Source organism: Zootoca vivipara, chromosome 1 (assembly GCF_965207765.1).
Source record: "Zootoca vivipara chromosome 1, rZooViv2.hap1.1, whole genome shotgun sequence".
Classification (NCBI taxonomy): domain Eukaryota; kingdom Metazoa; phylum Chordata; class Lepidosauria; order Squamata; family Lacertidae; genus Zootoca; species Zootoca vivipara.
This window is the reverse complement of record NC_142582.1, coordinates 104998461-105140700: the sequence shown is the minus strand read 5'-3', so window position 1 is coordinate 105140700 and position 142240 is coordinate 104998461. Positions and strand designations below refer to the sequence as shown.

Below are 142240 nucleotides of genomic sequence, written 5' to 3'. Positions count from 1 at the left end.
TAACCTGTCCTGGGCATTTTGGAGATACATTCAGCTTCCAATGTTTTAATTGGTCATTTAGAAATAGGTCTAACCCAGCTGCAATTATTGTTCCATGTCAAGTTCCTAAATTGTTTGAAATACTGCAAAAGCCATTCTTTCAAGCAAAATACACATTTAAGCACGTTAGAGGAATGGAAAGGTTGCTGTCAGAAAAGCAAAACCACATGATAGTTCCATAATACATATGTCAAAGAATGTAGAAACTCTTGTTTTTAAAATATTTTTATATAATTTATAAGGATATTCTTCATGGGATTTTCATAAGGTCATGTTTCATTTTAATGCATTTATATGAATGAGAACTCTATTATGCCCTTATTTCTCATTGTTAATTATATATGATTACACTATTTTCTTACATTGTGGGCCACTAAAAGATAATGAAAAATATTATAATCTAGAAAATTGGCTTTTCAAGGTCCAAGATAAAATTCCATGACAGGAAAATTGCTTCCAGCTCTATTCAGCTTTCTGTGTGATTTAGATAAATGATCATTTTATTAACCAGTGTTTGGACTGTGTAGTTATTTTCTTAGAAGTAGAATAAACATGAATGCTACTGTAGTACCTGGCTTGCTATATTTCCCTAAAACATAGGAGTAGAGTCACAAGGATTGCAAGCAGGAAAATCAAACATATCTAGCTTTGATCCAATAACCATATTCTTTGTCCCATGCAAAATACATAGCTACTTTTACAGGTTTACATGATAAGTATTTCTATTCTCAATATAAAAATACCAAGATATGCAGTTATCCTTGATAGTTTGGATAGAATATTTCCCAGTGTTGCACATGTGTTATGGAGAAGTTGTAAAGAAATAAGCAGGTTCAAATGCTTAGAGTACAAGGCGCATGTGATTTTTTAATTATTATTCTATATAATTATTGTAAAATACATTCTATTCTAACTCAGCCCACAACCTCTGTCACAATGATCATAGTTTATTAGATGCATCTGCTCTGAGGAGAGCATTTTTCCAACTTTCCCTCCCCAGGCCAGGAATAGACTTGTTCTCAGTTCCACACAAATGTGGAACATTTATTGTCATTTCTTCTGTAGGCATCTATAATTTCTCACTCCCTGCCAGTTTGGAAGCAAAATTAACAATGGTTTTGTCATGTTACTTAGATGTACAGTAATCATTGGTACTTTTCACTGGTATTCATTGGTATTTTGCTAGTGCTACAAATATTTCAGTCAATAAATATTTCTATAATACTATTTTTTTAGCACTTTGCTCTTAAAGTGCTACTTAAAGTGCTCTTAAAGTGGTACTCAGCTCTTTGTACAAACTAAGCATGTAGCGAGACCTTTAAAAGAGTTTTGCAGCACCACCAATTTCCACAGGCAAAGAGGTGAGTTTCTGAGTGTTCTTAGAAAGAGGTTTTCTTTTTTGCTGATGGAGAAGCCATCACCTACCAGAACGGAGACAGCAGTTTTATCTGCACTCAAATATTACTTCTATAGGCAGGGGTTACTATGAGGAACCTTAAGCTTGGGGGCCAGAGGCACCCCTCTGGGCCACTGGGCCCAGCCTTCAGGACTATGCCCTGCCCATCCCTCTCACCAGACTACACCTGCCATTGGCTTTCCTCTGCACCCTCCTCAAGTGCTTTTGCCTGACTGGAGTGTATTTTATGAATTGTGATAATGCATCACGCTTGCGTGGATGGAGAGATGTGGGTGCAGATGTCTCTGACTTTTGCATAGCTGGAGTGCAGCCTGCTGTACAAGAATAAGAGTCCACCCACTGTTGCTCCATTCTCTTTTGCCACTGCCTCCACCCGCCATTGGCATGCAGCTCCCAGAGCAGGCTGCCCAGGAAGGAGTGCAGCCCTCAGGCTGAAAAAGGTTCCCCACCCTAATTGTTTTAATTTATCTATTTTATCTTTAGATAGCATTTAGTACCACAGCTTCTAAGCGGTGTAAAAAAGGGATACAGCATAAAATCAATGAAGATTTTTTAATAAGCTTGCTTGAAATGCCTTCTGACTTTTATTTTTACTTTTTAAATATTTTATTAGATTTGTTTTATTTATTTATTTATTTTATTAGATTTTCCAATTTAAATATCTAACCCATTTTCAAATTACACAAATTACACAAGTATCAATTAAACAATTAATCCAAATCTTCTGCCAAATTATACAAATTTAAATTTGACTTCCCATGCTTCAGACTCAGAAAGCCTAGTCCTCTTATAGTCACTGCATTTCTAATCAATATAGTCCAGATCTTGTCCAATAATCTATTAAAATCTTCTTTCAAGCCCCTGAGTTATTTGAGCAAGCAAGTTTGACCAAACCATATATGTTTCTGTGTGAATTTATGCCTATGCTTCCTCTGTGAATTAGCACTGTCTCTTCACACGCTGATATCTTGCCAAGTCCGTCCAGAGATCCAAAGATCCTTCTCACAGCCAGCAGCCGCCATCTTCGAACAGTTCCCATAAATCAAATATTAAAGCCTCTGTGATGATTTCTCCAGATCGCTCCTCAATATAGCCTTTTCAGGGGAGATTTTGCCAGGTCAGAACTATAAACACACATCTAATGTCTTATTTATGGCTCTTTCCCCCTTTGACTAATATCATAGCTGGCTTTATCTCCAATATGGCGGAATATAAATTATAACTGCGTCATAACTCAGAAGTTTCTTGACAAGTTTCCAGCCACTAATAAGATTGCTTCTCTTTGGTGTCCATATTTTAAGGAATCTTTAACCACATTCCAAGCGAATCCAAAAATACATACTTTGATTATTTATATTTTCAACTCACACAGTTTATTTATTTAAGAAACCATATTAATTCAATAAATTTCCCACTTTCCAATCTCACTTGCTTTATAAATGTTGTTTACGGTTCTTCAGGAGAGAGTTTTGTTAAGTAAATTGTAAGACACAGTAAAGCAGAATTATAAAGTTCTCGCTCCCCCCTTCAGCTCCGTCACATACCATTTCTTGCTCTTGGATACATTCCTGTGTTTCTGATTTTTATTTTTTTAATCTTCACTAAGCGCTGGAAGTTCCTCAGAAAAGTGAACCTGCCTATTATCAGCTGGGAGGTAGTTCCACAGAACAGGAGCCACAATCCTGAAGGCGTAGTTCCTGGTGGTTATGTCAAGTGTCTGAGCCAAGGGAAATAACTGACTCCCTCCAAAACCTTAGCGATTGGGATATAAGGCATCAAGCAGTCCTTAAGATACCCTGGACACAAGGGCCTTGTAAATTTGTAGAACACTTAACCTGGCCCAGTATACAGGTGCAAGCTTCCAGAATCTTTGATGTGTACACAAAATTATTTTCCCTATTCATTTTCAGGGACAGCTCTAAGCATATATCCCTCTGGAAATACTGTAATAAGAAAGCATCAGAGTTCCTGTACTACATAGGAAGCTCTCTTATGCCAGAGACTATTTGTCAAGAGGCTAGATGTTCATCCATCCCAGTTGTTACTGAGTTCATTCCCTGGCATCCCCGTCTCAAGTGATGTGACGGAGTGTCTAAGACTCTGGAGACCTGCTGTTTGATCCAACTTCCCTGACTAGCAGCAGCACTCCATAGTATTAGGGAGAGACTTTGTCACATCACTTGCAACCAAATATTTCAAGCTGCAGATGCCATGGAATTGATTGTAGAGTACATGTATCACATTGATTTTCTTCACATAGCATGTGCTCTATCCACTGAGCTATATGGTTTTCCCCCATAATGGTAATATCAGAGCAAATTATAAGTATGTGACTTTCATTTAACATTTTTGTGGTTAGGGTACCAGATTTCATTTTGCATATGATTTGTCAACTATTAGCATGCTGTTAGTTCTAGCTCCACATACATGTTACTGGGTCTGTCATGTTCCCTTAATCTTTTTTCAAGTATCTGTTCTAGAGAATATGCACTGTATCACTAAAAACACCTTTTCTAGAGCCTTAATGTGTACCATCAGCTGTCAACTTTGAACTCTTTTAGATGTGGGATGAAACTTGCTCATCTCCACATCATGTGAGACCCAATTTTTCTTACTTGTGATACAACACACAGCAAACTCGATGCACACCTGTTATGTAATGCAGTACATATGTATGTGAGTAGTAATTGTTACGACTGTGTGTCCAGCAGTTTCTCTCCATGCCAAAAGCAGAGTTGTAGACACGATATCAGGCTAGGAAGTACCAGCTGGCACAGTGGGTTAGCATTACAGTTGCAGGTGTGGATTGTGCTGTCTGCCATATCAGCCTCTTTAAAATGAGCCGTCCTTTGTTGGGCTTGGGGTAAATTCAGTGAGCATGCCTCACATCCACAGGGATCATGTGTCTGAAAGCAATGTTTGCCACAAAAGAGCTTTTGCCACAAATATGCAAGGAAGACCTACTCAGTATAGCATTCCTGTTCAGAACAAGAAACAGCCAGCGATCCCCCTTCCCCAGGATATTCCATTCCATGCTGCCCTCTCACGCCCCATTTTCTTTTCCAGTCATCTTCTATAGACATTCTACTGGGTTGCTTGGAAGGGCACCTTACAAAGGTTCTTTAGAACAAAGTGTATTTCTGCAAAGCATGTGGCTTTTCCCCAAGCATGCTGCTACCTCTTAACAGAAGCCCTGCTCTATCAGGCCAGTGGCCTAACATCCTGTTCTCACAGCAGCCAACTAGATGCACTGGGGTCCTGTTTGCAGACTTCCCATAGGCTAGAGCACTCCTGCTGTTTCAAGCAACTGACTCCCCTCTTGTTTCTCAGTAGTGAAGTTTTAGGTGGCATGTTAACTTTATCTAAACTGATTATTGGGCTGATGCAACTGTTCTGTCAGCACTCAGCTATCCATTTTGTGGTAGGCACCTGAACAAAACTCAATAAAACATCATTTCACCTTTCCACAACAAGCAACAGAAGAAAGCTCTTTTCTCACGTGTTTGTGTGTGATGAAGGACATGAGGCAGAGGAAAATGAAACATTGCAGAGATGTAGGAAACAATGAAGATAAAAGAACAAAGTCAGATATACTCAAGGAGAAGGAAACAGGAAGTCTGATGTGACGAAAAAGCAATTATCAGAATAGAAATAATCACAAGCCTAAAGGAAGTGTAATTTCTCCACCGTATGATTGAGATATTTCACTGCCTCCAATTCCTGATAATTGAACCCACGTTCCTTTTCAAGAGTGCACCTGAAATGTATAGAAACTTTGTATGAGGTGGCAAACCTATGCACATTTACCTAGGAGCAAGTCCAATTCAACAAAGTGAGGATTTACTTCCTAGTAAATTTGGGTGTTAAAAATTTGGTGTATGCCTATACTAGTGGGCTGAACAACAATTATTTAAACAAACTGATGAATAAAGGTGCAACAAACCCATATACTAAGAAGTTGGGTATACCAGTAAGTGTGTGTTTAAACAAAGGATTATGCTAGTCCCATTTACCAGCATCTAACCCCTTCCAGCAAACCACAGCAGATTTGGACATGGATTGTGCTTAATTGAAGCCTGCTACTTGAGAGGTTTTACAGTAAAGAGACTCCAGAGTCTTTATAGCATTCAACTTAAATGCTTTTATTGACAGTGTCTTGAACAGTAAGCAAACAATGCTTAAATGTCATCCAAATTCACTTTCCACATGTCAATTACCTCAAGGTAGAAAAAAATAAAATAAAAAATTAAATATATCCATAAATAAATTAAAAACACAATAAAAACGTTTTCATGGAAAACTTATGTCAAACCATTCAGACCACTTCAACAATGTATGATCAGTTAAAGTTACAATGAACATTGATGTACAAGGAGAACTTTAGTACATGGACAACATAGCTATTTATTAATCTACTAGAAAATAAAACGGTATCTTTTCGCAGTTAAGTTGGGTCATTGCTAAGTCATCAAAACACGATATTGCCAGGAACACAGTAGTTATTGTTAGTCAGCTGCACTAGATACGAGTTGAAGATACCCAGCACCATATTAAGAATTCCAATCATTAAACCAACAGATTAGTTAATGCTAGTGAATAGTAAAGAGGAGGGAAGGGAGTCACCAACCCAGCCATGTTGAACATGCTACGAAACTACTAGTTCTCATTGATGGGGGACAAGACAGATTCCATGCGGTTTTGCTACATCTCTGGAAGAGGTATCAGGCTTGGCGTCAGGCTGCGAGGCAGCCCCTCCAGCAAAGTCATTTCCCTCCAAGTGGGCTGCCCGTACCAAACCTCCGGAATGGAGGGCTTCGTCTTTCCCTAGGCCTCGGGTGGGATCTCGGAGCTCCACAGGAAGGAGAGAGCGGCTCCTTTGCGGCCTAAAGCCCCATGCAGCAGCAGCAAGGGCGGGTTGGCTCGGTCTCCGCCGTGGTGATGCCCCTAGGCCCGCAGCGACGGCTCGGGGATCTCGCGTCCCTTCTTCACAAGGCCAGCAGGGTGGGCGAGCTGAGCGAGTCGGACGACGGCTCGTTGCTGCTGCTGCCCTTCCGGTGCGCGGCGGCGCAGCTCGGGAAGGCCTCGGTCTCGGGGTACGTGAAGACGAAGGACGAGGTGTAGGTGCTGGGGCACGGCGTGCAGGTCACCACCGGGGTGCAAAGCGGCTCCAGGTCCACGTGGCCCGCGGCCCCCAGGGGCTCCCAGTCCGCCGCGTAGAAGGAAGAGGAGCCGGACAGGTCCATGTCCGGCACGGAGCGGGGAGTCTCGCGGGTGGAGCGCGCGAAGAAGTCATCGAAAGGCTCGGCCTTCAGCTCCAGGCCGCTGCTCTCCTTGACCGGCGCGGCTCGGCTCGGCTCGTGCAGCATGGGGAGGGCGAAGGCGTCCTCCTCGGACTCGGGCGAGCTGGCCACGGGGGCTTCGGCGAGCAGATCCAGCGTGGAGACGGCCAGCTCCTCGGAGAACTGCAGCTCTTCCGGGATCTTGCAAGCGGGGCGGTGGGCGGCCAGGATGAACTCCAGCTTCTCTTTCTCTTTGAGCAGGTTGGCGATCTCGGTCTGCAGCTCGGATTTCTCCTCCTCCAACTGGTCGGTCTCCTGGGGACACACACAAGGGGAGGGGCGAGTCAGCCAAAGTCTCCTCCGGGCGGGAGAGAAAGCAAAAGGACAGGGCAGGGCAGGGCAGGATCGCCGGCCAGGGAGGTCCCGCCGGCTAGCCCAGGTCGGAGATACTCACCGCTTGAAGCGTGTCCGTCAGCTCCCTCCTCCGGTTGCGGCATTTAGCAGCTGCCATCTTGTTCCTTTCCCGACGGATCCTCCTTTTTTCCTCCTCTTCTGGTGTCAGCTACGGAGAGAGAACAAGGGCGGCCGTCAGTATACAGTGCCTGAGACAAGAAAGTGCGCTCCCTAACTTCGGATCACAGGAGCAACTCTTGCGCTTGCATGGAGCAAACGACCCAGATACTGCTACGGATCTGAAAGGGGGGGAAGGATCTCCACCCGCTTGCAAAACTGCCTTTATGCCCCTTTTCCTTTAAAGGGAACAGCTATCTGATGTCCCAAATGTCCACCCCGTTTATCCAGAAATAGGCTTTGAACTATAATAATATATTGTTGGTAACAGGTAGGTAGCCGTGTTGGTCTGAGTCGAAGCAAAATAAAAAAAATTCCTTCAGTAGCACCTTAAAGACCAACTAAGTTTATATTTTGGTATGAGCTTTCGTATCTGAAGAAGTGTGCATGCACACGAAAGCTCATACCAAAATATAAACTTAGTTGGTCTTTAAGGCGATATTGTTGGTAAATTAAACTATAGCCCTCTCTCGCGTTCTCCCTCTTCTCCTGGTTTCTAGGGGCTTCATTGCAGCCAAAAGCTGAACACACACCTGCTCAACTTTGCCCCTCCTGCCGATGCTTTGCCCTCTGCTTCCTGTCGTCTTGACGATCCCAGCCCTGGAGTAGGCACCGGTCTGATGAGCAGGGAGCCCGTAGGGGTGGCTTCGGTTCTGGGAAGGGGCCACTGAGGAGATCAGAGTCGGTTGCACCATCCACTGCAAGTCTGGACTTGTGGAAATAGCAGTCACGGTGGGGACGAAGTTGGCACTGGAGGCGGCTAGGTCCGTGCAGAAGTCCTGGAAAACCACAAAAAGAGACCCTGTTAGTTACCAAGTTGGGAGGGAGGGGGTCAGAGAAATGCGATGCACGCTATGACAGCTCTAAGCCCCAGAGGCCGGTGCGCTATTTTGAGCTGGGCCTGCAGTCCCTGGGGCCAGATTGGCTCGGACGCTGCTGCTGCCATCATCAGACTACACATGAACAGGGGCTTGTTATAAATATCTCTGACGTCTGCGCTGACGCAAGCGCCGCTCCGGAGTCTCCTGAATGAAGCCGCGATTTATCAATGAAACCGCTTTACGCACCCGCTGCAGAACACCTCCCGGGCGAAGATCCATTCCACCCCCCCAACCCCATCATCATTTATATCACCAAACAGGAGCTAGATTCGTCCACCACCACCCCATTTCTCTTTTTCTATACTGTATGGCCAATACTGCCTTCCCTGCGCAGAGGTGTTGGAAACACACCATACAATGTAGCATATATCGAAAAGTAAAGAGAAAAGCATGCATCTTATACGGGCCAGGGGAGCTCTCCCAAGCCTCGGCTATCAACATTAGGAACTGCTCGGGTCCTGTCATTGAACCCTATAGCGACAGAGAAGCAGACATAGGCAGCTATTCTCCCAACCCGACACCCCGTGAGCCCGAAGCAGCTCCCCGATTCCTCACCTGTGAGTTGACAGGCGAGCCCATGCTGGAGAAAGAGTCCGCTGGTGAGGGATAGTATGTGAGGCTGTCCCCAGCCGGAGAAGCGCTGCTGCAGCGGGAGGAAGACGCGTCGTAGTCAGCTGTGAAACCCTGATACATCATGTCGGCTAATCTGGGGGTGTAAAAGCCCTTCAGGGTGGTATATCTTTCCCAGATGAGTATCCGAATTGAGCGAGTCCTCGGCTAGGCGAATGGGTTATTTAGAAACCCCAGCCGCTTCTATGCTTCTGCCTGCTTCAGCCACACTGCTGCTGGAGTAAAGCGCGGCACCTCCGCCTTTTATTCGCTACGGCCAGGACTTGTGAATGAGACGACGTCACGGGCGAAACCAACCCTCATGGGAGGGGAGCAGCGGCGGTCACGAACGACCTCTGAGACGGCCCGAAGTGCCTGGGCACTAGCAGAATCTCTCTGAAAACAAGCTGAAGGTCGTCTCCAAAGCGTCGCGGAGATTATGAGGAAGTTTGGCGGCGGGTCTCAGCCTTTAAAAGTCAGGGAAAGGGGCTGTCGGTTCCCTCTCCCAAAATGGTTTGCTCTAAGCTCGGGAACCCCTGACGTAAATATCCTTATATGGCATACATCCTGTGCAAAGGGGGCGTAACTGACGGGAACGCTTCAGGGCTGAGGCCAAGGGATGGTGCGTGCCTGTGGTAGCAACGGCAGGGGGAGTGGAGAGTAAAAGCAGCAAGAGCCGCAGCAAAGGCTTCTGCATGCAGATTCTGCCCATTAACTGCTGACCAGACACTGAAGTGACAGCTTAAAGAGACAGAGATGCAATTTTGCCCACCATCTCCACAAGGAGAATCTGGAATTTCTAAATTTTAGATGATATGGCATTCAAAAGTATGTCCTCTGCCTGCCCACTCTGAAACAGGGGTGATGATATGCAGCATAAAGCCAAGGTGATTAAATCCGATACAGAACAGATTTTTACTCACAGGTTAGTTTTTAATTGCATTGGACTACAGGTACATAATTACCTTTCTGCTGTCCAAAGAGTGCAGTGATCATATGAGAATAATATTTATTTATTCTGGACAAGGTTTGTTCTTCTGGATACAGACAATGCAGTCCTCATCATATTCACACATGCAGCATGTCATTATTCTCACATTACTGTCTCAGAAATGAGATGAGCAGTCTTGCCCATAATGCCCTTTGCCTTCCTGTTGCCTTAAGTTACCCACATCTCTGGGCCTGGTGAGTTCTTCTTATAAGGATTTAAAAATGTTAATATTGGCACTACCATCAAATCTCTATTTTATGTTTATTCACGTTTAAGAAAGTTACATTTACAACCAAACAAAACTTTTCTAATATCAATATTACTCATCACACTACAGGAATAAAATTTAGTGAGAATGAAATCCTATACCCACTTATCTGGGAGTAAACCCCACAGAACTTAATAGGATTAACTTCTAAGTGCACATAACTGTTCATTATTGCCCTTTCACTTATTAGGATCAAGAGAATTCAATATTGCTTTAAGGTAAAGAGACCCCTGACCGTTAGCTCCAGTCGTGGACGACTCTGGGGTTGTGGTGCTCATCTCGCTTTACTGGCCGAGGGAGCCGGCGTACATGTCATGTGGCCAGCATGACTAAGCCGCTTCTGGTGAACCAGAGCAGAACACGAAAACGCCGTTTACCTTCCCGCCGGAGCGGTACCTTTTTATCTACTTGCACTTGGATGTGCTTTCAAACTTTATTCATCTTTAGAAGCGTTGTTATAGAAAATTATATTCCCCTGAATTTGGTATCTGAAGAAGTGTGCATGCACACAAAAGCTCATAGCAATAACAAACTTAGTTGGTCTCTAAGGTGCTACTGGAAGGAATTTTTTTATTTTGTTTTGACTACGGCAGACCAACACGGCTACCTACCTGTACCCTGAATTCAGTACCGGTATTTCAAGCTGCAATTCTATGTATACTTACCCACAAGTGTCTCACTGAATTTATTGGAACTTACTTCCAAGTAAACATGCATATGCTCAGACTGGTACACACATTAAGGACATTTTAAGGTAACTTTTCATTGTGAAATTTTAGAAAATATTATCATGTGGACTGCAAACCCATGTATTATATAAATCTGTCTTAGCCTTCCATAATTGTTATCGCTTGTTCATTATCTTTGGAATTTGTAACATGATAGGCAGCCCTAATTAAAGGCTTTCCCATTCCAGTTCACAAAGGTTGTTCTAGTTCATGCAAGGGACGATCCTTGCCTCCACTACAGACAGTTACAAAACTTACATTCATTTCAGTTGTGTCAGCATTTTACCTTCTAGTAATTACATGCAAAAAAATGCATGTGAAGAAACCAACACTTCAGTTCATGTACCATTTACTCAACACAGTACTGCTCAGGGGTTTCTAGAATGGTTTTAGGTCATTATTGAGGTCATCAACTGTAGGTTAGGTGCTACCGTAGGGGCTTATGAGAGAAAGGTTCATTCCAGGTGGACTCCTCCTGTGACTTGCTTGGAACCACCAGAATGTATTCTAATGGGCCTTATGAAGCAAATGTCTTGCCGCTGAATTCCAGGAATAAGAATTTCATACTTTTCCTTGTGCTCAGAGCTCTTCACATAGATGATCACAAGGATTCTTGCATATCATTATAAACACAGTTGAGAATTATTATCCACATAATAATATTACAATTTAAAGCCCTAAATGGCTTGGGGACAGATTGTATGAAAGATCACCTTCACTGATATAATCCTGTCAGTATGCTAAGATCTACCACAGTCAAGATTAGTTAGGTTGCTGTATGCAATAGTGGGCCTTCTCAGTGGTGATCCCCAAACCATTCAACTTCTGTTCCCAAAGACCTTCCTCTTTACAATTGCCTTCAACTTATGATAAACAGCTTGGGTCTCCAGAGCAGCTTCTCATTTGTTTGACTACATGGGCATAATCAGGATTTTTGTGGCAGGGGCAGGCTTTTGTTGGGGAGGTGAACCTCAGTTAAGTATTTGTATTGATTTTTATCCGCCCCACCCCCTTGGCTACACCCATGTTTGACTATATTTTTATACTGTATTGTAATTTGTCTCTCACTCCTTTGCTCATTACTTTGTGAGAAAGTAGTTCTAGAAAGTGGCTTAAAATACTTTAATTAATGAATTAAAATAATAATATAGATAGTGCAGAGGATCAAACATAGCCAGTGATCTAAGGCAGCCCATCAAATTCATAGCAGTGCTACGATTTGAACTAATAATCTATATGCAGCTCATAACTCATCTCATCCTCTCAACTACTATATACTTTAACCGATAAAACAGACTAAAGCAAGAGATAATAGACTCAGGCTCCCCTTGCAGGCACTGGATTTATCACAGTAGGATACCCAGACTTCCAGTTTAACCTGGAAATACCACCAGATTAACCACTAAGAGGTTCAGAAGCCCCCCTTTTTTTACTGAAACAGCTGTGTTGATAAGATAGCAAGGTTTTAAGTTACCCAGACAGAACACTCTTTCGGACTGGAGGCTACATCTCACAAAGCAATCCCCGCATGAGGCTTTTCTTCCCATAGTGGGGCCTCACTTTCACTCAACATTTCTTTTAGCCGCTTCTATGCAGCAAAAACTAAGCAAATAAAGTGATGTTTATGGTATGCAACCTAAACCGCGCAGTTATTACCATGGGAACCTATATTTACTGCTCCTGCAAATAAAATTCCTGTCTCCGAGATTCCGAATGGTTTCTGCGTGCAGTTTTGGATTGGGAAGGAATACCGCACGTGCGCCTATGTATGGAAAATATAACCTAACGTCCTTCCTGAAGAAAGAGAGAGAGTCAGAGAGAGAGAGCACGGAGCTATGGAATATTCTGCACGTTCTCTATTGCCGCGATCACGAGACACTGACTTAATTCCCCGGGGGCTCTCACTAGAAGAAGTGACTGGCTGATGCAAAAGTCTCTCTCCAGGATAATGGTGAAAATTGCGCGGGGGGTTCCGGCTATTCACCATTACTGGAATGTCCCAGAAACAGAGTGCTTTGCCAGGAGGGAGGAGGGACCCGGCCGGGACTGCTGGGATGCGCCCAGCCCGTCCCTGGCGGCTGGTAGGGGCTCTTGGGAGGCTGCCAGGGAGCTGCGGTAACAGGTAGAGGAGGCTCTCTCCTTTCCCGGAGCTGGGATTTGTTATGATCCGCGCTTGTCCTCTGCAGGGAAGCCCAGAGAGCCGGCGAGGAGGGAGGGAGGGAGCGAGGCGGCAAGGCAGCCAGCCAGACCGCACTCGCCCGCCGCCGGAGCCAACGGGGAGGAGCTGGCGTGGCCGCCGCCGCCGCAGCAAGGCGAGCCGGGTGGCGCGTTGGTCACAACAAACAGAAGCGCTCTCTCTCCCCGGCGCAGTTTCTAGGCAAGGGAGGAGCTTCGCCCAGCCCGATCCTGCCGATTGAGCTCATAGGCCAGAAAGGCAGCCATGCGGGGAGGGATCTGGGCCCTGGAGGCGAGGCGGGGAAATCAGGCCAGCTGCTATTTCGAGGTGTCCCCGTCAGCTCCAGGGACAGCAGCTTAGGCGCCTCGCCCCGGGGAGTGGAGCGGTTCTTCTCCTGGGTGGGGCGAGACAGGTCCGTGGGGGCGATTTCTGTCTCCCCGGATTACATAAATCGGCTCAGGCCCCCGAGAGATAGAAGCCCAAACTCAGGACGAAACGCAGCCCTCCTCTTGCACCAGCTAGAAATTGCTTAAGGCCTGCTGGTGTTTGTTGCCAGCTCACCCATCAAGACCACATCATGAGCAAAACAGGAGGACAAGCTCCTTTCCCAGGTTAAATCTAGTCTAAGGACAAAGGATCCTTTTGTAAAGCAAATACAGTACGGTATATGATTTTGTTGTTCAAATAGCTCATCGGTTAATCTTTGACCTCACGTTGTTAGTTGTTTCCTTTGAAATCATAAATGGTTTGTCACATGGCCTTTGCTCCAGACTAGGAAGGTCTGGCCTTATTATTGCCATTACACAAATGGGCAACTGAGGCCAAGAGAAAGTAACTTGTCCAACATGACGAACAAGTCATCACACAGACTTCAGTTCTATAACTTTTTCTTAAGTCCCAAGCGCTAGGTAGAGCAATTCTCAGAAATGTATACACCACACCAATCAGCATACTCCACATTTAAAATCACAATTCCTGTTACGTCAAAGGATCTCTGGCATCAAGCTGTACAGGGATGTACAGAGATGAACAAATCTGGAAGAATCCAGTCAGCCAGTCAGTTGAACTCTGGTCAGCAATTAAAGAGGCACTCATATAACCTCCAGTCTAAAGCTGCATTGTGATGTATCTTAAGACTGCAAAAAAGCCATGTTGAAAGCAGCCTTTAAAGTAGGTATGTAATGCTATCAACATATCAAAAATAGATACAGTACATGGCTGAAATATTATCTCAAGCTTTGCTGAGGTAAAAGAGATGCTCACTGGATTATAATAATATAATATAATAATATTATATATATATATATATATATATATATATATATATATATATATATATAAATGTAAACTGGCGTGTGTGTTCCTCTCCATTGTTCAACAAAACCGCTGGACCGATTGCGTTCAAATTCTAACACAAAGTCAAGTGTGACTGGAATAGCAAGCTCAGACCGTTTTCAAAGACAAATGTCACACCTGGGCCACGTAAAAACCCCAAACCCCATGTTCAAAACCTCCCCACTCAGACGAAAGTGCATGCTGGGAAATAGAACGGAGAAGCAGCGTCTCCATTGGCTGCAGACAATCGGTCACATCTCAAAATTCTACGGCAACCAACTGAAAACAGGCCTTTTGCAGCAACAAGGCCCAGCATTGTCCAGCCAGGAGAACTGACTAGGCCAAGTAGAGGTTTGCAAACCAGGCCGAATAGAGGTGGGGGCTCCCCTGGGTGGGGTGTGGGGGAGGAGGGAGCGGAAAAGGTAATGGATTGGGACAGGGTGGGGCCAATCACAGGGATGAGCCATGGGGGATGGGGGAGGAGTCTGAAGGGGGACTCTGAGGGCCCATTTAATATACTAATCCACAGTGGAGCCAACAGAGGAGTCTGAAGGGGGACCCTGAGGACCCATTTAACAGACTAAGCCACAGCAACGCGTGGCCGGGCCAGCTAGTATAATATAAATGTTTTGGTTTATAAAAGCTAGTTCTCAAAGTTCCATCATACTACAGTGCCACAGTTTCCTGTGACCAAGAAACAGACCTGAGAATGGGGCTGAGCAGATGAGCAATAACATGACAATTTTATATTGCCAATTACATTTTTTGTAAAATAAAGTGTCTTCTAAAATAAGAGACATATGGTAATCCCAATCATGTAAGCACCAACAGACAACTCTGCAGTAACCCCTGCACTACAAAACTATTTCAAAGAGGTGTGTGAACATAAATAGCTTCAGTAGACTAAAACAGAATCAGCTAGGGCAGCAATGGACAGTGAGCATGATAAGGTTAGATCCAAGCCTTGAGTGTTTAAGCAGTTGCTCACCCAGTTGGACTGTGAAGGAGAATAATTCACATAGTAAAATGACCACATTCCAAATCTCACAGCTGTCTTGATTTTTCAGACCTTTGCCAAATGTGCTCATTGCTGGGAATAACTAACAGTAGCAGCCTTCAGTTTGGACACGGATGGGAATGGTCTGAGGACAAAACTAATTTGTAAATAAATATTTGTACAAGCCATTAAAATACTTCTTATTCAGTTCATCAGCTCCATGTGTTTCATTGCTGTCTGCAAACTAGATCAACTCAAAGTGCATAGTAGTCAAAATAAAGCCCTAATCTACTTAATTTTATTAAGACAGCATGCGTACTTCTTCCCTTGCCCATCTTGTCATCACAACAATCCTGTGAGCAAGGCTAGGATAAGAGATAAGTGACTGACCGCTAGTCACCCAGTGAGCTTCAGAGCTGAGTGGAAGTTTTGTTTTGTTTTGCTTGCTTGGTGGTAACATAGCTGCCAAGTTTTCCCTTTTCTTGCGAGGAAGCCTATTCAGCATAAGGGAAAATCCCTTTAAAAAAGGGATAACTTGGCAGCTATGGGTGGTAATTTGGTAAAATAGTGCAGGAGGAAAGAAACAGTTCCACTAGAACAGGTTACTAAATTGTGCTTGTATAGTTTTGTTGGACCAGATGACCCTTGGAGACCTTCTACCATTGAATGATTCTATAAATAAGAAACGTTAAAAGGATTACACCTATCCAGTATATATTTCTAATATCAGGAATACTTGATGTACATATTATGAGTTTGTGGTTTCGTCACAGCATTGCATACATTGCGAGCATCAGCTGCAGTTGCGTGACCTCAGATGACAGAGAAAGCACAGGTGATGGAGCAGGAAGCAGAAAAATCCCCTCCGTGATATACGTTGACAATGAAAACAAGGATAGAAATATGTTTACTACTGCCTAACAAGACATATTCCCACCCACCCCACCATGCCCTCCCTGTGTCTCCCATAGCACCTTCACCATTCTTGACTCTCCAGCTGCACTGTGTCCTGCTCAGACTTCAGGAAAGATGGGGAAGCTGCACACCTTTTTGTTTCCAATCTCCTCTGCCCAGATGCAGGAGAAGCTAAAAAAACAAAACAGTCCCCTTTGTAGTCTCTCCCACCCTTCTGCAAAGCTTTTAGGGGAAACAGGAGAGTGTTTGAATATGGCTGTATGCATACTGTGCAAATCTGACTGGTGTTTGTATATATGAGCCTAAAGCAAGACCCCTGAGCTGCATAAAACGTCAGAGGCAGAACAATAAATCCATCATCAGTCTCTCCAAAGATGTCCCACTCTATAAAAATTTTCTACTATATCACAATAAATTATCTGTGCAGGTGGTATTACGATCACTATCATCATGACATTCACTCAAATGCTGCTCTGTGGTCTAGTTAACCTGATAAAAGCTTACTGTTAAACTTGTGAGAAATTGGGAAAGGAGTACGATAAGGTTGTATATTGTCTCCCTGCTTATTTAACTTATATGCAGAATTCATCATGCGAAAGGCTGGACTGGATGAATCCCAAGCCAGAATTAAGATTGCCGGAAGAAATATCAACAACCTCAGATATGCAGATGGCACAACCTTGATGGCAGAAAGTGAGGAGGAATTAAAGAACCTTTTAATGAGGGTGAAAGAGGAGAGCGCAAAATATGGTCTGAAGCTCAACATCAAAAAAAGCAAGATCATGGCCACTGGTCCCATCACCTCCTGGCAAATAGAAGGAGAAGAAATGGAGACAGTGAGATATTTTACTTTCTTGGGCTCCTTGATCACTGCAGATGGTGACAGCAGTCACGAAATTAAAAGACGCCTGCTTCTTGGGAGAAAAGCAATGACAAACCTAGACAGCATCTTAAACAGCAGAGACATCACCTTGCCTACAAAGGTCCGTATAGTTAAAGCTATGGTTTTCTCAGTAGTGATGTATGGAAGTGAGAGCTGGACCATAAAGAAGGCTGAACGCCGAAGAATTGATGCTTTTGAATTATGGTGCTGGAGGAGACTCTTGAGAGTCCCATGGACTGCAAGAAGATCAAACCTATCCATTCTGAAGGAAATCAGCCCTGAGTGCTCACTGGAAGGACAGATCGTGTAGCTGAGGCTCCAATACTTTGGCCACCTCATGAGAAGAGAAGAATCCTTGGAAAAGACCTTGATGTTGGGAAAGATGGAGGGCACTAGGAGAAGGGGACGACAGAGGATGAGATGGTTGGACAGTGTTCTCGAAGCTACGAACATGAGTTTGACCAAACTGCAGGAGGCAGTGGAAGACAGGAGTGCCTGGCGTGCTATGGTCCATGGGGTCACGAAGAGTCGGACACGACTAAACGACTAAACAACAAACTTGTGAGACATACAAATTGATCAAAAAGCCCCTTAAGTAGCCAAAGCCCCCCCCCCTGGCCCTCTAGTATTCTTCTTCCCCTTAAAAAGTTCTCAAAGGGCTACAGGTTACATCATTTGTAGCCTTGGCTGGAAGCTTGCCCGAGTCTGACATTTTGTTTAAGCAGAGAGCAAAGGAGACCTGTTATGATGTGGCATAAATAACAATTAAAAGCAAAAGTGAAGGTGGAGTGAGTGACTGATGCTCTCTAGGGAGGTAAACCTTTGCACACAGAGATACTTTATAAATGCCTGCTGATGTGTACAAATGTCACTCACCAGGCAATTAAAACATTTAAAGTTGTCTGGCTATACCTGCCTACACTTTGCCAGCTAGCTTAATTCTGAAGCTCGAGCATTCATTAAGGAGGTAGGCTTCTTATCATAGCAAAACTATACTTGGCAGAGGTAGCTGTGGAGGGTGGCGAAGTTAGAGATTTGGTAAGACCAGCACAACCTCAGTGCCATTTTCTCACTATGAAATGAGCAGAGCATTCTGCGATAATTTTACCCACTCTGCCTTTTCTAGGTTAAGGGAAGCCATTGGTAGTGCTTTGCCCAAGACTTCCCCCAGTCCAAAATCTCTGCCACTTGGCACAGGAATAAGACAACATGGATTTCAAGTTACTTGGTCTGTTGCCTTATTATTTTCTCAGTTCTCAGTTCCTTCCTGTAGTGTCCTGAAACTAAATGGTGCTTCAGCTTGGAATAGCCATTATTAAAGCAAATGGATTGTACCATGTTCCAGTGACATCTTTCAGTACTTTCATAGCCTAAGGAATTAAAAGGAGTCACACATTATTTACCATTTATCTTGATACAGTACTCAGACAAGATGTGTTTTGCCCCCTCTTCCTGTGAACTGCCAAAATAAATAAATATTAGAAGCAGTGTCTTTAAAACCTTCTAGCCAAGGACAATAGGTAGTACCGTATTGTGTCATTTACTTGTGCTGCTCATACACAGTAGGAAAGCAGGACGTGGGCAGTCCAATTACATATAAACAGGTTTCCTTTTCATAACAGACAAGAAAGAAATGGAAATATGTTTGTGTGTGCATGTGTGGGTAACTGCTGCTGTTTTGCGCAAAGTCCATATTTGTAACCAGCAAGGCCTATTCTGTACGCTATGATTGTCAGATAAAACCACTTGAAACAGCCTCTCTGTGTGTAATGACTTGTCCTCTTCATTGTCATATTACAGACACCACATTATATTTCCACAGCATGTGAAGACATTTGACAGCTGTCACCATCAGGAATGTGTGCACTGCTGTGGAATATCATGATGCAGAATTACAACATTAGGACCAACTCTTCATGTTAAAGTGGCTGTACCATAAAGCTATCACAAGAGGCTATCACAAGCATCATATTTATGACGCAGAAATCAGTCTTTAAAGATTTCAAAAAATGATAGTGTGCCCAAAGCATAACATGGCTCTGCCCTGCAAAACATATCACATATCACAAAACATATCACATGCCCTCCAGCCACCAGGGGAGATATCAGGAAACTATCCTTCCTGCCTCCAGTAGCTTTTCATACTTTTTTTCTTGGCAACTGACCACCGTGTTTCTCAAGCCAGTGCCCTAGGTATGTTTCCACTATTTCTGACTATGGTCCTCCCAAATGGCAAGTGAAACAAATGACCAGGAAGCAAGAATCGGTGGGATTTTCAAATACCTGTACATTAAAGCTGCAAACCTATGTACCTTTGCTTAGGTGCAAATCCCATGGAACTCAAGGGCACTGAGCATGTTTGGAATATTCCCATGAATAAAATGCTACCCATGCTACAGAAATTGATTGATGCTTGTAAGATGATAGTTTCTTGTTCCAAATACAGGAAACAGCAGGAGTACTGTACTTTCTAGAACCACAATAGGAACTTGAAACACAATCCCATAGGATCAAACTGTAAACCCCAGCCCATTATTACACACAGAGGTATTCAGTGTAATTTACAGCACTAGGGCTGTATGATGAGACTGCATGTTCCTAATGTGCTTACAGTCCATTTATTTTTAATGGACAAAGGTCATTTGAGGGCTCCACTTTTTGCAAATCCATGTGTCATTCCTCACCTTCCAATCAGGAAGATAAATGCAATGGTACTACTATTATATCAAACTTAGAAGACGGTTCTAAGTGGATCCAGTCTAATAATCAAATAAGTTGCATCCAAAACCTATGTCAGCTTAGTCACAGCTATCCAAGAATGAAATTTATCTTACTTTACATAAGACCTCTTATTCCCAGGTTATTTTACTCTTAATCACAGCACTGAATCGAGTTATGAAAATATTTAGCAGTTAAAAAATTAAGATGAAGTACCTTACCAATAATCAATAACCAGTTTAAACTACTGTGCAGCTTTGATACGTTTCCTGAGCTATTGCTTGCTTTGTTATTTCCTGCCATAAATAGCCAACTTAAAAGTTGTGACTGTTAAGATAAGGCTTAGCTGCTGTTAACATTTCCTGTAGATTTGATGCTGAGGGCTGCTGTTATTTATCTAAAGCTAATATTTAACGATAAAAATGCATTATGACATGCTATCAAGCAGTCTCTTAGTTCTTTGGTGTCTGTATTTCCGGCAAAATATAGGTCATAGTCCTCAATTCAGATGTCCCTATTTATTCTGTTTCAGAAAAGCTTCTTTTATTTTGCCACATCCAGAAATAATTATTCTGCTTCATAATTGGAAGAGCTGTTTGCTGACACAGAAGCCAACTTAAAACAACTAGATGCAAACTGTCTTCAGCCCTCTTCAGCAGCGTTTGGGAAAACTGTGGCCCTCGAGACCAGACATTGTTGGACTCCAACTCCCATCAGCCCCAGTAAGCATGGACAATGGTCTGAGGGGGTGGGAGATGTAGTTGAAAAAAACATATGGAGGGCCATGGATTCCCAGTCCCTGCTCTACAGTCTTGGAATGATGCTTCACTATAAGAGAGCTAATGTTTGAGTGCCAGTCATGAGTTCATGCACAACATAACTGTACAGTACTTCCAGGAACATCCGTATGCCCAGAAAGGAAGTCATAGATACATTGTTCCTTTCAGCTGTCCCATGGGACACTGGAAGCTCTGAAGGCTGTTTCCATCTACCACACTGAGAAGAAGCCCCAGGCCCATTCAATACAGTAGCCTTGCATGGGATAGCTAAATTAGTGAGTTAGTCAACCTATTTTCAAAGCACCAGAAGTCTCAAATTTGACAAGTTATCATTATACTCGGGATTATCTGGGATATTATAAGCAACAGAGCCTGGTCAAGACATTTTGTTGTCTGAGACAGAACAGCAAATGGACCCCACCACCACAATCAATTCTAACACCAACATGTTCATAGTCCCCCCCTGCCCCCCCCGGGATTCAGGGTGAGAGGATACATAGAAGGTTCATCTCCATGGTGGGGCCCTGGCTCTGGAATGTCCCCTCCAAGGTGTGTCTGCCCTCCTGCATTGTTGGGTTTCAGATGCCAATTGAAAATACTTTTATTTGCCTGGGCTATCAAGCAAAAAGCAGCATGATGTAATTACCTAGCTGCATCTACTATAGAGGATCTGCCTTCTAAGGGGCAAAATGAAATTTGTTGGTCATCTTGAACTGCCCCCACTCTTGCCTTTGCAAAGGCTCTAGAAACAAAAGTTGTGGGCTATATCGAGACCCACATTCTTGTCTACTCACTAGAACCACCTAATGTATGGACCTTGACATTCTGCAGTTACTTCAGACAGACACATTAGCAACATTACTGCAGTGAGTAAGACAGGGAGTTTTCTATCAGTTCAGAAGCAAAACAACATTTGTTTATTTCTGCTTGTTCTGGCTTAAGCATTCACATTTGAAGTGATGGCTACTCCTGTCTTAAGGAAACTTTAGAGCTATTTAATGTGTAGGTAAAGGTAAAAAAAGGTAAAAGGCCCCTGGATGGTTAAGTCCAGTCAAAGGCAACTATGGGGTTGTGGCGCTCATCTCGCTTCAGGCCGAGGGAGCTGGCGTTTGTCCACAGGTTTACTGACAATGCACCCCTTTTGAGAAGGGAGTAACTACAGTATTTCACGTGCTGGGTGTTCCCAGAGATTAACTTTCAGGGAAAGCTCACACAGATCTTCAAAAACTTCCAGGTGTGTAATGAGGCAAGTTAAACCTGCTGTACCACTTAACTTCCTAAACTGGCATCTAACCCAGTGATGGCAACACCAGTCTACCGTACTACTTGCAATCTTACCTGGTTTGTTTTGTTTTGTTTGTATGGGAATACTGTATCCTTTTCCTATGGCAATAAAAGGTGGTGGGAAGAGGAGCAATTTTTAGCAGAAACGGATATTGAAAAATTTACAGTGTTATCTTTTCTCCCCAGCAAGTTGTCCATTTCTGATTTCCATCATTGCAGCAAGACAAAGAATCACAATTGCCTGTGATGTCACATGCCTGTTTTCTGCCAACAGCTTTTCAAGCTCCTCAAGCAGGTTTTCTTCACTGTGAATACCTTTCCAAACAGGTCCAGTACGGTGACCCTCAAAAGTTGGGAAAGACAGATGTGTGTCAGAAACTTGATAGCCTTCCCCACCAGCATAATAATATTACAAAAGGGTTCTTCTCTCTGTACATAAGGGTGTGTCCTCAGTGTTTCATCACTTTTTATTTTCTAAAGTCATGATATGAGTGTTCAAGCACAGAAATACTGCTGTAAGCCATTCTACTAAAAAACAAAATGATGAAGAGTCTTATGGCCCTTAAAAACTAGCCAGTTTTGTTGTTGCGTGATATTTCATTGACTCCAGTCTGTGAAAACATGTGCCATAAAAAAACTAGTTAGACTTTAAGATGCCCAAAGATGGTTTGTTGGTTTTGCCATAACAGATGGCTAGCCTTATGGAAACAGTGTTATCCCTTATTATGAAATCTCATTTCCCCAAATGCAGCCTGCAGCTGAGTTCAACCTATGGTGTGGATCTGTATACACTTTGCTGTAAGAATGTAGGATGAACCTGCTGGATCAGGCCAATGGCCTGCCCAGTTTGCATCTGATCAGATGCCTGGAGGAAGCCTACAAGCTGGAAATGTGTACAAGAGCATTCTCCCCACTTGCAATTCCCAGCAATTGGTATTCAGATCATAATGTCTCTAACAATACATCTAAATGTCTTCTTATAAAATCATAGCATTATAGAGTTGGAAGGGACTCTGAGGGACAGCTAGTCCAACCCCCTGCAATGCAGGAATCTCAATATGTGGTCTCCCTTCCAAGTTGAAACCATAGCAGACCCTGCTAAGCTTTGAAAATGTGCTATCATAATGATGATGTATAACTTGTGGCTACAGCTTGTGTTATATGCCTATAAATCCTGTGTCTTTAGAATAACAAGTGAACTGTAGGATTATTTCTAAGTAGTACCATGTCTGATGTCCCTCTCTAGAGGTCAGGTTTTGGAAGTATGAGCAATGGGGGAATAAAAAAGAGACAGAATAGTGCCACGTTTGTATCCTCAGAAACATAGTAATATTTATTAAAGTTGGATGTGGTGTTGCACTTAAATGGATACACTATCAAAGACATATTACAAGATACACAAGCCAAAAGTGTAGCTAATTTCTGCATAGCATCTGCACGTGTGCTAAATTCACAAATGGAGTGTAATGAGCCAGCAACGGAAGTGCTACTTGAAGAAAACCTGTCTCAATCTTGCACAACACCTGAGTAATATTTATTTGTCTGGAAAGATCGTCAATCAAATACAGGTAAGTGCCCATCCCTAGGCCAAGCAGGAAACAGATATGCTACCCACAAATGGCGCTCCACCCGCACAGCAGCAAGGAACCGGACATGCAGTAAAACTTACCTACCCTTTGAAAGCTGCATTTGTGCTACTGGGATAAAGTATTGATTACACATAGTACCTGTCATAGTTCAAAATTATTGGTGTTATTGGACAGAGGAAATAGCAATGTACAGCTGCTCCTTAAAAGTGCAGGGAAGCACTGGGCAGCACAGGTGTGTGGAAACGAGTGAGGAGAAACAGCAAGGGTTCAGCATGAAAAAGATACGGTCAAGTTAAGAGCACAAAATGATCTCCTCCTTAGGGTCATGAATATACATGGATGCACGTTTGTTGATTATTTACAAAAGTATTTATATACTGCCCTCTTGCAAAACCTCAAGGTGGTGTACAATAACATAAAACATTCAAAACCAATACAGAACAATAATTTAAACAAATGGCTATTCAAGCAATATTTTAAACTGCATAGGTCCGCTTATGTGTTGAGGAATGAATACAGATACACACAGAATGTCATGCAAGACTTTTAGGCGTGTAACCAGCCATAAACATGTACACCAATAAAAGTGATGCAGATGTTCACATGTGTATACACCCTTTTCAGACACATAAAAAATATGTTAAACGTAATATATAGATGTTACCATATTAAAAGAAGTTCACCATTCCCCCACAGACAATTAGCATGATGTTCACAGTATACACACATACAGTTGGAAACAACAATTGATGTAGCAATAATCTATCATACAAAATCATCAGACATGACAATCTAGTTGCAGGTTTGGTGCTAATTCTTAAGGATCCATTCCTCAACACACAAGTGTTGTACTTATACATGTGTCCCACATTTTATGGCACTGATAAAAATTAATGACCATAACTGTGTGTGTGTGTGTGTGTGTGTGTGTGTGTGTGTGTTGTTTTTTTTTGGGGGGGGAATAAAATTGATATTTTATAGAAAAGTTGGAGGTGCATAAACACGTGTGCATGGTACCACAATGATACACACAACCTCAAGACGCAAATGAGGTCTGTTTCTCCCCGTATGTAAATAGCTTTCCCCCAACAGCCCAGAGATTCCGTGCGAACGTTTCCATCCTCCTTCTCCTGTCCCCGTCTGACTCCAGTTGCAGATTCAGGGCCAGGTAGGCCCACCTGTTCAGGCCTGAGCAAAGCGCCCCACCAATCGCAGAGCTCCTCTCCGGCGCATCGGCCAATCCCGTCCCTGTTGCCGGGCTTTGGCTGGCTAACTGACGTTGCTCTGGCGACGGCAAGAACGTTGGGCGCTCACAAAACACACCGACGTCAGCGCGTAGTAACCACGGAAACGAGCCCCGCAACGTCATCGCTCTTTCTCCCTTCCCCTTCAGAAATCGTTAGCCACGCAGACTGCGGCGTCATCCGCTGAGGGGAGGCTCCCGGTTGTCATAGCAGCTCAGGGAGGTGGGGCTCCGTCGCCAAAGCAGCAGGGAAGGTAGGGCTCGGTTGCCATGGCAGCGGGAAGGTCTGTTTTGTTTTGGGGTGGAGCTGTAATTAGAAAGCGAGGGCTGAGGGCGGCGAGGTGCCGGCGGCCCCGCAGCGAGAGACCGAGCGGGAAGCTGGTTTGTTTTGATTTTTAAGATCCCAGGGGCTTTGGTGTCTCGAAGTGACGCCCCGGGAGCGCCTGGTGGAGGTGGGGGGTTGAAATCGGAATTCCCTCCTTGCGTGTGCGAATGGTGTGTCCGCCTCACAATATTCGGAGATCTGGACCAGAGGTCGAACCCGGCAAACGTTCGTTGTGGGGACGGACAGGGGGTGGATCCTGTCGTGTCTGCCTCAAGCGGCGAAACGTGAGGAAGCGCACTCGCGCTGTCTGCCGCACACGCACCAAAAGGGAAACCCAAGTCTGAAGCACCGATCAACAGCAACCCCCGCGGCACTCGACTCAAGTCTTTTCTGCTATTTCTTGCGTAACGCAAGCCGTGATCCCTGCCATCCCCCCACCCCCCCAAAAAATAATAATTCAGCGTTGTCCTCGTGCCTTTAATAAAAGATAAAGCAAATCGTATCTATAAAAATAAGAGATAAATAAACCCGGCTTTAGCATGTGCCCCAACTGACAAAATAATTAGTAGTCATATTATTTTTTAAAAAATTGTTGTTTAGTTTCAGATGTTGGTGGATATCCAGAAGTTAGGTAATGTTGGGAGCTGGAGTCCAACAATATCTCACTGCAATGGCAGCTTACCTGATATTTCTGTTATATTCCATTTAATATATTTTTTCTTATGTATATGAAGAGGGTGTATACTGTTTTGCTTATTACAATACAAATGTTAACATCTGCATTGCTTTGCTGGAATGCATAGCCATCGGTCAGCTCCTCTCAGCTTAGTTCTGAATTGAACCAGTAGTTTAAAGTGTTATCAAAGAATACTGGGTTTGGGTATGGAGGAGAGACACTGTCCAAGTGTTCTATATTCTATATTCTCACACGGCTGCTTTGGAATTGTATGGCAAATCCATGAGCCAAGGTGGGTTTTTTAAAGAGACTCAAGAATTACTTTAAAATTTACTCACTATATGGCCCTGAAGCATACCGGTACATACCTATTTCACACACACACCGCTGGAAATTCCTGGTTAAATCAATGGTTCAGAGTCAATGCATTATTCTATACATTACAAACTCGGTTTCAGCAATCAGCAATCAGCAATTCAGCAATAGAGAGTAAGAGGTTAAAGCAGCCAATTTCTGAGCATTTGTCAATGGCAGCAGCCAGTATGGTGTGTCTATTGACATATCCAGCACAATTTAAAAGCAGTATTAAATTACTATTTGTAACAAAGCGCTCTTTGTTACTTTGCCATATTTATATAGCTGAGATATATCTACCCGTCAATTCTGCCGCCTGCCTGTTTAAGAAATACCAATCAGTCAAAGCTGGACCTATGAAAAATTATCACGCCACCCACTTGCATAGCTGCCAAGTTTTCCCTTTTCTTGCGAGGAAGCCTATTCAGCATGAGGGAATTTCCCTTAAAAAAAGGGAGAACTTGGCAGCTATGCCCACTTGGTATGTATAATGTTGATATAAGTAAAAAAAAAAACTGCTCCTTTTTCCTTATGGGGTACCCAAGAGCCAATATAAAGTCTGTTTGTAGGTTCTCTATCGGTAGGAGAAAATAACAGAGACCAACCACAGAATATTGAGAAGCAAAGCAGCTGGTAAGCCTGATCTTTACAAACTGTTGCAACAGGGTGCTCCCCCACATGCAGGAGAGAGGAGGAGGACCCAGAGCCATGCGTGCAAGCCCTTATATAGACATTTTAAATTGCCTGCCCTGGAGTCCAATACCACCCCCAGAAACATCATACATACATCACAGAAGGGGTGTAGCCCAAGGCCACCCCCCAGATACAACATACCTACATCACAGAAAAGGTGGTCTATAAGAGAAATCTGAGTGTGTTGTTTATCTCCTGTCTGGCATGTTACCTGATTGCATTATGTGGGTTTTGGCCACTCTTTTGTTGTTGTTGTTGTTGTTTAGTCGTTTAGTCATGTCCTCCTATCTTCCACTGCCTCCCGCAGCTTGGTCAAACTCATGTTCGTAGCTTCGAGAACACTGTCCAACCATCTCGTCCTCTGTCGTCCCCTTCTCCCTTGTGCCTTCAATCTTTCCCAACATCAGGGTCTTTTCCAGGGAGTCTTCTCTTCTCATGAGGTGGCCAAAGTATTGGAGCCTCAGCTTCACAATCTGTCCTTCCCGTGAGCACTCAGGGCTGATTTCCTTCAGAATGGATAGGTTTGATCTTCTTGCAGTCCATGGGACTCTCAAGAGTCTCCTCCAGCACCATAATTCAAAAGCATCAATTCTTTGGCGATCAGCCTTTATGGTCCAGCTCTCACTTCCATACATCACTACTGGGAAAACCATAGCTTTAACTATACGGACCTTTGTCGGCAAGGTGATGACTCTGCTTTTTAAGATGCTGTCTAGGTTTGTCATTGCTTTTCTCCCAGGAAGCATTTTTAATTTCGTGACTGCTGTCACCATCTGCAGTGATCAAGGAGCCCAAGAAAGTAAAATCTCTCACTGCCTCCATTTCTTCCCCTTCTATTTGCCACGAGGTGATGAGACCAGTGGCCATGATCTTGGTTTTTTTGATGTTGAGCTTCAGACCATATTTTGTTATTATAACTACTGTATTTAATTCCTGAATCCAGGTCACAGGCTCACACACTGTTCATATCTTGAATGTGCCCTTAAGACAGGATTTGTGAGGAAAGAGACAATGGAGAGGTTTCCCACTTTGACCTTGCAGAGAAATATTTGAGGTCAATTTGTTCAGGACCTGATCTGTGGGATTTCAGACATGTTGTTTATATATACAGTTATGAACATTTAATTTTTTTATATATGACCTAAAAATTCTTAAAACAGTATTTTGGTTTTATAATGGCCTTTGTCTAATCAACATTGCGGAGCCCAGTAGTTAAAATCCCAGTGAACATTTTTATTTGCTGTGATTATATCTGTAAACACAATAATTGTGTTAGCTTCAGCACTCCAGTCCTTACAGTTATGATAATCTTGAAATCCAAGGTTTGCTTCATATAAGCTTCTAGCCCTCATGAGTGTGGAGAAATGCTTCTGAATTAGACCCTGGAAAAAAGATTATATAGCAGGTGGCAAATAATATGAGTGTATATTCATTATTTTTACAATATCATTCCCTTTTAACTCAGAACTTTGGATTTTGAAGGGCTGACTCATGATGATATTTGAATTGGAGTTAAATTTATTAGTCTGATTACGGAAGACCCACCTACAAGTAATTCCCAAGAATACTAGGATGGCGTTTCCAAATGCTGTTGTAAATATACTTAGGCATTTATGACAACTGATAAACTAGTGACTGAATACTGTCTGTTGGGAAGGGAGATAACGTATCGGTTTTGAAGTACAGGCATCTGGGCACTGGCCCATTTTGGGTAATTCCCTGCACCATATGCCTGCTTGAACTGTCAAATACCACTGTATTCTCTCAGATTTCAGTTGTCATTGTTGCTTTAAGTTTTTCTTTACGTCTATATCATCTGCCTGCTAAAAGACTGCAGGGTCAGTTCAGACTTGTTCTTGCACCACACCTATCTGCTAATAAGTAGTATAGTACCAGTACTTACATATGGGGATTCCCTCACCTTGAACCTGGGGTGGGGTGGGAATTAACAGCAATTTCTCACGGCAGTCTATGAACTCCCTTTCATCATAATGAATATGTTACAAAACTATAGTCTGTAATGCATGTCCTCAGGAGAGTGACGTGGAAGGATAGGCAGCAATTCTGAAATAGTGATAAGTTGCTGTAAAAAAAGAGGAAGTGATTGTTGACATAGGGAAATACAATCTTGAACACTAGCTTGGGGTGTGTGTGAACTCTGTTGAACTCCATTGTACTTACTTCTAAGCAAACATGAATAGGATCAGGCTGCACTTTTAATCAAATGCAGGTGTCTGAACATCTGACATTAGTTCCTCTCTTTCTTATGCAAAGGCTAGAAATTACTGATTGATCACCTTTGTCCTATCTTATTTGGGACAAGTCTGGGCTTGTTACCTTACTCTGCACTTCTCTTTCCTCCACTGGCAATGCAAATGCATCTAAATAAATAAATAAAAATCTCAGCTATCACTTCCATCCTTTTTGAAGTAGGTTGACAGAAATATTATAGTGGCTGTATTCTGGATATAGTTTAAACCCAGAAGTGCAGGTACACAATTGTGCATTCTGAGCTGAATTAGAGAAGTATCCAGCCTTAGAAAAGGGAAGCACCTATTAAATGTTCCAAAATATTAGATATGCACCTAAACACATTATAGCCAGTTTATTTCTTTGGACCGACAGCTTGCCCTATCCTAAAGTTTTTGGGTAGGTAGCAATACTTAAAAACAAAAGCCATTAGCAGAATACAGACAGCTGGGTAAAATCGTGTCTCTTATCCTAATAGTATGATATCATATACTAGCCCACCAACTTCTACTCATTGTTTCTCACTGGGTAAAACCCATTCATCTCTCCCTACTGAGGTGTCACTTTTGTTTTTGTTACTGCTCCCTGCTGTTGTGCTTTTAATCTGCAGATATGAACAGGTGGTAACACTTAGGTCAATGCCGTTAAAAACTTTACCAGGCGATGTCTGTAAATTTCTGCTAAAGTTATGAAAGTAGGCCAGGCTGATTTGTTTCCAGTCAAATGTCTTCTCTTACGTGTTTTTGTTCTGTTCAAGATTACAGATTATTAGCTATTGTGTTTATTAGCTAACCCTAGCTCCATATGAAATTCCAAGCTCCTAGAGTTTCATGTGTTTGTTTTCAGTCTTTAAATCTCTTCTCACAGAGGGTTCCCATAAGGCAAATATGTGATAAGTCACTTATTTATGCAGTATACTGTATATTGTCCAACATCTCAGTCATCTTGTTTGTTAATCTTGTTCATCAGTGGATTTAAGCATGTACTGGAGCAGACAGTGAATTACTCATATGACATCACTATTATTTCCTTGCGTAATTCCTAATCTTTTCCCAGACTTGCTAAATCTCTGGCATTTTGCTGGTTCAGTCACGTAGAAACAACCAATGGTGGTAAAAATAAATATTTCTTATTTGGTGTATGATACAATTGATCTTTCGAATCCCTGTGACGGGGTGAGCTCCCGTTGCTTGGTCCCAGCTTCTGCCAACCTAGCAGTTCGAAAGCACGTCAGAATGCAAGTAGATAAATAGGAACTGCTACAGCGGGAAGGTAAACGGCGTTTCCATGTGCTGCTCTGGTTTGCCAGAAGCGGCTGTGTCATGCTGGCCACATGACCTGGAAGCTATACACCGGCTCCCTCGGCCAATAATGCGAGATGAGCGCGCAACCCCAGAGTTGGTCACGACTGGACCTAATGGTCAGGGGTACCTTTACCTTTACCTTTTTTACAATTGATCTTACAGCAATGAACTCTTGATGTACCTACGTCCTAGGCTTTCAGAGATGGTATGTGAACTTGGAAAAATAAAAGGTAGCCATGTTGGCCCTACCATTATACAAAGTGAGGAGGCTGTCTTAGGCAGAAGGTGTTCAAGGGCAGGGAGCAGCAATGGAAGATAGGCTCTCCATTTCCATTTAGCTTACCGTAACCTGTTGTCCTTTGGTGCTGTGGAGGATGCTGTCCTATTGCTAGTGCTGAAGTATGATTGAGCTGCTGGTCTCCATTGGCTTCTGTATGTGGAGGGGGAAGGGAGGAGGCGCCATCTTTTCCTTTGCTTCAGGCAGCAAAATGTCTTGGGTTGGTTCTGACAATTTTTAAAAATGTATTTTAATTCAGTGATTTTTCTCTTTAAGTCACACCTGCAATTGATTTTTTCCCCCAGTCTGTGATGAGTGTAAGAAATAAGGTTTAACCATAGATTGAAATAACAAGCCACCATTTGTTTTGCATGTTTACTTTAGAGATAACTGCTGTGTTGATATGCTCTGTGGTGTTTCCTTCTTTCCCACCTGTATGTAGATTTTATAGGTTTTATTATTTGTTCATTGTTGTGATTCTTCATTTCTTTTGCTCTCTTGAGATAATTGGTTTTCCGGATGAATATTATCATATGACTCTGATACTCTGTAAAATGCATTCTGTATTACCTTGTGGTTTTAAAAATACGCATCCCCTTTCTTTCTTATTTATAAATACGGTTGTTGCCACTTGCAGACTATCTCTTCCTCAGAAGCACCACATACTTTAGTAAAAGATACCTTAATTAGATGGTTTGAGGGTAGCAGTCAGCATTTAATTATCACATTATTCAGTAGCATTATATGATGGCCCTTGTGAGCAAGCTCCCTTTTGTGAAATAATTACATCCAGTTTAGGTATCAACCACTTTCCATTCATGCACCCCCATTTTTATGCATGTGGAAGTTTAGTAAGTGGCATGTTTTGATGCTCTAGCAAATAGCATTTTAGAATTTTACAGAGGTTAACCAGAAAAAGAACATTTATGAATATGACTTTTGTTCCACATTGAAAATAAAGCCTTGATGAAAGTGATAATCTATACCAGGCATCCCCAAACTACGGCCCTCCTGATGTTTTGGCCTACAACTCCCATGATCCCTAGCTAACAGGACCAGTGGTCGGGGAAGATGGGAATTGTAGTCCAAAACATCTGGAGGGCCAAAGTTTGGGGATGCCTGATCTATATAGCTGTTTCTTCTATAAGGGTTTAAAAGTTGCACTCAGTGCAACTTTTAATTTAATTTGTGTCAGATTGATGGTCAATAAATGTGCACCCCTTCTCCCACTGCACACAACTATCTTGGGGATGTAAGAAATGAATGGTATGTTGTGGCATGACATAAAGTGCCATATTATGCTATGCTGATAATAATAAGAAGAACAAAAGCCTGGCTATACACATTCAGTCCTTTACTTGATTATTAGCAGATTATTAGCAGATTTATATCACAGTGGAGAAACGTAATAAATGTAGATTGACAAGCATGTGGTGTTGTTCAACATATGGTATGTTCATCTTTAAACGAAAGGTTTGCAATACCTAGTGTATACATGTCAGATCTAAATTGGATAAGAACTAGACATTTTCAATATTAGAATAAATGAAAGAAAAATGATTTCATCAAACTGGAGTACTATGGTGCTAAGAAAATTAAATTCAACACTGGCAGTTGGAAAAGTCACACCCATTAAAGAACCACGCAATGCACAAACATAAAATAGAGAGGATACCTGGCCAGGCAGTTTACTGAATATTTAGGACCATGTTAGGACCTTGATAAATAGCCTCTGGCACTGGCAGTCTGGGACATAGTCTTGTCTTTCTTCACATTCTGTTCCCATCAGTGATTATTTTTGCCTAATCTTTAATCCTTGTCCTTGTCCTTCTTTCTTTTATTGTATATCTATTTGGTTTTTTTGTTTGTTTTTTACATAGGCAATACATGTAATGAAAAGTGCTGGGATGAGCTGTATTTGTTTATACGCAGAAGGCATTTTTAAAATTTCTGCACTCCGCCTTGTGCAGTTTTGTGTTCTGTCCAGAAATGATTTTTATTTTTTACAGCACAACTCACTATTTTGCCACTTAAGGTAATGGTCCAGCTTTCTTAACCTGAAAACAGCTTGATTCTCTGGTCATTTCTCACCTAGCTGCTGGCAGATTGGGATACAATTGTTTTATTTTGTGAGCATATAAGCAGATATGAGGGTTTTCTGTTTATTCTAGGAGCTTGACAATAACAAATTGCCCTTATGCCAATTTACCATAGTATGAACAGAGAAAGTGATATTCCGGTAGCTGCCCCTTTAAAAACACCCAAATGGTATTGAACTATCATATGTACTCTTAAATATCTCATGAGGGAATATAGGCTCTGCCAGGGAAATTACTGGAACTGTAATTGGGACAAGACTGATCCTTGCCAGAGATGAAATCCAAGAAGCCCCTAGGCCCAGGGAGTTATGTGACAGGAACAAAGCTCATAAATACACATAACATTTGCAACTCACATGTAAAGCATATGTCTCATTCATTTCTATTTTTATAACAAAAACATACTGTAACTATTGGTTAATGGAGTACTTTTTTTCTTAAGCAAAGGCTATTTTGAAGCCCTGGAAATCATTTTGGTGAATGTGATACATTTGTTTTATGATGGCTTGTAACTGGTGTTCCCCTTCTCCCGTCTTCCAGAAAGACAAGAAAGCTAAAATCTGAATTTCATTGGAAGATTAGTAAGATATTTCAATATGAACTGATGTGAAAAAGCCATGTGTGCATTCTCTATATTTAAAATGTTATCTGGGATTTCATTTGGAAGTGAGAATTGTTTTACTGTGCCTACTGTTAAATTTGTTGTCCTGCCTCCTTGGAAAAGCTTACGATATTTTGCATGGACACATTTGGTCTGATCCTACAATTCATGTGTTCTTTTGATGCTCTCTATAGCAGCTCCATGCCATGGAGAGGGTCCAGATTTCCCAGAGTGAGTCAAAAATACAACGGTCCAAGCAGGAAACTAGTTGTAGTAATTAGATGTGTATTGAATCTCCTGATGGTTACACATTGGCTCAGGTAAACCCATTTCCCAATGTTGTTGTTGTTTAGTCGTTTAGTCATGTCCGACTCTTCGTGGCCCCATGGACCATAGCACGCCAGGCACTCCTGTCTTCCACTGCCTCCCGCAGTTTGGTCAAACTCATGTTCGTAGCTTCGAGAACACTGTCCAACCATCTCGTCCTCTGTCGTCCCCTTCTCCTAGTGCCCTCCATCTTTCCCAACATCAAGGTCTTTTCCAAGGATTCTTCTCTTCTCATGAGGTGGCCAAAGTATTGGAGCCTCAGCTTCACGATCTGTCCTTCCAGTGAGCACTCAGGGCTGATTTCCTTCAGAATGGATAGGTTTGATCTTCTTGCAGTCCATGGGATGAGTCAAGAGTCTCATCCAGCACCATAATTCAAAAGCATCAATTCTTCGGCGATCAGCCTTCTTGATGGTCCAGCTCTCACTTCCATACATCACTACTGGGAAAACCATAGCTTTAACTATACGGACCTTTGTAGGCAAGGTGATGTCTCTGCTTTTTAAGATGCTGTCTAGGTTTGTCATTGCTTTTCTCCCAAGAAGCAGGCGTCTTTTAATTTCGTGACTGCTGTCACCATCTGCAGTGATCAAGGAGCCCAAGAAAGTGAAATCTCTCACTGCCTCCATTTCTTCCCCTTCTATTTGCCAGGATGTGATGGGACCAGTGGCCATGATCTTGGTTTTTTTGATGTTGAGCTTCAGACCATATTTTGCGCTCTCCTCTTTCACCCTCATTAAAAGGTTCTTTAATTCCTCCTCACTTTCTGCCATCAAGGTTGTGTCATCTGCATATCTGAGGTTGTTGATATTTCTTCCGGCAATCTTAATTCTGGCTTGGGATTCATCTTAATTCCGGCTTGGGATTCATTAATTCCGGCTTGGGATTCATTTCCCAATATACCTTTCTTATTTCCATAATCAGATAGCTGAAAGAATTTGATAGTGGCGATGTACCTTTTAGCCTAACCAAGGAGACTGAGACTTTGGAGAGTCTGATCTTGTGACACCTAGCTTTGTCTGGTGTTTTTAAACATTAACTGAAAATTAAATGGCAAAAATACTCTCAGTTTAGATTACTGTTAACTGATATTTTATTGCATGTGTTAGCTTACCTTTTCCAAAGCACAGGATGGGCAGCTGGTAACTCACCACACAAATTGTGCCCAGTAGATAGCTGGGACAAGGATTCCATCTGTGTGTGGGTTTTTTGTTTTAAAAATAAAGCTTCCTTGCTTTCCATAAAAGAGTGGCATCAGCCAAGTCATACGCATATAGCACTCAAGTGCCACACACGCACAGAATACTGTTCAGCATCTGTGAGGAAAATTGTGTGGAAATATATGGTGCTGATTAGCTGCATTAGAGCCAGAGAGGAAACAAGGCAGCTCCAAAGCAATGTGGGTCATGGCTAGATGCTTTATATAACCCAGAACCACAGAGAAAACCAAAATAGCTGCCTCCCTGCTGCTCAGCTAGTCTCCTCCATCAAGCGTGGATAAAATTAGAGCAGGCAGTGACGTTCGCCTACGTCTGCATAGGGACTCCAGGGAGACAGAGAAAGCCAGGCTCAGGGCATTGCCATCAGTAGCACAGGCTGCCAGAGCATTCGAGCACAATCTGTCACTAGGGCAATTGTGCATGAACCCAGGAGATGGGGAGGGTAACTAAATGGTGCATAGCCATTTATGATTAATAAACACCGGAGATAAACTCAAGTTGTATAAAATACAAATGGGGAAAATGACTACTGCAGATTCACGCACACAGAATGTTTCCAAATTAATATGATTTTTCCTGTCTCTACATCAGAATTTTATTAAATACACAGCTTGAAACCTATAAAAACAGGTTTCAAAGCTACTGGAATCTGAGGCAATGACAGTGGTGAAGTGGCTAGTTTTAATCATTGTAGTCCCCTGATTATCTGCAATTGAGATATCACCTATTTGGAATGGAAAAATGCCTTTTGCTGAAGGGGTAATGCTGTAAATTACATCTTGCTGAAAACTCAGAATAACTACACAAGAAAATGAGGTGAAAATGTCCAGGTTACAGATGGCATTAGATATTCAGATCCACATTAAAGCATGTAAATATGCTTGAAGCTGATTTTCAGATATGCTGGACACTATTCTCAATGCCTTCAAAGGAGCAATGATCAGGCTTTGGAAAACCAGGTCAAAGCTGATTTAAGGGCCTATATATGGCTGTGTATCTAACGTCAGGCTTGTACTCTGAACACTTTGACTTTAGCTTCTTTTCAATAGCCTATGGCCCAGATTCTAATTTGAGGTGTTATTTCAGAAAAAGATCAGAATGACTGAGTGCAAAATCATAGAAAGACACGCTGTGCATTATCTAGAAGCCAAATATAGAGAGGAATCAGACACACCCAACAAATACCAGTACAACCAGTCTACATCTGTTCCTACCACATTATTAGTACTCCTTGCCTCTAATATTGGGTGTCAGTTACTTATTTTTGTTAGTTGTTTTCCATCCACTGAAATCAGTGCTTTCTCTCTGAACAGTAAGTATATATGAAGTTTTTGGGTGACTGAGTTTACTGCAACCATACTTGCCTGGACTGGGCCAGCCTCTGTGGTATTTGGAATTTGGAGGTGGGGAGGCTGGGCCCTCTCAGCAGTATGGGTCTACTACTGAGAGTGTCATAAGAACCCAATAATTGTCTCACTGAATTGGACTAAAAGATCTATCTTCATAAGTAGCCAACTAAATGCCCCTTCAGAAACTCACAAGCCGAGTATGATAGAGATAGCCATTCCCAGCTGTATAGTTCCAGCACTTAGCAAAGTCATGCAGCCCCTGAAATCATAAGAGATTTTATTTCTTAGCTGACATACCCAAACCATATTTTACCTGCAGCAGCATGACTACTGATGCCGTGTGAATCCCACATCACTGTCAGTTAAAAATATAGGATAGGGATTTCTAGGGGAGGAACATGGCAGACTGAACATCTTCTGTTGGTAGCTGGCCAATGGAGATTATTACATGATGACTGATGATAGCCAAGGCATAAATCTTGGCTATCAAATTCACTCTAGAGATAAGAATGAGCAGGAGATTAAATTCAGATGCTCTGAAAAAGTTGTTTACTACATCAGGAGACTGAGAAACTGTCAACTCCTTCGAATCTGGACAGGGTGAGTGACTTAGAGCAGAGGAATTAATATCATGCCCAAAAACCACATAAGTGTCCTGAAGAGCATAAGGTCGGCAAAAGCCTCCCTTTCTTTAATAATCTTTGAGATGGGTATAATTTACAACTGAGAGGTTTCTCTGTCTGCTGGTTGAAATTTATATCTGGTGTGTGAGCTACTTTCTGGCTTTAAGAAGAGTTGATCATTAAAAGACTAAAGGCTTCAGAACAAAGAGCATATTCTAATTGTTTTAACCAAGAAAGTTAACAAATATCAAGGGAGTTCTTAATGCTAAGAATTTTCATTTTTATTTTATTTTTAATTCCGTTTTCCCAACAAAAGTGTTGCCTTTAAACTGAAAGTAATTCTTCTACATCACATTTCCTCTGTGGGAAAGGAATGTGGTTTAATAAGAGTGGCTAGGGCAATCCAAACAGATGGGTAGGGTATAAATATTATTATTATTATTATTATTATTATTATTATTATTATTATTATTAGACATTGCTGTTAAATTCTTAAGGGGGAGACTGTGAAGATCTTAAGATAGAGACTGAATTGTTAATAAGATCAAGAATACTCAGTACGGCAAATACATCGTTGGACATTCCATTGACTTTTGGCATTTTTCAGCAGTTGTTTGATGAGCAAATAAAAGAGATTAGAGCTGAGCTTGATGAAATGGTGAATGAAAGCAGACCAGAGAAGGATGAACTGGAAAGTGAAATTAAAGAGAACACACAGACTTTGAAGAACATTATGGATGAAGGATTGTCAGAACAGGAGGGTGAAATGATAGAGGCAACAGTTGGTGAAATTGAGAAGTTTTTCACACAGGTGTTTAAAGGAGTGAAACAGTCAGATGACGGAGTTACTTCCAATATTGTTACTTCCAATATTAACACTGCTGGTTCCCAGAGCAAGGCAGCACATAATTACTATCCTTCATATTTTACTGACAGTTGTGTGACAGCAGGCATGGCACAGAAGTTCCCATACCATTGTTGGCAGCTTGTGTATCAGATAATAGCTACAGTCCCATGAATTTGCCTTTTTGTTTGTTTGTTTATAAAGGTATAGAAATTCTTGTGCTGAGTTAGATGACCTCAGGCTCTAGTTGTGTGTTTTTGTGTGTGCCAGCACATGCACACACACACTCCCTATTAACTCTTCATGCTGCTCTGTCCATTGCTGTTCTCCAGTTAAATAAAAAAATTCCTTCAGTAGCACCTTAAAGACCAACTAAGTTTTTATTTTGGTATGAGCTTTCGTGTGCATGCACACTTCTTCAGATACACTTGAAGCAGAAGTCAGTCCCTTATGTATATACAGAGGGTGGAGGTGGGGTGGGTGGGAATGGGTGATGGGCTGATGGGAGTGGTAAACCTGTAGATGGCTGTTAACGACTGCTGATGACTGCAATTGGTCCTGCGGGGGAAAAAGCAAGGGCTGAGGCGCTAAAGAAAGCTTGATCATGCATAATGAGATAAGAATCCAATGTCTTTGTTCATCCCAGGTGGCTCCATGGTCTTTAAAGTGCTACTAAAGGAATTTTTTTATTTTGCTTCGACTCAGACCAACACGGCTACCTACCTGTAACTGTTCTCCAGTTAGTCATCTTTTTTTCTAAACTGAAAGCCCCAACTTCTTTTTAGTCTTTCCTTGAAGGGAATCGTTTCCCATGGTGAATATGCACATTTCTTTGTGCAACTGTCTCTTATCTCTGGTCAAACAGAGGTGGTTTTTTTTTAGGGGGGTGGGGATTGAAATAATAATACCTGCAAAATCTGTTTACTTCAGGTGAAAGTAAGATAAGTGTCAGTCCCACATGCAATGACTCCCCCCCCCCCAAAACAAACATCAATTTTTGGCAGGGGTGGTATTGACAAAACTATTGTCTGTCTCCCAGCCTGTATCAGTCAGAGTGCTAAAAAAAACAAAAAATTGCAACCAACTGGGTCCTGTGATTTCAAATGTTCAGTTACATTTGCTGGTGGAAAAAAGCAGCAATAGAATTATTCATACAGTACTGCCTAATTTATCCAAGGGTCTTTCCAGGCACTACACTTTTCCCGGAGGAAGGGGAGAAAACAGACCTCACGACCATCACTAATTCACCCATACAATGTCACCTAGCAAGTTCTTCCATTGTGAAGGAATTGCTGCTTCCCAGCACTCAATCTACTAAATGCAGTTGCTGGGAAACTGCTATTTCTGCTTGAGAAAGTGTGAATATCATGTTTGTTTTGCTGTGAGGATGGTGTTCCTGTTTATTTATAAAATCTATACTCCACTGCATGGTTCTATCGACATGCAAGGCAGCTTATAGATAGCATGAGATGCAGTAAAATACAATACCACACACGCTATAAAAAGTAGCCAAGAGTTTAAAATTTTAAGAGCATAAAAACAACATACCAGCAACAACAAAGCCCTGGAATAGAAGCAGAATCTGTAGAGATTCTCATTTATTTTAGTTTATTTTCACTAGACGGTGGCATAAGCTTTGGTCCTTCAATATTATAAAGAGGAACTGGAGAATATGAATGGTTCAGTCCTATTGCCTTCTGCACATAACTTATTAGCCAATTTGATCCCTAAACCCCAAAATAAACTCTCTATGGCATCTGGTACTTTCTGCACAAAGGGGAAGCAGAAGCCCATTATATGAATGAACAGCACCCTGTCTATGTTGGCATCCAAGGGGAATTCAGTGTTGATAATTGCCCTGGAAATCCCCACAGCTTCAGTGGTCTGTCTGGCTGACTCAGATTTGAAGAAAAAAGCAGCCATCAGGATGTCTGTATGCTACACCTGCCATCAGGGCACAAGCTCTTCTTCATAACTTCTGTATCAATGGTAACTTGAGAGGTTTCCAAGTCTCCCCTAGCCAGACCAAAGGCTACCACCTTGCAGTGTTATGGTCACTGAGGGCTTTAACTGCACATGACATTAACTGTGTGGCCTGCTGCATTGTGTGTGGGTTTTTGGAACACTGTGCTTGGGGAAGGTGAGGTTTAACCATTTACTCCCCTGCCACAATTTTGAGAAATACTGTCCCTCTGCCTCAAACCCTTGCCGCCTCTGGAATGCCCTGCCCGCACTTTTCCAGTGTAGAAGGAGAAACTTCACACTGGTGGAGTGAATATTTAAAAAAAAATCAGAAAAACAATATTTGTTGGTTTTTAAACAAATACAATAACCATTAAACACTTATCTACATCTAAAGAGATGTACATCTACTGGTGTTTCTTTTATCCATTGTCTCAGACTCTAGACATACACTTACACATTCAGTGTTCCATCTTAAGGTAACCTCTCCACTGAGAATATTGAGCTGTTGGAATAACAAGGTCTTGATTTTGGTCATTAACATACGGTAGTTAAAGAAGGGGAACCACATTTCTTGGAAGGAAGGATTTGGAGAAGGGGGTTGGCCTGTAACTGAGGATATAACGGAGAATACTCTATTCCCAAAGTTTTGAACATGGGGGCATTCCCACCAAACATGAATAAATGAACCAAGCTTTCCACAGTTCTTCCAACATAAAGGGGGAGGGTGGGATTGATTTTTGGCAGCCTGACTGGCATCCTGTGCCATCACTCCAGTGGCAGCCAATGGGAGGCTGCTTTAGCTGGGCAGAGTAACCCCTCAGCCCAATGTGTCGCCACCACATCCAGCATGGCACAAAGCTCTTTTTTGGATTCCTCTGCCCCTTTATTGATTGATTTATTGCTTCCCAAAGTAATTTAGCAATAAAAACTCATGTAAAAACAATTTCAAATTCAATACCAGTACAGGCTGGGATAATAAAAACATCAGTGCTATAACACTCTTTCATTTAAGTGCTATTGTGTGTGTTTTTAAGGGGAAAAAAGGATTTTTAACACTCAGTGTTTTTTTGCAGCCCTGAGTAAATTAAGTTTTGTTTCCCTCTGCCCATTTGTGGTTTGTATCTCTGTAGTAGTGACCTCTAGGGAATGTTCCATGACCCAAGGAGGAGGAGTACCAGTGCATGGTTGCTGGGTGCTGACTCTTTTAAAATGACACAAGTCCTCTTAACAGATGCTTGCCGTGGAAGTTGCATGCGGTGAAAGGTGTGCTTTTTCCCATTACAGGGCTGCAGTGTTAAGAATTCAGCAGCTGGTGGAATTTTCTTCTCTCTGCAGTTCTTAAAATAGATATTTTTCAGGGACACACTGCCCAATCCTAGCTCCCCCCGTTGTATACTTCGGTCCAGAGCCAACTTAACATGAAGTTATGGGCTTTTAGGCTAAAGTTCCATGGACTGGCTGGTGTTGTCTTCCTCCAGCATGGAAAAGGAGCTGTTGTCCAGAAGCATGCATATATCGTATTTATGTGAATCTAACACTGCATCGAATCTAATGTGCACCCTAATTTTTGCGACGTAATTTGGCCAAAGAAGGTGTGCATTACCTTCGAGTAAATACAGTAGCTTCTTTTGCACATACACCAAAATTGTGGATCTCTACACAAGCTATGAATGATCACAGTTCTGGCTCCTGGATTACTCAAAGAGCAATTTCTGGTTAGCTGGCACTGGCAGCCCTAGGAAGTGTATGGGAAAGACCACACCAGCATGAATCCACACTTCCTCTTGTTCAACTGCTTTCCCTCTTGGAGCAGATGGCAATTTGGGCTTTCTCCATATTGACATTTGCTCTGATTGAGTACTAAAGAGAGGGATTTCCCCAGGAAAGGAGTGGGACAAGGGGAAACTGCTCAGACTCATGCCTAGAAAGTGTCGGTCAAGCGGAAAACTGCTCTGGCCCATGCTTTCTAGGCACAAGACAGGCGGAATGGTGGACGAGCCCTGACTCCTAAATTGATGGCATTCCAACAGTAATTAACACACTTAATGTTACAGCAGGCCTTTGGCTGACCACCCTGTGCTTTTTATTTGACTTTATTTGTTTCTAGCTTTTATTTTGTAGTTATATCTGCTGCTTTGTTCACTTATTTTTTATTTTGCTGTGTTAGTGGGTGATTAGTTCATGAATAAAAATAATGTGTGCACTGCACACGCACACCTAGGCTGCCTGTGGAGTCCAGCCTGCTGCATTTATCACACTTGTCTTCTGGGTTTAGATGAGGGGTCACCAGCCTATGGCCCAGGTGCTGGATAAGGCCCGAGGGACTTGTTTATCCAGCCCATGGCAACCGCCGCCACTGCCCGCTCTTACTGGCACGGCACAAACACTATTTCCAGTGTACATCCAGGTCGGAGGAGGCCCGTACACATGTGCACAAGCTATTTTCAGTGCTCCTCCGACCCGGAAATAGTGTGTGCATGTGCGTACAGGCACACGCTCCCCCGCCTTCCGCGCAATCATCGCTGGAGACACCGGCCCGAGGCAAGGAAAGCTTGGAGACCCCTGGTTTAGATAGTCGATTTGACTCCTGCAAGTGCTTATTACCGGTAACACAGGGACCCTTCACAGGCATTAGTGGAACAACTTACCTATGTAAATTTTCCCATATCAGCAGAAGCTCTTCTTCAGGAAAGCACCACAGATCAAAAGACTGGCTATGCTAAGTCAACCAAGGATGCTGGCCATTTTCCTGTGTCAAACCACCTTATTGCCTAACATGCCTCCTTTGCAAAATGTTTTTGATGGCCTTAATCCATGGTGCCATATTAATAGCAAGTTCCTTTTTTTCCATGTCCTTGAGGGCATTTTGAACCTCAAACCAACCAAGCTGGTGAGTCTAGCCCTTCTTACGGAACTTCAGAATGCAGAAGTACCCACATCTGGTCTAAGTCACACTTACTGTGGTCTGGATGAGGCACCAAATCCTGCAGAAGTCTTACTTTAGAAAAGATATTAATACTGCCTCACTCCATGTGCCAGTCTGCTTTTTTTTTGTGGGGTGGGGGACCAGGACAAGTGCCTTCCTCTTGTGCTGGGAGGAAAGGGGACTTCCTGTGCTCATTCAGTGCTTCCCATTCCTACCTTTTTGCACACTGGTCTTGTGCTGACTCAGTCTTTATCAAGCCAACTTCCCCCTTCCTTCAACCCCTGCCCCACAACAAGGATAATAGCACTAGGGAATCTTTCAGATACAAGGCATTAATATGTCCTGATTTTGAAGTATTGTATTTGCTCCATTGTCTAGGCCAGTGGCTCCCAAACCTTTTCTCCCACTACTTGTAAGTAAGAAGGCAGGCATGTGGCCTTGGAGGAATCAATACTGGTTTGGCAGTGTTCCATTTGCCCCAATGGATCAGCCAAGTTTACTGCTGCCAAGTAAACATCCAAGAGATGGGGTTCCATTTGAGTAAGTAGTACATGTTGGAGATTTGAGTAAGTAGTACATGTTGGAGATGCCAAGAATAATTGGGAACACAAATACACATCTGGTGGCAATGTAAAAAAATCAAAAAATTCTGGGACGACATATACAATGAACTGAAAAAAATCTTAAAATATCCTTTCAAAAAAGAAGCTGAAATGTTTTTGTTAGGTTTATTGAGCAAAGAAATAATGGCAAAGGATAGATGTTTAGTTATGCACGCGGCAGTGGCTGGCAGACTACTTGTCGCAATAAATTGGAAAAGCGAAAGAATACCAAAAAAAGAAGATTGGGTGGAAAAGATGATAATGTATCAAAATCTATCAATAAGAGCAGGTAGAGTAAAAGGTATAAAGGAGGAGAGTCTGGAAAAAAATTGGAGCTTGCTTAAGCAATATCAAAAAAGACAGATAGAAAAAAGCAATCTCTTGGCAGAAATATAAAAGGCACATGAAATCAAAATTAAAAAAATAATAATAATAGGAAGAAGGCGTGTGTAAATAATGATAAAGAACATCTGCAGACCAGAGTACAGGGTGATTGGAAGTCAATTCTTTTTAGAAGGGGGGTGGGGGGGGAATAGAGGGCGTAGGATCCCCTATCTTTTCCTTGTATAATGGTCCCAAACCTTTATAAGTTTAACGATTGGGATCCTCTTCTTCCCTCCCCTTTTTCTGTTCTCTTTTCTTTCTTTCTTTCTTTAATGTTGTAAAATTTTGGTTTATATATGATTTAAACATTATTAAATTTTGTTTATGATATGATTTAATGTAGTTATGATTTGAGTATGATGTTATTTTTATTCAGTTTGTTTATGTGTATTTTTACTTTAATGTCTTGTTTTCTTTTGAACATTTATGTATGTCTTTTTAAATGACATAAAGTTTTTTCTAAAAAAAAAAGAGAGATGGGGTTCCATTTATTGTACAGTGGTACCTTGGTTCTCAAACGCCTTGGTACTTGAACAACTTGGAACCCAAACAGTGGCAAACACTGCAAACTGGAAGTAAGTGTTCCAGTTTGTAAAAAAAAATTCGGAAGCTGAACATGCTTCGTTCTGAGTGTTACGCTTCTGTTTTGAGTGCCACACTTCTGTTTTGAGTGTTACGCTGAGGTCTGTTTTTGCTATTTATTTTGCGTTCAGCTACTGATTGATTGATGGATTGATTGATTGTGTGACTGCAGTACATTGTTTATTGCTTTCATTTTATGGATCGATGGTCTCGTTAGATAGTAAAATTCATGTTAAATTGCTGTTTTAGGGGTTGTTTTTAAAAGTCTGGAAGAGATTAATCTATTTTGCAATACTTTTTATGGGAGAGCGCACCTTGGTTTTGGAACACTTTGGTTTTGGAACGGACTTCCAGAACGGATTCTTTTAGAACCAAGGTACCACTGTAATTGCCAAGCAACATGTCTGACAGCACAATCCCAGACATGTCCATTCCAAAGTAAATCCTACTGAGTTCAGTGGAGCTTATTCTCAATCATAAATCCCCACCCACCAGTTGAGGACCAGTTCTTTACATACCCAGAAGTAATCTAATTATAGGTTAATGCTGGAAAAAGTGAGTTTGGGATCTTCTGTGTTAAGATTCTGGAAACAGGCCTGAAGGAACAACAGACCTGTGTATTGGAGCTGTTAAATTTTGGTCCTGCTTTTCTCTCAACCTGTAAATTTTCTGTATAAAGGTTTTGAGAAGTTTTTGTGGCTTTTTGGGGTGTGTGTGTAATGAAGTCATAAATCACTTGTATTCTGATCCTACCTTCTTAGGGAGGTAATTTTATTATTTCTTCTCAGTTCCTGAGAGTGAAATAATTTAGTCTCCCAAATTGTCTACTACTGCAGCTAGCCCATCTGAACTGTGGTGTTCCTTTTCAGAAGCTGAAGGCTAGAAGTAAGAATTTATTAAAGGCCTTGAATGAGGAGACTGACAGCTGGGAGCATGATAGCTGGAACACGTTATCTCTCTTCATGTGCTGTATTAAGATTGTCCCAAGTCCTGAAAGCACGAATTATTATAAAAATGAAACCATGACCTTTGTTAGCTCAAGAGCAGCAAAAGCATGAATGACTAGCTACTTACCGGTATTCAGTCATTTGCAGCATCTTCAGTGGAGAGACTGAAGATTCGATCCTCAGATGTGTCGAGTTCTACACTTCTCTTTCTGACCTAATATGTATCTTTTAGACCAGATACTACCATGTTCATTTCCCTATCAAAACCAATCTAACCTTGCACCAGGTGCAGGAAATGGATTGATGATAGTTTGCTTCAATACAGAAATTATTTTCATGTTTGCTTTTAGTTGATTTGGCCAACATCCTACAAAGCCATGTGCATATGCAGCTGGTGATGTCTTTGAAGTTAACATGGCTGAATAAGCAAGCTTATTTTAAGCCGAATAGCAACTTGCCAGTTTGGCCATGAACAGAAACTTCAAAGATGATTTCTGGCTGCACATACTGTATACATATCTCCTGTCATATGCACATACACTTTTACGATTGGACAACTATGACTTTTTTAAACTCCTTGTGCCAAGCCTAGAACAAATAACCAGTGCAAAGTGTAGTTCACATGCAGTCCTGGTGTCTGGTTATACACATGGTGGGGTACATAAATTTGGGCTTGCACAATATTCATATGCCATGAAAAAGTGCCTGGGTTTTATGAGCAGGGCCTGGACTTGTAAGGATTTAGGCACATACGGTAGATCCCAGTTCTCGGTTTACATTAAAGGTTCTATGCACGGTCAAAGGCCATTCACAAGCCTGAAATTTGTTCTTCTATTACATATATATAATCCACACACTTAGGTTGTATATTAATCGTCCCAGGGTCAATGCAGAATTTCACACTTTATTGATAAAAGTTATAGACATATGTTTGCCAACACTAACTTAATAATTTTCTTCTTCTGAATGTTGGCTTAACTTAGTTTAAAAAAAACTACATACATGCAAGGAGTGGGTACTGCTTATGCAAAAACAGAGGCTACTAGATGCAAAAGTATATTGATATGCTATGACACATTAAAAACATAAGATGGTGAGTAAGAATCAGTAGTGTGTAGCACCTACTTTATGGAACAAGCTCTTCATAGAAAGATTGCTAAGGAAGATGCGAATCAAGCTTATTGACTTCAGTCTTGGTGTTATGGAGTCCTCTTCTCACACAGCCTTCTGCCTGCTATGGCAGGCAGGACTGCAGCTCCTCTTCAGAGCTAGGTTTGTGTATGTTAGTGGACTGCAACACTAGGCAGGTGTTGTTAAACGGGCTGCTTTTTCTAGATCACAAACTGGCAATCCCTTGACTTCAACAGATGCCATTTCCTTTCCAATGGTGGCACAAACTATAGTGTGTACTACCAATGTCCCTTCTGTGGCAAGCCGTGTGGATCCAGAATTGGCCTCTACACGTGTTTATGGAAGACAATCTTACTTGTGATCACCAAAGAAGAAAGAAGAAGCAGCAGCAGCAGCAACAATAACAACACTCGTCCCACGTTTGATTTGCCAGCAGCTGGTATGCAGAGACAAACTAGGTCTGGTTGGCAATGCTGATCCTAAACCCATCCAGTAAAAAGTAATCCTGTTGCTTTAAGTAAGACTTTATTTCAGGTAAGTGAGTAAGGAGCACCATCTTACAGCACCAACACAGGCAGATTCGGCAACCCGCCCACCTACTGGCTTTGATCTAGCGGCATATACTCCAAATACAGAGGCAACGTTCATAGATAGCATCACAGAGTTGGGAAGGGGTCCCCTGGGTCATCTAGTCCAAGCCTGGAAGGAATCTCAGCTAAATCATGCATGGCAGATGGCCATCCAACCTCGGCTTAATCCTGTAGCAAGAAAAGGCCACATATAAGGTACACTACGTGTACTCAAAGGCAGCTCCCCTCCTCAGGGTAACTCTTCGCGCCCCAGCCCTGAAATGACGGTGAAAACGGGGCTCCTGGGGCTCAATTTAACCCCCACTATCTTGGAGCCAGTAGCGCCCCCTGCTTCTCCAGGCCGGGCCGCTAAGACTTCTCCCAAATGCCTCGCTGGGCGCGAAGCGGCCGCCTCCTTCTCTTCTTCCCTCCCGTCACGTAAGCGGCGGCGGGTCACGTGCCTGGAGCCGGCAGCGGCGCGCGAGGGGGGGGGCGGAGGCAGAAAGCCCGGCCTTGTGTTGCTCGGACGTACTCGCGCCATGCTGCTGCCGTTGCTGCTGCCGCTGTCGCTCCCCGGCGGCCGTTCCCCCCCGAGGCCGGCCTCCCTCCCGCCCCTGCTCGCCCTCCTCCTGCTCGCCCTGCTGCCGGGCCCCGTGCGGCCCATCTCCTTCCAGCTGCCGGGCAAGGCCCGCAAATGCCTGCGCGAGGAGATCCACCGAGACATGCTCGTCACCGGCGAGTACGAGGTCGTCGCTCCGCCGGGCTCGTCGAGCGGCCCGTCCGCCAACCTCAAGGTGCAGCCCGGGAGAGGGAAAGCGGGGGCTTCGCGCGGGTGGGACACCGGACGGCTGACCCAGAGTAGGCGTAGGCTGGCCGGCCGGCCGGCCGCACCCCCACCCCCCGCTCGTGTTATTCACAGCGCGCCGTGAGAGGGCGGGGAGTCGCGGGCGGAGGCGTTGCGTAGGCCTCGGGGCGCTACCGGCGGCTCCGCTGCCTTCCAGGCCCTTCCCTTGTAAGGACACGTCAGCTTTGCGTGGCTCTCCTGATAACGCCGAAAGGCGGAAGGAGGAACTAGGCCTCAGCTCCGGGCCCTCCCGGGGGAGGAAGGTGGCTCGGAGGCTGCTCCTCCGTGCGCGTGCAACAGGCTGTTTCGCAGGCCTCCCCTGCTCTCTTGAGGAAACACTTCTGTGACACGTCGTACCCACGACGGCTCTTTTAACTTCCCATCTCTCTCTCTCCCCCCCCCGCCCTCGCTGAGTTTTGCCCTCCTTAGTACAGTAGTCCTTTGCTTTTGAGCATGCCGTGCTTGCAGCCCATAATCGGAGGGGGCTGTTGCATCCTCAGAATAAGAAGTGGACTGAAGAACTCCAGCCCAAGTTTCAAGAGGAGGAAAGCATTCCCACCCCACACCATGAAACAGAAAACAGAGTTGTTGTTAGGCTGCCAGATGAAGGAAGGATGAATTTCAGTGATGAAAGGGTTTATAGCTTTCACCACAGCGGTGATGCTACCAAGACAGGTATATCCCCATGCTGTGAAAATTGAGGGCTCTCGGACACGGTGTTCAAAATTCCCCGGGCGCCAGGTGCGTTTTGGTATTGGCGGGAGTCCAGTTGCAACCATGTGGTGGAGATTTCTGGGCGCTGCCAGGTTGGCAACTGGCATCTCCATTGAGCCTGCTGACTCGTGCACAGCAAAAGACACGTCTTGTGCTTCTGCACTGCTGCGTGAATCATGGACCCTGTGCTGGGCATCTTAGTCCTCCATCATCACATCAAGGAAAGTAAGTGCAGGGCTGAGTACAGATATAGCTGACTGTCCCGCAGCTTTTCCACAGGCCACACAAATGGAACTCAATGACCACAGTTAAAAAAACCTCTGCCTTAATACATACCGGTAGTTAATACAATTTCCACTGTGTGTGTTTCTCCTCACATACTGGGACAAGTGAATTGTGGTAAGAGTAAGCTATAGTCAAGCAGTGTAGTTGAGATCATAGAATTGTAGCATTCAAATGGACCTTGAGGGTTATCTAGTCCAACCTGCTGGCAAATAGACATTCTGTTGTGGTGGCCACAACTTAGGCTTAAGGTGCCATTTAGCGCCTAGCTTCTATATCTGAGTTTCTAACACGGCTGTGACATTCTGATATATTCAAAAGCAGCTGCAAAAACTAATAAGTGCAGAACAATTTGTTACAAAGCATATGGAGCAGCCCCATTTTGAGCAATCCTGGTACTAATTTAGTTAAACTTGGCCCATGTTAAATTATTGGTACGTTGTGTGTTCCCATAGAGTTAGATAGTAGCCAATAATGTAGGGCCCTTGAAATATGGCTGTTGGTTTTCAGCAGCATCCCCAGGTTCTTTCTTGTGTTGATCTGTCCTAATTGACCAAGAAAAGGATTTTGCTTTGGTCTTGGATACCACGCAGTATGACCAGTCTGGAGAAGAATAATTGCAACTGCTAGAGTGACGTGTCAGTTTTGGGATACACAGTCTGTTACATGCAACAGAGACTGCATTCCTAACCACCCTTCCTCTGGAATAAATCACATTGAAGTTGGGACTTATTTATGTCTGAGTCAGCATGCATAAAACCAAGCAGAAAGTCCTGTGGCCCAGGTTTCTGTATATTAGTGGTGGGTAGATTTCATGCTGGCAGGATCTACTTTGCTTTATTACTAGAATACTAATGGTCACCAACCAAAGCCAGGTGCAAAATAGTGGCTAAAGAGGCAATGTACTTTTGAAACAAACAAAGCGGATGTAACCCTGGAATTTGTTTTTGTTCCACAGCATTTCTGTCACACACAAAAACATTATTGGTTTTTAATATTCCCTTCCTTCATCATACCGGTAGTACTGTAGTCTAATTTAGATGAAATTAGGGTCAGTTTAGCGTAATGGTTAGACCAGGCATCCCCAAACTGCGGCCCTCCAGATGTTTTGGCCTACAACTCCCATGATCCCTAGCTAACAGGACCAGTGGTCGGGGAACATGGGAATTGTAGTCTAAAACATTGGAGGGCCGAAGTTTGGGGATGCCTGGGTTAGACTATGACCTGGGAGACCAGGGTTCGAATCCCCATTCAGACATGAAGCTCTGTGGATAACCTTGAGCCAATCACCATCTTTTAGCCTAACCTACCTCACAGGGTTGTTGTGAGGATGAAATGGGGAGGAGAACCATGTATACCACCTTGAGCTTGGAAGATAAAGGTGGTATATAAATGTAATAAACACGTTTTGGAAGGCACCCTGAAGGTGATCTCACCCAGCCCCTGTTCAGTGCAGGTTCTGTTACATAAGGTGTAACTACAGCATCCCTGACAGATAGCTCTCCACCCTCTGTTTAAATATCCCAGTGAAAGAGAGCCCATCATCTGAGGTAGTCTGTTCCCTTTTTGAACAAATAATAACATAAGATGAGCCTGTTGGATCAGAGCAGTGGCCCAGCTAGTCCAGCATCCTTATCTCACAGTGGCTGACCAGATGCCTGTGAGAAACCTGCAAGCTGGACACGAACACAACAGCACTCTACTCACCCATGATTCCCAGCAACTGATATTCAGAGGTATAATGCCTCTGACAGTAGAGGTAAAACATGGCCAATCATGGCTTATAGTTGTTGCTAGCCTTGTTTTCCATGAATTTGTCTAATACTCTTTTAAAGCTCTTAGTGTTAGGAAGTTAGCTGAAATTTGCTTCCATGGAATTTTCACCTGTTGTTTTTAATCCTGCCCTGTGGAGCAACAGAGAATAAGTATCCATCTTTTCATGACAGCCCTTCAATATATTTGAAGACCACCATCACATTCCTCCTCCCTCCTCCTCCATCTTCTCTAGGCTAAACACACCCTAGGCCTAGCTCTTTCAACCCTTCCTCATAAGACTTGGTTTCCAGGTTCTTCACCATCCTCTTTTGGACAAATGCTTCCTGCTGTGGAAGTTATTAAGCTGTCAGAAAGATTCTGGGAGTTAAAATGTATTTTTAAAAATTAGTTGTATCTCTTGTAAAAAGGCACTTGCTTCATAGGTGGGTGGATTCTGCCCCCGTGCCCCAGTTCTGATGTTAGTTTTATACAAGTACATTTTACACCATGTTGTCTGATGTCCATTTGCTCCTGTGCCTCTCTCCGTGTGTATGCTTTCCTTCATGAGACTTAGAAACAAGAAATTGTAAACATATAAAAATTAAACAGCATGCTTATGAAAGTACATTTTTCAGAAGTGCAGCACTATACATGTACTTGCGGGTGGGTGGGAGGGAGTTGGATGCTACTACACAATGGCTGCTTTTACCCAAAATGCCACAAAGCATCAATTGTCTTGTAAATGAGCAAATCAGCCATGACTTGTTTCTCCAAAGCTTGGTTTGTTTTCCAACTATTCTTGCCTTGTGGCTCTGTAGCTTGGAGTGAGGTTGGCAAACCAATAATGGTTAAACAAAGCTGTTGGGTTTAGACATAATATAGACCAAAATATAGTTAGAATCATAGAAATGTAGAGTTGGAAGGGACCCCAAGGGCCATCTAGTGCAACCCCCTGCAATGCAGAAATTCTGCACACAGCTGTTCCTGGGTAGGCCCGAACCACAATCCTTCTGGTTAACAGCCAGACACACTAACCCATTGTGCCAAAGGAGTTAAAACACATCATGTTTCATAAGCCAGCGACAAACCATGGCTTCACATAGTTTATGGCTAGCAAACAAACCACAATTAATACATTGGACTGGGTTCAGACATCAAAACAAACCACAATTTGTCTAAACAAACCATGACTTAGCATTAATTACCTAAAACTGCTGTTAATGATGCCTGTGTTGCACCCCCACCCAAATACTCATTATCCAGGAGTGGTCTAGCATGCTGGTCAATGAAGTCTTAACTTAGTTTGAGATTGTACATTAAGCATTCCTTCCCCCAGAAGGCCACACTGATTCAATAGGGTGTTATATGCCAGCAGCCTTTGTTGGGGTCCTGACTTTGGCAATTGATGAAATAACTACAGAACAAATATCCTCTGCTCCAGGCATGTACAGATTTTCTCTGAGGCCTGGGGTGGGAGTCTTGTTAGAATAAAGTTATAAATTCAAGCAAAAAAGCAGTTGGTCCCTGGTGGGGACCCACAGTTAGCTTACCCCTCCAAGACCTGGGGCAAGTGTACCTGGCTGCCCCCACATCTGGCCTGCTCTGCTCATCCAGAATAAAAAGTTTTAAAGTCTGGGTGTTTTTTTAACCAGCTGCTCACATTAGCACCTTAACTTGTCAGGGTAGACAAGTTATTAATGGTCACACATTAGTTTATTTTCCAGAGACAAAATTCTGCTTGAAGATCTTAGTCTCAGATCAGCTGTTGACTGGGATTTATCATTTGTAGTTAACAGTGATTCTTTGTCATGCCTTTTTCACGTGTTTCAATAGCTCATCACTGTGGTGATAATTAACAGTTAGGCTTTCCGTTCTGGAAGAATGTACCCAATGTGTTAGTTGGTTACGTGATGGAGGTTCTTTAATGGCTCTCATCCTACTTGCTCTCAGTCTCGTGTGGGTGCTTATTGTTCAGGCTGGCAGTATGGGGAGAAAAGCTGTGTTTGTGAAGGATGATGATGTTACTGTGCATAATGCCAGAGTATTGTGGTGGAACATTCCCCCCTCCCTGAATGGCTGCTCCCCCACAATTGTGTAGGCTGACTTTTAAGCAGTTTGCCCATACTAGGTATACTTAGGGCAACGTGCCTGGCAGTATGTAGGCAACTATCTTGTTGTGCCAGATGAAGAGAAAAGTAGAGCTGACATGATATATTTTTGGACATGGCCCATCTGATGGTGGAAAGGAACTAGTTTGTGTGTGCATGCATCAGTCACTTCTATATGGAAGAACCATGTTTGAGGAGAAGCTATAACTGCGGTAAACAAGGCCTTGCATGACTTTTAACATGCTCTCATGGGGCCTTTAAAGCTTGCTTTATTTTATGTTTTGCTCCTTTGGCAGTGGGGGAGCATACAAATGCGCTGTCTCCTAGAGCTGTTAGTTACACAATTATAAATTATGCAATTATTGTCTGGTCACTGTAAACCCAAAACCTGTCTACTCAGAGCTGCTGATAATGTATGTTTTGTAAAGTGAATGAGTTCACCCCCCTTCCTATTCCCACATAATCTTCTGACTTTCGTTTTTAGTGGATGCTTTTATGGGAATGTCTTCAACTTAACATGCCAGAGGCTAATGATGGAGACAGCATAAATGAATTTGAAATTAAAAATTTAGCAAAAATCTCTTCACCTATGGTGGGGACAAGAAAAGCACAGAAGTCTTAAGTTTTCTAGGAAGATCTTTGTCTTCTCTTCCTCCCCCCATATAATTTAACATAGAACTTGGATGTTAACTACTTTGCCTCTCTTATTTTTCGTGTTTCCTACAGATTACTGACTCAGCTGGTCATATTCTCTATGTCAAGGAGGATGCAACTAAGGGCAAATTTGCTTTCACCACGGAGGATTATGACATGTTTGAAGCCTGCTTTGAGAGCAAGCTCCCTGTGGGTAAGTTTGATAGTCCCTGTTTGGTGCTCCTGGTATGCCCCTTCTCTATCTCTTGTAGGATCCATTTAAAAGGGTAACGTTGAGCACAGGCCAGGGGTATCTGCTTTGCCAAGTGTTTTGAGGTCTTCTGGACAGAGAGAGAACATTTAATCCCAAGGGAGTCAGTTCCTAAAATTACTAATGAATGCCAGTTGTTGCATTCCTTCCCAGAAGTGTTTGCATTTGAGCAGTGCTGAAATCACAATTGCCCACCCAAAGGAAATTTTATAATCCAGAATGAGACACAAGAAAAACAGGATCATAGAAGAGGACTGGTTGGCTATGACAGAAGTCTTATGAGTCTCTTCATGAAAGAAGTGCTTTGCTGTCTTCCACGGCAGATAGAGATGTGCGGTAACTGGAATTTTATTTAGGAGAGGGCCCAAATTCTCCCCACTGTAGCCTATACACACTTGACATTGAGAGGGCACTGGCACAACCAACTGTTTCTAGCCAGTAAACAGAGAGGGGAAAGGAAGAAACACAGACACTGCAGTTGATTCTCTTTTCTGCTTCAGGTAAAAATTAACACCATTGTTCCCTATTCATATGAGACACCCAAGAGGGATTCCACCATCTGTACACTGATTTTTCTGTTCAAGAGGCAAGGGAATATTACATTTCGTCTTTTATCATTCCCTCACTTAGCTAATACTCTTTCTGTGCTGTGTGTGTCCTCAAAGCCATTGTTAAGTCTTATTGCTCCCTGCTCTATTGGTCCATGCACCCCTGCTTGTTCACTTTCCACTCCTTGGAGATGGAATTCAGTTTCTTCGTTAATCAGTTACTAGCATCTCTAAACCAGCCAGAAACCCTTTTCTTGTAGAGACGTGGCACTTAGTTATAATGACTGAGGGCCCATTGCATTGGTATATTCTGTCACGAGAGGAAGAAGGGGAAGTGTGCAGGACGTTGATTATGTACCCAGATCTTGAGGGCAATTGCTTAACAAGTCTTAGAGCTGACATTTCCTTTGGGAGTGACGCATTTGCCCCTCTTCCTCATGAAGATATGGGTTGAACTTTAGGGCAAATAGTCCACAACACCTCCAGGCATATTTAATGCTGCTTCTAAACACAAATGGACAGTGGTCATCTTGTTGAGGTTCAAGGGAGCTTCCTGCTTCCACTGTCACTGTTGGAACTTCTAGGTCATATATATGTCTTCTGTGCTATGAGCCCATGATGTACTTAATGTTCTGAATCGCAGAGATTTATTTATTTGTGTTAACAGTAACACAAGTGCAACAAAATACTAAAAATACGAACAGCAATAAAAGTTTAAAGAAACACATAAAAACAAACAGGTAAATCAGAAGACTTGTTAAAACCAGCTAACAACATACTTACCAGTGAGCATATATCAAAACAAAATAAAAAAATTCCTTCCAGTAGCACCTTAAAGGTAAAGGTAAAGAGACCCCTGACCATTAGGTCCAGTCGTGACCGACTCTGGGGTTGTGGCGCTCATCTCGTGTTATTGGCCGACGGAGCCGGCGTACAGCTTCCAGGTCATGTGGCCAGCATGACAAAGCCACTTCTGGCGAACCAGAGCAGCACACGGAAACGCCGTTTACCTTCCCACTGTAGCGGTACCTATTTATCTACTTTCACATTGACGTGCTTTTGAACTGCTAGGTTGGCAGGAGCTGGGACCGAGCAATGGGAGCTCACCCCGTCACGGGGATTCGAACTGCTGACCTGATTGGTAAGCTCTAGGCTCTGTGGTTTAACCCACACCTTAGAGACCAACTAAGTTTGTCATTGGTATGTCTGTTGGAGTAAAATTCACTGCTGTTTTTAGGGGAAGAGTATTTTCCTTGGCTAAAGGAAAGAGAGAGAACAGAAGAATATAGGTGAATATAGGATTTTATCAGAATGCTTTTTAAATACGTTGTTTAAAAAGAGGTTGTTACAGACTGTTTTTGCCTTTTGAAGGATGTTGAATTGTCTGTGTCCCAAGATAACTAACGGCAGCATCCTGTTCATCTCAAACCTTGGTAGTTCCTATACCAGCACAATGCACTGTAGTAGAGTGCCCATAAAGAAATAATCTCTACAGTTCTTTGTATTATTAGATTATTGGCATCAAGAAGTTTTGACATGTTGTCTGCAGAGTAGCTGAAGATCCTGTGGTGGTCAATGGCTGTAGGGTTTTAGCTGCCTTGAGAAGGCAGAGCTGCAACATTTGGGCAGTTGGGCCAGGTGAGGCCTGAGCAACTGTGATTTCTCAAGCACTTGGCCACAAAAATGAGGAAGAGGAAGCGAAAGGCACAGCTTTTTGCGCAGGGACCCCAGCAGAGGGAAGAGCTGGCTTGCAAGACTTAGGGAGATCCCCATTGTGAGTGCTAAATTGTTATCCCAGAGCTCTTCCCTTGCGTCACACACTCTGCTTTGGGGGCAGCAAAGTTGTCCTTGTGTAATTCTATGCTTGTAATAATAAAATAAATAAAAATATTATTTATATGCCTCATATGCCACTCTGTTTCTTGTATTGTATGTGGAAGCTTGGAATATATAGCATGTGCCAGACACTTGCCTTATTGCTATTTTGTATCCTCCACACCAGAATGACTTTTAATGATCTAAGTTTTTTTTAACAACAAGCACATGTTGAAAGTCTAACCTGGAACATTCATTTCATTCTCTTGTTCACCCTTTATTTACTGGTATCTTATTTATTTTGCTGTTAAAAGTAGAAGACTTTGTTAAAAAGGTCCTTCCCACAGGACCCATAACCAGAAATTGTTTTCTAACCATCAAACCTTAAGTATATTTAAGTGACTTTTTTGAATGAGAGTCAAGACATATTTCATAACATTGTCTAACCAACACAGTCTAATTTTATTATGAGCTTGGATTCAGTCCAATTCTCTAAGCAGATACTGAGACTAGATGCTGTGGATTCTTGGTTCTGATATGAGGAACAACTTTGCAATTAAAATTGCATGATCTGTAGGTTGCCTTGTTGCAGTGTAAATAGTTATCCCATATTGATGTTTATATAGTTCATAAATTCCAGACTGTTGTGGGCAGCATTTGGCTATAATGTGTAAACTACTTTTCATATAAAACCTGCATTGGCAGTGATCCCTGCATTTCAGGAGATTAGATTAGTTTAGATTATCCTTGGGGGTCCCTTCTAACTCTACAGTAATGTGATTCTATGGTTGTAAGGGAGATTGTAGAATCTACAGTTGTGTGATTTTATGTTTTGAAGGGAGATTGTTTTAAGGGAGACTAGAATGTGTAATAGTAGCATGAAAAACACTTTATCTTCTAAAGTGGAAGTGACCATTTGGTTTTTTATTACGCATTCTAGCCAGTCAAGTATATTTTACTTGCTTATTCTCACTTTTATAATGAACATAATTTTTTTTCCTAAGCAAAGTATATATATAATCACTTTTAAGTCAGTGTGGTATTGATTTCTGTACTTTCTCTACCTTTGAAGTCAATTGGGGTGCTTTGTCATTTCTGTTATTTAAAATGTTTGTATGGTGCATATCCAATATGAGTGCTAAGCACTTAAAATTTATTATCCTGACAATTCTTACTTTTATGTTACGAGTTAGGTATATAGTCCATATGCTGTTCTTCCTATCTTCCTGTCATCTCAGTGTAAGGACCCAAAGCTTTACCAGGGTTTCTGCAAGTTATGGACGTTCCTCATAGTCTGGTGCTGAGTTCACTTATGTCACTGAAATTAGTATTTTTCAAATGCACTATGTAAACTAGTTTCCATGGCTATAGCAGAAATTCAAAGCTTGCATAAAAACTGGAAACAATGATTCTTGTGGCATGTGTAGCAGGGGACTGCCTTGCTCATTTACCATTATGAAAACTACATATATATTTATGACATCTTGGAAGCTGTCAGGAGCAGCACCATGGAAAGTACTCTCCTGTTTCTATCCAGTGAAGAGGAGCATTTCTCTTCCCTACCCCCACATTGCATTTCATATACTGTGCTGTGCTGCCACCTGCCTGTGAATTGGGACACTGAAATAAATCTACCTTTCTTGGCAGAATCATAGAAGAAGGGTAAGAATATAAGAGGCGCCTGCTGGATTAGGCCAGTAGTCCATCTAGCCCAGCCTCCTGCTCTCACTCTGGCCAACCAGGTGCCTGTGGGAAACCTGCAAGCAGGGTCTAAGCCCCAAAGTACTCTCTCCTCCTGTGGTAACCAGCAGTTGCCGACTGGCTGCATGAAGTTGGCAGATAGGATCCAGAAACTTCTGGTGACCATTCCTTAAAGATACTGTAGCAATGCCAACACCTGGTACCTTCCAGGTGGGACCACAGCCTAATGTATCTGATCCCAGTAGTAGAACAGTGTTAGAAACTCAGGTGTATAAGCCATCTCCAAATGGCAGCTTAAACCTAGGTTACAGTTGCCACAGCAGAATGTCTAGGCACCATTTCCCCCCAGTGGGATTTAGTCTTATTCTTATTATTTAATTTCTATACCACTTCATATTTTAAAGGGGGGGGGGAATCTCAAAGCAAAGCAGTTTACAATACATCAAATAAAACAATCCTGATTAAAACAAAGTCAAGCTTCAAGGAAAATATTTCAGATCCTTCTCTAAGTGGCATTTTGCTTTCTCCATATTTATTTACCTGCTTAGTTTATATAGTTGTCCCATAGCAGAAATTAGGATTGCCATATTTCAAAAAGTGAAAATCCGGACAGAAAAGTTGTTAAGCAAAATCACAAAGAAATGGGATGTTTTTGAGCTATTTCTGAGGGAAATCAGCAAAAAGGACACTGCCGATTTCCCCAGACATTTCACCGATTTCTGCCCGGACACTGCTTCCAGCTGCAGTGTTCTGAATATGTCCAGGAAATTCAAGACATATGGCAACCCTTCAGAAGTACTCTAGGAGGCCAGTATGGTGGTGTGGTTAGTGTCGGACTAGGACCTGGGAGATCAGGGTTCAAATCCCCACCCAGTCATTAAACTCCCCAGGTGACCTTGAGCTAGTCGCAGCCTCTTAACCCACCTCACAGGGTTGTTGTAGGGATTAACTGAGGAGAGAGATGAAGCATATACTCCTTGGAGAAAGAGGTTGGGATATAAATGCAATAAATAAGCTTTTCTGCTTACCCGCTTAAGAAAGCTGGAAGGGCAAGCCAGATGGAGATGTCAGTTGCCAACCTGGCATCCAGAGATCTCCACATGGTACGATTGGACCTGCACCAGTCACAAAATGGGCCTGTTATCTGGCCAATTTCTAACATGGTAGTAGAAGTGAATGTACTAGCTAGGGGCTCTTTGGTGGATAGAGAGTTTGGTTAGCTAGCTTTTTTTAAAGTCTGGGGAAGGCAGGCTGTTTGCATATGTTGCAAAACAGAGTATATTCCTTAATTTTAAAAAAAATGGGAGAGGAGGAGAACAGCCTCATACTATTTTCTCCACAGTGTGTTCATTGCCTGTCATGCTGAATGCGAACACCAGAATGACAAACTGATTGGCTAGATCATGGGCTCATGGGCATAGCTCTGGTGCATGTTGCTAGGTCCAGAACCTATTATCAGTGCTAAGAACATAATTATCTAGGAACTGAGAGCCTGAGGGGAAAATGCATGCAGTTCTACCCCCCTTTTTTTTCTTAAGAAATAAATAGTTGCAGTTTGGGGCACTGCAGTTTAAGAAGGATATAAGCAAACTGGAATTTATCCAGAGGAGGATGGCAAAGGTGAAGAGGGGCCTGGAGATAAAGTCCTCTGTGGGAAGGTTGAAGGACTAGGGTATGTTTAGCCTTGAGAAGAAATAATTAAGAAGGATTGTGCCATTCAGATACTTGAGGATGGCTATCACATTGTACAGTGTTTCTCAAATTTTCTTCTCTGCGCCATACTTCCTGAATATAAATTTGCTCACATCACACTGAATTTTTTATTGATAAGAAATACATTGGAAAACAAAAAGAAACAACTCCTAGCAGTGCTTGATTTATAACACAGGACACAACTATTTTGTAATTGCCATCCTCTCCTGCACACCAGTGTAGCGCACTACACCCTTTGAGAACCACTGACATAGATGATGGAGCAAAACTATTTGGTGGTGTTTCAGAGATCAGACTCCAAAGCAGGTAGCTAAAATGGCAATATAAAGTATTTTGTCTAAACATTAGGAAGAACTTCCAAACAGTAGAAACTGCTATCTTTATCATAATAATATAGTAGAATTGTAAGTTGTTTTTAATACACAGAGGCTTCCAAACAAAGTGAAACATACTTAAAAACAAACATGAAATTACATTGTAATATTAATGCATTCAGAAATAAGCATATGCATTTCATGAATAATATGGACAACAACCCCCCCCCCCAAATAACGGCTTCCAGAAGCTTTGGCAGCAAACAAACAACAGACACAACATCATCTTCATAATCTATCAAATGTCTGAGAAAATTTTTTATGTTATTACCAGTACTACGGTAAAACTATGTCAGTAGAGGCACCAAGCGGACCTCACTGGGGAGAGCTTTCAGCAGTGGAACAAACTGCTTGAGAGGAAGGTGGGGTTTCCTTAGTCAGAAACTGGATGACTGCCTGTTGAGGTTACTGTAGTACTGGATTTCCTGCATTCGCAGTGGTTGAACTGGATTATCAAGTGGTAAATTGCAGAGGGGAGACCCTCTAGACCAGACCTGGTTGCTTGGGAACTATTATACTCATAACCAGGTTTGTGGCAGTTTTAAAGTTTGGGGTTGGGAAGGAATAATTTGAATAAGGAGAAGGGAGGTAAGAAGGAGGGCAGGGGTCAATCAGGTATTATAGTAGTGCCACAAGGGTTGTTTCTGATTTTCCATTCCACAGTGGTTTTTATATTTGGCTAGGTGATCTTTAACTTTAGAAAAATCTGTTCATTGTGTTATTATTTTTCATCTGTTCAGTCTAATACACCACTTCAGGTTTATACTCGCTTTTCTATGTGGCTAGAATTAGCACTTAGTTCTTACCAGCTTGTCTAAACTGATCCCATGTTTCTTTATTGCTAGAGAGTGGAACGAAGAGCAGGAAATCAGAGTGCCTGGTGTTTTGCACGCTCCACATGCTTCATTGCAGCTTGTTCTCATTACTTCTCAGAGTTCCTACCTTAGCCAATGCTATCTGTAGATTTTTCTGTGATTTTGGGCATAGTTGGACTGCCTCTTTAGCTGTCCCGAGGCTTGTATAGGAGGAGAGCTGCAAATCCCTCCCTGCTGTGTATTGGGGAGCGGGTGGCTGGGAATTTACTGGCAGCCTGAGCACTTCATACAATGAATCCTTTCATTGCAGTTCCAGGAACAGGGCGGATGCCAGACCAGTTCGTGACCTTGAACATGAAGCATGGAGTAGAAGCAAAGAACTACGAGGAGGTACATCTCTGCTTTTGCTGCCTGTGCCTCTTGATTCTCTTCCTGACACTCACGTGACAACTGTATGTGGCCTTGAGGCTTACAGTTCAATGCTGTTTTCCCAGTCTCCCTGATTCCTAGGGCTTCCCTGAGCAAAGTGCTCATCTAGAACAGTTTTTTTGAAGTTGTTAAACACATTTTAGGGAGGAATCTGCTGCTTGGCAAGGAATTTATTAGCTATGAAGCTGAATTTATTCGGAAAACAGGATATCTAGCATTTTTTCTCTCAGAGTGGCCAGCCAGATGTCTTCGGCAGGCCTGCAAGCAGGACCCAAGTTGAACAGAACTCCCTCAGCTTGCAGTTTCAAACAACTAGCATTCGGAAAAATACTGCCCCTAACACTGCTGACATTGCATGAAGCTACCTTGTACTTTGTTGGACTACGGATCCATCTAGCCAAGTATTTATGGCTCTCTTAAAAGCTCAGAAAAGGTCTTTCTAGGGATGCCAGAGATTGAAACTTCAGTCTTGTGCATGCGAAGGGTAATGCATAATTCAGTAGTAGTGCATTTTCTTTGCACGCAGAGGGTCTTGAATTGGTATCTCCAATTAAAAGGATCTCTGGCAGGAAGTGCTAGGAAAGACTCCTGCCTGAGAGCTTGGAGACCTGATACAGGACTATATGGGTCAGTACTATCTGACTGGATAAGACAGTTTCATTTGATGCAATCCAGACAAAAGTAACTCTCATATGTTCAGAGTACTAAGGTATGACCTTTCCCTTTTTATACTGCTTTTTGATGGCCATGAACCCTTTTCTTAAATTTCAGTTCCTTTCCTGCACAGACTGGGATAGGAGCATGATACCAGTCTAAAATAAACATTTCATGGTTGCTGTATTCACAGTTTCCCCCAATGTAGAAAGAGATTATCTCATTGCAGGGAGCAATTTATTGTTTCATATATAGCTTTTTACAGCTGATTGAGCGCATTCATGGATAGGTCTACTAATGGCTAATAACATATGGTCACTAAATAAAGTTTCCCATCTTCAGAGGCAGTATACTGGGATAGACAGCAGCAGGGAAGGGCCATTGCTCTCATGCCTTGTTGGCATGCTTTGTTAAGAGAGTCAAAACAGAAACCTATTTCATTTTTGTTGTTGGAGATGAAAGGTGCTTCTGAATGTTGTTTTCCCTTGAACAGTGGTCCCTCGACTTACGAATTTAATCTGTTCCGAACAGACCTTTGTAAGTTGAAAAAATCGTAAGTAGAAGCCTATTGGGGGGGATCCGTAAATCAAAAAAATCCTATCTAAAAATTTGTAAGCCGAAAAAAATCCTATCTAAACTACATCCAAAATGGCGGGCAGAGCCCCGTTCGTAACTCAAAACATTCGTTAGTCAAGTTATTCGTAAGTCGAGGTACCACTGTATTGGTATACTTAAATGGGAATGAGGGGGCACTTAATAAAATAAATTATGAGTGCAGAGGTCTGGGACTGTGCTGATTTGGGGGTCCATTTGGACTAGCAGAAAACAGCAGGAGAATCGGTGTGTGGATTGCATATGTTAGGAGTGTATATTTTTTTCACAGCCATTTACCGTAATCCTAAAACATATATTTAATGAGAGAAGATGTTGGTTTAACAGACAATTGGAGTCCAGTAGGCAGCTGCGGCAAGGTATACGGGCGATAGGGCAGAGGCTAGTAGCTGACCTCATGAATTGAGGTACTTTTCAGGATATTGAGATTTGTGCAAAAACTGTTCTCAGCTTTTCAGTATTTTTCTCTTGCTAAACAGAGCATTAGGGTTTTCCCCCCCTTTCTGCATCATTGCTTATGAAAAACCAAACCCAAACAAAAAATTGACAGAATTTGTAAAGTTCTCCTGGAATTGTCAGATTCTGCTTGGTAGAGCTATGGCCATGTAGCTTCCTAAACCTTGATTTTATCATTCAGAACTAAAACATAAGTGAAAGGATTACTTAATCCAGTAATTTAGCTAAATTATGAAAAGCTGCTGTTTGCTGTCTCCCAGGGTTTGATTGCCCCCTTGTGGCCTTGCGATGAACAGCCACCATTGTAGTAAATCTAATGTCCTATTGTTTGTTCTGTTACAGGGGTGAGTGACCTTGATGTCATTTCTCTACCTGGCCCACTGCCCTCTCAGGTTCTGCCCCTCTCCTCAGCTTCACCCACTCCTCCTGTGTCCTGCTGTGATGTACTGTCACTGCTCAGCTCCACTGCAGCTACATTAAACCCCTTGCAGTTAAAAAAAATTCCTTCCAGCAGCACCTTAGAGACCAACTAAGTATTGAGCCGCATGAAATGGAAGTCCATCAACTTGGTTGGTCTCTAAGGTGCTGCTGGAAGGAATTTTTAAATTTTGTTTCGACTACGTCAGACCAACACGGCTACCTACCTGTCCCTTTCAGTTTGAACTTGTGGAAATGTTAAATCCATTACTGTATTAGGATATAGCCCCTCCAACTATGCTGCTCTTCCCAAATAGCTTTTCTGGCCACATGAGACTTGTTTTCTGTGCTACAGATGAGTATGCTGATTAATTTAATTTTTTAAAAGATTTTTTAAATTAATTTAAAAGTGCCTAGAGGCCACCAAGCTGAATGCAGTGCACCCACTGCTATTGTTCACAAGTCAGAAAAATCAGCACAAAGTAGAACAAATTATTTTTTAAATAATTGACAAAGGAGGGAAGTACGGATACATTGCCCTTCTCCTTAAATGGTTATTATATGCAATGGAGGGAAATGAAACAGGAAATCTCTGCTTCCCTTGCTTGTGAATCATCCTAGCGCCTTTACTCTCACTGGCCAGACATTAGAGGGTGGGATTGGGTTTACCAAACCTTTGGTAGGATATTTCCTGTACAGGGATGTATGGTGCAACTTGGAGAAATATGTAAGCAAAAAAGTTAAAAGAGATGTGTTTTCCATGCTTATTCAGAAGTAAGTCCAACTGTGTGCAGTGGAGGTTACTTGGGTAAGGTAAGCCTCAGAGACTTTGCTCCATTTAAAAAACAATATAAAATAGAAAAAATACAGAATAGTGGCCTTCAACATTCTCAAGCCAGGCACCATCCTTAATCCTCATCTGTAACACAGAATGCTCTCTCTTTTTTTACCATGTATGTCCATTTTTCTTCTTTCCCAGTATTGTAGTGGCAAAGGAGGCCAGGTCAATGTGTTTCCTACTTCTGTTGCAGCAACAAAACTGTGGATTTTTAAATTAGGGGTTATACCCAGGCCCATGTGGGAGGCACAGGGGCAGGCAGGTACGCTTGCCCTGGGCCTTGGAGGCCTAAGAGGGCCAGGGAGCCCTGACAGGAGCCTCTGTCATGCCAAGACTGACCCGGGCCTAAGACAAGCTCTGCATGGGCCTGGTGATACCAGATTAAATTAATCTTTGGCTGCAGTCCTGTACCCATTTAGCTGGGAGTAAAGCATGGCAGTGGCTCCCTATATGCTCCTGGGCTCAATTCAAGGTGCTGGTGCTGGTTTACAAAGCTTGGGGCCCAGATACCTGCAGGAGCTCCTCTTTCAATGCAAGCCAATTCAGTCCTTAAGATTGGTAGGGTAGGGCTTGCTCACTACCCCCACCAGGGTTTAGAGTAAAAGGATGTATAAATGGGCCTTCTCTGTAGTAGGTCCCCTAATCTGGAATAATGGCCCTTAGCGATGCAACTGTCCCACATTGTGAGGTTTCAAATGCTGATTTATTTGCCTAGGCATTTGTAGTTTGATAAGTAAAAGGTGTACTCCTCATCAGCAATGCATGCATTTTTGTTCTTAATTAATCTACAAAATTTATTAAATGTTTCTTGTGCTGTCCACCTGGAGCAGCAAAATGAGAATCCTCTCACCAAACATTTTGTGCTCCTCCAAAATACCTCCTCTTGAAATTTGTCAAGAAGTGTAGTGTAAAATGCAAACCAATTTGACACTTGCACCATAGAGAATGCAAATGAAAGAACTGAAAACACTTGGGTAGACATCCATATTTGCTATATGGAGAGGCTACCATCTTGTTAAAAGCTTGCTTTGGGCATGTATCTCTCCTGGGAATGCAAATGTGGGTGTCTTAATTATTATCGATTGGGGTGTGTGTGTTTCAATATTTATTTATTTATTTAATAACGTTTATATACTGCTTGTTTTAAAACAAGAAACTATCAAAGTGGTTTTGTCACTGGTTTAGGCACTGGAAAAGTTCCTAATATCTCTGGGAAATTAAGGTTATTGGAGATTCTGTTGGCTGAAAAACTATGGTTTTGTTGACCTCAAAAGGCTTCCATATTATTATTTTAGGTTACCCAGGAGGGGAGTTGCATGTCAAGGCACTGAAAAGGAGGCAATTGAACAAGAAGACATCCTCCTGGTTACGAACAGCAGATGAGGATGTCTATTCAAGGCTCTGCCTCCGCCCTCCCCATTCTTTCATATGCATTCTCTGTGGTGCAAGTGGTTGGTTAGTTTGGTTTTGAATTTGTCGCTGGAGACTATGCCACAGACAGGACTGTTTGCATCAGGATTCTCTTTTCAAGTGAACGCAGTCTTATTCTGGCTGTGATTTTCATTCTCTGTCTCTCTTTTTTACAGATTGCTAAAGTAGAGAAGCTGAAGCCACTGGAGCTGGAGCTGCGACGCCTGGAGGATCTTTCAGAGTCTATTGTCAATGACTTTGCCTACATGAAGAAGCGGGAAGAGGAGATGCGGGACACCAATGGTACGTACTCCAACTCAGGGAGTAGTATTGTTGGTATGTTTGTCTCACTAATGCATATGGTTGGGGATAATGTTGCCATGATGCTTACTTGATACCTGCTTTATAGTGTAGACAAGGCTGTCTGATGCATCATCTATCAACTTATAAACATACAGTTAAGATCACTGCAATGTTTCACCACCATAACTGTAATGCTGCTGTACCCATAAGCCCCCTTTCCACCAAATCTACTACAGTCATGGCACTCCCTTCTCTTTACACTCATGTGGGATTCTGTTATTTTCTTGTTATCATCTGCAGCCAGGACTGTTCTTATCTGGCCCCAAGAAAATTCAAATTCTGTGTGCGGAATATAATGGGCAAAATTATATTTCGTATTTATTTGTATAAACAACTTCAGTGTGTATTTTACGCTTATTAGCTTTTGTAGAATTTTGACTCCCCCCCCCCTTCCAGTGGAAAGTGTAATACAGAAAGAGAGGTATAGGCAAGAGGTTGGCAGCAGAGGTATAAAAATTCTATAGTGAAGGAACCAATATTTATGTGTGGCAGACAGGCTCCATCTGTGAACAGTATTACGGTAGTAATAATTTCTGCCTGCACAATTTTCAAATTTCAGTAGCCATGAGAGAGGATCTTGAGTTGCCTTTTTAAAAAACTGAATGAAAGCTGAGCCTTTTTGGATCCACTTGGCCCGCAGTACTAAGAGCTTATCTTTTTGGTACTTAGTTTTATATGAATAGTTCAGATGAAAAGATACTAGGTGGTTTGTGGGGTTGAAGGCATTGGAGGGTTGGCTTAGGGATTCTTGCCATTTGTTCTGAGTAATAAGCTTTTTGGTTTGTTTGTTTTTTGTTCGTTCCAGAATCTACCAACATTCGGGTACTATATTTCAGCATTTTTTCGATGTTCTGCCTCATTGGACTGGCTACCTGGCAGGTCTTCTATCTGCGTCGATTCTTCAAGGCCAAGAAGCTGATTGAATAGGGGCAGTTTCCCCTCTTTTAAACCCCATCAGAACAACAGAGACCCAACTATGGCTGTTTCGAGCCACCTCAGGGTTGACCTGCCAAACGGAGCTTTTTCTGCAATGGCTCCCCGGGGGGGTGGGGGTGGAATGCTGGTATAGAACATGGTCAGGATGCTTCTGAACTATTATTGGATAGACATGGAAGACGGTGGGAGTTGTGATTTTGGGGACTCTTGGACAGGGATGAAATAAAACTGTCATGACAGCTGTGGTTGGCTCTTATGCTGTCTTTTTCTCTCTCTTACAAATGAGGTCAGGTGACCTCTTCCCATATGTCACCAGATTGATCCTCTAAGCCACTTGAATACATGCAATTTGTTAAACTTGCAGCATTCTATCTCTTACCACAGAGTTTTGAGAGGGAGCCACTCGGAGTCAACCATCCCAGAAGCAGATATTGTTGCAAATTGATCAGTAGCTACACTTTTGGCGCGGAGAAGAAACTGCCAGTGGCATTTGTCTGTCAGAATATTTGATATTTTTATGTGTAGGAGCAGGAAGGACAGTTGGAAAATAAAAAAGCTGTGTTGTTTAAATCACAGAAGAAAGCCTTTATCTACAAATGCTCTTGTTTTCATCCTATCCCATTCTCTGAAGTCATTGGTTCCCTTGTTCTAAAATGAAGCAGTTCTTGAAAAGCATCTTGGATACTGTGAAAAGCCATTTTTTAATAGTAAGAGGCACCAGCTTGTTGAATACTTGAATACACAGTTGGGTTAATCCTTAGGGGAGGGGGATAGGTCTCTTCTCCCTCACCCTCATGGGCGATATAAAACCCTGTCTTCTACCAAAGATAGAAGTTGGGGCAATCTTAGACCTGCATTTTAATGAACTTGTAAGTTCTATCCAGATGCTTATAACCCAGCATCCATGGTTATTGTTATTTGGATGCAAAAGGGCAGGCAGCTGAGTCAGTGGGAGAACTTTAGATGAGCTGTAGTGTCATTTCAATTTTTAAGACATTTGTGCCTTTTATGGGCTCCACAAGTTTCAGGGCTTATAGCAGCAACAAATATATCATCCCTGACTAAAAAAATAGCAAGTTTCAGATCAATGTATCACAAAAAAATGATAAGTCTTGGGTCCCAACTTAAATTCACAAATAAATCTTAATGTCCCCTCCTTTCCCTTGCAGGCACCTACCGGTATGTCCCCTAAAAAGCCCCTTGGTAGGGTTGGGCCCCCCTCTTGAACAACACAGGATGATACACAAGGGGAACAGGGGAAGTCGGGGAATCAATTGAATTCTAAGGATGTTTGTGGAGGGGAAGTTTTCTATCCTTGTTTCCCCTCCCTCAGCCACCCTCCCACTCCCCATTCCACACTGAGAAACCAGGGGACACTGGTAGTGGCCAGTGGAGAAGGAGGAGGGAAAATGTCCTTCTGCAAATTTCCTTAAGCCTAAATGTTGAGAGCTAACTACACTGATCAGACAGTCTGGAACTTGTAAAATGTCTCTTCTCCCACTGCCCAAAATTGCTGTTGTGAGTTTTGCCTTCAAGTGTCCAGTGCTGCTTTTAAATTCAGAGCTGAAGACCTTTCCTGCTTATCTTTTTTCACTTTGGAAACAGTTAATAAATAGAAACTGTAGTGGGAAGATGTAGTGGGTACTTTTGGGCTCCTCTTTTTAGACTCTCATAGCAAATTTTCTACAGTTCCAAGCAAAAGCATCTTTTTTGTATCCTGTTGGCCTTTCTTTTGAATTTGCCACTACTTTGCCAATGAGAAATGACCTTTTTTGATGGGTTATGTGATGTCTTGAGAGCCATTAAACTTTAGCCTTAGTGGTAGCTTGACATGGCTTCGCTCCTAACTCTTGTGGTGTAACTGAAGCTGAGTAGAACGGGCAGTGGAAAGCTGTACAGATTTATCTGAACTAGAGTTGGGGATTTGTCAAGTTTTCTCAATAAAAGTTTCTTTTTTGGGGGGGAGACATGCTCTCCAGTCCAGTGTGTCTGTAAATCTTTCAAAAGCTTATACATTAATTTACTTAATCAGTTATTTCCTTCTAGCATCTGTTACTTAAGTAGATTATTTATTTTATTTATTTGTTTGTTTTTTAAAAAGCATTTCTAAACTGTTAATTTGAAGCGGTGTACAAAAATGCAAGCATAAAACAAAAGAAAAATCTAGTAAAAACAGGATCAAGTCTTATAGGTCAGGATTAAAAAGGCCTGGGTGAAAGTCTTATCTTTACAAGACTAGAATCATTTCTGTACTGCGCTTCAGCGTACAGGTATAATAACTCTTACCTCATTTATCATCCCCACCAAGAGATGCTTACGATTAAGTAGGAACTTGAACCTAGAACCCTACAACGAAACTCAAAGCTTTACCCAGAATATCATACTGACCCAAATAGCAAGCTCCAGAATCCCTAGTTCTTAACATTAAATGGTTTTCAAGTTGTAGAGCAAAGCATGGTAACCCCTTTGCCCATAAATCAGGGTTAATTAAAACTTTAGGATACTAAAAGATACTTCTCTGGATAATCGTATTAGAATGCATAAAACTCTTCATCATCATCATCATATTTATACCCCGCCCTTCCCAGTCAAGACTCAGGGCGGCTAACAACAAAAATATCAAAACAAGCATAAAAGAAACAATTCAATTAAAATACAGATTAAATACAATGTTAAAATTCAATTTTAAAATGGGAATCTACAAGTGGAATCTCATTTAAATATCTGTAGGATAAAACCTTAGGGGAGGGTAACACCGGGGTCAGACTGAGTCAGTCCGAAGGCCAAGCGGAACAGCTCTGTCTTGCAGACCCTACGAAAAGATGACAACTCCCACTGGGCCCTAGTCTCCTGAGAGAGCGTTCCACTAGGTCGGGGCTAGTACTGAGAAGGCCCTGGTCCTGGTCCTGGTTGAGGCCAGTCTAACCACCTTGTGACTCAGGATCTCCAGTATGTTATTTGTGGACCTTAATATCCTCTGCGGGGCATACCGGGAGAGGCGGTCCCGCAGGTACGAGGGTCCTAGGCCGCATAAGGCTTTAAAGGTCAAAACCAGCACCTTAAACCTGACCCTGTACTCCACCGGGAGACCATGTTTACTAGGTCTCAGCCTAAAGATAAAGGTACGCCTGACCATTAGGTCCAGTCGCGGACGACTCTGGGGTTGCAGTGCTCATCTCGCTCTATAGGCCGAGGAAGCCGGCGTTTGTCCGCAGACAGCTTCCGGGTCATGTGGGTCATGACTAAGCCGCTTCTGGCGAACCAGAGCAGCGCACGGAAATGCCGTTTACCTTCCCGCTGGAGCGGTACCTATTTATCTACCTGCACTTGCCGTGCTTTTGAACTGCTAGGTGGGCAGGAGCTGGGACCGAACAATGGGAGCTCACCCCGTCGCAGGGATTCAAACCGCTGACCTTCTGATCGGCAAGCCCTAGGCTCTGTGGTTTAGACCACAGCGCCACCTGCGTCCCTAGGTCTCAGCCTAGTCCCTGCCTAAAACAAACACTTTCTGCATGTTCTCTACTGAAGGAAGAGCAGCATGTGTGTGTGTTAAGTCAGGGATGGCAAACCTGATTGCTCTTGGCCTTGGTGGGTGGAGCCATTGCACACACGATTAGCACATCTGATTGGTCAGTTAATAAAATTAGCTGAAGGAATGCTAGCAGCTTGATGTCGGGTGTGCTTATGCTAGCAGCAAGTCTTATGAGGGAGTGAGGACCGATAGTATCCTTGTTGCTTTGGAACAGGAGTTGATTATGGATTGTATGAAATTCAGCACAATTGTGCATTTCCCCCTGTACCATGTGTATATGGTGTATGTTTACCAGGTTTCCAAGCTGCCTAGTTCCAGCTGTGAACAACAACAACAACAACCTTAAAATAGAGCTTGTGTGGCACTTCTAACGCTATCTTAGAGCACTTGCTTTGGGGAGAAAAAAAATTACATTTGAAGGAACTCAATCCTTTTGCTGGAAGTAGTGTTACTTAACCACATTCCAAGGTGCACTGCATGGGTACATTGACTGGGAGTGGCAGTTGAGGATGGTAATAAAGTGTTTTGCCCTTGCAGCACTCAACTGACTCCCAATCACAGTTGACTGAAGTGAAAGATTACGAATCTGAATGCAGGTTGTTTTCAAAGGAGTTTGCAATCTGCTAACAGGCAAGTCAGTGAAATCCATCCTTCTGTGTGTATCAAGTTTAGTCTCATTGCACAAAGAACTTGCATTGCGGGTCATAACTAGCTTGCTTTAGAGCTACCTTTTCTAGACTACCATATTTGAATAGTGCTGAGTCAAATAGTGCCAAGGGCTTGTTCAGTCAGATGTGAAGAAGACTAGTTTGAAAGTACAATGTGAGATCTTTAAAAGGGAAATTCCCAGCATCTTCAAGTTGGCACACACTCTCCACAAGTAAGTGCTGCAAAGCTGTTTTCTAACAGTTAATATTCTGAAACAGGAGTATGACTCAAGTTCCACAGAATAAAAAAATTCCTTCCAGCAGCACCTTAAAGACCAACTAAGTTTTTTATTTTGGTATGAGCTTATATATAAAAAACTTAGTTGGTCTTTAAGGTGCTGCTGGAAGGAATTTTTTTATTTTGTTTCGACTACGTCAGACCAACACGGCTACCTACCTGTAACTAGAACTATGTCAGGTTCCACAGATAAGTGGTTTAAGAAAGGCACTTTGTGCGTGCTCAGAGGCACCAATGACCCAGGACTGAAAACACCCAACCAGCCTTGTAGGGATAAGATGTTTTACCGACCATCTTTCTTCCCAGGGCTGGATACAGAAACGAGAGAGTAATTTGGAGTGAGTGTATCCAAATGCACTGCAGGCTTTGAACACAAATGGTGCTGAGTCAGTCATCCCCCCTCAACAAAGTTCCAGAGAATGTGATTTCTGTATATTGCTTTTATTCTAACTATGGAAAACAAAAAGGTAGGAGTTCCTCAGCTATTAAATTTTATGGTCTGCTGTTTTGCAATGAGCAGGAACCTCTGCTCTTCCTGTCAGGTTGTGAACAAAACAGAGTACAGTACTTGCAATAATTTTTCTCTCCACTGAAGTAGTGGGGCCAGCTAATTAAGGTGAAGTACTTTACTGCTAGTTGATATGGGAGTAAATTGCTACATGAAAATGCTTCAATTCAGTTTTTGCTCCATTTAACCTTGTGCGTGGGCAAACTTTCCTTTAAAGAAACTGCTTTATATTGTTAACCCTGCTGTATCAGATCAGATCTTTTTTAGCAAGCTGTCCTGTGAGCAAATGTCTAAAATGCAGGATGTTTTATTACTGCAAGTTGTGTTGATGAAAAACTGAATTTTGAGTGTTCGTGTAATTAAAGTTCAGTTTTAGTTCTGGTAAAGGATGTGAATCCTGACCACTTAGAACAGGAGTGGGGAGTCTGTGGTACTCCAGACATTGCTGGATAACAGCTGGAATAAATCGGAGGAAAATAATAAATTTTAATTTAATTTAATTTCTATACTGCTCTTCATCCAAACATCACAGGGCAGTTTACAATATTAAAAACACAAAAATACATACCATAACAACAAAACAAAAAAACCAATCCCCTGCTGCCACATTTTAAAAAGTCATGGATTGTTTAATTAGCTGAAGGCCTGGGAGAACAGGAAATTTTTTTTGCCTGGTGCCTAAAGATATGTAACAAAGACACCAGGGGAGTCTCCCTGGAGAAGGCATTTAACAAGTGGGGGCCACCGCAGAAAAGGCCAATTCTCAGTGTTGCCACCCTCCAGACCTCGCTGAGGAGGCACACGAAGGGCCTCAGATTATGATTGTAGGATATGAGTCAGTTCATAAGGGGAGAGATGGTTCTTGAGGTATTGTGGTCCTGAGCCATTTAAGACTTTATAGCTCAAAACTAAGGGTCCCCCCCCCGCCCCAGAAGAAATTGTTTTCAGAATGTGTTGGGCAGTAATAAAAGATTTTGAGAACTTGGTGTCTGATTTATTCCTACAGTCAGTATCTCATTTTATTTCGTGCGTTGCTCCTAGAATTGACCTGCAGTGGTGGACCTTGGTCTCAAATTTCAGCGGTGCCCTGTGTGATACCAAAATACACACACACACACACACACACACACACACTGCCTCTTGCCTGCCATTCTATATCATAGTTGCAGAGCCCTAAGGCTCTGTGCCCAGTGTGACCGAACTGGCTGTGCTCCCCTAAATCCACCTCGACTTCTGGCTGGAGGCCAGCCAACATTTTAAGGCCTACAGGTTCCCCATTCCTGGTATATAACTTGGTGGAAATAGGTTAACATTGCATTCTGTTTTTATAGTGATGAAAGGTACTTTGTGTGTGCTTATTTTTATATGAATAGTATAATAAAACATGTTTTTAATAACCTTGAATACCCTGTCTTCAATGGTGACCAGTAGTATATGTTAATGAATGGTGTGCAGTGGTGAGGGATAATGAGCACTAAATTCTTTCATAAAAAAAATCCTTCACTAGCACCTTAAAGACCAACTAAGTTTTTATTTTGGTATGAGCTTTCATGTGCATGCACACTTCATCAGATACGAATTCTTTCATGTTTAAGTGAATATTCTGTTCGTTGCTCACCATCCATGTAATAGAAAAAGAATGCATGCCTTGGTGATACTTTACTAATAATTACCTGTTTCATATACAAATACCTACACAGGAGTTTCCAAGAATAACCAACGTGTAGATAATAACAACAATAATAACAATTTTATTATTTATACCCTGCCCATCTGGCTGGATTTCTCCGGCTACTCTGGGCGGCTTACAGCATATTTTGTAACATAATAAAAAAACCAAACATTAAAAACTTCCCAATACAGGGCTGCCTTCAGAGGTCTTCTAAAAGTTAGGTACTGTATATTCCTGCATATAAGACTACTTTTTAACCCAGGAAAATAGTCTCAAAAGTTGGGGGTTGTCTTATACGCCAGTCGTCTTATACGCGGGAATATACGGTAGTTATTTTTCTCCTTGACATCTGAAAGGAGGGTTCCAGAGATCTTGTGTTGATCATGCAGGGCTTTTTGTGTCTGTATATTTGAAGTGTGTATGCAGACTACGAAAAACCTACGTGAGCAACTGTCCTAATATGCAGAGAGTCCGGAAGCATCTTCAGGGCTAAAAACTTGTGGAACATATTCTGCCAACAGGTGTGGAAACCGCGACAGCACGAAGCTTATTGTGGATGATTCACACCGGGAATCATTCAAACTAAGTCACAGGCCAAATGTCCTTTTTATTTCTAGTCACGGGAAATGCCAAAACAAGGTTAAGCGACGCTAGTTAAAAACAAAAAAAAGGCTTAAAACGCCTTGGCCCGGTAAGCAAACAAGCAAGCACCTCGAGGGGGAAAGAGACTATCGCTTGTTGCAAAAATGGGGCAGCCCTAAGCTGCATGGGAGAATCAGGCTCAAATCCCCGCGAAGCAACAGCCGCCCCATCGCCCAGCAGCCCCATCATTTTATTTAGAGCAGGGACAATAGCGAGCTAGGGACGCGGAGGGTGTCTTCTGAAATGCAAGCGGGGCACGCACACAACTAGGGTTGCCAGACTCAATAGAGGACAGGACTTCCGTGCCTTTAATTGCCCTGCTCTCTTTTTGAGTCTGGAAACCTTAAAGAGAAACCAGCAGACCCTTTGCTTGAAAATTAAACAAAGTGTCTGCTGGTTTCTCTTTAAGGTTTCCAGACTCAAAAGAGAGCAGGGCAATTAAAGGCACAGAAGTCCTGTCCTCTATTGCAGTGGTCCTCAACCCCCGGGCCACGGACCGGGACCTGTCCGTGGATCAATTGGTACCGGGCCGCCCAAGGAACATTAAATACAATTAAATTAAAATTATTAAATCAAAGCAATCTAAATAGAATATAAATAATCAATGTCCCTCCCCCTCAGCGGGCCACGAAACAATCAACGGCCCCCCCTCAGCGGGCCGCAGTAAAATTATCAAACGTTGACTGGTCCGCGGCGATAAAAAGGTTGGGGAGCACTGCTCTATTGAGTCTGGCAACCCTACACACAACAACCCCCCAGCACAGACGCCGCCTCTCCGCGTGACTCTCCCCTCGGCTTCGCGCCTGGTTCGCCAACGGCCTGTCGCGAACCTCCCTGCCGCGAGGTGCGCGGCCGCGCTTGGGCTGAAGTGGTTCCGGGTCGGGAGAAGCCGCCAACATGGAGCGCTGGGGGCCCGCGGGGCCTCCGGGAAGCCGGTGAAGGAAGGCAAGGGGCAGCAGCCCGGGCGGGGGGAGGCCCTGCTGCTCGTCTGGTTCTGAGGCCGCGAGAGGGGCGTGCGCGTGCGCACAGCTGAGCCCCGCGGAATCCGCGGCAGCGTCTGAGGCCGCAGCAGGAAGCTGCTGCTGCTGCTGCCCACCGAGGTCTGCCTCGCAGCGGGACCGCGGCTGGCGCTCGAGCCCTGCGGCGGGGAAGGCTCGCCTTCCCCTCGGCGTCCCTTTCCTCAAGCCCCAGGGCAGGCAGCAGCCATGTCTCTGGGCGAGTATGAGCGGCACTGCGACTCCATCAACTCCGACTTCGACAACGAGTCTTCCGGCAGGAGCGGCCCCCGGCCTGGCCCTGTCCTAAGCGGCGAGCAAGAGGAGCTGCATTATGCCCCCATCCGTGTCCTGGGCCGGGGCGCCTTCGGAGAGGCCACCTTGTACCGCCGGACGGAGGTAAATCTGCGCGCGCCCCGCCATTCTTTCCCTCCTCCCACTCCGAGCGCGTTCGCTGAAGAGGCTCCCCTCCTCCCCCGTTGTTTGAATCTCAGCTCTAACCCGCGAAGGAGGGCTGCATTATTAGACACGAAATGATCCTTAGATAGGCTATAGGGGTTCCCTCCCTCCCTTGTGCCTTTTGAATACTGACATATCCTGCAGATGTTCAAAGACGCAAGAGACCCAGCTAGGAAAGCAAGCAAGCAAACTTTGGCCATGCATCCCAGTAGCGTCTTCACGAATACTTAGGCTAAAGTATGAATAATTCTTCAGGGGGCTGTTCGCAAAGGAAGACACAAGTTAACACTTTGGAAATCACGAAGTTGGAAGGGATCACGAGGGTCATCTAGTCCAACCCCCTGCAATGCAGGGACTCCTTTCCCCAAGGCGGGGCTTGAACCCACAATACTGAGATAAATATCACAGAAGGGTAAATGACAAAGGTGTTCTTGACTCTGGAAAGTGTGAAGTAGATCCCTCAGAAGACACATGCCTCTTTGATAGGGGTTGATAAAATCAGGAGGGTGCTTAAGCAAAACCCAGAAGTTCTGCTGTGTTAATTTGAACTGGGTGCAGTTAGGGCTAAACGACACTTGTTGCTAAATGCCTCATTGGAGTTGTGTGATTGATTCTTTAACTGAAAATATCTGGTTAATCTGGATTGGCATAAGGAAAGGGGTAAACGCTTTTCTCCTGGCCCATGTTCTCAACTAAAATTGAAGCTGTTGTTTTGTGTGGGAGAGATGCTTCCATTGATACCAGTCGTTAATTCCCAGTTCTAATTTGGCACTTGGAAGCTGATGGAATTTAGGTAGCTGAAAATGAAATGTGGCACAAGGATGTAGTGGTGATATTTCCTCTCAAACAGCTTCCTGTACAGGGATAAAAAGAATGACAGGATGGAAGAGGGAGAAGGCAGCTGTAGAGCTGCATCATATTTCTGCAAGGATATGCCAGGCATATCATTTACAGTGCACAGAGGCTGATAACAAAGGATAGTCATAGACAGAAAAAACAAGCACAACTTTTAAGAAAAGTATCTTACACAAGGTTATAAGTGTCGCACCCATATGGACACAAACCTTTGCAGAACGGGTGAGTCAGTGGTAGAGTTGCCATGTGTTCTCTTTTTCCAGGACATGTCCTCTTTTTCAGGGGTGAGATTTGAGACAAAATGCATTTATTTGCTTTGAATAGCCATCATAGCATCCTCTTATTTGCTTTTCAAAATATGGCAACCCTAGTCAGTGGTATACAGATCTTGAAAGGGTACATCTATCATTCGCTTCCTCGGCAAAAAGGCTAACAGGGCCCAGTTAATTTAAAGGACCTGAAGATGTGTAGTTGTGGTTTTTGGAGGTTGAGGTAGAAGTGCCCATTTCTGTCACTTTCCAGAATATCAGCCAAACTCTTCCCTTAATACATTTCCATTTTGTTAATTGTTTTGCATCATTAACAGTGGTAGGTTATTGGTTTTTTGTTGATTTAATTTATATACCACCCTTCAAAGATCTCAGGGCATCCTGTGCAGAAAAGGAAACTTGATGGCACAGTTCAGTCAGTGATATATTTTTAATATGGCATTACAGAGAACCTGAAGGCCCCTGATCACATATTCTGCTACAGCTTCAGGGAGTTAAATACGATAGCCCACTTAACAGACTGGCTAGATATGGAATATCTAATGGAATAAACAGGAATCTGCTTCAAGGATATAATACTAATTACTTCCAAGTTTTTATATCTTTTTCAATATAATGTTGTTGCTGGAATATCTGACAAGTCCTATGAACTAATCAATTCCTGTTAGCGAATTTAGACAGTGTTTGTGTGGAGTTGTGTATGAAATAACCATAACCTTTCTTCTGAAAAGTTTATGCTATTTGATAATTATTCAAAAGGAAGAGAGTGTTAGTTGCAGATAGCGATTTTTGGCATCAGAAATAAGGAAATGCCATATGAAATCCATAGAGAATTTTTCAGACTAAATCTGAAAGTGAATGCAAAAAAGATTGATACCTTGTAAGAAATTAAACGTGCATTTAGCTAACTAGATTTTTTGTATTCCAGGATGACTCACTTGTCGTGTGGAAGGAAGTGGATCTTACAAGACTGTCAGAAAAAGAACGCCGTGATGCTTTGAATGAGATTGTTATCCTTGCACTTTTGCAACATGACAACATCATTGCCTATTACAATCACTTCATGGATAACACTACACTTCTAATTGAACTGGAATACTGTAATGGTGAGAACTCTTGTCTTGTAAACAGCAGGCATCTCTTCCATCTTAGGTTCTGTGGGGGAAGATGAAACGCAGAATCACTTTGTCTTGTTTATAGATGGCAGGCTTTAGTGACAGTTCTAACACAAACCAGAGTCATCTTGGAGAACTGCCACTTACATTTCACAGATACATATTCTAAAATGTATTTGTGGGAAGAAGAAACTTGGGAAGCAGAAATAGCTAAAGGAAAGATGAGGCACTAAATGCTCAATAAATCAGATACAAATCTGCAGAATCTTGCAGGAGAAGCCTGGAAGAGGGCATTAATTGTGGCAGCCCCTAAATTATGGAACTCCCTTCCAACAGAGGTGCATCTAGCAACTTCATTATTTGGCTTTCAGTGAATAAGAAATACACACCTCTTTACTTTGGCCTCTGACACCTGAGACGTGCATTTTCAGAACCTACCCTTAAATAAACAAAACAGATTATGATTGTATTTTTAAATTATAAGTTCTTAAATACTTTTAAACTGCATTTTGGATTGTTGTAACCTGCCTTGGAGTGCTTAGGGTAAAGTGCAGGTGATAATTATAATAATGAAAAAGCTTGAAAATGGCAAATTACTGGAGGATTTCTGGTTAATGCTAATAGAACGTTTACAATCGATAGGTAAGCATTTCTCTTTTAATTGCAGGGGGAAATCTCTATGATAAGATCCTGCGGCAGAAAGACAAGTTGTTTGAGGAAGAGGTAACTTGAACAAACTGAGAAGTAACAGAACAGAGTTTAGTACTGTTTGATGTGCCTCATTTTCCCAGTATTTATTTCATGCTTATTGCTATAGTATTAGCCAGGGGTCAGCAACTTTTTTCAGCCGTGGGCCAGTCCACCGTCCCACAGATCATGTGGTGAGCCAGACTATATTTTGGAAAAAATATTGAACGAATTCCTATGCCCCACAAATAACCCAGAGATGCATTTTAAATAAAAGGACACATTCTACTCATGTAAAAACACACTGATTCCCAGACTGTCCGTGGACCGGATTGAGAAGGCGTTTGGGCTGCATCTGGCCCACGGGCCTGAGGTTGCCTACCCCTGGTTTTAGCAGATTGCAACACGTGTGCCAGGAAACAATTAGCCTTTTCTTGGTGTTCCAGTCTTGAACAGAACACTTTCATCCATCATTGTTGATCACGTATCTGAAGAAGTGTGCATGCACACGAAAGCTCATACCAAAATAAAAACTTAGTTGGTCTTTAAGGTGCTACTGAAGGAATTTTTTTATTGTACTCATCTTAGTAAATGAGGGCATGAAGAACAGGGTTGTGCTTAAGGACCTTGTGGAATGGGAAGGTACACGGGAGGAGGCAGAGGGGTTGCCATGCCATGGTAATTAGTTCTGTGATTTCACAGTCTTTATCTCTTTTTAGTTTTTTATTTTGGCCTGATGTTCAGACCATATTTCTAAATATAACTTGTAAATAGTGCAGTAAATGTCTGTCTGTAGGATTCTCATGCAGAGCAATTCCTGTGCATGTTTACTCAGTAGTAAAACCTACTGTGTTTGGTGGCACTTACTGCCAGGTAAGTATATATAGGATTGTAGCCTTAGACATAACTGTAGTTAGCTAGTATTACTAGTTTTCTGTAGGTTGCCCTTGGCTTATTATTAAGAGATTTATGAATCTGCATGACTATAATTACACAGCAAATCATAGGATAGCAACTCTAATGTAGAAACTGGTTATTCCTGCCAGTATGCTTAGAATTCCAAACTTCCTCTTCCATTCTATATTTTTAAAAAGGAACCAAAGTATCTACATTCTTCAATATCCTTAACCTAATTGTTAAATTTGGCAAGTAGAATAATACATGCAATTACTGATTTTATTTATTTTATTTTATTTATAAATTTGTTAGTCAGCTTTACAGCGGTTGACAGTGCAATACTTTGCGTGTTTATTCAGTAGTAAGTCCCAGTAGTAAGTGTTCAGTCGGGCTTATTCCCTAGTAAGTGCATCTAGAATTAGTGCTCCAAATGATTTAAAGCATTCTAAAAACCATCATATTAAAACAATTAAAACAGCTAAAACTACACTCAAAAGCATATAACAAGTGTTTGTAACTGACAGATTCTGGCAATAGCCTTTACAATTAAACATTTCCATTTGCTGGCATAAACTATATCGTGAAGAGACAAACACTTGTCATCTTACACCATGGAGACCACGTTATCCTGGAAAGATTACACCTTGAAAAATATCTCAACACTGAGTTGTTCATATTGGAATAATAAAATGATATTTCTAAAATAAACTTTCTGCAGTGTTTCCCGTGTGAACTCTCTTTCTTTGCAGATGGTAGTGTGGTACCTATTTCAGATTGCATCAGCAGTGAGCTGCATCCACAGGGAAGGAATCCTTCACAGGTAGGTGTGATTAATGAAGCTTGGGCTAATTTGTGGCCTAGTGCCTGAAGGTAAAACACGCTTGAGAGTATTGATAGCATGCTGCTGCAAATACCATTTTAGTTAGTTTTTCCCGTGCTGCATTTTTTGAGCATCTACAGTGGTTCCTTTTTATATTGTCTGTTTTAAGTATTTTACTAATAGCATTTTATTTTACTTGGTATTTTATAGTAATTGGTACTTTTATTGTTGTTAACTGTTTAGGGCATTTGATATGATGACAGGGAATAAATATTTATCATAACAAATTGTGGGCGGTATTAAATATGCTTGTTCTATCAGTGAAACTTCCCCAGCTGTCCATGTGAGCCTCCCACATGCTCCCTAAATCTGTGGGTTCCTCCAACCCACTGGAGCAGTTGTGGAGTGCACTGGGTGCATGTGTAGGGCAGGGAGTTCTGTTACGCAAATGGAAATCCTTGTGCTAATGGAACAAGTGCATTGGATACCATCCTAAAAGTAGAGTAAAGGGAAGCAATCTGATTTGCTTTACTCTTCTTAGCACAGAAATTGGATTTCCTATACTACAGATAACTTGATACCCTAGTGCAGTCTTCCTCAACCTTGGTACCACCAGTTGTTGTAGGACTACGAAAATCTGTGACATCAGGTGTGGAGAGGAATGAGTTAAATCCTTTCACAGTAACATCAATAAAGGGGGAATAGCAGCATACTGAGTCCTATACTTGGTGATTGGAAGAACTACATCACTTTAATGCTTCTTTTTCTAGAGATATAAAGACACTGAATATCTTCCTCACTAAAGCAAATCTTATAAAACTGGGTGACTATGGTTTGGCGAAAAAGCTGAACTCTGAATATTCGATGGCTGAAACAGTGAGTGCCTGCAACTTTAATGTTTTGATAGACTAATTTACCTGTGCCTGTCTGGGATTTTGTGCGCAAAAATCAGGAGTTTGGGGCATAGCTGCCAAGTTTTCCCTTTTCTCGCGAGGAAGCCTATTCAGCATAAGGGAAAATCCCTTAAAAAAATGGATAACTTGGCAGCTATGGTTTGGGGTCCTTTGATGCCACTTCATGCTGTTTGCTTCTTTTCCTACTTTCTGAATTGTCTTGTTAGAAATAGAATATCTTCTGTTACTCTGTAACCTGCCATTAGCAAATACAGTATGTATTCATTCAGATTTGCAACCCTCCAGTTGGGAAGGGCGGCAGATCCAGCCTCCGTGGAGCATGCTTGTAAGCTACCACTACTGGCTCTTTCTCCTCTGCATGCCCACAGCCATGCAGTCATGCTGCTGCTGCACCTGTCTGTTGCCCAGAAGCAGGTGGCGTGGGCATGCAGGCGGTGGGTGTGCAGCAGAGGCAGTGGGAGGGTTGGAGTGGCATTTTCTGTTCTGCCTTTAGTGACAAAACAGTCTTGGGCCAGCCCAGAACAGAACAGAAGACGTCTTATGATCCAGTAGTTAAGTTTTTACTCTGCATGCTGAAACACAATATAAGCATGTTTGGGAGATGGGTGTTGTTATATAAAATGACTAGAAATTAGCACTTGCAGGGAAAACAACGAACCGTGTCTGATCCACTAGTATCAAGGAGTTGGGCAGACTATCTCTAACATTTTTGCTCTGTTGTGTAGTTGGTAGGAACCCCGTACTACATGTCTCCAGAGCTCTGCCAGGGAGTAAAATACAACTTCAAATCTGATATCTGGGCAGTTGGTTGTGTTGCCTTTGAGCTCCTCACACTGAAAAGAACTTTTGATGCAACAGTAAGTCACACTTATGTTGGTCACTAACACTACATAATTTCCTTTAGTCATTTTTAATGTTCTGTGTGTGCTTGAGAGAGTGAGAGGGATCCCCCAGTTGTGAAGAATGTGTTACAGTGAGAACTGTAGGTCAGTTGGGTATCTCCTGTTCAGGGATGGTTATCATGCTTGAATTAGACCCACTGAAATTGATGGACCCAAATAACAAGTCCATTGATTTAAGTGGTTCTGAATATGACTTAGTTGGATATCACCCAGTAAATTGTCCCTTGCTGATGTTCTGAGTCTATCTAGAATGTGCATAGGAAGTTGTCTTCTACTGAATCATACAGTTGCTATATGTAGCTTGGTATTTTCTACACTGCCTGAAAGTGGTTGTCTAGGGTTTCAGGTAGGAGTCTCTTCCAACCTTACCTGGAGATGCTCGAATTGAATCTAGAACTTTTTGCATGAAGAGCAAATGTTCTGACACTGAGCTATGTTCCAATAGTACGTAACATCTTAAACAATCAAAGAGAGAGAGAATATAATGCAGATCCACAGGACATCTTCTTAAACAGGTTCTCCAGATGCACTTGAATGATCACACTATTTCCTTTCTAGAATCCCTTGAACCTCTGTGTGAAGATTGTGCAAGGGAACAGAGCAATGGAGGTAGATTCCAGTGTTTATTCTCTGGACCTAATCCACATGGTCCACTCCTGCCTTGATCAGGTTGGTGAGATACAATTTTCTTTCAACTTTGCTGCCTCAGTAACACAACTTCAGAGGAAAGTGGGGTAAAAAGGCAAGTTTCTGAGCATCCTTGTGTTTGGGCTCAGCAGAATGTGTGTTCTTGGCTGCCCAAGATCTACAGCGGCTTAGAAACTGTTAAAATACCTTCATATTTGAAGTGAAGAATCTACAGTGGCCTTTAACTTGACACTTCCTGCTAACTTTAATATTCTTTTGATTCTCTGTGTTTTGGGGAAATGGGTAAAGACCATAAGAATGTGGTTAGTTAATCTGCCCTGAGACTTAATTGTTGAAAAATGATCCCTTTCCTTAGGGAGTGACCTGTCACTCACCTCTTTCAGGATCCTGAGAAGAGACCGACTGCTGATGAGCTGCTTGAGAGTCCCATTATCAGCAAGCACAGGAGGTAAAGAGTTGTACATTCTTTGGACATGAACAGGCCATGTGGTTTGGGAGAGAGCTACAGAATCTTGTACAGCCTACTAGTCATGTCAATGCTTCCCACATTCAGTCACTTTGGCCATTGACTGATGAGGCACATCTTAGAATCATAGCGTTGGAAGGGACCCCGAGGGCCATCTAGTAGGATTAGGTAGGATTCTTCTGCATGGCATTTAGTGTCTGTTAAGCCTGTTGGAATCCCCTGTCAGAAGTGCTGTAATAATAGATGGTTGCTATTCTTCTTATTGCTTCTTTTTTTCATGGCAGGGAGATGGAAGAGAAAGTTGCGCTGCTTAATGGCCCAAACAAACGACCAAGGTAATGGAGTGTGTGTTGAACAGCGGAATTAAAGGATAGGTCCCTAGACATACTCACCCTTACTTGATTGCTTCACACTTTCAATGTTATCTTTTAGGTAATGCATGAGGCAACCACCTTGCTAAGCTAAGCAGGTCTGAATCTGGTCTGCACCTGGATGGGAGACCACCTGGGTACAATGTGTACCCTGCCTTGAGTTCCAAAAGGGAAGAAGGCAGCTTCCACTCTAGTTGTAAACTCTGCCCATTCTTCTCTACAGATTTAAATTGGACAGCATCCAACTAAGCAGTTCTGCTAATGCAAGGAGTTAGCTGCGGAGTGGAACTTACCTGCCCACAACTCTTCCTGTTGTGACACTTAAATCTGTTCAGGGGATGCACAAGGAGAAGGTGGGGAACTTCCATTGTGCAGCTAAAACTCCTTGAGCAAGCAGAACTGTTTAGTTGTATGCCACCTGTTGACATGACACCAAACTGCACTTACAAATACTGCATTGCTGATACTACATTTTTTTCTCCTAAAGATAAAAGCCATTTGCTGTGGAAGATTACCCTTCATGGAATGCTGTAAATTTGTGTGTGTAGTGAAATTGGGGGAACGTTTATGTATGTATAAACTTTGGCTCATGATGTGATGCATCCTGGGACCAGCCAGAACTCAGCATACAGTACTGGGAGTGGACTCTGTTTGGCCCCTTTAAGAGGAATGTTAGTTTGTCAATTTACTTGCCTCTTGTGTAAAGCCAGGAGGAAACCCCTTATCTGATCTGCTGTTTTTGTGTGAAATGATGTGTTTTGGGAGTGTTAAAAAGCCACAGCTTTTGCCTAATTAAAGACCCAGCTGGGTTATAGGTCTCTGGGAATGGAAAGGGAGTGACCCTTTGTAAATTGAGAAAAACAGGTAACTGCTCTCAGCTGCTTTGATCCTTGGCAGCACAAGATGTATGCCTATCACTCCCCCATTGGGTAATCCACAAATTAAAGATTTAAATTGATTGGCTCTTTAATGAAGATCCCTAGTGGGCTCACAAACTATGAGAGTCTGGGTTTTGAAATGCTAATTTGCTTAATGCCATTGCTGAGGTCAGACCAGCCATGCTGCCCCTTTGTTATGCTCTTTGCCTAAGGAAGATAGAGCAAAGTTCCTTGTCCTTCTAAAGTTTTAGTATGTGAGTATTAGTGTCTTAGCTAGTGATACTTTGCAATGTTATTATTTTATTGTTTGTAATACCTTTCTGAGAATGGTGTATCCTTTTTTTATATATTCGTGCCTTTCTCTTAAATCTTGAAAGGACATTTTGGTTTCTTTGTTTTGTGTCTCCAGCTGCGAAGCTGAATCCAGTGTCTGACCATAAGGTTTCTCTACCGTTAGAATTTCTGCCTGGGTCTGCGGTAAAGCAGCCAGAGCCATCAGCCCGGAACAGTGGGAGGGGTTGCTCCTTTTACCCCCGTCTTAGGGCTGCCAGTAGTTAAAAGGGAGTGCATTTTGTGTATTTTTGGGGAGAACCCGTGTCCTCTCTTTCTTCCTGTTTCCCAACCCTACCTTGGATAACCCTTTGTTCCCTTCGTTTAAACCCGTCAACCCTTGAATCACCACAGTGTGTAACAAAATGTCAATGTTCTAAACCAGGGGTCAGCAACCTTTTTTAGCCGTGGGCCAGTCCACCGTCCCTCAGACCAAGTGGTGGGCTGGACTATATTTTTTGGGGGGAAATTAACAAATTCCTATGCCCCACAAATAACCCAGAGATGCATTTTAAAACATGCTGATCCCCGGACCATCTGTGGACTGGATTGAAAAGGCGATTGGGCCACATCCTGCCCATGGGCCTGAGGTTGCCTACCCCTGTTCTAAACAGAGAGCCAGTGTGGTGTAGTGGTTAAGAGCTGTTGACTTGTAATCTGGTGAACCGGGTTCACGTCTCTGCTCCTCCATATGCAGCTGCTGGGTGACCTTGGGCTAGTCACACTTCTCTGAAGTCTCTCAGCCCCACTCACCTCACAGTGTGTCTGTTGTGGGGGAGGAAGGGAAAGGAGAATGTTAGCCGCTTTGAGACTCCTTAGGGTAGTGATAAAGCGGGGTATCAAATCCAAACTCTTCTTCTTCTAAACAAAGTTGCTGAAGTGTTTGCATATTTTTTCCGTTTTTAACTGAAGCTTTGCTCATGCCACTATTTCTGGAAATTCAAAAGCTTTGCTCGAATCATCAAATTGGATTCTGATCTTTTTTTAATTGCAGATTGGAATAAGTAATCTTCTTCAACCTTTGTTTATCTATTCCTAGGTTCCCTACCTTTAAATTCCTAATGCTGTTTATGTGGCTTCTGAACAACACAAGTACCACTAAGGCTTATATAAAATGTTTCTGCCTGGAACCTGGGAATTTAATTTTCTTCCAGCTTGTCTTCTATTTCAGGGCTTCTAAAGCTGCTCATGCTAAACATTGGCGATTCTTCATAACTCCATATTGACCTCATGTTTTACAGAACAAGCACCATGAACGAGGCTCCTATTGCTGTGGTGACATCACGCACAAGTGAAGTATATGTCTGGGGGGGTGGGAAGTCATCCCCTCAGAAGCTGGATGCCATTAAAAGTGGCTGCAGTGCGCGGCAGGTCTGTGCAGGAAACACCCATTTTGCAGTGGTTACAGTGGAAAAGGAGCTCTATACTTGGGTGGTAAGTGAAGTGTATGAAAAGTACTTTGGAAACTTGGATAATTTTTGAAGGCAATGGAAAGGATCTTGCATGAGTCATGTTTAAGGTGTCACATCACTACTGATTGTCAGTATAGTTGGATATTCCTAGTTAATAAGTTGCACAAAGTTGTAAGAGGTGTTACTCCCCATTCAAGAGTTTATGCTGCTTAAGTTCAAGGGTTTCTGTTCGTTTGTTTTGCTTTCTGTATATGGCAGCAGTTATTGCACCTCCAGGAAAACGCCCCAAAGGTTCAGACAAGTGCAGCAACACCCTATAACATGTGAGAGGCTGTTGCTGAAAGAAAAATAGGGCACTCTCCCCAGTGTGTGCATGAAGGTGTACATGGGTTTCTCAGGATCCCAGTTGAAGTATATATGGTTTGTTACTTGGTTCCTTCTCATCAGACTTACTAATAATGATCCTTGGAGCTCCCAGGATGCATCCTTTACCATGCTTCTGCATATTTCAGAACATGCAAGGGGGCACCAAATTGCATGGCCAACTGGGACATGGAGACAAAGCCTCCTATCGGCAGCCTAAGCATGTGGAAAAACTGCAGGGCAAAGCCATTCGCCAAGTGTCTTGTGGAGATGACTTTACTATCTGCATCACAGGTAAGAGACAGGTAAAATGTACCAGCAGATAAATGGTGTGGAAGAACTCAAATGCTATATTGTTTTTGTTATACTCTATACGTTGTAAACCACCCTGTGGTCCTTGGATGAAGGGTGATGCATAAATTTAATAGCATAGGTATTGGCTGAAAGAGAAAATGACCTTTGCTGGCAAGAGAGCATGAAATATTATGGCATAGGTAAATACAGGGAATAGCTGTACTGCTGCTCTGGAATTAGTGCAGCTTCCCAAGATCAATATTTATTTCATGTTGTTTTAAACATTTATACATCACCAACGTTTATATACAGCGTAAAACCAATAAAATAAAACACAAAAAGATGAAGAAAAGATGTCAAAAAAGATTCTGCATGATAACCTCTGTGATATGCACACACAGTGTAGATATGGGACACCCTATCATTTAGTGGATGCAGGGCACATTAGTCCAAGCATGTAATTGATCTAGATAATTAGATAACATGGTAGTCTGGTATCCCTGTGTTTGAAGGAGTCAGAATCTCTATCTTACTCATTTGTCCCTCCCTTTCATATAGATGAGGGTCAAGCCTTTGCCTTCGGCTCAGACTACTATGGCTGTATAGGTGTTTCCAAGGCATTTGGTTCTGAGGTTTTGGAGCCCAGGCAGCTGACTGTGTTCCTCAGCAACCCGGTGGAGCAGGTTTCCTGTGGAGATAACCATGTGGCTGTGCTGACCCGAAACCGAGAGGTCTACACATGGGGCTGTGGAGAATATGGTATGTGGCTTTTATCTGCAGTCCCTTATATTGGCAGTAGAGACTGACGCAAAATGCACACAATGAGAGTCATTCAAAGGAAAAACATGCATGCTCCTTCTCAAGTTTCATTTTACATGGTTGTGAACCACTTAGGTTTTCTTAAAATCAAATGGCACTATTTTGGTAACTGACTGGTGACAGATCTAACTTTTACTGTTATGAAAGACATCACATTAAATTGGGATCCTTAATTCTGGAAAGATGGATGGTCATATCTATGATGTTGGATCTGTGAACATGAGAAATGAGGCAGCCCTGTTTCCTCAGACTGGACAGTCTGCTTTAAATCTGAAAGCCATTATTTCAAATAGTGTCCTTCAGCCAGGGGCGAAACTAGGCTTTACTTCACCCAGGTCAAAGAGCCAGTTTGGCAACACACCCCACACATTTGTGTACACACACACACACACACACACACACACACAGGCTTGGAGTCTCAATGCGCCCCCCTCTAGATGCTTCACTTGGGGCAAACCCCCCAATTCTCCCCTCCCCCCATAGCTATGGCACTGCCTTCAGCACTAGGAAATTTCTCAATATTGTCTCTTCTCAAATGCAGGTCGCTTAGGTTTGGATTCAGAAGAGGATCACAGCCTCCCCCAGAAGGTAAAACTGACCAGATTTTGCTATAACTTTATGGGCTTCACTCAGGTCCACTGTGGCTCTGTTGTGGAGTATGTCCTCTTAAGACAGTTTTCTAAAGCTATAACAATGTTAAGACCACGAATTTGGTACAGTTCAATAATTAATAGGGATAAGTGGAAGAAAATAATTCTAAGATCACTTCTTATTGCGCCTAAGATTTCAGACTAAAACTGCAGAGTGGAAGAAAAGGAGGACCTTTTCTGCCTCCCCACTTCCAGCTACTCTCTGAAGACTGGAGAAGAGACCCTCTTAAGAATATTAGGGGGGTGGGCAGGGGAAGAACTAGACCAGGGGTCGGCAACCTACGGCCCATGGGCCACAAGCAGCCGACGGGGTTGTTTAAACGGCCCACGAGCCGCCCGCTCGGTGAGTCCCCACGCGCTGCACTAAACTGGCGCAGGGTGGAGCAGGGACTCGCTTCCGCGGCGCCAGAAATTGTGTCTGCGCATGTGCAGTCGCTGGAAATCGCATCTGTGCAGACACAGATGCCGGAAATTGCGTATGCACAGACGCAATCCGGCCCACGGAGCGATCTCCGCGGGAGTGAACCGGCCCAGGCGAGGTAAATCTTGCTGACCCCTGGACTAGACCATGTGAAAAATGAGCATAATATTTTAGTTTCAGTTCATTCATTTTCAGCTTTGTATTCTTGTTATAAAAGCACCTAGACATTCTGCTGTTGTGTAGGTTTATGGTTCCATTTAGCTCCTAGCTTTCATATCTCGGTTTCTAACACTGGCACCACTACTGAGGAGGCATCCTGCCTGTAGCTTCACTTCTCGCAGCAAGGGAACCACCAGAAGGCCCTTGGTGCTAGATCTCCTTTCTACCTAGTCCAGATATTATTATGGAGGTCGGAGTATTTGTCCAATTTGCCCAGAATTATTTAATCTTGCTAACAGCAGGTCTCCGGGATTTTAAGCAGAGGTCTTTCATGTCGCTTGCTACTTCATCCTTTTTTTTAAAGTAGAGGTTCTAAGGATTGTATTGGGACTTTGTACATACAAAGCATCTACTCTGCTATTGAACTAAAATTTCTCTTACTTGGTGACTCTGCACTATTCCGTTGCAAGGATGTATTATGTTTCTTCTCTATAGGTAGAAATTCAGAAGACTTCCAATATTGTTTCAGTCCAGTGTGGCAGTGATGGAACCTTCCTACTCACACAAGCAGGCAAGGTTTTGGCTTGTGGTCTGAATGAGTTCAACAAACTGGGCCTGAACCAATGCACTTCAGGGATCATTAACCACGATGTAAGTAGTAATTTTCAAATTGCATGGGAAATAAAGTTCTGGAAGTAGCAAACATGTATCTATTAATAAAACGAATTTATTTTCAATAATCATTAATAAATGAAATATAAAATATGTATTGAGTACTAGGTTGGAGCCTTAGAAGGAAAAGAAAAACTTAACGTGATATACCATGATTGGCAGTAGGCTGCTTTCAGTTTTGTGTGGTACATTCAGCTACAGGTTGGGTATATTTGAGCAATCCGTACAAGAAAATAGAATTTGATCTAGGCAAAAATTGTTTGCTTTGGAAGGACTTGTGTGATACTCTGGCTTAGTGAAGCACCACATGGATAGATTTGTTGGGCTGTCTGCTCTCTTCCCTTAGGCTTACCAAGAAATTCCATACACCACCTGCTTCACTTTGGCCAAGAAACTCTCCTTCTACAAGGTTCGCACCATTGCCCCAGGAAAGACACACACAGCTGCCATAGATGGTGAGATCTAATCCCATTGTATTCACCCCCACAGCGCAGTTCCATTTACATATGTGTGTGCTAGCCTCTTAAGCATTACTACCCAGTGTCAAATCTGCATTATTGCAGGCAATATGTTGGATTGTGATGGCTTCTCAACTTCAGGTAGTGTTGAACGAGGCCAATTATTTAAATCAATTCCAATCAGTTTTCTGGCCTGATTTTGGGAAGGGAAAAAGCCTTGATTCCCTGGTTGCTGACATGCTGGAGAATGAATAGGGGTTGGGGGCAGGGATGCAACCCTGTTGGTTCTCCTGGACTTCAGTGAGTTTTGGTTCCATCGGCCATAAGTATCATTTTTGATTATAATTGTATTTTATTCTTACAAAATAAAATCTGTAAAATACTTGGGGTGGGGGGTGCTTAATGGCCCAAACAAACCACCAGGGTAATGGATTGAGTGTTGAAGAGTGGAATTAAAGTATGTTTCAACATCAGAATCTGTTCATCACATCCCTCACGCACATAGATCCGTTCGACTGGTAAACATTGAAAATTAATAAAGTACAGACTCGTTAAAATTAGTGCACCCTTTCATTTAGCACTGTATTTTAAATCTGTTGTTTCAAAATTTAAGCTCTACAAACTATTTGAGGTTTATTGAACAGGACCCAAAATGCTGACTTTGAAATTAGTTTCTTTGTTCCACATTAGTAAAAAAAAATCTGAAACCTGAGAATTACCAGTGAATCCAACTATCTGATAAAGAGGAAGCCTGTCTGGATCTCCAGTAGAGCTTAGCCACTGATGTGCATAGCTGCCAAGTCTCCCGCTAAAAAATGCGGGATCAGCAGCAGCGCAGCAGCGGAAGTCGCTTCTACGCATGTCCGTACATGCGTAGAAGCGACTTACGGTGCCGCGCTACCCATGTCTGGGCACCGGAAATCGGGCAGCGCGGGCACCCAAAATGGAGCCTCCCTGGCAGGTAGGAAATCCAGGGGATTTACGGGATTTTTTCCAATCCGGGCTGCCAGTGGGAAACGGTTTAAAATACAGGGGTTTCCTGCGAAAAACGGAAGACTTGGCAGCTATGCTGATGTGTTATCCACAATGAGCCTTGTTCTTTCTTTCAGAACGGGGTCGTTTGCTTACCTTTGGCTCCAACAAGTGTGGGCAGCTGGGTGTTGGAGACTATAAGAAACGTCTGGGTATTAATCTGCTAGGCGGACCTCTTGGGGGGAAGCAGGTCATCAGGGTTTCCTGTGGTGATGAATTCACTATAGCTGCTACTGATGGTGAGTGTTGGTGCTGGAGGGTTGGCAATGATTTTTTGTAAGCAGCATCTACAGAGGGCCAAAGGTGGCTACCTACAACATTGGAGGAGAATAACATCCCAACTGATTTTCATTAGAGGAGAGGAACTTTGCTGTCTAGCAATAATTGTAGTAAAGCAACACAAAACATAATGTTCCTGCAGGAGTGCCATATGCTGGTGGTTGGGAATCTCTGGCCTAAGTAGGCCTGTCAGACCTCTCCCTTTTGGCTTGCCAAGCTGTTTTGTGCAAGCCACACCCACCTGTCAAACATCCGATGACCTGTGATGTCAGGTGTGATGCGGTAAAAGGGATATCTAATCTTCATTCTAGGGACCCAGGTGGCGCTGTGGGTTAAACCACAGAGTCTAGGGCTTGCTGATCAGAAGGTTGGCGGTTCGAATCCCTGCAACGGAGTGAGCTCCCGTTGCTCGGTCCCAGCTCCTGCCCACCTAGCAGTTCGAAAGCACATCAAAGTGCAAGTAGATAAATAGGGACCGCTCCGGCGGGAAGGTAAACGGCGTTTCCGTGCGCTGCTCTGGTTCGGCAGAAGCAGCTTTGTCATGCTGGCCACATGACCCGGAAGCTGTCTGCGGACAAACGCCGGCTCCCTCGGCCTATAGAGCAAGATGAGCGCCGCAACCCCAGAATCGGACACGACTGGACCTGATGGTCAGGGGCCCCTTTACCTTTAATCTTCATTCTAAGCACTACAGCGCTAAGATTGGAGATAAGCCCTCTGGCTACTCATTGACAATAAAAGGCATTATTTCCTTTTACTGCCACTTAATGCTGGGTTGAGGGTAGAAATGCTGCCTTCTGTCTTTTACTGTTAAGAGAGAGCTCTGCCTAATCTTTATCTTCATATCTTTGTGCAAAACAACATATATCTAAGATTGGAGATAAACCATCTGTCTGCTCTTTCTCTAAAGAACAGGTAGAGAGCCTATCTCCAGCCTTAGTGCTGTGGTGCTTAGCACTAATAAAGGGTGATAAAATCCCCAATCTTCTGTAAAATTAAGGCAGAGGGGTATTTCCAGCCACCCCTTCCAAGAACTGGAGTGGAGATAGAAATGCTGAGTATATGTGCATGCATGCGTACCTGGTGTGCGAGTGCATGTATGACTAAGTATATTACTGCATGTATGTATATGCATGTGAGAAGTTGAGAGGTGTCTTGTGTATGTGTGACAATGGGGGATTAGAGGTACATTAGAGGTCCTCTTTTCTTCCATTCACCCACCATTGAAATGAAGCTCCCAGAATACTGGGCAAGTTCCAGTCTGGCCCCTCGCGGAAAATAGGTTCTCAACCCCTGTCTCATGGTGCTCTTCTGGACCAGGGGTCAGCAACCTTTTTCAGCTATGGGCCGGTCCACCGTCCCTCAGACCTTGTGGGGGGCCAGGTTATATTTTGGGGGGGAAATGAACAAATTACAATGTCCCACAAATAACCCAGAGATGCATTTTAAATAAAAGCACACATTCTACTCATGTAAAAACATGCTAATTCTCAGACCGTCCGCGGGCCGGATTGAGAAGGCGAATGGGCTGCACCTGGCCCCTGGGCCTTAGCGGTTTCCCATAGGAATGCATTGAAATTTCTTTTTTTGCCCATAGGAACACATTAATTAAATTCCAATGCATTCCTATGGGAAACGATGATTCGCAAGACGAATTTTTCGCAAAATGAATTCGTCTTGCAAGTCACCATCAGATCGCAAGACGCATTCATCTTGCGAAAAATTTGTCTTGCAGGGCATTCGTCTTGCCACTGTATTAAAATTTCAACTAAAGGTGAGCCATTTGAGTGGAATGAAATGCAACTGTGTAGGAATCATTGAAAGGCAGTTTGGAGTGTCTGACTTGAGACTAATAAAACTTTTCTCTTCCCCAGATAACCATATCTTTGCCTGGGGTAATGGTGGAAATGGCCGTTTAGCAATGACACCAACAGAAAGGGCTCATAGTTCTGATATTTGTACATCATGGCCTCGGCCCATTTTTGGTTCCCTGCATCACGTCCCAGATTTATCTTGCCGTGGCTGGCACACCATCATAATTGTTGGTGAGTATTTAAAAGTTGGGAAACTGGAGCCTATTCAGGAATACTTGTCTTCTTTAATCATAAGGGAAATGTAAAATGTAACAAGTTCTCTGGAAGAGTAGGCGATAAGCTTTCTAAGGAAATAGGTCAGCATGTTTTTGGAACCTTTATCTGAGAAAATTTTCCTTTCTTTCCAGAAAAAGTTATAAATTCTAAAACCATTCTCCGCTCCAGTAGCAGTGGCCTCTCAATTGGGACTGGTAAGTAATCAGACTTTTAATAATAGGCAAAAGCTGGGAAAGCACCAACTAGGCTTTAGGAAGGAGGTGGGAGGACTCTAGGACCCTATCAGAGCCCTTGTGCCTCCTTCCCCAAGCCAAGTGCCTTGCTTACCCGGCTTTGGAAAAGGCAGCATGAGGGCTGGGCGGTGTGTGTGTCAAATGTTGCGAAGAGCCACCAAAGAGGCCTCAATGGCTGCATGTGGCTCTCAGGCCATCTTGCCTGCTGCTCGATGGACCAAATGGGTTGACTCAGTGTACCTTCATTCCTATTTGAAAACCTCATCTTGACCTAGTCCAGCCATTACTTTTTAAAAACTCCTCTGGTAGATTATTTTATTTTTGTGGCTTATTCTCTCTCCCCCCCCCCCATTTCATACATCAGAGAGCACAAGGGTCCTTTTCCTTGACTAACCTGGTTCAGCCCACCTGCTTGAATCAGTAGATGGAGAACTAGTCTGTCTAAGAAGATGGATAAGTGGTATTGCCAGTAAAGAAAAAGATGGTGAAAGTTACAGTTGGGGAAGAGGGGCAGGGGTGATAAAATAAGTCTCTTCCTATTATGTTTGAAATAATAGTTTGTAGACAAATGTCTGAGAATATATAGTAGGTTTATCTATCACAAAAATCTAAGGGATCTGCATTTCCAGAAAGTAGTTACTTTTGGCTCAGTGTAAGCTACTGTAAGTCCCAAGTGAGTTAGTTTCTTTTCCCTTCCACGCCCCTCACAACCAGTGTATACACATTAGTATAATTTATTATAATTGTGTAAAATTGTGTGTCTAGTAAAAAATAATTCCAAACCACACACACACAAACACACGTATGTATACGTTCTGGATATGATGTTTATTGTTGGATTATCTTCTCTTTACATCACTGTTCTGAAGTCTGACAAGACCTGCATTCCCAAGGCTGAAAATGCTCCTGAGTGAACAAGGAAAATATTTAAGGATTTTAATACTCTACCCTTTTCTGCTAGTGGCCCAAAGCTCTACAGCTGAAGGAGGAGAAGAGGAGGAAAGTGAGCGGGACTCTGAGACCCCTGATCCCAGCAGAGGTTTCCGAGGAACCATGGAAGCAGACCATGGGATGGGGGATCAGATTAGTGCAACAGAAGCAGTTGCAGATATCAGTGGTGCTAGTAGCTCCTGCCCTAGCTGGTTACGCAAGGTAACAATTTCTATCTCACCTAAAGCAAAGAGGGTACAGGAAAACTGAATTGCATTTCTCCAATAAAGGTATTGCATTTGTGGGTGAGAGGTTTCTCCTTGAACTTTAGAATTTTAGAATTGTAGAGTTGGAAGGGACCCTAAGGACAATCTAGTTCAAGCCCCTGCAGTGCAGGAATCACAACTAAAGAATCCCTGATAGGTGCCCATCCAACATGTTAAAAAAAACTCCAGTGAAGGAGAATCTCCCACTTTCTGAGGTAGTCTGTTCCTCTTTCAAATACCGGTAGCTCTTACTGTCAGGAAGTTCTTCTGAATGCTCTTTTCTTGGCTATTCATAAAAACACCATGGTAACTTTTGCCTCTACTCCGGAATCACTTCTAAGGGCGTAGTTTGAATAGCTTTGTAGGTGGGGCTTTTCAGGTAACAGATTCACTGCAGAAGAAAGAAAAGAAACCTTGATCGGTTTTGAATTCCAAACCCATAACTTTACGATGTATACTACCACTTGGAGTTTTGTGATTTAGCAGTGTATAAATCTTTCTAATTAAAACAAACAAACAAACAAAAATGGGCCCAGAAATCCAGATTCAAAGTTTACGCGATTGAGATTAAGGTAGAAACCATTTTAAACTGTTTCTGGGATTTAGTTTATATTTTCTTTTCATGGTGTGCTTTTTATCATTTTGTTTGTAAATGCCCTGAAAGCTGATGTTGAAAGGTGATTAGCTTCTGATTAGCTTCTAGTAAAAATAACTGAGCTGAAGCAAGTTAAAGCTACAATGTATCCCACCTAGCCTATTGTATCAATGAAATTTCTTTTTATCCAGTGCCTGTTCTTTTAAACAGTAATGCTAAAAAAGAATGCTGAAAGATTAGTTCATAATGCGTAGAATACATTCTGTTGACCTCCCTTGTAAAATGGAACAGCAGGATAAGTAAGTGTGAAATGCAAGTAAAATTGGCAGAGCCTAAAACTAAATACCAGCCCATCATTGCTGCAATACCAGTCTTTCTGTCACAGATAAATCCATACATATCAGAGCATGGTGTGCCATTGTTGGACAGCAGTCTATTGTAAGTGCCAATGAAACAAACATTATGAAATGTGGCAGTCATTTGCATCCTGACACTGAACAAAGCTTATCCAATGAACCATCCCAAAGAAAATATTATTGGGGCACAAACCCAAACTATCAGATTCTGTCTCAAATAGGCAGGTACAGCTCATCAGTTCTGCCACTTCTATTGAATTCAGTCTATCACTAAGAATAGGGGAGTACATATTGCAAGAACACATAATTTCTCTCTGTTACATTCAATGACCCATGCTATATTTAGGGGGAATAGCACGAAGGTGAGTAGAACAGAAAGAAGACAGGCTCCAGTGCTTACTGGAATAAGTTGTTTATTTAGCTCAATGTGTTTCAGAGTCAAAACTCCTTTGTAAGAAGCTATAAGCAAATATAAATATAATAATAGAGGACATTGTTGTTGTTGTTGTTGTTGTTGTTGTTTAGTCGTTTAGTCGTGTCCGACTCTTCGTGACCCCATGGACCATAGCACGCCAGGCACTCCTGTCTTGCACTGCCTCCCGCAGTTTGGTCAAACTCATGTTCGTAGCTTCGAGAACACTGTCCAACCATCTTGTCCTCTGATGTCCCCTTCTCCTAGTGCCCTCAATCTTTCCCAACATCAGGGTCTTTTCCAAGGATTCTTCTCTTCTCATGAGGTGGCCAAAGTATTGGAGCCGCAGCTTCACGATCTGTCCTTCCAGGGAGCACTCAGGGCTGATTTCCTTAAGAATGGATAGGTTTGATCTTCTTGCAGTCCATGGGACTCTCAAGAGTGTCTTCCAGCACCATAATTCAAAAGCATCAATTCTTCGGCGATCAGCCTTCTTTATGGTCCAGCTCTCACTTCCATACATCACTACTGGGAAAACCATAGCTTTAACTATACGGACCTTTGTCGGCAAGGTGATGTCTCTGCTTTTTAAGATGCTGTCTAGGTTTGTCATTGCTTTTCTCCCAAGAAGCAGGCGTCTTTTAATTTCGTGACTGCTGTCACCATCTGCAGTGATCAAGGAGCCCAAGAAGGTAAAATCTCTCACTGCCTCCATTTCTTCCCCTTCTATTTGCCAGGAGGTGATGGGACCAGTGGCCATGATCTTGGTTTTTTTGATGTTGAGCTTCAGACCATATTTTGCGCTCTCCTCTTTCACCCTCATTAAAAGGTTCTTTAATTCCTCCTCGCTTTCTGCCATCAAGGTTGTGTCATCTGCATATCTGAGGTTGTTGATATTTCTTCCGGCAATCTTAATTCCGGCTTGGGATTCATCTAGTCCAGCCTTTCGCATGATGAATTCTGCATATAAGTTAAATAAGCAGGGAGACAATATACAACCTTGTCGTACTCCTTTCCCAATTTTGAACCAATCAGTTGTCGTACTCCTTTCCCAATTTTGAACCAATCAGTTGTTCCAGAGGACATTGTTATTGCATCTTAAAATCACAAAACCTTGTAAAAATTAAAAATACATAAATTCAGAAAATCTAAAGATAAAAATCAAAAAATTGTTACACTGTTAACAAAGTTTGGAAACACGTGAAATGTACATCAGTAATGACTAAAAAATTACTCATAGAAATCTTAATAAACCTCCACATGTTTGACTCATATCTGAACCATTATCTGCAGTGTGAATCACAATCTGGCTATTTTCTAAACAAAAAGAGAATGCCACATGCGTCTGTTTTTCATATTCCTCATATTGCAGCAAAGGTTGATAAGAAAGTGAAGAAAATCTGACATTGTTCATTCTTTCATTCTCTCTCTCTCTCTCTCTCTCTCTCTCTCTCTCTCTGTGTGTGTGTGTGTGTGTGTGTGTGTGTAAAACCAGGAGCTGGAGAATGCAGAGTTCATCCCCATGCCTGAAAACCCCTCTCTTGTGAGCCTAGCCTCTTCAGAATCTGACAAAGAAACTCTTCCTTACAATGAGCTGAAGGGACTGCACTTGGCTTCACCCACACATGTTGATAACACGCCTGAAGCAGGATCTTGGGTAATGTAAATTGCTAAACATATGGAACTCTTCAAGACAGTTCGGGGCTGATGGTAGAAATAGGATGGAAGGATAATAATTATTACTGGCCTAAATACAGACTCTACATGGGAAAGGGAGATAGTACATAGGAGAGGAGGTAGTCTTTTCTTTTCTGAATACTGGATAACAGTGAGAAATTAATCCCAGGAGGAACTGATTTAGCAAGGAGACAGATTGCTGAGAATTATCTGAAACTGATGCTGTTTAAGGGCTTCATAATTTAATTTACCTCACCCTAAGGAGCACCTTTGGTAAGGCACTTTTTACCCTTCATTTCAAGAAATCAGATTATGGTTGAAGAGGAGAATTAAAGAAATAAAACATCTCAAGAAACAGTCTCAAAATAGAATGCATATGACATTTGCAGCTACAGATTTGACAATGATTTCTCTATGAGCTAATATTTCAGTACATCACTTATTCAAGAATTCTGCTTCCATTATTTAGTATTGAATTCTCAGTACTTTTGCTCTCATCTTCTACCCATGGCTTACTGCCATGATCTGGGCAAGTATAGGCTTTGAAAATTCTCCACATTGTACATAGATATACAGGGTGAGTCCTTTAAAAGAGGCCCTGTGGATACAGAATACACTTGTTCCACGGGGCCTCTTTTAAAAGATTCACCCTGTATATGTACATACAAACAAGCTCATTCCTGAAACGCCTGTCTTTCTTGTGCAGCGGCAACCCTTGGATTCAGCAGAGCCCTGTAGTGGGCAGAATACATTTGGGGTACCAACTGCATGCAAATGCAGTTTGCTGCAGACTGAAGTGGAACGTCTGCATGGCTTAATATCAAAGTGTTTGGCTGACCAGCAGATGCTGCAGCAACAAACCAACCGTCTCAGTGCCCAGCTCCAGAGTCTCTCCAGGAGGACAGAAGGGTCACAGCAGGTAAGGTTTCCACTGTGAGAAGAATGACATATTAAATGCTGGAGTAATTCCGAATGTTCCTGTAGTTCCTTGAAATTGGTGCTGAGATCTAGATTTAGAGAAGTTAGGCTGTAGCAGCCAGTTGATAAAGTTGGGTGCAAGCTAACTGAGATGCAGAACGTGTGGGTTATATGCAGTAATCTAGTAGCTTCAAGACAACCTTGGTCTTGTTGAATTTGTGGCTACGAAGAGTTGATTGTAATATAGTGATGACTGTTTTGTTGGAAGGCTGGAGAATGACTGACTCTACATTTACCAGCAGCATTTGGGGATGCTAGTGTTGGCTTAACCTAGAAACAAATGGGGTCTCTCTTACATCACTCCACATTTATTTCTCTTCCCCTGCTTGAAGACCCCTGGAGGCTGATGATGAGGAAAAAGTTGATTATTAAAACACACTTGTTTTTCCTTTCAGTTGGTCATTCCCTTGTCTGGAGTGTAACTTGAGCTCTGTTAGCTAATAGTAGAGGCAGACTGCCCCCGAAATTTGTTCCAGATTAGCAGGTCTCTGAGAAGATTTTTTTAAATAACACTTCCTTGGCAGTCCGAGCAGATGGTTGTTCAACTCTAAACCTCACTATTCTATTCTTTGTATATGTGTGCAATAACAGAATGCAGCAGACGTGGTTTAACTGAATAGCCATGTGACAGAGTTCATGTGCAATATATAATGTGTTTCTTTATTATATCAGGAGTAATTTTTGTTTGTTTGTCTGGGCAGCTTGAGGCTCATTCCAAAGCCACACAAACATCCAAGGAAGAGAAGGAAGCAGATCCAAAGCCTGACTTGGATTCTGACTCCTGGTGTCTCCTGGGAACTGACTCATGCCGCTTCAGCCTGTAGTCTTTTAAGTCCACTGGAATCTATCCAATTTCACAGCACACTAACTTGAATGAAGAGAGCAGGTTTCCTGGCTTCAGGTCCTTTGTGAACAAGAAGGTCAGGGTCTCCACAGCGTCCATGTATGCAAGAGGGGAAGCTCCTCCCTAAGCTATGAACCTAGGAGGACATTTAGAGAAAGGCAGAGCCCCAAGTTCAAGCCAGGGTCTGTTCAGACATCAGCAGCCTGCCCTCTCTATAAATACATTATCTCAGTCTGCCCTTGAGGTCAGGTAGCCACACCGCAGGAATGGCTCCAATAGTATGTCCTTAATCCCCCCCTTCAATTTCGCAAAGGCAGGATTGAGCCCTGACACATCATCTTCTGGCGACTGAAAAAGGAAAGAAAATGAATATCAACAATTGCAGTCAAACTGTCATGCTCCAAGTTGCTTTCAACCTAAAGTCAAAGGGCAGGAAAACAGCTTTGTAGGAGGGGAAGCATTGGAAGAATACTACTCTGAAGGTGGAAACACAGAAAATCTGTCTTTCACTGCAGATGTATTTCTGGTTATATTTCCTCCAATTTGTACAGAAGGTGTTTTTAACTTTTAACTGAAGGGATGTTTGGGAGAGGATCTCTGTTACCCTTTTCTTAGCACTTCTAGGTACGGTTCTGATACAATTTTTTTTAAATGGCTGTATTTTCCAGTTATCCAAGGAGTTTGTAGTTCTAGAGTTCACAACAATTATTTTTCAAGCCAAGCAAGGACTACGTGAAATTGAAATTGGACACACAAGTTATTTGCTTCTTCTTTTCATCTTAGTTTGAGTACTGGAGTGAGTTGTTGAAAGCCTCTTGGCTTTGTGCCCCTTCTGCAAATCAGTATTTTCATTTCCTATCTAATGCTTGATGAAGCTGAAAGGAAGCAGTGTCAGCTTTAAAAATTTATCCAAATAAATTACTTAGAACCATAGAATTGTACAGTTGGATGGACCATGAGAGTCATCTTGTTCAACCCATGAGATTAAGTCTCATGCTCTACCAACTGAGCTATCTTGGCTTGTAATAGACTAACATACACCAATTCAAAGCTTTCTAGTTTAATCAGTTCTAAACTGTATATAAAGGAACTCTGAAGATAGGGTTTCTGCTTTTCACCTTAAAAATGAAATTGATACTTTCGCTAAATGTTGTATTTGGCATAATTGTGATTCCTGGGAGCCACTTCTGCATACTCCCTACCCTGGAGTGGAATTCCCATTGTTCCTTATTTAAGAAAATAATTCTGTACCCTAATCTTAACTTTTGTGAACAGTTGCTGTATCTATTTTGTGTCCCTTATCTTTTATTTACTAATCATAGATGGAGTTTACAATCTCCCATTCACTTGTCTCTAATATCCCCTTATGCACTTTTCTCTTCTAAAACTATTATCAGACTGATAAACATTTTCTGGCTGGAAACAGGTGCTAGAGTATCCTACCCTAATAGTTCCATTGTTGAGGAAGTACCTGGTTCTTCTCCAAATACTGTCTACATTCTTTTCTTCTGTTCAGCCCCAAGAATAGTGTTGGTGTGCCTTTCCTTACTGTCGGTGGAGGAAGGAAAAGAGCTTGAATATAAAATACCAAATGAACAGTAGGTTATTGTGTTATTTGACTGATAATCTTGTCTCCAAAAGTATTGGAGCAGTTTTATTATTTTTATATGAGAATGCTGTTGCGGCTGTAGAGACTGTCCTGTTATAAAGTAGGAACTGAGAGAGAATGAACTAGCACTCTTGGATATTGTCCAGCAAGGAATTGCTGAGCAAATGGGAGTTGCTCCGTGTTACACGTTTGGCAAGTGAAATGCACAGACAATTTCCCCCTTGGATCTTGTGGAGTACTGGATACTATGAGGATGATCTGTGCTCCACAGCAGTATATGTATGTGCCTTAGGATTCACGCTGTTCAAGCTGTGCCTGTTACAGACCATAATATATGCACCAACCCTGCTATGCAACCAAAGAAGCAGTTTAAACACAGATCTTGCCCTGGGCTAGAGGGCAAATGGGCCAGGTGTGCCTTTGAGCAGTTTCAGACCCATTTCAGCAGTGTTAGCTCTGTAGATGTCAGTCTCTTGCTAGCATTGCTGTTAATTTGTTATAATGGAATGTGAAACATGCCTGCACTGACACTCTAGTTGAAAACTAGTTTGTCATTATCTATTTTTTTGAAAGATTCGATGGTGAAATGGTTTGCCGTTTTCTGTTTAAATAAATGTTGACACTCATTTGCCTCATGTGTTCTGAATTTTTCTAATAGAAATGAGATAATGTATGCTTGCTTGTAGCTCAAGTACAGATCCATGATTTCAGCATCAACTCTGGACTTCTCATCTTGCTTGAATGGAACAAACTCTTTTTTCCCATTACTGTACTTTGTTGTACACTTGCAGTCATCAGAAATGTTAGGATGGATGTCTTGTGCTTTCAGTTGACAGAGCTTGCCTCTAGTTTTTTTTAGCCCCCCCCCCCCCCCGCAGGTACATCTTAAACTCTCTACAACTTTGGCTCTACAGAATTAGCTATCACTCGTATTTTTGTCATGTAAATTATGTTAGCAATTATCAGCTTTATTTGCCATCAGTAACCAGTGCACTAAGAAGACAGGGGTAGCACACACTGGTTAGAAATACGTTAAATAACTTGCTGTTTGAGAGGTGGATATATATCTTTGAGTCTGGAACAACTAATAGAGATGAGGATTCCGTGTTTTCTCAAGAGTACTGTATCTTGGAAAAAGCAGAGGACCCATATCTCTGGTTTTTTTTTAAATGTAGTAAGGAAAGCAGTTATAGCAGATATTTGTTATTGGAGATGTGCCCTCCTAGAATTTGCAGTGCTGTGAAGTGTTCCCATATGCTGACTGTCATTCTTGGGGACAATGGTATGTTTATTTAGAAATGATTAAAAATTATGCAGCCCATCAGCATAGAACTCTCTCACTGTTAAACCCACATAGCAGGTTGAAGGGCTGTGCTGAGAGAGTTACTTACAGCAGCTCTGCAATACAGTCCCCCTATTAATATTGCACATCAGAGGTGGTGCTGATGTTGGCTTGGATTCCCAGTCAAAAAACTCCATACCTCACATATGGCAGCAAAAATCAATCTATGTAAATTGCCTCCTCAGACCTCTGGTGTCAAATCAAGGCTCAAGTGTATTCAGAAACTTTATACACAACTGATTTGAATATAGACTCATTGCATTTTTTTAAATGTTCAAAAACAATATTTTTTGCATATGAAGTAAGACCCAAATAAGAGTAGAGCCATCTTTCTCTTCTGTGGTTTTGGCATCTTTCTTAGCCACACATGCATAATAGAGTACACTGCAAGGGTTTTTTTTGGGGGGGGTCTGCTTGTTTTTAACTCCTTTGAAACAATCTGAATCTTTCCAAGTGCATATTTCTTGCTGTTCTGCATGCAGTGCAAACTATTTTGTTGAAGAGATAATCTCTAAATGGTTGTGACCCAAGGAAAATGGGTTCTGGATTTTTCTTTAATTCCTCTTGAAGGGATTTTAAAATTTCCTTTGGCTGGTACAGGAGAACCACTGAAAACCAGCCTCTCTGCTTTGATAACATCACCCTTGAAAGCATGCAGAAAGCAAACAAGGGGAGCTGCCAATAGCCATGTGTGCACTGGAGAAAACCAGTCTGTCCTCAACATTATTTTTTTTACTTTGTTAGTAACAGAAATGTGGAGTGTGTTTTGATAATTGTTTCATATTCCCATTATAGTAGCTCCTACAGTGGGGATACTCTCCTGAATTCCATGTCCTACTTTTTTTTACAAATTTAAACACATCAGTATTCTTTGCTGCTCTTTTTTATGACCAGTGATATGAAAGGGGCTTATGCACACCACTAGTTTTGTCCTTACAATCTCTAAAGCAGTATTGGTATTTCTCACAAGTGAATCAACACTTGCATTTTGAAGCTTTCGGACATCCATAGCAATGCTTATGAACCACATAATCTGTTGAAGTATTGCATTGCATAAAATAATGCTGGTATCTGTGAAGAAGCTGTGAAGGAGGCAATACATTCCCACGTTCAATTATTACATTTCCCCCATGTTTTCCAAGTTGCCACATTCCACATATTTTATTACAGACTTGAGTTTGTCACTGGGAGACAATGAATGCATACGTCACCCTGCTTTTAATGCACTTGTTCCCCTTGCTTGCCAAACACTCTCTCTAGTTGGTGAGCCTCCAAAATGTCTCAGCCACTAACCTGACACCAAAGGTATGGCTAGTCCAAATGCCCGCCTTCTGAATAACTAACTAGTTTTCCTTCCCCGCCCCCTGAACCTATGACTGCATAAAGAGGAAGGATTCAGTGGCCAAATTATGCTAAAGTAATCAATCCATTTTACAATCACCATTCTTTTATAGCTTTAGAGAAATTTGGACAGACCAGGTGTTTGTTTGCCAGTATTTGTAGATGGGCAAGAAAACTTAATGGCCAGATGAGATGAAGAAGAAGAGGAGTTTGGATTTGATATCCCGCTTTATCACAACCCTAAGGAGTCTCAAAGCGGCTAACATTCTCCTTTCCCTTCCTCCCCCACAACAGACACCCTGTGAGGTGGGTGGGGCTGAGAGACTTCAGAGAAGTGTGACTAGCCCAAGGTCACCCAGCAGCTGCATGTGGAGGAGCGGAGACACGAACCCGGTTCCCCAGATTACAAGTCTGCCGCTCTTAACCACTACACCACACTGGCTCTACACCACAGATGGATAGCGAGCAATATATCCAAGTAGGTATCGCCCCTTCCCAGCAGTTATATTAGTAATACAGTTCTATAGTTTGAGTTTTACGTAATGCTGAGCATCTGGGTAGTTTAAGACCTTCATTTCAGTTATGGGAGCTAAGAATTCTCGTTCTTGTTTGAACATGTGAACCAAGAATGGTAGTCCACTTAGTAGATGCCTCACAAAGTTACAGAGTTTACCTCAAGACAGGTAAGAGTTCCTTCTGATAATTCTTAGTAGTATCTTTCTAGCACATAATCCCATGTCCTAGGAGGCAGACAGAAATCCTAATGTTCCTGACAAATGTGCATGTGTTCTGTGAAGAACTGCACAGGGGAGGGAATGAGGACCAGCCAACAGCAGCAACACAGATGTGAGAGCACTACCTTAGGTCTAACTATTTTATGAAGCACTGGACCTTAATATGCAATACATGGGGTTTAATAATCTGTTCATGGTTTGTGGGCTTCTCACTGATTTCACACCTTTGTATTTTATATATAAAATGAAGCTGCAGCACTGGGAATGCTGTCTGCTACTCTGTGCTATCAAACAAGGAAATGGCAGGGAGCCTCAATGTGATGATGCCAGTTGCAGATCTCAATTTGGCCCACTACTATCAGTGTTTCTTTTGCTGTGGCGGTGGGGGTCTGTTCTTAATGTTCTTGCACTTGGGAATGTGTCTCTCAGCCACCTTAGGTGCAAACTGACGGGTGCAATAAGGGCATAGTTTGTAATCTGGGTTCTCCATAGCAGGGGCTGGGGGGAGGTCTGAGGCCTTCCCTCCTTTGGAGATTACTCGTTGCAGCGCACGAGCCCTACGCAATGTCTTGATGAACGATTCATGCTTCTGTCTCCAGTTGCTTTGCTTAGATATCTCACTGTTTTGCTTGGAAGCCTCAAAATTTTGTCTGGAATTCTTTTTCTGTAGTGAGAAGAAGGAAAGGGGAGAAACTATTAGTACAACCTGTTAGCTCACACTCTTATTTCCTGCTACTGTTTTTGCTCTGGACACAGTTTAGTTATCATATACCAGATAGCAGGACATTTCTAATGTAACAAGTTCTTGATTCCTTTAAGGCAAATGGAACTACCGGTATGTGAAGACCAAAGTTCTGCTAGGTGGACAGAACACGTGCTGCTTTTAAAAAGTCATCACTAACACGGAAGTCCACTGCAGAATGGTATCACTGAGTTTTCTACCAAAATCATTCCCACTGCTCAGATCATCTCAACATTGTAACTGGAATGCAGATGAAATATCTTATACTGGGGTAAAATTACCAGAGTTAATCTGATGGTGAAATTGAACAGACCCTCTAAAATAGAAGGACTTTAATGCCACTGGACTGTTCCATACTTTTAAATACAAGTACTTTCTACATTCTTAATTTCAGAGGATCGTTCTAAGTCTGATCTTAATCTTACCATGCAGCTGTGACATTTGCAGGTTAGTTATGAGTGACTTGACTTGTTACATAAAATAAATTTGATAATTTTGAATATTTGTTTTCACATCCTCAACACCTCGTTTTTGTGTGATGAAAGAAGGTACTATATTTGTTTCAGTGTATCTGAAGAAGTGTGCTTACACACGAAAGCTCATACCAATGACAAACTTAGTTGGTCTCTAAGGTGCTACTGGAAGGAATTTTTTTATTTTGTTTCGACTATACCAGACCAACATGGCTACCTACCTGTAACTAGAAGGTAAAATAGTTAGTATTCTCCCTGCTTAGTCTTGGTGTATTTAACTAAACATTTACCAGGACTTCAACTTACTTATTGGGCTCTTGTCTGGTATAATTTCTAACAGTCACCCTACCCATGGCTGAATTGAAGTAAATGAATGGAAATTAGAGGTATATTAGGGATCGTCCAGATTTATTAGGAATTCCACATGCTTTGAAAGGAAGAGGTAAAGAATGAACATCATCCCATACCAAAGTGGAAACCAGAGAATGATGGCAAATGATGCTGGCACATCATTAAAACTAAAAAGAACCCAGGCTGATCAGTGACTTTCTAAAAGTTCCAAATAGACCCAAAGGAAGAGCAGGGTATGCATAACAAGTAAGTAAATGTATTACCTGAGAGGTGTCTGAACCCTTCAATAGATAATAGGCCTCTAATTCGGTGCCTTTTGCTCTAGCCTTGCTTGAATCAAACACTTTTCTCTTGGAGCCATGATTCTTCCTGCAGATGCTTATGTGCTTCTCCAACCTGGAGCAATAAAGCTTTCGCCCACAGAAATTGCACTCTCCCCAATCCTCTACACTGCTTGGAGCCTCTGTATATGAGGGTTCTGCTGCCACACAGTCAACCTGTCCCAACGAGGCTGCTGCGGAAGGAGCCTGGTCACGCATGGAAGCCAGTTCTGGGCTAGAAGTGGCTGAAATCTGGGATACATTCTCTCGAATTTTACTGTTGCTAGCCACCAATCTTTGCTTTTTTAGCTTTTCAATGTGGAGTGCCTGGGGAGGCAGGGCAGTCCCCACTGAGACAACAAGGCTGTCTGGAATATGTACCTTTTGACAGTCACGAGTTTGCACTATAGATCTGGAAACATGCCCCTGAGTAATACCTGCTGCTTTCCTCTCAGGCATACATAGTCCTCCCCGCTGCCGTCTTCCTTCTGCTTCTGCCTGCTGCCTCTCCCACTGGATTCTTCGAAGCTCTTCTTCTGTTCTCCTCAGCTTCTCCCTGAGCAGGGCCTCCTTTCGCTGGATCTCCTCCTCTAAGCTCCGCCCAGCAGCCTCCAGTTTTTGAATGTAGCCCGACTCTGCTCTACGTGAATGAGAAGCTGCTCTCTTGGATTGCTCTACAGAAAAAGGAGAAGGCACTCTAACATGATGAGTCTTGACTGCATGTGACCTTCCTTTTTTCTCTGAGCTAGGGCTAATGGGAGGAGTTTTTCTAGCTGGTGGGCTCCCAACTTGCCAAGAACTGGGCAGGTGAACATTCCCAGCTGTATGGGGAAAGACTGGTTTTAGAGGGTATGACCTGTCCACACCTTCTCTCCGTTTGGTTCTCCAGTGGGAGGGCAGACTGTTGGCCTGGCCCTTGAAGTACCAATTGCGTGGGCCAGCAGAATAGAAACCTGCCTTCTCCAAGATCAGTTGACTAGTTTCTGCAGGCTGAGAACAAGAAGAGCTCCTCCCTTTTTGGATATGAAGATCTGCCAGCTTCTTATCTTTGTTGCACAGGAATTGCTGCTGAATATTACTCCTCAAGTGTTCTAGCTGGACCTGCTCTTTAAGAGTCTCAGGGTGGCATCTTTCCTGGCTTGTTGCAGGAAGGCTGGAATTGGCCGCCATTGGATCCATATGTGAACACACGGCCAGCTGCAAATGAGCCATTCAGCATTTCCAGTAAAGCCTGGGGGAATGCAACAAGTTACATACATGCTATGATTGGAGGCCCCTCATGCTAGAACCCCTTTCCCCCACTATAATTGGGGAAAGCAAGTACACACCAGCTCTAGGGGGCCTTTACAGATATATACAGGGGGCCCTTGCTTTTAAGTGATGGAAACAGCACTGGCATATGGGGAGCATGACAGAAAATTGCATGAGGGTCTGACATTGTATCAGCACAATATCCAGAATCCTTGAATCTGCAAATATAAGTGCACCAGACAAACTTGGGGACCCTATGCCATTAGAAATTTCTGTGTTGACATCAGGGCCTAAGGGAGGGAAAATAGTGTAGAAAAAGGGACAAGAAGTCAACAGTGTATCAAGTTTTCCAGTCCTTTCCTTTCCTCTCTTAAAATGGACTGGCAGAGGGAAGGATCAAACCATTATATCTGCACAGAAAGCCTTTTACAAAGACTTTAATAAATGGTGGTGGTGGGGTGATTCATAACTTGATGCAATCCACTATCCCACCCTGATTCAAGGATAGTGCAAGGAAATCTGTTCACGCTTGGTCTTCTGTCTACAGCTCTGATCCACAACATTTCTCTAATATTACTTCTCTACCCAATTATTTAATAAGCTTTTAACAAACAAGCTATTTGTATGTAGTTTTTACCTACTGCTAAAATATAGTAATAATGGTCTCAGACAAAATTCTCTTACAGATAAGCACAGCACTCAGAAATTGATGAGCAGCCAATGAAGTTTTTTTAATACACTTGAAATATGTTCAAAATGATCAGAAAGTATGCTGAACCAACTGCAATTACCAGTACTCAAAAGTACCTCACATGCAATGTATCACATCAGTCAACCCTATGGACAACACTGACCAAGCTATCTGTTCAACTGGTGCACCAACCTAAGCTTGTGAAAGGTTTTGACTACCAAGGCCAGCAGAGTAAATATAATGGATAAAGTTCTATACAGAGCATCCTGCTGTCAGTATACATATAGCATCTAGAATACAGGATATTTAACTAGATATACTATTGCTCTCATTCACTATGACAGTTCTCATGTAGTGTACACCTAAGGCAGTGTTTAGGGTCAGTGAAGCTACTGACCCTAAATGGAATCAGCAAAATTCCTAATAATGGGAAGGTGGCCTGACAGATGTTTGATAGCTCATTACAGGTACACTAACCTTAAGGTAACTGAACAGTTGTTTAGCCTACAGTAGAAGCTTCACCAGATGTTGGCAAGAGATGGGCCTCAATTTCAGAAAGCTGATGCAAGATACCTGCCAAAATAATGCTTTTAAATCATGGTAGCTATTCCTATGGGAAACTAATAGAGGTTGCATCCTCAAGTCAAGGGTGGGGAACCAGCGGCCCTCCAGATGTTGCACTCCAGCCTCCATCATCCCTGACTATCCCCTTGCCTATCCTGGCTAGGGCTGACAAGTGTTGGAGACCAACAATTTGTGTCTGGCCACAGCCCCCCCCCCCATTTCATCAACAAGACTGCCAGTTAGGCGCAGAATTAAAAGATTTCAACACAGCGTCCTGTTACTGCTCGCCCCAAGCGACTGCCTGGTCAGTTCTACACGGGCCACAGGAGCCGAGCAAACATGTTCCACCGAGAAATGGGATGAAGCCAAAGAGGGGACACCCACACACACCTGTTCAATCTCCAGGGTAACTTGGACCCCCGCGCTCCGCAAGGCCTGCCTGCTCGCCCGCCCTCGCAGAGCATGTCTAGCTGCCCCAGCCCCACAAGCCAAGCCAAGCCTATTCCCACCTGCCTCTTTTTACCGCAGCATCCGATCCTCAGGGCAGCTGTTTACCACCGTTGCTTAGCAACGAGCGCCCGCGTGCTACATCCGGCTCTGTCCTCGCCGCTTCCTGTCTGCATCTTTAGGGTCTGTATCTCTGTGCGTTGACTTATTTTTATTTATTTTTTAAGGGACATGGTCGTTCCCCTCTCTATGGTTCGAGCATATTTTCCGTTCCAGCATGAAAAGGGGCGGTGAGGCGGGGGAGGGGGAGGGGAAGATTAGAGAAAGAGATGTCGGGACTCGTTCCTTGACGACCGTCTCCATGTTCTGAGGCCCTTCTACCGGTAGTCACCTGGGCCGAGGGCAGCTCCATGATAAGGCGAGCCGTTACTGGCGGTTGGTGCCGCCCAGGTGCCCCTGGCTCCTGACTGGAGACCGGCTCCGCTGCTTGGCGTCGAACCTGGCGGGAGCTTCGCGCTGTTAGATAAAACACGCCGAGAGGCTCCTGAATCGTCAGGTCTCTCCTTCCCTCTTCTGTATTCAAGGGGATGCAAATGACGGGCAGCGCCTGACCCCGCCGCGTCCCTTCGCTCTCTGCCCTCCCCTCCCTAATATGGGGCAGGACGCAGGGCTGGCGCGAAGTGAGAGGCGGTCCTCTCTCCCTGGGAGAGTCGCTAGGCCAAGTAGGCGACGCCGACGCCACCACAATCATGGCTCCTTCGTTGGAGGCTGCGGAGATTACCGTCTTCTTCTAGCATTTGCAGGGGTGGGCAATATGGGACCCTTACCCTCGGCGTCTTCTTTTCTGCCTAACCGCGTTTCTAATTTTGGTCCAGGCGCCAGCGGCCATGGCGGATGGAGACGGCCTCATTTCAGTGGACTACGAAGTGTTCGGGAAAGTCCAAGGCGTGTTTTTCCGCAAAAACACACAGGTGGGTTTGCTCTTGTCTGAGGTTTCCCTGGGCCAGGCAAAGGGAAGGTGGTGTGTGACTTTTCCTGTCGCCTTCCCAGCGCGCCCACACAGGCATTTGGGGGGAAAGCGTGAGCATTATGAGCGCTTTAGAAGCTTTGCTTGGGTAACTGAGCAACTACACTCCAGCATCCAGTGCGTTCCTACTGCCTCTTTGAGATACATACAGTACTTGGCCACAACAGTATCTATCCCTATCTGTGTTTTAAGCTGGTTGTGTGTACACAGCCTTAGGCTACAGTCCTATCTCCAGTCCTATCTCCAGTTTAAGAGTAAACCACGCTGATCCCCATGAGCTCAAATTGTATTTCCAAAAGGCCTGGATTGTAAACAGTGGCTATTTCTTTCTTCTTTGGTATTGGTTGCTATGCAAATATATTCTGTAGTTTCCTTTCTATTCAATGTAACTAATTACAGTGTGTGTGTGTTTGTTTGTTTGTTTGTTTGTCTGCATATATATATATATATATATATATATATATATATACACACACACACACACACACACACACACACACACACACAACAAAATGCTGCTCCAGAGGTGAAGCCAAACTGCTGAAGAATTACAGTGCCTGCTGTGGCAGCAGAGACCAATAATTCACAACTGCTGCCTCCTGTGTTTTTGGTGTGTTAGCAGCACTGAAGTGACCTGGCGCGCAAACCTGGGCAGTGTGTATGGAGGTCCTGGGCTGCTTAGACAAAAAGACCTTCTTTTCAGCCTTGCTGATGTGGTCTAAAGGAAAACACAGCAATATGTTTCGCACCAACATGGCTGCCGGAGCTGCCGGGAGGAGTGTACGTGGCGCCATCTGACTCCACTCTGGAGGGACTCCACTCTGGATTTGTATAATGTTTACTCCTTAGCCTTTTCTTCTTTCAAATATGTTCCACAAGGCAGAGTATTATTACCGATATTTCTTTTTCCAGCATATAAATTGCATATTTATATATATTTTAGACTGAAGGAAAGAAATTGGGTGTCGTTGGCTGGGTGCAGAATACTGACTACGGCACTGTGCAAGGCCAAATCCAAGGTCCTACTTTCAAGGTGCGACAACTTCAAGAATGGCTTCAGAAGACCGGAAGCCCCAAGTCCCGCATTGACAGAGCTGAATTCCGCAATGAGAAGAAGATTGCTCGTTTAGAGCATAGTGACTTTTGCATTGTCAAATAATAATGTCCCGGGGGGGAGGGGGAGCACTATATTTATAGTAAGAGCAATAAGCTTATTGGGAAGAAAGCACTCCCTTTAGTTTTTATATTAATTGTTTATGTGCAGATTTATTCACTTTTAACTATATATTTAAATTATTTTTTTACATTGTGATTACATTGGTTACACTGAATGTTCTAAGAACGTGATGTGTTAAGAGTTGTTAATAAAGTGTATGCTTAGGTTTGTTTATTAATTTATTTTTTTAACATCACCCCCTGGAGGTACACTCCATTGTTTCTCGAGACAGACAGATGCCAACCAAAAGTTTATAGCATATATACCCTGTTGTTAAATCAACAAGGCTCCTAGAGTGGCTTTACATACAATCAATTAAAACAAGACAGTCCCTCTCCACAGGCTTACAACAGTGGCAGACTTTGGTCTTTAAAATGTCAGTGGCACCCTGTGCAAGGCCAAAATCTGGCACCCCCTCAGCCTCTCACCTTTGGTTCTGCTCAATTCACTACATTATTGTTGCAAAGCCCTGCAGCGCCCTCCAGTGCGGTGAAACCAATTGCACTGCCCAAAATTCGCCTCTGCTTACAATCTAAAAAACCCCCACAACACATAAGGGAAAAGGGACAAGGAGGAAAACACATCAAACTCAGGCACTAGTTTTTAAAACAGTTGTTTTTATAATGACAAGCTTGCATAGTTCAGGGGTAGGAGGTGCATGATGGAGCTGGGCTTTTGGCAAAACTGGTGGAATGAGCCCTGGAGGAAAAGATCATCAAAGGCTATTTACTAGCCATGATATTTTCTACCTCCACTATTGGAGGCTATATGTCTCTGAATGCCTGTTGCTGGGAATCACGAGTGGGAAGAGTGCTGTTGCATTCACTTCTCACTTGTAGGCCTCCCAATTGTATTTCATAGAATCATAGAGTTGGAAGAGACCACAAGGGCCATCCAGTCCAACCCCCTGCCAAGCAGGAAACACCATCAAAGCATTCTTGACATATGCCTGTCAAGCCTCTGCTTAAAGACCTCCAAAGAAGGAGACTCCACCACACTCCTTGGTAGCAAATTCCACCGTCGAACAGCTCTTACTGTCAGGAAGTTCTTCCTAATGTTTAGGTGGAATCTTTCTTGAAGTTTGAATCCATTGCTCCGTGTCCGCTTCTCTGGAGCAGCAGAAAACAATCTTTCTCCCTCCTCCATATGACATCCTTTCATATATTTGAACATTGCTATCATATCACCCCTTAACCTTCTCTTCTCCAGGCTAAACATACCCAGCTCCCTAAGCCGTTCCTCATAAGGCATCATTTCCAGGCCTTTGACCATTTTGGTTACCCTCTTCTGGACACGTTCCAGCTTGTCAATATCCTTCTTGAACTGTGGTGCCCAGAACTGGACACAGTACTCCAGGTGAGGTCTGACCAGAGCAGAATACAGTGGTACTATTACTTCCCTAGATCTAGATGCTATACTCCTAGTTTTTTAGCTGCTGCATCACACTGCTGACTCATGTCAAGTCTGTGGTCTACCAAGACTCCTAGATCCTTTTCACATGTACTGCTCTCAAGCCAGGTGTCACCCATCCTGTATTTGTGCCTTTCATTTTTTTGCCCAAGTGTAGTACCTTACATTTCTCCTTGTTAAAATTCATCTTGTTTGCTTTGGCCCAGTTGTCTAATCTGTTAAGGTCATTTTGAAGTCTGATCCTGTCCTCTGGGGTATTAGCCACTGCTCCCAATTTGGTGTCGTCTGCAAACTTGCTCAGGATGCCCTCAAGCCCATCATCCAAGTCATTGATAAAGATAGTTACAGGTAGGTAGCCGTGTTGGTCTGAGTCGAAGCAAAATAGAAAAATTCCTTCAGTAGCACCTTAAAGACCAACTAAGTTTTTATTTTGGTATGAGCTTTCGTGTGCATGCACACTTCTTCAGATACCTTCAGATACACTTCTTCAGGTATCTGAAGAAGTGTGCATGCACACGAAAGCTCATACCAAAATAAAAACTTAGTTGGTCTTTAAGGTGCTACTGAAGGAATTTTTCTATTGATAAAGATGTTGAATAAGACTGGGCCCAAGACAGAACCCTGTGGCACCCCACTAGTCACTACTCTCCAGGATGAGGAGGAGCCATTGATGAGCACCCTTTGGGTTCGGTCAGTCAGCCAGTTACAAATCCACTGAATGGTAGCATTGTCTAGCCCGCATTTTACCAGCTTCTTTACAATAATATCATGGGGCACCTTGTCAAAGGCCTTGCTGAAATCAAGATAGGCTACATCCACAGCATTCCCTTCATCTACCAGGCTTGTAATTCTGTCAAAAAATGAGATCAGATTAGTCTGACATGACATTTTTCAGAAACCCATGCTGACTTTTAGTGATCACAGAGTTTCTTTCTAGGTGCTCACAGACTGTTTGCTTAATGATCTGCTTGGCCACTGGGAGAACAGGTTACTTGACCAGATGGGCCTTTGGCCTGATCCAGCAAGGCTCTTATGTTCTTAACAGGGAAGCCTATCCACATAAAACTGGTTTACAAACACTTCATGTGTATGCAGTCTGTACTGCCTTGAGAAGGCTATATAGCTGATGCTCAGATCTGATGAATTTAAAGAGTACAAAAGAAGGCTCCAACCTGTGTGTTTCAAACCCAATATTCATCCCCTGATTTGCCTTGACCTCAGAATAATTTTCACAGAGGCAGCTGTATTAGTCTGTTCAGCTAAAAACACGATCCTTGCACCTTAAAGGCCAATAAATCAGGAGCGCCCCAGAGACGTCCAACACAGACTCTCTGCGGCAAACACAAAGGAGCTTACCAGCGGAGCTGATGAATGAGAGTTTCGAAAAGACTACAATACCCAGGGTGCATTGCAACGTTTCTGTACGCTGGGAATCAGTGTCCCGATGGTTTCTCCGGTGGCTGTTGAGCAGCAGCAACAACAACGACAGGCTCTGCCGCCGTCGAGTTTTCAGGTGGTGTCTGACAGTTAATTTCACCAGCTGGGGGGGTGGGAGATGCAAGTCGATTTGGCTGCCACGGATGTGGATTGTGCCTTGTTCGGTTGCGGGAGGCTAAGCGAGGAAGAGAAGCGGGTCTCTTGCGACCACGCTTGGGATGCAAGGAGGGAGGAGACAGAGTCCGGCCAGTGGTTTACCCGGGGCAGCCCAACCGCTTTCTACTTTGTCTTTATAAAGTCTGGACCACTGGCTTGTCTCTCCCGCTTTGGTCACTCCAAAGTCTTGCTTTAGTCGAGGCAAAGAGGCGGGTATAGATTCCCCCCCCCCCAATCAGCTGGAATCTCTTCATAAGCGGACTTACTTGTATTTTTAAAAGTGCATTTGCTTTATTCAAATCCTTCTAGGTACTCATTTATTCTATTTCTCAAACCCTGGTTGGCACAATAGCAGTCCCATGAGGTGGGATAGACCGAGAGTGGGTGACTGGCCCAAGTTCTCCTAAGTGAGTGTCAAAACTGAGGGTAGTTTTGAACTTGTGCTTCAGCCAGTATTTTAACAATGACTCCATACCTGCTCTGCAAATACTGGTCCAAGCAATGGGAGTTGGCATTGCAGTAACCAAGAGGCAAAGGGAGTGGTGGCTAGCTGGTGCTTCCTTTTTCATTTTTAAACTTTATGCATCCTCTCAAAGCCAACATCACACCAGCTTCTTTCTGTGTTTAACTAGTCTGAATGGACTGTACAGTTTTGGGGTGCTTCCAGATAAGTTTTTATTGTGGAATCAGTTTTCTTTTTTTATTTATTTTGCAGCATCCATGTAATGTTATTCACATGAAAATACCAGAGCATAATTTTTTCCTAGATCTAGCCTTTCTGCAGAAAATCCAGTCGGTTAAAAATGTTGCTGATGCCCCATTTACAATATTAAGCCCCCATCTAGAACATTTGTAATAAGCACAATGTTTGTGTATCTTCATTTATTACCATCAATGTGTCAGCTAAATTATGGAACTCTGCATTAGTGCCCAGCAGTTATGCTTAATTTCACCCATATTAAGTTGACACAATCCTGCATGTATATGTGTGTTGTTTTAAACTTGTGAAACCACATGTTTGAATTCACCAAAAATCAGTTATTTGTCATAATTTCGCTTTGGCATTGATGACTTTGGGTTTTGTGCATATGTACGTTCATATTGTTTGGACAGAACATACAGAAGTGTTGAATCAACTTAGAAACAAGTGGAACTATTCTGCAATTGCTGAACTTTTCTAAAATGAGAACTTTTGTTGACAAATGCTGCAAACTGGGACTGAGCACCATTTGACTCTATGAGGCTTACTTATGAGTAGGCAAATATAGGATTGTGCTGTAAGGCAACAAGAATGACCATGGAAACAAACTAGGGAAATGTTAAGGAATTTATGAGGAGTCTGGCTAAATATATCCACTAAGCTTTCGGTTGTTTTCACTCTGTTTTCTTATAGGGGATTCAAAGAAAGTGGCAGTACATATCCAGTCTCCTGAGGTTTTCATCCTTCCACTTGTGTGATGATCAAGTGCTTGGCTGAAGAAGTGCAAACCAGCTTGCGGTCTGGAGTGGCCATCAATTCACTAGGCCAGTGTGTTGAGGAGCTTGTCCTTAACAGCATAGATGCTAAAGCAACATGTGTGGCTGTCCGATTGGATATGGAAACTTTTAAAGTCCAGGTGGTGGATAATGGCAGTGGGATGGGAAGAGATGACCTCAACAAAGTGGGAAATAGATATTTTACCAGTAAATGCTACTCAGTGGAAGACCTAGAAAATCTAAAGTTTTATGGCTTCCGTGGAGAAGCTTTGGCAAGCATAGCAAACATGGCCAGTATATTGGAAGTATCATCCAAGACAAATAAAGTAGCAAAAACCTTTCTGAAACTGTTTCACAATGGAAAAGGACTGGAAGTCTCTGAAGCAGAATTGAATAGACCCAGTGCTGGAACAACAGTGACTGCGTACAATTTGTTCCACCAATTACCTGTGAGAAGAAAGTGCATGGATTCTAGATTGGAATTTGAGAGAGTGAGGCATAAAGTAGAGGCTCTTTCACTTATTCATCCCTCCATCTCATTTTCTTTAAGGAATGATGCTTCCTGTTCAATGGTGCTTCAGTTACCGAAGACAAAAGATACACGATCTCGGTTTTCTCAGATTTATGATCTAGGTAGATCCCAGAAATTACGAGAAATAAATTATAAATCTGCAGTATTCGAGATAAGTGGTTTTATCAGTTCTGAAGGGCATTACAATAAGAATATTCAGTTTCTATATGTGAATAATAGATTGGTATTAAAAACAAGATTGCATAAACTTATTGACTTTTTATTAAGAAAACAAAGCATTATATGTAAGACAAAAAGTGGGTCTTCGACTTCAAGTCCTGCTCGTCAGCGCTCTGGCCCAGAGCTCTATGGAGTCTTTATTATCAATGTGAAATGTCCATATGATGCGTATGATGTGTGTTTGGAACCTGCAAAAACTCTGATAGAGTTTCACAACTGGAATGCTCTCCTAGCTTGCATTGAGGAAGGAGTAAAATATTTTTTAAAGCGAGAACATTTATTTATTGAGCTTTGTGGTGAAGAATTTAATGAAAACAATGACTTTTGTTTAGTTAAAACTGTAGATTTACACCCATCTCTCCTTGAGGAGAAGGACTTGCAGGAGAGTTTCAAGAGAGCTGCTGATAATATTGTGGATTCTTATGAAATGTTTAATCTGCAGTCAAAGTCTGTCAAAAGGAAATTAATTCATGAAAATAAGACATCAGACCACACAGCACCAACTAACAATTTGGAGGGGAAAGATGCTGGTCCAGTTTTGCCTAGCACTGGACCTATTCATGATCTGAGTAGCAGTAATGTGAAGAATCTTCTGCCTGACAAAAATGGCACAATTCCCAGCTCGCCAAAGTTGGGTAACCTACACCAAGAATCAAACATTGCTGATAATCTCCCTGTTGAGCCAATTAATTCCAAGTGTTCAGAAGAAATTGGCGAACAGGACAGGACAGTTGCTTTAGAAATAGACAAGTATGCTTCTACTTCATTTTGTACTGAGAAACATGATAACTGTGCAAATGGGCAACAAGACAGAGCCCTTCAGGAAAGTAACCCTAGCACTGTCACTCTGAGACATATTGAAGCTATGGAAGATGTTAATGAGTTTGAAGGTGAATCTCTTCTTGGACACGGGTTGATAGGAAAATATAAGCCAGTGACAGGTAGGGAACCTTCCGCAGGATCAAATGTCAGTGGAGAGGTGGTAAGGAAAAAAATTAAGTTGTGTTCCACAGGCCTTATAACACATCTGATGCAAAATCTGCCACCTCACAAAACAACAGAAATTAACAATTCATTAGACAGACAGACACAACTGGGTCCAATAAGTGCCAAAGATATATTTGAAAAAAAGCTAGAGTTTTCAGAGAAAATTCCAAGTGCTGAAGAAAATTGGAGGAAAACCAGTGCTGCCATTGGAAACAAATGTATGAGGAAGAAGAACATGTCAGGTCAAAAGAACGAGGTTGTTTCTTTTCCTCCACATGGTAGTGTTGGCTTTGTAACATCACATGTTAAAGAATTTATTTCTAAGGCACCTTCAGGTCCTGTTCATCATCTAGACAGTGCAACTCGGACTAGGGAAATGATGGAGCCTTCAGTTAGGCCTAGATCCTGTGGCTTTACAAAACTAAGCTTGCATCCAAAGCTGGGGTCATTAGATAGATTCAGAAGACATTATGGGAACTTAAAGAGTAAGCCAACAACTGATGCGGAAAAGTGTGAGGTTAAAAGGCCAGCCTGTGGCAGGTACCCCACTGATGAGAATACAAATTTTCAGAACTCTAGTACTTGTGAAACTCCAACTAAGGAACATTTTGTGTCTACTAACAGTGGTCAAGATTGCCTTTTTTCTTTAGAAAAATCTCAGCACTCCATAGAAGAAAATCTATTACACAGAGAAGCTGTTAATATAAGGGAGAGTCCTCTGACACTGACAGAATACTCTCAGATAAAAAATAAACCTCTTTCTGACACTAACTTCACAGGAACACTTGCCTCTAAAGTATCTAGAATGAAGGACTGCCTTATAGAAACTTTGACTACAGAACCTTTAGGGCAGTCTTCAGAACAATCTCAAGCACATTCAAGCCAAAAAGATGAAGTCAGACATGACCACCTATCTCAAAATAATCTTTTGCAGAGTGCTTGCCAAATGCCTCAAATTTCCCCAAGAAAAACAGGAACAGAGAGTTTTTGTTTTGCTTCAGCCTCTGATGAGCAGAATGATTCTGTAGGAATCTCTAGCACAAGACCTGGCAACACGGAAGATACTGTCAACCATTGTTTCATTGACACCGATGGGGAATATGCAGCTTCCCCAAGCAGAAGTTTAGCTTTGTCCAATAAAGGGGCTGATTCCGAAGGCTCCTGTGAAAATACAGGCATTATGGATGGATTTGTAAAGCAACCTGTGAAAGCCTCTGAACTGCAAAATGTGAACTTGATTGGCAGTATGGAGGATGCTGCAGATGACTCGAGTGCAGCTGAGGAGGAAGAGCCACAGTTGCATCATTCTGAATGGTTTCAGCAGTTTGATGCTTCCTTGGGTAGGATGGTATACATCAACAAAATGACTGGACTGAGCACCTATACTGCTCCCAGCGAGGAACCTCAGGCCGTATGTACTAAAGATATAAGCACAGTGGCTGTAAATGTTGTCATGGAGAGTGGTAAGTTCACAGCGTGTTTTCAGGTTTGTTTATTGTCGGGGATTATTTAGTTGTGATTCCTGCATTGCAGCAGGTTGGACGAGATGACCCCCTTCAGTTCTTTGTGATTCTATAAGCACAAAACCATGTAACCACCTGTAGCGGGGTTGGCAGTGCGGGGAGCGGGAGGAAGAAAGTCCAGGTGTTTGGGAAAAAACGTTTATTTCAGTCTCAACACCTTTTGGAACAGTCCTTCAAGGGAAAGGAAATACATTCTCTGAACAAGAATTGTCACCGGTGTTTTTATGCACTTGATGAGAACTGTTCAAAACATGCCCCTGAAACATGTTGGGCCTGGAATGAATTTTCCTTCAAGCACTTGTGAGTTTCTTCCTCCCCCCACTCCCTGCTGAAAACCACTATTCTCTTATTTCTGAACAGTTTATATGCAGCTCTCCTTGCTGGTGATGTGTCTTTCATAATTCATATAATGTTGGCTAAATCTTATTTCTCCATCATTACAGTGTTGCGCTGATGTGATTCTTTAATGTTTTGTATTATGCTAATCACCTATTGATCCTTTTATAATAAAAACAGCAAGTGGACACTTTTGTAGACTAGCACTTGTAAGCACATCTATAGAAGTAATTCTTTTGTTGGGTATTTAGGGTTTCAGTGCAGATGCCACCCATTTAGAAGTGAGCTTATTGTGCCCTTCCTTCCAAGACCTCGGCAAGAGAGGAGTTTAGCAAGCCAAGATTTCAGAGGTAGGCCAGGACATAGAGTACTATGTTAAATAATAACAAACCAAAGAATTCTGCCAGCTGTCCCAACAGGAACTTGGAGTGATTCAAGGTCTGTTAACAATGGGACTTGTATGAATCACTTGACGTGTGGAATTGGAAATAACTTTTTTAAGGGTCAAAGTCAATTAAAATGTGGATCGCATGCAGTGCCTACTTCTATGTAAACAACAGTGATTTGAAGAGGAAAATTAATCCCTTTCTTCTGATTGTCCTAGTTCTCGTCTGGAAATGACACCATATTTAATTTTTGAGATCTTTATGAATCAAAGAAAGGTGAATCATTGTTCTGGTATGTGTTTTCTCTAGTAGGAATGAGCAACTGACTTCAAGCCCTCTTTAACATTTCAAGGCAGGGCAGATTGTTGTACTAAAACACACACTGGAGGAAGATCCTGACACTTTAACAATCTCACCTAAAGGTGACAGAACTACTAAAGCAGCGGTTTGGGGATACAAACTTTGCTTTGTATCCTTCTATATAAATAGGGCAGTGAACTGGTTTTCTAATCTTGTGCAGATGTGATAAAATAAAATCTCAAACATCATAATGGGCAGTGTGCCTTTTCTACTTGGATATTATCTTAACTTGTTGATGAAAAAATATGAACTAACGCCCATAGTTTCAATCCTTTGCATATATTCTCTTCCAGATACGCAAGGAGAATCTCTCCAGTCCCTGTTTTCTGAATGGGACAATCCTGTGTTTGCTCAATTTCCAGAGGTGGGTGGAATTGCATCACCATTAATTATTGGGATTTGCTTCTGTTTTATGTTGCATTGTGATTTTTGGACTCAGATAATAATTGTTGTATAGATTTATGGAACTGTCCAAAAACTTCCCACTCACGCCTCTTGTGGTTATTGAGTCTACATGTTCTTCATGCAATTTGGAAATTGGTGGTATTTTTATTCAAACTTTTCCAAAAGCTTATCCTGTTTCATTTGGAAGCCAAATTGCTTTTATAGGCCCTGCTTAGATTACCAAAGCAACAATCTTGACTTGAGGATAAAGCACTGTGCCCTAGTTATAAGCTAAATGGTTTATAGCACAGTTTTCAGTTATCTCTGGCAATGTAAATAGTGCAATGTGATTATTCTTGTAGGACTAACTGGATTCTATAATGTGATAGGGAAGCTATAGTATTATCCATTGCATTTACTGCTCATTTAAATTAAGTTTCTTTACTCATGAGGGATATGGCTATCTTTAGAGTAAACATATTTATTTGAAACTGAGTTCAACTGAGCTTCAAGGAAACTGCTTTCAAGTAAATATATAGAAGGAGTTGGTTAGTGATGGAAAGTACAGTATATACTATGCCCATTAAGTTATATTCATATTTTAACTTTGCAGTAGTCAAGTCAAAATAGCAAACCTTCTGCTGTTGCCTTTAAAAAAAACACCATCAGCTTCAAGCTTCATTCCAGTAAGGGATTGCTTCCATCACTATCATCATCATCATTATCATCTCAAACTGATGTCGATGTTGACATCTGTGTAAGGTGACAACAATAGCGGGTGATAGTTTTACTAGCTCGTTGCATCTACTCCATATACAACAAAATGCTGATACTAGAGTGGGTGACCACATCACTTCTCAAATATCAGTGGGACCAATTTACGGTAAATGTTTTGGGTAAGATTGCTGCAAAAATACCACCACCTATCTTGATCAGAAGGACTGTACCCTGCTTATTTAGCATCCCACAGAGGTTTGCAAGATGGTGTGGGAAACACCCATGTCAATACTATTTGAATGGGACTTTAAGTTCTGTTACGAAGAACATTGTTTAAAAACAATTGTTCATATGATTTTGAGTTCTGATATTTGTTGTTCCAGCGAACATCCTAGTAAGTTAATTTTGATTATATGTTTTATAGGTTGCTCTTAATGTGAGCAGTGGGCAAGCTGATAATCTTGCTGTGAAAATCCATAACATCCTGTACCCATATAGGTTCACCAAGAAGATGATTGATTCAGTGCAGGTAAATATGCTAACGATTTGCATAAAACATTTCTTTCGATTTGGAAAGATACAGACAGTGCAGTAGTCAATAGCTGTGGTTAGCAAATAATGTTTTATTGATGTATGTCAACAAATGGTTGAACTAGTGAAATATCTTTGTTGAATTATTATACAGTTATTATAGATTTATTTGTAAGTTTTAATGAATAGTCAACTGAATGTGTTACAGGTTCTTAATCAAGTGGACAATAAATTTATTGCTTGTTTAATAAATACTACGGCAGATGAGAATGAAGACACAGGTAAGAATGTTACTTCCTCTGAGTAATAGGGTTTTGCAGCTTTTGTAGAACTTGGCTATACCCGGGACAATGACATACTGTAACTATTTTCATATCGAGTCAGTAATGGTATTTCTAAGCTGGCATCCTGGGCCATGTTGCTTTTGAGAAGACTTTCATCTCCGCTCCTCAGCTGAAGAGCAGAGATTAAATGCTGCTCCCTTGGCTGTACTGCGATCCTGCTTCCCTACTGGGAATGGGGCACACAGGCAGTGCAAGACTAAACTCCATCATCCAGCCTCTCAGCTGATGCCCCCAATGTTGTCAGCTGATGGCCCAGTGGGGGTGACCTGGGGAAGATGGTCTTGTGGGCCAAATTGGATTCCCCTTGTGGGCCAGGATCGGTCTGCATGCTGGAGGTTCCCAACCAACCCCTGGTCAATAAGACAAACCTGCAAAATATCTTAATGATATGATGTAGATTCAAATAATGATTGCTAATTTCATAAATTAGTGTGTAGAATAGAATTTTATTGAATTCATCTGTAGAACATATCAAAAGAGAAACTAATTAACCTTGCATCAAGAGTAGATTATACAATAAAGGTAAAGGTAAAGGGACCCCTGACCATTAGGTCCAGTCGTGACCGACTCTGGGGTTGCGCGCTCATCTCGCATTATTGGCCGAGGGAGCCAGCGTATAGCTTCCAGGTCATGTGGCCAGCATGACAAAGCTGCTTCTGGCAAACCAGAGCAGCACATGGAAACACCGTTTACCTTCCCGCTGTAGCGGTTCCTATTTATCTACTTGCATTTTGACGTGCTTTCGAACTGCTAGGTTGGCAGGAGCTGGGACCAAGCAACGGGAGCTCACCCTGTCACAGGGATTCGACCCGCTGACCTTCTGATCAGCAAGCCCTAGGCTCAGTGATTTAACCCACAGCGCCACCTGGGTCCCTAGATTATACAATATTAACACCTTAAAACCTCTTAAGATCACTCTTTCACTGGGGAAGTAATATGTAAAGATACTGCAGTTTTCTTTTTTCTCGTGCTTGAAAGTAATATGACAGTTTTTCCATTAATGCCCAATCTAAACATTTTTAGCTATTCTTTTACTTTCAGGATTCTTTGTTATCTCCAGCCCTTTGCACACAATATTATTGCCACAGCTTGTATGTAAGAAGTTACTGGTACTTCCTTGGTGGGGTTCCCCCCCCCCAATACCAAGCCTTTGACATAATTCAGTTTTTCAAAAATGGGATTTAAGCATATAACAGAAACTATTATGCCTTTTATCTTCTTCCCCGGTACTTTTTTGCTGCATGACATATAAGATAATATCCCCCTCTTTCTTTCTTTTTACATTCCCAGCATATGCTCATAAAACTTGAATTTATTCTGTAGGATTAGATGAGATCAAAAGAAAATTGTAACACCAAGTTTACATGCTGAATTTTTGATGATGCTTTTGATCTAGGTGGAAATCTCTTAGTGCTGGTGGATCAGCATGCAGCTCATGAGCGTATCCGCCTAGAGCAACTTATTACAGGTATAGTTACAGGTTGTTGTTTTTTTAAGTAGTTTTCTTCCTTTTCTGATACAAATCTGTATTAGATTTGTTGTGATGTATGTCAATTAATTGGAGAGAATGAAAATATGGGATCAGTTTCACTGTGAAAGCTAGCATCCCCAACGTTGGCTTCTTTTGATTTTTCTTTACATCCCATATTTTTAGCTGAATGTGAATAATCTCCTCTGTCCAACAAGGGATGTGTATTTTTCAAGCCTCGGGAGATTCTGGCCGCAACTCAGTAAAACACAGCAGCAGTCCATTGTGCCTATAACAGTTCATTGACCTCCTTGTCAACAAGAGTTATGAATTTTCTACAGGGAAGAGTCCAAGAGAAACTTTTCTGGTTGTAGCCTGGCAGCGAAAATTGCTCAAGAATGTGAAAAGCCCTTGGGACTGCAAAAAGTGTTTGCTAAAGGATTTAAATGGAGTCACTAAACTTGTAACAGCTTGCTTGCCTATTTTTTGGGTGGGTCATGTGTTAAAGGAAATTATAATTGTCACCTATTCGGATGGCCATGTTTGATACAGGCTGGGAATCCTCACGTCTCATGAACAAGATTGTGGTCAAAAATAGAGAATATTTCGTTCTTAGGTCCCTCATCCACTGCTGAAGAAAATAGTGTTTCTTCAAACTGCACGCATGTTACATTCTAAAACATAGGGCTGTAGGATGAGGCAGTAAGGCACATTTCTTATATATAAGATAAATAACAGTGCATTTGTTGTTATCAGATTCCTATGAGAAGCAACCAGAAAAATTGGGCAAGAGGAAATTGCTGGCCTCCACTGTATGCCCCCCCTTGGAGATTGAGATTACAGAGGAGCAGAGGAGACTCTTATGGTTGGTATTAGCCAGACTGTGAATTGGCTGTGCTTTTTATTTCTGTTTTAAAATACATGCAACTTTTTCTGGTTTAAGCCCATCCAAAGCAGCTTACAACAATAAAACTACAAGTATCAAAAATCAATTATTTTTAAAACCAAGAATAACACAGATTCACAAGAATAAGACAGACCAGCACCTTAAATTAGGCCTGGACATGCACTGGCAGCCAGTGTAGCTGGTATCGTACAGGTGATATTGAATCTGAATGCGTATCTCCTTCTCTGAATTGTTCTTCTTCTGTGGTAGATGGATTATGAAGTTCCAAGTTACATTGGTTGGAAGTGAAAAACATTTGTTTGCTCAGTCTCCAAGGACTGAAGAGCAGTCTTGTTCAAATATTTTAATCTCCCAGTTGGAGATCAATTAGGTATTAGATTAAACTTTATTAGGGTACAGGCCCCCCCCCAACACTTCTGGAAAAGTGGCTTGTTTTGCTTTTAAAGCTACAATTTTAAGGAGAAAAGTGTGTGGAGATGATAAGCTAAATTCTTCAATGGAGAAAACTCTTACCTGACAGAAAGTTTGGTTTTAATATTTATTTTAACTGTGTAATGTATTCTATTCTGCTTTTACTGTATTCTGTTTTGCATTTTTAATCTTTTGCAACAGCTTCAGCTATACAAATAAATAATATTTATACTTTAAAGAAACCATACTATATCCACTGACCTGGAAATAAGCAACTTACTTCTGAATAGACATTCATTTGGTTGTGGTGTAAGAGGGCATTTGTTCTGATCGTAAATCATAATAAAATTTATAATATAAAAAGATAGGTTTAAATATAAGTTCATTTGCTGTTAAATCTAATCATAAATTTCCCCCCTTAATTTGTACAATGAGTAGTGCTCTATAATAGAAGCTCTGCTCCTTCAAAGAATTATTTCTCACTTTTTTTTGTAAAGAAAGTATATTAGCAAATGATTGCGGTGATCCTTGATTATACTGTATTTCTTTTTAAGAAAGTGCAGTAATTGTAGTTTGCGAGTTTGTGTACTGGGTGGAAAGGAATATCCAAGGCTGATCTTCCAGTTCAGAGTCTTGTGCTTACATTTTAATTTCTAGGTGCTGCCAAAAAAGTCTGGAGGACTTAGGCCTTGAATTATCCTTTCCAGAGAACAATCGCTCTCAGATTCTTATTGGAAAAGTGCCACTGTGTTTTGTGGAGAAAGAGGCCAATGAATTGCGCCGTGGCAGGCAGACAGTGACGAAGAGCATTGTGCAGGTGATATGTGGATGTGAATAATTTACTATGTCTGCTCTATAATAACGATCGGCAGCAAGTTGCTTGGAAGTCCTGTCTGCATTACAATTAGTCTTGTTCCCTGCCCTGCATAACTAGGAGTCTGTAAGAAGTCCTGAAAAAGAAAGATACCATGAAGTGTGGGAGAACTCTTATGCGGCACCCCACACCAGTAACAGACAGCATGGTGGGACTGACCTCCTGACAGTGGTCCAGTACCGAGGGCCTTCTGACGGTTCCCTTGTTGCGAGAAGCCAAGTTGCAGGGAACCAGGCAGAGGGCCTTCTCGGTGGTGGCGCCTGTCCTGTGGAACGCCCTCCCATCAGATGTCAAAGAGGAAAACAACTACCAGACTTTTAGAAGACATCTGAAGGCAGTTTAGGGAGACTTTTAATGTTTAATAGATTACTGTGTTTTATTTTTTTGTTGGAAGCCGCCCAGAGTGGCTGGGGAAACCCAGCGAGATGGGCGGGGTATAAATAATAAATTATTATTATTATAATATTATTATTATTGGAAGAAGTATGAGGAAAATTCTATTAAGAGATGCTACCAGATTAAAGCGTGATCTTTCAGTATTGTTTCCACTATATCCGTTAAGTTTTTCCTGAGCTTTGGCAGTGTTACATACAGGTCTTGATCAGGCAGACTTGAACAGCTTGCTAATAATTCTTACCTAAAGTGGATAGGTTATTTTCTCTGCAGATGTATTTGCTGCTTCATATAGATAGCAGCCTAATCATAAGATATTTAACATCCAAATATATAGAAATGATACTTAAACCTGCAGAGCATTTTATACCTAGGATTTGCTTAGTCTATTTTCCATTGTAATTGGCAAGATGGGTTTGGGAAAACTGTAGTCATACTCATGCATGAAAAGCCATTAAGGCTGATAGTCAACCAAGTTTTAGTCAGAGTAGAGACCCATTGAAATTAACATGACCAAGTTAGGTCCATTAATTCCAGTGGGTGTACTCCAAGTAAACTTAGTTGGCTACTACCCATTAATTTATTTTGAAACATTTCCGTATCATCTTTCAATTCAAAATTTCCAGGGCAGTTTATAATAACTAATTAAAACACAATAAATTTAACATTGTATCTGCACGTTTACTACATAATGGGCTTCTTAGTTGCATCCACATATTTTCCTCAGAGACATCTGCTGTGCTGAAATGGGCATGTATAGATCCTTTGTATTCTGGTTTATTTTTATTTTTTTTGTTACCAGGGTTTTGATATTCCCTTTTTGAAGGACAGAGATTTTGTTTGTGAGGGTGAGAAAAGAACATAACCTAATTTGGCTGATCTGTCTCTTTTGTATTTTTTAGGAGTTCATTCGAGAGGAAATTGAGGTATGGTGTGGGTGGGTGGGTGTGGTTTATAAAGAAGAGCTGTATGAATTAGACAGGACTTGCACATTACCCTCCTAAAGTCGGAAAGCATATTGAATTTCCATCTGCATGTTTTGGAATCCTGAGGTTGGGGCAGACTCCTTCCCACCAGTGGCCAGAACAGGAGGATAAGAAAAGCCAGCCCTCCCTATAAGCTTCGGGAGGAGTTGGAAGAAAGAGAGCAGCCGCATCATGTTGTCCTTGGACCTGTGACATCTAACTGTTTCAAAGCAAATGTACTTTCTTCACTCTTGCCATTGGTAGATGGCAATTCACCCCCTTCTTTGAGATTCTGAAACAACACAGCACAGAAATAGTGAAGCTCCCAGAATAAACACAGTAACAAAACAGTGTCTAGAAGGGAGCAGATACATCAGTAAATAAATAACCATGTATGTTTAAACCACAAATGGCCTTTCACTGGAGAATCTGTGGTACAAGCTGTTGTTACATGGAGAAGAAGGAGGGAAAATATACAGTGCTCCACATAAATTGTTCTTTTATTGTGTAGGGTTCTAAAATAACCAGAGGAGAATTCACATTCCCTTGTTAAAGGAACTAACAGTCTTTAACAGCCTAAGGGCTGTTCACAACTTAAAGGTAAAGGGACCCCTGACCATTAGGTCCAGTCGTGACCAACTCTGGGGTTGGGGTTAATGCAAGTTAATTCAAGTTAATACCTCAGAGAAGGAAAACAATTAGTAACTCTGGACCAAACCATCCCCAGGATTATGAAGGGGACTGTGAGAAAAATCCTTCAAGGGAGCTCTCTGCTGAGCACTCCCCCCCTCTTTGCTGAGGAAGGGGCCCAATGCTTGGATGCAACAGTGAATTGTTTCAAATTTAGAGCTCATCCACACCTCCACTTGTGCCGTGTCTGAGCAGTTTTTCCCTTGCCCTGCTCCTTTTCCAGGGAAAGACTGCTCTTTAGTGCTAAATCGGAGCAAATGTGAATCCAGGGGGAAAGCTGAATTGCTGTTTGCTCTGATTGCGTGCTAAAGAGGGGTTTCACCCAGTGAAAGCAGTAGGACAATAGGAAGTGTGGATATGACCTTATTTGACTGCTGGTGCAGAGCATGGCATGAAAATGGCAAGGTTATATGGACCACCTGGGACCTCATTATCTCTAGTTGCTGTGACTTTTCATTCTTAGTTGTCTTTAGAAACAATTGTCCAATAGTGTCCTGCTGTTTTTCAGCTTCTGCAATCCACAGGAGGGGCACGAGGGAGACTGCCTCTAACAATTCTGAAGGTGCTGGCTTCCCAGGCTTGCCATGGTAAAGAAAACATTGTTTATCTTGGGCCACCTCATTCTTCTACAGAAACCTTCCCCACACTTTCAGAGAGGACAGGTGTAATTTGCATGAAAAGCAGAACAGCAGGGATCTATAATACTTCATACTGAAATTGTGCTTCCACATATCAGTTTACTGTGAACTCAGTGCTGCTCATGCAAGTTTTGTGCAGCATCTAAAAACATCATCCTCATCAAAACGCCATCCCATGTTGTTTTCCCATTTAATCCCGATTTATCATTTTCACGGAAGATCCAAAGCGAACTGCCCATGAACAGTAATGGGGAGTGGGGAATGAAATGGCATTTTGATGAGGATGATGTTGTGTGGATGATGTCATGTGTATTCTGTGGAAAAACTTGGATAAATGAGCAGCATCAAGTCCACGATAAACTGCCATGTGGAAGCATCTTAACAGAATTATCATTGTCTGTAGACCATGCTCATGAGGGGTAAGAAACATCTGACTGGTTGCTACTTAAGTGTGCAGAAAGATGGGGGAAAGCACCAAAATGATTTTAAAAAGGAAGGAGAGGCTTCAGTACCTACTGCTACAAGACTTTAATTTTAGCTCTAGGATGTGTTTTGAAATGAAGTAACTGAAAAGCTTGCAAGTTCTTTAAATTCAGATGCACTGTGCTCTGAAAACCTGAACTTAAGAAGCACCTTTAAACAAGCAGAAATGTGGGGAGAAAATTGCCTTGTGGCTCCACCTTTCATTTTCACAACTATTGTTCTGACCTTCACAAGCAAAAAGGTTTTTACTACAGGTATGAGTTGCAAGCTGTGTGCTAAACAGATACTAACATAGTTATAGAACTTTGGGGGTGGTGTCCCTCTTTTTTTACACAACTTCATGGCTAGGAAGGAGCTGCCCTTCTTGTAGAGTTACTCCATCAAGACTTTTCTCTCCTTTTCAGGTGCTATTAAGTTCAATCACAGCTTGACATTGGAAGAGAGCTGCCATCTTATGGAAGCTTTGTCATGTTGTCAGTTACCTTTTCAATGTGCTCATGGGAGACCTTCAATGCTGCCTCTTGCTGATGTAGATCACTTGCAGCAGGAAATTCAGGTATTATATTTAGCAGACAAAATGCACAGGATGTGGTGACTGAACGTGCCTAACCTACACAGATTTCATACTAACCAACAAGTTTTCCTGGGTAGAACACCCAGTTTTCTTCTTCTGTACGTGTATGTTTTATATGCAGCCTTTTAGGGTAGAACCTTCCCAATGTGGTTTACTTCAAATTTGGACAGAGAGTTTTAATAACGTGTAAAAACTATCTAGCATCTCTTTTGAGAATTAGTTCAGTTGAAGTCCTATGTGAACTACTGTATAGACCTTTTCAAAGTAAGATTTTGCTTTATGAATATAACTCCTGTAAAAGAACACAAGGAATCAGAACTGAACATCCATGTCCATAGGGATTTCTGAACAGGACCAGGCAAGAATCTAATACATTTCTTACAGATCTTTTCCAGTGCAACCCTATACAATGTCTACTCAGATGTAAGTCATATTGCGTGCAGTGTGGCTTACTCTCAGGCAAGTGGAAACAGACACTTTTCATGGTGATTGTATCACAATGTTTTAATTAATTTTGCAGAAAAACCAAAAGTAAACTCTGAGAATATTCTCAATTTGAATACCAATTTGTACAGAATTTTATAAGCAACATTATTGGATTATTTTCTTTGAGTTAAGGTATGTGTGATTAAGTAATTAATGTTCTTTTTTCTGCTTCAGCCTAAACCTAATCTGGCTAAACTAAAGAAAATGGTGAAGTGCTGGCAACTCTTTGGGAAAGAGAAGGACTGCTGTACCTGAAAGCGCTGACCAGATCTTAAAATTTAATTGAATGATGATGCCACTCAACAGGTAGTGCTTGAGGCAAATGCCTCCAGATGTTCCTGTTATGCAACACAAATTACTGTGGGACCAGGATAAACTCTGAAAGCACAAGGAGAGAAGGAACTTCAGCATCTTCATTCAGCAAGGACCAGGATTGTCTAATGCTTAAAATATATGAGGCAGAATCTTCACAACTGTGCTCCTGAAAAATGTGGAGTGACTTGCATTGCACTAGCACTGTATAATCAAGTGCTTTTGAAAGGTTGTTTTTAAAAATAATAATAGTAAAGTAATAATAGAGTCACACCCATGCCTCATTGCTTTATGACCATACCTTTATGGTCCCACACAGGTTCAGCATTTGATCAGAACTGTTGCTTCAACCAAATTATTATACTGCTTACCCTAGTATTTTTCTCACTTGGTATTTCAAGTTACTTTTAAATGCTGATTTGCATTACCCAACTGGTGCAGGCTAGAGCTTCAAACTGAATTATCACCAAAATGAACTGCTTCTTATTCTTTGAACTGCCCCGAGATCTCCAGGTACTGTATATGGCAGTATATTGATTCAATAAATAATAATAATTCAATAAATAATAAAAGCATTTAGGTGCTATTTTGTAGAATGGGTTACTTTAACTTGCCCTGAATGCAAGTATCATCAGCATTTAATTGAAACAAGAATGAGAGCAGGCTACTTTCCATCAGAAACCATCTCTCTTTGAGCCTGAATAACTATCTCCTATTTTGAGAAGCAAAGTAGAAGAATAAAGGAGGTGGACCTGTTACAGGAGAATTTGTGATGACAGACTGAAGGTAGCTTAGCAGCTACAAGCAAATTCCCTTCAATGTTTGGGCCACCACTGAACTGTGGCCTCTATGCTATCCTAAAGCTTTCTCAGGCAAGATTTATACTATGTCTTTCAATAAAGTTGACATAACCCAGGATTGGAGCATTGCTTTTTCTGACAGAGAAAACAAAGGTCAAATAAAATATCTTTTGAAGACAGTAAGTCCATTTTCTGCAGTCTGACATTTTATTTTGCCACTGCTTCTTCAGGGGAAAGTACACATCTACTCCGTGATATAAATGGTGTCCATAGCTTAAAGTTCACGATCCGCCGGGTGATAGAGTTCACTCATTAGACGATAGATGTAGGAAGGAGCGTTGCCTCCAATGTTTGAAATGAAGAGTGTGATAAGTTCTGGAGGAACATAGTCAAAGACCGGACAATAAATGTTGACCTTAGACAGAATATCTCCTGAAAGAAAAATATTCAAATTGAGTGAAAAATGAACAACAGAAGTAGTGAACAAGAAAAAAAATGGCCTTGCAGTTAGTGTATGGCATATAAGAATCAGTGAAAAAAACTCAGACAATGCAGCAAAAGGAGGTGAGATAGAGGCCTATCTTGCCTCATGTGCTCTATTATTCAAAGCCTGAGTAGAGATCAGTTCTACGGTATAATCAAAAGCATGCTTATTCAAAAGAAAACTGCACTGAGAATCCCTCAGAACAGCAGTGTTTAAGACACAGCTGGGGACCACTGTCCATGCTGGCTTAGCCAACATTATTTTAATAGTTTATCACTGCTTATATCACACCATATTTTGCCTTCGGTGCACAATATAAGTTGGAGGAAGGCATGTACAAAATATATTAGCTGAAGAAACAGTTACAGCTTAAAGTACAGTTATTGCTTAAAGTAGATCAGGACGTACTGGTAAGCACAATGCCATCCTAGTACTAACAGTACAACCTTTTGCATGTTTACTCAGAAGTAAAGTCCCATGAAATTCAATGAGACTTGCTCTTTGGTCAGTGAATTTAAGATTGAAGCCAAAAGCTTCATCTCTGCCAAACAGCATGAAGCTTAGTAACTCAGGCTGCAATCCTATGCACACTTACTTGGGAGTAAGCCCCATTGAACACAATGGGATTTCTTTCTAAGAAAACATGTATAGATTGGGCTTTCTAAGGTCCAGAGTCACTAAAAGTAGCTTACAGAGTAGCTTCCTCTCAAAAGAATGTTTTAAAAAATCTACCTTCTGTGAAAGGCAACACTTCCTGTGGAGAGACGAATTTATGGAATGAGTCGTCTTCATTAAGGAACTGGAAGAGAGAACAGCAAGGGCACCATCACTATCATCCTATGCAAGAGATGCAGTCTAGGTACTTTTCTTATACATTTTAAAACTTATCGTTTCTTATTATTATTAAGCTTCTGAATTCTGTATCCAATATCATTTCCAGTGCTTGTATGTTCACAGAGCCCTGGTCCGTTCCATATGTCTTGTTAGATTTCAGAAGAGATACGATCCAAATGGTACCCAGCTGTGCAGGACAGGATTCGAGTGCATTGACACGGTTACTTTATAGTCTTCTCTACAAGACACACGGACATTTTGCAACTTGCTTGCACTAGCAAAGGTCCATATTAATGTATGCATTTGGCTCCATCCATGTGCAGCAGCACTGGCTCTCTTTGAGCATTTATGTTGCTCTTGACCATAGAGATGCTATGCAGAGGTTACTGCACCTACCTGTGGTGTGAGCTTGAACATGGGTGCACAGACAATAAGAGGGGTGGAGTGGTGCTTGGCTGCCAGTGCCAAGGTATGAGTGCCACTGACAGCTATCAGGGCACCATTGGCCAAGATAGTCTTTGTTCCAATTATTACCTGCAATACAGAAATATTAAGAGACCAGACTATCATAATGAACTGCAATGTGGGGGAAGTTATTTATCTTAGATCATGACAAAGCATGATGATAAGCGTTCCTAACGTATGATAGAACCAGTAACTCAAGTGGGGAGCAAATTTTGGGTATAATTCATCATAGCACTAAGGAGATCATTCTGGCAGCACAAGCATTTTTGTTTTCCCATTGAATTGATCTCTCCTCCCCCTGCACATTGTTCAGGGGGTGTCTCTCAGCCCTCCAGAGTGTATGGGGGAAAGCAAGCACGGTGGGAGGCGGGGGGAGCCCGTTGCAATAGCAGGGATTCTTGCACTGGCTTCCACTATCAAAACTGTAGTTGAGTCTGGCCCTCTGCTTGTCAAAAAGGCTGATCTTGACCCATCTGTCCCAACACAATTCCTCTCCTATGGGAATCCCCAGATAACATGTAGTCAGCCAAGAGCTTTTTAATACCGCCCCCCCCAGATCCAGTTTTTCAGAACAGGAATTTTGACTGCTATTGGACTCTGGCTCTGATGCCATGATGCTAAAAGATTTTTGTGGGGTCCCCAGCCCGTCCTCCATTTCTTCTATTTAAAACTTTTTTAAAAATAATAATTAAAGTTTCGTTATTTCAGTGACTGCTTCCATAGGTATTGCACTGTGAGGCTGTTATGCCAAAAGTTTTGGGGGTCTTTTTTCTGTGGCCCACCAAATTTTGTCTTTTTTCAAAAAGCCATATCCATTTTTTACACTTTGTCCCCTGGCTGGTTTACAATAGTTCAATGCAGCCCTCAGCCTAAAAAAGTTTAGCCACTCTGAATCTACAAGCCTCCCAGGATGGTTCACATAGGAGGAGAAACAAACCAAAGAGTCCCATCCTGCCTACCTTGTTGACACGAGACATGACGGCAAAGATGGCTGCATCACTCATGACGGTAGTTTCTATGTTCTCCTTAGACAAACGGACAGCCATTTCATGACCCTGAAAAAGAAAAAGGGGAACGTGACAATGTGCATTGGAAGGGCCAGGCAAGTAATGCTTGTAAGCTAGAGTTTCTGAAGCTTTATGAGCACACAGTTCATCTCAAGCCAGGTCACAGTAATCCAAGTATTATTTCTGTCAACAGTAATGAGACAGCTTCCTTGACAATATCCATCACCTCTTAATCGCAGAATTGGTCAGTCAGAAGTCTGAAAATGGAGATGCACACCTACTATGATTTATTTTTTTCTACTATCCATCAAGTATTCACCTAATGCTTTAAAAACAAACAGTAATGCTCATCATTCACCACAAAGAGTGTGGCAATTAAGTCACCATGTTATTTATTTATAACAATTATTGACAGAACCTTTAGACTGTTCTTCATTACAAAAGAACCCTAGGACAGTTTCCAAAATACTATAAAACTATGTATTAAACAAAGAAACAGCAAATAGATTTATCAGTAAACACAAAGCTGAATAGCCTATATGTCAATCACCAAACACCCAGGAGAACAGATATGTTTAAAGTTGGCACTATTGTCTTGCCACTTCCAGCAGAAGAATTCCAGACAGGGTACCATCACAGAGAAAGTCTGAACCCGTATTAGAGCTTTGCCTGCAACAGCAGACTTTGGAACAACAAGAAGAGTTGGCTGATACAGCGTGGGAATAATATCAATGGTGTGTTAACTATGCATTATATGAAGAAATGCTTTCTTATATCTCAAAACTGCCAGTTATCAGAATTTATTGTGAAATGGGTGCTGTTCATGCATGCAAGGTTTTCACACTGTCCATAAAAGCCATTATCATCAGAAACTACCATCCTCCTACTGGGAAAGGTAAGAAGTTTCCCTTAACCTACTACCTATTCACAAAGCCTATACTGTACATTCCCATAAATGGGAAAAAATATTCCATTTATGATTACAATATACAGCTCTATTTTTGTAAACTGCTTAAGAGTTTTCTGACAAGTAGTTTATAAAATTTGTTAAATAAATAAAACAAAAATACAATTAAAAGTGCTCCATAGTCAACAGTGAGCAGGGGACAAGGATAACCCAGATAACAGGTCTTACCTGACAAAAGGGTGCACATTCAGCCACAATTACATGGAATTTCCTCTTGCGTGCTGCCTCCTTCAGGAAGGCCTCAACTGTGCGTGAATAGCCAATGGTCATGATCACCTCATTAGAGTGGATATGCTCCAGGGCCTGCATGGCAATGTTGTCAGTGGTACCCTCTGTGGGGGGGGAAAAGTAATCCAACCATAAGAGAAAAGACAGGCCCAATACCTCCTCCACTGCAAATTAGCTAGGAAATAGGGACGCGGGTGGCACTGTGGGTTAAACCACAGAGCCTAGGGCTTGCCGATCAGAAGGTCGGCAGTTCGAATCCCCGCGACGGGGTGAGCGCCCGTTGCTCGGTCCCAGCTCCTGCCAACTTAGCAGTTTGAAAGCACATCAAAGTGAAAGTAGATAAATAGGTACCGCTACAGCGGAAAGGTAAACGGCGTTTTCGTGTCCTGCTCTGGTTCGCCAGAAGCGGCTTAGTCATGCTGGCCACATGACCTGGAAGCTGTACGCCGGCTCCCTCAGCCAATAACGCGAGATGAGCAGTGCAACCCCAGAGTCGGTCACGACTGGACCTAATGGTCAGGGGTCCCTTTACTTTTTAAAGGTAAAGGTAAAGGGACCCCTGACCATTAGGTCCAGTCGTGACCGACTCTGGGGTTGCACGCTCATCTCGCATTATTGGCCGAGGGAGCCGGCGTACAGCTTCCAGGTCATGTGGCCAGCATGACAAAGCCGCTTCTGGTGAACCAGAGCAGCACATGGAAACGCCGTTTACCTTCCCGCTGTAGCGGTTCCTATTTATCTACTTGCACTTTGACGTGCTTTCGAACTGCTAGGTTGGCAGGAGCTGGGACCGAGCAACGGGAGCTCACCCCGTCACAGGGATTCGAACCGCCGACCTTCTGATCAGCAAGCCCTAGGCTCACTGGTTTAACCACAGTGCCACCTGGGTCCCATCTTTACTTTTTACTAGGGCCCTAATCCAAACAGGGTGGAATCTCATTATTTCCTACCATACCTGAATCGTATACTGCCAAGGGCTTATGGCATTAAAAAGAAAAAAAGGACACATACTGTTTGCTCAGACAGTCTCTATGGTTTGCAATTACAGTTGGATGATTTGGCATTATCTATATATATATAAATGTAGGCATTGCACGCGCTGAGGTCACAGCCTTTCTCCGTAACTACTGAACCGTAATGTAACAAATTTGGCCACAACGTTCCATGCCCATCAGGGAGGGATCTGGCATAATTCCCCCCCCCCAAAAAAAACACACCTTTCACACCTAAAATAATGACTAAACACAAAAAAGTGGCGCCCAAATTAGACATCACCACCAGAAGCTCTGAAGACCCCAGAAGCATCCAATAGAAAGGCAGATTGCATGCTGCTGCCTCCAAAGCTGCGCCGCCAGATGACATCACAAAATTTCACAGCAACCAACTGAAAACAGTCCTTTTGCAGCAACAAGGCCCAGCTTTTTCAACAGGCCGCAGCATTGCCAAGCAGGGAAAAACAAACAGAATAGGGCCTTTCAGAAGGGGGGGGGGTGTCACAGGGATGAGGCACAACAAAGGGAGGGGTGGAAACACATAGCCATGGGGGGGGGGAGGAAGAACCCTGAGTCAGCCAAAGCAGTGGGGGTGGTTTGGGACAGGGAAAACTGAGTAGGCCTCACCACTGCCCAGTAGGCCACAGGCAAAAACAAACAGAATATGGGCCTTTCACAGGGTGGGGGAATCACAGGGATGAGGCACAACAAAGGGAGGGGGGAAACACATAGCCATGCGGGGGGAGGTAGGACCCTGAGTCAGCCAAAGCAGTGGGGGATGGGGACATTTTCAGGAACACGCATGCGTGGGGGAGTCTTATTTTTTAAACTTACAGTAGGGGAGTCAGGACAGGGCAGGTGAGGGGACTCTAAAGGGAGACTCTGAAGGTCCATTTAACAGGAAAAGGTCCATTTAAAAGGTTTAGCTTTCATTCCATGCAAGAAGTAGCTTCCCGTGGTTACGTCCGTCTCTTGAACCTAAGTGGGCTATATTCGTACCACACTATATCATGAGTACCAAAATCTTCTTACACTACTCCAGCTGAAAATGATGGGAAAAGCTCTACCTGTTTCTTCTCATTTCTGATCTTCCTAATAGGAAGGCAGCATTATGCAGCAGTTAAGGGTGGAACACTTCAGCAATACTCATTATTGGAACTTTCTCATTTTACTAGCAATCATGTAGTTCCTACAGTTATTCCTGTTATTATACTGCTCTCTCTTACCTAGTTCAATTAAGAGTTCACTAATAATTTCAATGATATTGGCCCTGAGTGGAGGATAGTAGATATTGAAACTCTCAGTGTCGTCACTACTTTCCGAGGTCAGAAGTTTGTGTAGTGATTCCTGCTGGTCACTCTCCTCACTGTATCCTCGAAGCCTACAAAACAAATGGGACTCTTTCAAAACAGAAAAACAATCCTGCTGGAAGACTAGGTTACATGCTGGATCAGGCATTGTGGCTTCCCATCAAAGAAGGAATTAAGAACATCTGATAATATTTATGTTAGTCCTTCTAAAAGCCAAATATCCTGGGACAATATTGCTCACACAGCTCAAGTGTATTTGGCCAGAAAAGAAAAACAATAGCATGTGCATTTGTGGTTTAATTCAAAGTAATTACTTTGCCAGGGAATGGTACATACAGTAGCAATACATTATTATTATTATTATTATTATTATTATTATTTATTTATTTATTTATTTCTTACCCACCCTTCATCCTAAGGGCCGAGGGTGGGTTACAATTAAAACACAATATTAAAAATATATTAAAACATCACTCCTGTGTAAGAGAGGGAGGACCCCAGGAACAGCTGAAGCCCCCTAGCTGCCTGCTTCACAGTGGGACTCCTAAGCTGGATGCCCTGAGGCCTGGACTCAGCCACTCCCACCAACACCTGTCACTCTACCCCCAGCTGACTTGCATCATCTAGCTGGGCTGGTAAAATAAAAGCAGGGCTGCTGAGGGGTATCTAGAGTATTTGTTCCTGGCATTAGGTAATTGGGACACATTAGGGATACTGCTGGTTTACTGCCTGCCTCACTGCCCAGCAGTCTCCCTGCCTGAGCTAACAGAGCAGGTCTCAGAACGGTGTTGAGGGCTTCTAGACAGCTGGTTTTGGGGGCTTTCAACAGCCATGGCAAAGTGCTCTGGGGTGGCTTAGGGCTTCGTGGCTACCATGATGACCTTGGGGCTGTCTCAACATATCATCAGACCAACGCATGTGGCAGGTCACACTCTGGACCTTCAACTGGGCAGGAAGAGGGTGGTCTGAAAGTGGAGAATTTTGATATCAGTCCCGTCGTAGACATGGAATGCTTTCCTCAGGGAGGCTCGCCTGGTGACTTTGTTACATATCTTTAGGTGCCAGGCAAAAACATTCCTCCTCTCTCAGTCGTTTACTAATTAAACAAAATTTGGCCTTTTAAATGGGGGGGGATTGTTTTGTTACTATGTTACGTATTTTTATCTTGTAAACCACCCTGTGTTCCTCGGATGAAGGGTAGTATAAATAAAATAAAACCACTTACAATCACATAAATAATTTGGGTCCTAAAAATAGCCAACATCAACTGTTCCAAAAGCTTTCCTACAAATGATTTTCAATGGTTATAAATGAATTTTAAATAAAGTGTCGGGTGCAGTAAGTTCAGGTGGTTTCTACATTAGAGAAATTGGATTGGCTAGGTTCTAATCAAACAAAAGCAACCATTACCTGCCATACTCCTCTCGAATTATCTTCAGCACTCGTCTCACCATATTGCCTACAGTGGTCTCAGATGGCTGGGCAGCAGTCATTTTCTTACCCTCCTGACGAATTATGCTTATCAGCTCTCCTGAAATGTAGGGAATTTTCAAAGCTAATTACACAGTACAGTGTGTTTACTCCTCACAGTAGACCAGGCATCCCCAAACTTCGGCCCTCCAGATGTTTTGGACTACAGTTCCCATCATCCCTGACCACTGGTCCTCTTAGCTAGGGATCATGGGAGTTGTAGGCTAAAACATCCAGCGGGCCGCAGTTTGGGGATGCCTGCAGTAGACACTCAAATGATATTTCAAACTACTCATTCTGCCTGCATCTGGTTGGCAGGAACCTGGGGGTGGGGGCTGTGTAATACATTGCATTACATTACCCCCCCCCCCTTTGTTTTTTGGGTGATTAAAATTAGCCTACCCAGATCAGGATGATACATCTAGTAAAAAGTGCCTACATTACACAGATGAACAGAGGCAAGGACAGGATAACAGGCGGTGTGTGTGTGTGTGTGTGTGTGTGAGAGAGAGAGAGAGAGAGAGAGACTGATTTATTTACCTTTTAAGGGCCCCAGACATCCTTTTTATTGGGCATTCAACATTATTTGTGTTCATGATTGTATTGGGGTGGTTATATGCAAGCCCACTCTCAATACTGTTTACTTCTTCAAATGTTTTGGGGCAAACATACTGCTTCATTTCAATTCAGGGCATATCCCATACCTTTTAACTGACATGTTGTAACTTCTCATATCACAGACGCTCTGGAGTTATTGTTTTGCCTCAATTTGCCCGCACAAGAGTGACCCTCTAGACAGCAATAATGGGATGACATTGAGGAAGCATTGCAGAACTACTAATAAAATGTAATAATGTATGGGAGATCCAATAGAAAACCGCCACTAATGCACTATTATCACATGGAAGACGGGTTGCACACCAGTCTAGGAACCCCCTAAGAATTGTGTACTGTATAAGGAAATGTTGGCAGCTACATAGGGGTGGAAAAAAGAGGCACCTTCCATAATCAGCTCTCCAATACAACCCTTTAAAATACAAGTGGCCCTCCAGGTGTTCCAGCTCCTATCAGCCCCAACCATCACGATCAATTGTCAGGGATGATGGGATCTGGAGGGGCAACAACATCTACAGGGCCATAGGTCTCCTATCTCTGCTTAAAAGGTGCAGGAGTCATAAACTTCCTTTGCATCTGTGGCCGCTCGAGGTGGAAAGGCAAATTATGTATGGTGAGCTAGGCAAGTCCTGCCATCGTTGCAGCTACTTGTGGAGAAAGGAGCCAACCGAAGTAAAATCGCGGTTTTGTTTCTCGGTTTAGGGAAGAAACGGGTGGAGGGCACGACTGGGAAGAAAGGGTTTAAGCCCGGCGACAGGAGCCTGTGTATGCGGCGAGGGCTCCCTCGCTGCCTCTGCCCTTCTCTCACCCGCATTGTCCCAGCGCCCGTTCGCCACGATCCTCCGCAGCAGGCCCACCGTCTGCCGCGCAACATCTTCCGAGCGAGGCCTCTTCCCGCCCCGTTTAAGCAGCGCCACAAAGTCCTCGATCTGCCCGGAGAGATCGGATTCTCTTTTCGCAGCCGCGGCCGACATCCCGGCAATTCGAAGCGAAGGTTGATGGAAAGCGTTGGCGGTGTGGGGGAACTAATTCGGCCGGGGGAACGAAAAGCAAAAGGAGTTTGTAGCCAGCCGGACCGACGCACACACGCTTTTTCCGGGTAGGCCCATTCCCATTGGACGACCAAAGAACCTGCCCCGCCGCCCGTCGAGATCTGATAGGCCCGATCTCCGGAGGGGGCGGGGTTTGCCTCGCGGTCGGGTTGTGCGTTCTCGGGAGGGAGGCGGCGTCGCTGTGGCCGCTCCGACTCCTTTTGTCATTGAAGCGGAAGAAGCCGGAGGAGGAAGGTGCTGTTTTCCGGACGGGGAGTCCAAAGGAAGCGGCACCTGTTTTGAGAACGTAAAGGGCGCTGCAGGACCAGACCAGAAAGGTTTATCTCGTCCAGCATTCTTTGTTTACGGTGGCCAGTGGCCTAATCCAGCTTCCTTTGTCCCTGCTTATTGCACAGCTGCAAAAGTGATGCTGGAAGGTGTAGCTGCAGCATGTCAGTTAGCTGTACTGCATAGGACGGAGAAGCTGTACCCCGCCCCTAGTGCCGGATTTAAGTATAAGCTAAACAAGCTATAGCTTATGGCCCCACTCACTTGGGCCCCCCAAAAAAAAATTAAAGAAAAAACAAACCTGGATGCACATTTCCAAAATACAAGATGAAAAACAAATAAAATAAAACCTACATACAGCAACAGTGTTCTGTGTTGTGTAGGCTCCTGTGATGTAAGCCTGCGAGCCTGCTCCCTAAAATATCACTGGTTTGCTCATTTCTATATATAGGGTGGTGCTGTGGGTTAAACCACTGAGCCTAGGGCTCGGGATCGGAAGGTTGGTGGTTCGAATCCCCGCAATGAGGTGAGCTCCCGTTGCTCGGTCCCTGCTCCTCCCAACCTAGCAGTTGGGAGTGCAAGTAGATAAATAGATACCACTCCGGCGGGGAAGGTAAACGGCATTTCTGTGCGCTACTCTGGTTCACCAGAAGCGGTTTAGTCATGGTGGCCACATGACCCGGAATCTGTACGCCGGCTCCCTTAGTAAAGCGAGATGAGTGCTGCAACTCCAGAGTCATCCGCGACTGGACCTAACAGTCAGGGGTCCTTTTACCCTTTAACTTAGCTATATATAGGGTGCCTACATTCTGCATGGACTGGTTGCATGGCAACATGTGCAAATGGCTTTAGATACCTATTAGGTCCATAAATTACCATATAGCATATATTCAACACAAAAAAACAGCAACAATTTGTTGTTGACAAAGGACAGCTGGACATATAAAGGGTCCCATTACCTTCAGCAGCTTAGGGCCTCATCAAACCTAAATCCAGCCCTGCCCCCCATCTGAACCACTGTTAATTGTCATACTTTGCTGGGGAAGGAAAAGAGTCTTTTGACAGAGAGAACACCTTTGGCTGGCTGTGAGTGTTGGCACAGGTGAGCAAAGGTTATCACAGGAAGGGGTGCATCATGATCACAGGCATAGGCAGCAGCGAGTGCTGCATCCCACCAATCAAGTAAATGAATAAAAACACTTAACTAAATGTAGAAATTGTAGAAAACTTTTGACAGATTTTTCTGAGCACTTGGGTTAAAAAGATTTTTTTAAAACAAACAAACTGTTGAGACATTTCATTCCAAATCTGCTAGACAGATCTCTCCCCTCTTATACTGTGGTCATGGGCATAGCCAGGA

At 42.5% G+C, this 142240-nt stretch overlaps 7 protein-coding genes across 19 annotated transcripts; 4 read left to right on the top strand and 3 right to left on the bottom strand.

The window, feature by feature from the left end:
- Positions 1 to 5573: 5573 nt before the first annotated feature.
- Positions 5574 to 9061, bottom strand: FOS (Fos proto-oncogene, AP-1 transcription factor subunit). The gene is made up of 4 exons (XM_035108269.3): positions 8742 to 9061; positions 7839 to 8084; positions 7190 to 7297; positions 5574 to 7050 (listed from the first exon to the last, which is right to left on the bottom strand). Exons 1-4 carry the CDS (start codon positions 8880 to 8882, stop codon positions 6442 to 6444), a joined length of 1104 nt encoding a protein of 367 aa, XP_034964160.1. The 5' UTR covers positions 8883 to 9061; the 3' UTR covers positions 5574 to 6441.
- A 38203-nt stretch (positions 9062 to 47264) lies between these two features.
- Positions 47265 to 66679, top strand: TMED10 (transmembrane p24 trafficking protein 10). Its single transcript, XM_035108282.3, has 5 exons — positions 47265 to 47543; positions 53179 to 53299; positions 60633 to 60712; positions 65315 to 65441; positions 66307 to 66679. Exons 1-5 carry the CDS (start codon positions 47289 to 47291, stop codon positions 66426 to 66428), a joined length of 705 nt encoding a protein of 234 aa, XP_034964173.1. The 5' UTR covers positions 47265 to 47288; the 3' UTR covers positions 66429 to 66679.
- Positions 66680 to 74568: 7889 nt separating this feature from the next.
- NEK9 (NIMA related kinase 9) lies at positions 74569 to 105555 on the top strand. Of its 3 annotated transcripts, none has more exons than XM_088672342.1 (23): positions 74569 to 75130; positions 77243 to 77420; positions 78097 to 78152; positions 79763 to 79833; positions 80604 to 80709; positions 81473 to 81604; positions 82208 to 82318; positions 82681 to 82745; positions 83048 to 83098; positions 85584 to 85776; positions 86267 to 86411; positions 86970 to 87170; positions 87772 to 87818; positions 88956 to 89111; positions 89479 to 89587; positions 90700 to 90861; positions 92776 to 92946; positions 93123 to 93185; positions 94186 to 94376; positions 97279 to 97440; positions 98167 to 98379; positions 103869 to 104052; positions 105445 to 105555. In XM_088672342.1, the coding sequence occupies exons 1-22, from the start codon at positions 74942 to 74944 to the stop codon at positions 104034 to 104036; spliced, it is 2940 nt and encodes a 979-aa protein (XP_088528468.1). In that variant the 5' UTR covers positions 74569 to 74941; the 3' UTR covers positions 104037 to 104052; positions 105445 to 105555. The 3 variants fall into 3 exon arrangements, with proteins under 3 accessions (XP_088528468.1, XP_034964187.3, XP_034964193.3); XM_035108296.3 differs by having other exon boundaries at positions 105128 to 105555; XM_035108302.3 differs by lacking the exons at positions 103869 to 104052; positions 105445 to 105555 and adding an exon at positions 99140 to 101517.
- ZC2HC1C (zinc finger C2HC-type containing 1C) lies at positions 103101 to 109646 on the bottom strand. Of its 7 annotated transcripts, none has more exons than XM_088672374.1 (4): positions 109224 to 109347; positions 108614 to 108709; positions 106138 to 107425; positions 103101 to 104972 (listed from the first exon to the last, which is right to left on the bottom strand). In XM_088672374.1, the coding sequence occupies exons 3-4, from the start codon at positions 107404 to 107406 to the stop codon at positions 104667 to 104669; spliced, it is 1575 nt and encodes a 524-aa protein (XP_088528500.1). In that variant the 5' UTR covers positions 107407 to 107425; positions 108614 to 108709; positions 109224 to 109347; the 3' UTR covers positions 103101 to 104666. The 7 variants fall into 7 exon arrangements, with proteins under 7 accessions (XP_088528500.1, XP_088528488.1, XP_088528483.1 ...); XM_088672362.1 differs by having other exon boundaries at positions 109091 to 109256; XM_088672357.1 differs by having other exon boundaries at positions 109210 to 109256.
- Positions 109148 to 111562, top strand: ACYP1 (acylphosphatase 1). 3 transcript variants are annotated; one of them, XM_035108315.3, is made up of 3 exons: positions 109148 to 109330; positions 110023 to 110118; positions 111118 to 111562. In XM_035108315.3, the coding sequence occupies exons 1-3, from the start codon at positions 109163 to 109165 to the stop codon at positions 111331 to 111333; spliced, it is 480 nt and encodes a 159-aa protein (XP_034964206.3). In that variant the 5' UTR covers positions 109148 to 109162; the 3' UTR covers positions 111334 to 111562. The 3 variants fall into 3 exon arrangements, with proteins under 3 accessions (XP_034964206.3, XP_088528505.1, XP_060128620.1); XM_088672379.1 differs by having other exon boundaries at positions 109321 to 109342; XM_060272637.2 differs by lacking the exon at positions 109148 to 109330 and adding an exon at positions 109566 to 109703.
- Positions 111563 to 114178: 2616 nt separating this feature from the next.
- MLH3 (mutL homolog 3) lies at positions 114179 to 131368 on the top strand. 3 transcript variants are annotated; one of them, XM_035108345.3, is made up of 13 exons: positions 114179 to 114313; positions 115787 to 119070; positions 119718 to 119816; positions 120506 to 120576; positions 121738 to 121842; positions 122053 to 122125; positions 123585 to 123656; positions 124413 to 124521; positions 125632 to 125791; positions 127144 to 127167; positions 128405 to 128483; positions 129422 to 129573; positions 130252 to 131368. In XM_035108345.3, the coding sequence occupies exons 2-13, from the start codon at positions 115851 to 115853 to the stop codon at positions 130330 to 130332; spliced, it is 4245 nt and encodes a 1414-aa protein (XP_034964236.3). In that variant the 5' UTR covers positions 114179 to 114313; positions 115787 to 115850; the 3' UTR covers positions 130333 to 131368. The 3 variants fall into 3 exon arrangements, with proteins under 3 accessions (XP_034964236.3, XP_034964245.3, XP_088528447.1); XM_035108354.3 differs by lacking the exon at positions 119718 to 119816; XM_088672321.1 differs by lacking the exon at positions 127144 to 127167.
- A 5-nt stretch (positions 131369 to 131373) lies between these two features.
- Positions 131374 to 140602, bottom strand: EIF2B2 (eukaryotic translation initiation factor 2B subunit beta). Its single transcript, XM_035108382.3, has 8 exons — positions 140370 to 140602; positions 138887 to 139007; positions 137393 to 137547; positions 135115 to 135278; positions 133932 to 134027; positions 132904 to 133041; positions 132406 to 132472; positions 131374 to 131621 (listed from the first exon to the last, which is right to left on the bottom strand). The coding sequence occupies exons 1-8, from the start codon at positions 140533 to 140535 to the stop codon at positions 131464 to 131466; spliced, it is 1065 nt and encodes a 354-aa protein (XP_034964273.1). The 5' UTR covers positions 140536 to 140602; the 3' UTR covers positions 131374 to 131463.
- Positions 140603 to 142240: the final 1638 nt, after the last annotated feature.

Bases quoted from the DNA above. Each gene is read 5' to 3' on its own strand.
- FOS (XM_035108269.3), bottom strand. From the start codon at position 8,882: ATGATGTATCAGGGTTTCACAGCTGACTACGACGCGTCTTCCTCCCGC. The intron at 8,085-8,741 runs GTGAGGAATCGG...GTGGTTTTCCAG, and splicing joins GCTCGCCTGTCAACTCACAG to GACTTCTGCACGGACCTAGC. The intron at 7,051-7,189 runs GTGAGTATCTCC...GTGTGTCCCCAG, and splicing joins TGACGGACACGCTTCAAGCG to GAGACCGACCAGTTGGAGGA.
- TMED10 (XM_035108282.3), top strand. From the start codon at position 47,289: ATGCTGCTGCCGTTGCTGCTGCCGCTGTCGCTCCCCGGCGGCCGTTCC. The intron at 47,544-53,178 runs GTGCAGCCCGGG...TGTTTCCTACAG, and splicing joins GCCCGTCCGCCAACCTCAAG to ATTACTGACTCAGCTGGTCA. The intron at 53,300-60,632 runs GTAAGTTTGATA...CTTTCATTGCAG, and splicing joins TGAGAGCAAGCTCCCTGTGG to TTCCAGGAACAGGGCGGATG.
- NEK9 (XM_088672342.1), top strand. From the start codon at position 74,942: ATGTCTCTGGGCGAGTATGAGCGGCACTGCGACTCCATCAACTCCGAC. The intron at 81,605-82,207 runs GTAAGTCACACT...TTTCCTTTCTAG, and splicing joins AAAGAACTTTTGATGCAACA to AATCCCTTGAACCTCTGTGT. The intron at 82,319-82,680 runs GTTGGTGAGATA...CACCTCTTTCAG, and splicing joins TCCACTCCTGCCTTGATCAG to GATCCTGAGAAGAGACCGAC.
- ZC2HC1C (XM_088672371.1), bottom strand. From the start codon at position 107,406: ATGGCTCATTTGCAGCTGGCCGTGTGTTCACATATGGATCCAATGGCG. The intron at 104,973-106,137 runs GTAATACATTTA...TTCTCACTACAG, and splicing joins AGGGTTCAGACACCTCTCAG to AAAAAGAATTCCAGACAAAA.
- ACYP1 (XM_035108315.3), top strand. From the start codon at position 109,163: ATGTCTAGCTGCCCCAGCCCCACAAGCCAAGCCAAGCCTATTCCCACC. The intron at 109,331-110,022 runs GTCTGTATCTCT...ATTTTGGTCCAG, and splicing joins TTCCTGTCTGCATCTTTAGG to GCGCCAGCGGCCATGGCGGA. The intron at 110,119-111,117 runs GTGGGTTTGCTC...TATATATTTTAG, and splicing joins TTTTCCGCAAAAACACACAG to ACTGAAGGAAAGAAATTGGG.
- MLH3 (XM_035108345.3), top strand. From the start codon at position 115,851: ATGATCAAGTGCTTGGCTGAAGAAGTGCAAACCAGCTTGCGGTCTGGA. The intron at 121,843-122,052 runs GTAAATATGCTA...AATGTGTTACAG, and splicing joins AGATGATTGATTCAGTGCAG to GTTCTTAATCAAGTGGACAA. The intron at 128,484-129,421 runs GTAAAGAAAACA...TCTCCTTTTCAG, and splicing joins GGCTTCCCAGGCTTGCCATG to GTGCTATTAAGTTCAATCAC.
- EIF2B2 (XM_035108382.3), bottom strand. From the start codon at position 140,535: ATGTCGGCCGCGGCTGCGAAAAGAGAATCCGATCTCTCCGGGCAGATC. The intron at 139,008-140,369 runs GTGAGAGAAGGG...CCTACATTTCAG, and splicing joins CGGGCGCTGGGACAATGCGG to GAGAGCTGATAAGCATAATT. The intron at 131,622-132,405 runs GTAGATTTTTTA...TTTTTCTTTCAG, and splicing joins AGTGTTGCCTTTCACAGAAG to GAGATATTCTGTCTAAGGTC.